The 120,586-nt window shown below is 43.2% G+C and overlaps 4 protein-coding genes and 4 non-coding genes across 8 annotated transcripts; 2 read left to right on the top strand and 6 right to left on the bottom strand.

Moving 5' to 3' along the window:
- Positions 1 to 6,657: 6,657 nt before the first annotated feature.
- Positions 6,658 to 9,474, bottom strand: Spmap1 (sperm microtubule associated protein 1). The gene is made up of 3 exons (XM_076871219.2): positions 9,268 to 9,474; positions 7,678 to 7,777; positions 6,658 to 6,875 (listed from the first exon to the last, which is right to left on the bottom strand). The coding sequence occupies exons 1-3, from the start codon at positions 9,472 to 9,474 to the stop codon at positions 6,718 to 6,720; spliced, it is 465 nt and encodes a 154-aa protein (XP_076727334.1). The 3' UTR covers positions 6,658 to 6,717.
- A 2,047-nt stretch (positions 9,475 to 11,521) lies between these two features.
- Rpl23 (ribosomal protein L23) lies at positions 11,522 to 15,649 on the bottom strand. Its single transcript, XM_076869586.1, has 5 exons — positions 15,579 to 15,649; positions 14,947 to 15,030; positions 14,517 to 14,645; positions 11,795 to 11,908; positions 11,522 to 11,661 (listed from the first exon to the last, which is right to left on the bottom strand). Exons 1-5 carry the CDS (start codon positions 15,589 to 15,591, stop codon positions 11,579 to 11,581), a joined length of 423 nt encoding a protein of 140 aa, XP_076725701.1. The 5' UTR covers positions 15,592 to 15,649; the 3' UTR covers positions 11,522 to 11,578.
- LOC143411089 (small nucleolar RNA SNORA21) lies at positions 14,781 to 14,914 on the bottom strand. Its single transcript, XR_013092805.1, has one exon. It is a non-coding gene; the product is annotated as a small nucleolar RNA SNORA21 (small nucleolar RNA).
- Positions 15,650 to 19,991: 4,342 nt separating the features above from the next.
- Trnac-gca (transfer RNA cysteine (anticodon GCA)) lies at positions 19,992 to 20,063 on the bottom strand. The gene has a single exon. It is a non-coding gene; the product is annotated as a tRNA-Cys (tRNA).
- Positions 20,064 to 26,792: 6,729 nt separating this feature from the next.
- On the top strand, positions 26,793 to 26,864 carry Trnac-gca (transfer RNA cysteine (anticodon GCA)). The gene has a single exon. It is a non-coding gene; the product is annotated as a tRNA-Cys (tRNA).
- Positions 26,865 to 28,550: 1,686 nt separating this feature from the next.
- On the bottom strand, positions 28,551 to 28,622 carry Trnac-gca (transfer RNA cysteine (anticodon GCA)). The gene has a single exon. It is a non-coding gene; the product is annotated as a tRNA-Cys (tRNA).
- A 449-nt stretch (positions 28,623 to 29,071) lies between these two features.
- Lasp1 (LIM and SH3 protein 1) lies at positions 29,072 to 68,692 on the top strand. The gene is made up of 7 exons (XM_076870120.2): positions 29,072 to 29,522; positions 36,884 to 36,978; positions 45,889 to 45,973; positions 52,475 to 52,582; positions 62,549 to 62,705; positions 63,008 to 63,111; positions 65,628 to 68,692. Exons 1-7 carry the CDS (start codon positions 29,454 to 29,456, stop codon positions 65,799 to 65,801), a joined length of 792 nt encoding a protein of 263 aa, XP_076726235.2. The 5' UTR covers positions 29,072 to 29,453; the 3' UTR covers positions 65,802 to 68,692.
- Positions 68,693 to 81,589: 12,897 nt separating this feature from the next.
- On the bottom strand, positions 81,590 to 104,606 carry Fbxo47 (F-box protein 47). Its single transcript, XM_076871363.2, has 10 exons — positions 104,467 to 104,606; positions 100,799 to 101,004; positions 96,289 to 96,365; positions 94,191 to 94,268; positions 92,283 to 92,391; positions 86,727 to 86,903; positions 85,648 to 85,794; positions 84,333 to 84,475; positions 82,512 to 82,671; positions 81,590 to 81,702 (listed from the first exon to the last, which is right to left on the bottom strand). The coding sequence occupies exons 2-10, from the start codon at positions 100,977 to 100,979 to the stop codon at positions 81,590 to 81,592; spliced, it is 1,185 nt and encodes a 394-aa protein (XP_076727478.1). The 5' UTR covers positions 100,980 to 101,004; positions 104,467 to 104,606.
- Between the last annotated feature and the right edge of the window lie 15,980 nt (positions 104,607 to 120,586).

Below are 120,586 nucleotides of genomic sequence, written 5' to 3'. Positions count from 1 at the left end.
TTATAAGAGGTCTTTACATACTCTGAACCCTAGTTCTTCTTCAGATACATATTTTGCAAATAGTTTCTCCTAATCTGTGGCTTGCTTATTAATTTCTTAACGGTGTCTTTTAATAAGCAGATAGTTGAAATTTTGATGAAGTATAATTTATCAATATTTTCCTTTATGCTTGTTGCTTTTTGTGTCTCCTCTATGGACTTACTGCCTGCCTTCCATATTTTCTATAAAGCTATACTAATCAAGACAAATAGTGCTGGCATAAGGATTGACAGGTAGATCAGGGGAAGAGATAGAGGGCCTAGAAACAGATCTACACTTAGGTGACCATTTGATTTTCAAAAAGCCACCAAAACAATTCAATGGGGAGAAAAAGCTTTCCAAAAAAAAAAACAGCTGGGGCTGGTGTTACTTCCAGCTTCCAAAAGATAATCTGTTGTTTTCTTCTTAATAGCTTCATGGTTTATAATCTTTCTCAAATTAACTTTTGTGTATGGTGAGATTCACTTTTCCCATATGCAAACAGTTATTCCCGCATGACTTTTTCATTCCTTTTTGGTGCTGGGGATTGAATCCACGGTGCTCTAGCGCTGAACCACACCTCCAGCTCCAGCTCAGTTCTTTGAAGACTTTTTTCTCCTCAACTACAAGTTTAGCTTTATAGAAAGTAAGGAGAACAGGTAGTATTAAGTCCTTCTATTTTGTCCCTTTCTGTTAAGATTATTTTGAATAGTCTGTCTTGTATATCCATGTAAATGTTAGCTTGCCAATTTAAAAGCCTGCTAAGATTTTCATGGTTTTGTGCTGAATCTATGAATTTGAGAGTTGGCTTCTTTATTATTAATAAGTCTTCACAATTTGAAGATGACACATTATCCCATTTATTTAGATGTTCTTCATTTTTTTGAAACTTTTAGAAGTTTTGCACAACTTCATTAAATTTTTCCTAAATATTTTATTTTTATGATGCTATTTTAAATGGAATATTTTTTAGTTTATAAATTGTTTCCTGCTGGCATATAAAACTCAATTTTTAGATTAATCTTGTATTTTACAACATTGTGAAATTCATTTATTAGATCTTGTAGTTGTTTTATACTTATTTAGCACATATGTAACAAAATTTGTACATTAATTTCACAGCAGTATTATTCATGATGGCCCAAAAATGTGCAGCAGCTGATAAATGAATAAATAAAATGTGATGTATCTACACAATGCATTCTTATTTGTCCATAAAAAGGAATAAAGTCCTGCCACATGCTACAATATGGATGAGCCTTAAAAACAGTTTGCAGCAAGGTGAGGTGGAGCACGCCTGTAATCCCAGTGACTAAGGAAGATGTGGCAGGAGGATCACAAGTTCAAAGCCAATCTCAGAAACTTTGTGAGATCAGTCTCAAAATAAAGAATAAAGAGGGCTGTAGATGTAGCTCAGTGGCAATCCCCAGTACCACAAAAAATAATATTAAATAAGCAGCATGGTAAGTGAAAAAAGCCAACCACAAAAGATGACATGTTTTATGATTCCATGTATATGAAATATCTGAATATAAACAGAATAGGCAAATCAATAAAGAACACTGGTTGCCTAGAGATGGGTCCATTGGAAGGAAATGGGGAGTTACTGCTAATGGGTATGGAGTTTGGTTTGGGGGTGATTAAAATGTTCTAAAATTGTTTTAGATGGTTGTGCAACTTTGAATATACTTTTTAAAACACTTATTTCTACACTTTTGATTGTGAGACTGGAGATTGAACCCAAGGCCTTGCTAGGCAAATGCTCTACATTGAGCTATACCCAGAGGCTTGAAATCTATACTTTTGATGGGCCAATTACATGATACATGAATTAGATCAATAAGGCTGTATTAAAATTGGCATCATGCCAGGTGTGGTGGCGCATGCCTATAATCCCAGTGGCTCAGGAGTCTGAGAAAGGAGGATCACGAGTTCAAAGCCAGCCTCAGCAAAAAGTGAGGCACTAAACAACTCAGTGAGACCTTGTCTCTAAATAAAATACAAAAAAATGGACTGGGGATGTGGCTCGATGGTCAAATGCCCCTGAGATCAATCCCTGGTACCCCCCAGCAAAAAAAAAGTCACATCACTTGCCATAAAAAGAATGTAAAAGTAAATATAATATTATTAAACACTAGCTAGATATTTACATAAGCTCCTTTGATTGAGAAAGGGGAGATTCTAAAAATTTTTTTTAATATTTATTTTTTAGTTTTCGGCAGATACAACATCTTTTTTTTGTATGTGATGCTGAGGATGGAACCTGGGCCGCACGCATACCAGGCGAGCGTGCTACTGCTTGAGCCACATCCCCAGCCCCAATTCTAAAATGTTAAGGAACTGGCACCAAATAAAATCTTTTCCTTAAGTTACTCAGGAATGAGAGAGACTTGAAAAATGAAAACATTTTTTCATTTTCAGGTTCAGAGTTTTTCATGGCCTGTTTGATAGCTATAGTCAACTTGCAAATTCCTTAAGTACCTATCCCCCATACTTGGGGCAAACTCACATACAAGATGTGAAGCTGCAGTACCCCCAGGAATGTTTGCAATGTTGAAACAATGAAAGCAATGTTTATTAAGTGGCAAAGGAAGGGACATAAAGACATTTCAGAAATCCAACATTTGTGGTGGTAGGGATGAGACCCAGGGCCTTGCACATGTTAGGCAAGCACTCTACCACTGACCTTTATCCTCACCCCACAAATCCAATTTCTACAAAGCCCTAAAATTGATGTCAATTGGATTTAAGAAGTCTATTAGAAATAGAGGGGGGGATTGCTGGAGGAAACATCAAATTAGTGCAGGAACTAGCTGCCTATAGTGAAATGCTTCAAAACAGAATTAAGACACCCCCCCACCCCGCCTACCTATTCAGTTCCTATCACCAGTCCTTGATTCACTGGTGATCTGTCTGTTCTGGCTTTTTGAATATTGTAAGGAAGTGCCTTCTCCATAGCTGGGGGAGGGAAGGGAAGGGAAATTAAAACAACTCCCTGACTGGGCACAGTGGCTCACACCTGTAATCCCAGTGACTCAGGAGGCTGAAGCAGGAGAATTAACCATGAAGAGCAGTTTGTTTGTTTGTTTATACTGGAGACTGAAGCCAGGGTCTCCCACAAACTAGACAAGAGCTCTACCAATGAGCTACGTTCCTAGCCATTTGTTTGTTCATTTATTTGCTACTGGGTTGAATCCAGAGGGGCTTTACCAATAGCTACATCCCCAGTCTTTTTTATTTTTTGAGAAAGGATCTCACTAAGTTGCTTGAGGCCTCACTAAATTGCTAAACTAATATTGAACGTGGCGATTATCCTGCTTCAACCTCTCTAGTCACTGGGATTACAGACTTGCACCACCACACCCAGCAGCAATTATAATTTTAATTAAATAAGAGAAAAGAATATAATGAATGAAACAGAATGTGAGAACAGGAACAACTGAGACATGGTAGTGTATATGCCTATAATCCCAGTTACTCAATAGGTGGATTGCAAATTCAAGGCCAGCCTCAGCATTTTAGTGAACCCTGTCTCAAAATAAATATAAAAAAAGGGTTGGGGGTATAGCTCAGTGATAGAACAACCCTGGTTTAAATTCCCAGTACAAGAAAGAGAGGCAGGTAGGCAAAGAGCAACTGCAACACATGAGAGAACTAAAAGAACCAATGAAAAAGTTGGGAGAGGGGCTGGGGTTGTGGCTCAGTGGTAGAACGCTTGCCTAGCTCTTGTGGGCCCTAGGCTCACGTGGGGCCCTAGAAATTTTTTAAAAAAGAAAAAGTTGAAAGTTGACAGTAAGGAAACATAAAGTACAGCAAAAACACAAGTGAACAGGAGAGAAAATGTGAGTCCCCAAATGAGCAAATAATGGAAAAATAATTATCAAAAGACACAATAAAACTTCTTTTCTGCATATAGGGTACTAGGGATTAAACTCAAGGCCTCATGCATGCTAGACAAGCATACTACCACTGAGCTATACCTTCAGTCCAAAACTTTTCAAAATAGAATTTTAATGTCTATTTTGGAAAGAATCACCATGAACATTTCTGAAAATTTTCAGAACATCAGGAACAAAAATCCTGCAGGGTAGGGTTGTGGCTCAGTGGTAGAATGCTTGCCTGGCATGTGTGAAGCCCTGGGTTCAATTCTCAGCACCACATATAAATAAATAAAATAAAGGTCTGCCAACAACTGAAAAAATATTTTTAAAAAAAGAACGAAAATCCTAAGACAGAAATGGATCACACATGGGAATATGAATGACATTAAGTCTAATTAACAGAAACCAGAAGTCAATGGAAATTCGTAAAGTCCTTAAACATTTTTCAATGATAAATCAGTTCTAAGATAAACTGTGTCTCATGTGCTCAAAAACAACATAGAGTATTTTCAGACATGCAAGGATTCAAAACTTTTTACCTCCCATTTATTTTTTCTTCGAATTTTCTACCATAAACCAGAAGCAGTGGCACACACTTGTGATCCCAGCTACTTGGTTTTGGACTGAAGGCAGGAAGATCACAAGTTCGAGACCAGCCTGGGCAAATTACAGATACCTTATCTTGAAATAAAAAATAAAAGGAACTGGAGATGTAGCTCAGTGGTCAAGCATTCCTTGGGTTCAATCCCTAGCACCAAAGAAGGGGAAATAGAACAATTTTATATATTTTTCTATAGCTATAAACAAGCACTCATCCTCTGACTAATATGAGTCAGCTCCTGCCAGACTGAAAGCTCCCTGAGAACAGGAACCTTCTTTCATCTTTTAATTTGCAGCAGCTTTGCATGCACTAAGCTTTCAAAAATATGTTACCCGTACATCTTTGCCTTTTATCTGTCACTCATATTGACAAATTGTGTTCAGAGCTGTCAGCCCTGGGATTGAACCCAGGGGTGCTCAACAACTGAGCCACATCCCCAGCTTTTTTATGTTTTGTGAGAGGGGCTCACTAAACTGCTAGTCTGGCTTTGAACTCACATTCCTCCTGCTTCCAGCCTCCACAGCTGTCAGGATTATAGGCATTCACCCCTGCATGCAGTGTCAGCCCTAATTTGAGATTTAGAATTTCCTTGGAGTCTTTGTCTTAATTGAAGCCCAAGGTGGGAGTTTTTGAGGACTTCCTCTTAGCAGTCTCTTGGAAAATGGAAAGAACAAATATCTCAGGACAAGAATGGGCTCTTAGTCTCACTTATAGATATAAAATACTAGAGAAGGAAGGGGGCACCCGGACTTGAATCAGGGACCTCTTCATCTCCACTCAAATGCTCTACCCCTCAGCTACATCCCCACACCCTACCATAATTCTTTTTTTTTTTTTTTTTTTAGTTTTCAGACACAACATCTTTATTTTATTTGTATGTGGTACTGAGGATTGAACCCAGCGTCCCGTGCATGCCAGGCGAGCGCAGTATGGCTTGAACCACATCCCCAGCCCCCATAATTCTCTTTCCTTATCCACTTATGGTGACTCAGTACAATGGGGTTCCACCATGCTAGAACTCTGGCAAGCTTTGTGTTCTGAAGCCTCACCTTCTTAGAATCCATCATCTGCTTTGATTTCTGAATGCCAATAAACTGGGTGGAGACCTTTAAAACTGACATCCTACAAACTAGCTGAAAAGGAAAGTGACAGAGCATAAGCAAAGCATCCTGGATACTCTATCAGAATCGTTGGGTTAAAAATCAACCAAGAACAACAGCCATGCCCTGTGGCCCACACTTGTAATCCCAGTGATTCGAGAAGCTGAGCAGGAGGCTGAGGCAGGAGGATGTCAAGTTTGTAGGTCAGCCTCAACAAACAGTGAGACCCCATCTCGAAATAAAAATAAACAGGACTTGGGGGGCGTGTAGCTTAGTGGTAAACGCACCTGAGTTCAATCCTCAGTACTAAATAAATAAAAAGCTCTGTATTCTCCCCTTGTTTGCCCCTGCCTTTAGATGAATTGAGAGTAGAAAGGAAATCTGGCTTTGTTTGCTTTTTTGTTGTTGTTTTGTTTTATTTTGGTAACTGGGGATTGAACCCAGGGGCACTAACCTCTGAGCTATATCCCCAGCACTTTTTATTCTTTGAGATAGGGTCTGGCTAAGTTGTTTAGGGCTTTACTAAACTGCTGAATTTTCAATCCTCTTTCCTCAGCCTCCCAAGTTGCTAGAATTACTAGCATATACCACACCATGCCTGGCAAAAATCTCAAGTTTTCTGGAATGTAATGATTTGACATATCAGAAAATCCTTCTCAGGGCAACCAAGGTCCAATCCCTTTAGACTCATTGCCAACTCTGTTTTTCATAGAAATAGTACCCAGTTTCTGACTTCAGAGTGCTACTGATACCGGGGAAGTGTTTCATTGAAGGTTAAGAGTGAAGTTCCCAGGGATGGTGGTGGGTAGCTCAGTGCAGGACACCTGGGTTATTCCAAAACAAACCTAATGTAGTTCCTTCGGATCATGCGAACAAATGAGAACTGAGGCCTCTCACTGGCATGGAGTGCTAGGGTGTAGACCTGAGAAGCCCTGGCTCCTCTTCTCTCCAGAGGTAGAGAAACTGAGGGTAGAAAAGCTCACTTGTCCCTGACAATAGGGGAGAAACTACACACTTGGAGACACAAATAAATTTTAATATAAAATATCATTGAGAATTCATATAAACACCTTTCTTAGAAATTCAGGCCAATGGCTGTAATAAGGAAGCAATGTTGTCAGAAGAGAGGGAATTCAGTGACCTCCCCAAACACGGATGTGTGATGACGGAGAGATGGGGTGTTACGGCGGTAGCCAAACCTACCGTTGAACCCCGTGGTTGGCTTCAAATCGACATTGTAGTGGTCATGCCCGGTCACCTGTTGGATGGAATGCCCTTCGGGCAGAGATAGAGGCTGAGCCAGCATGCAACACCCTCTCATTTTCCCCATTCCCACAGGCTGAAAGGGGTGCGCATAGTCACTACACTCCCCATGCCTGGAGCTAAATGTTCACTTCTCAAGGGTCCTGATCCTCTTGATTGAAAAGACAAGGACTGGTGAAGTCCAGGTGACAGCGGCTTTCTAGAAATCAAGCCCCACACCAGGAATACTGACAGGAAGATCATGACTACATGTATTGGGACGGGAAGTGCCAGAAACTTCTCAGTTAGCTGAACTTCTCTTGTTCCCCAGAGATGCGAGAGTTTTTTATCCTTGCCTCTGACCCATAGAAAAATGAATGAGGTCAATTTAGCCAAATGTTGCAAAGGATCACGTGAGCAGCATGAGGCCAAAGGATGATGGAGTAGGGGTGGAGGTAGGGTGCACACTGTCAGAAAAATCTCTTAGTCTTCCCATTGCTGCTAAATTAAGCCTGGAAAATGTGACACAGTCTGCTCAGGGAGTCATCTGGGGGACTTGGACATTTGGGTGGACAGAGAGGAAGTTCAAATCCATCTTAGCCCTTCTCAGCAAATCATTTTCATGCAACATACCTGTTTCCTCAGAAGTAACCTGGGGATAGTATGAGGGAAAAAGGCACCTGGTATAGAGGAAGTGCTCACATAGGAGAAGAAAACCTGGGAGGATGCAATTCCTGGGCCTCCCTGCAGCCTGGTTTCTTTCTCTAAATTGTGAGGTGCATACTATTCTTCCTTAGTGGGATCATGTGAGACTGGACAGTGAGATGGCACTTGCCTGCCCCTGCCCAGTTTCTTCTGTTGAGATATCTCTGTCCTTGCCCGAAAATGTGGAAATAATCTACTATCCAGCCATCCCTTCCTGTACCGCCATGATCCTGAAAATGAGGAAGAAAATATAGAAGACTGTCAGAAACCATGTCTAGAAGTACACAGTGCAAACTCCCTGGGACTTGTTGGGGAAGAGAGAGCCAGAGGTAACTGGAGACAGATTAGAAATAGTTAATAAGCTGTGCAACAGCTTGCAGGCCTCAGTGTGTGCTGCCATACACTGGATTCCAACTCTAGCTTGGCCACTAGCAAGCTGTGATCCTGGGTCAATTACGCAGCTTTTTCATTAGGACCCTCAGTTTTCTTATCACTAAAAGGAGGGTTGCTATGAAATTTAAGTTATTTAGTTAAAGTAAATAGCCTGGCTGGGGCTGGGGATGTGGCTCAAGCGGTAGCGCACTCGCCTGGCATGCGTGCGGCCCAGGTTCGATCCTCAGCACCACAAACAAAGATGTTGTGTCCGCCAAAAACTAAAGAAATAAATATTAAAAATTCTCTCTGTCTCTCTCTCTCTCTCACTTCTCTCTTTAAAAAAAAAAAATAGCCTGGCATAACAAAGACTTGATACATATTATCTTTTAAATAAAAATAATGCCAACCACAAATGGTGGGTTTTTTAGCTTATTTTGGGGTACTGGGGATTTAAGCCAGGGGCAATTTACCACTGAGGTACATCCCCAGCTCTTTCAGTCTTTAGACAGGATTTCACTAAGTTACTTAGGACCTCTCTCAGTTGCTGAAGCTGGTTTTGAACTTGTGATTCTCCTCCAGTTTCAGCCTCCAGAGCCACTAGGATTACAGGTGTGTGTCACCACTCCCAGCATATGAATGGTGGTTTTGTTGATTAAAGAATACCTTACACATTAAACATGCTCAGCAGGCAACATAGTGAGCGAGGAGCCCCGCCCCACCCACCTCAAAATTACAGTGTTGGGGAAAAAAAATGGAACTATCAGACCCCTGCCTAAGAATCTTTTGTCCCTGGAAATCACTGCTGGTTCGGTAGACTTGGGGAGGCACCAAGTCCTCAGAATGCACGGGGTGGGGGTGAAGTGTTCCTCTCCTTCTGCGCAAAGGTCAGGAGAGTGAGTCCCAACCCCTGCAACTGTGACCCCAGGACCACAGCCTCCTCGCCCTCCGGTCAAGACTGTTCCCTTTGTCTTGCTCACAGGTCACAAGGGTTTTTTGGTGAGGTCACTCTAAAGGATGGGCCTGTGGAGTCACAAAAGAGTGAAATGGACTCACTAAGGAGAGGAAGACTTTGAAAGGCCTAGCCCCTAGTCACACCTGAAATGAGACCATCCTGTGGCTCAGGGGTAGAAGGTCCTGTGAGCTCAGCGAGCTCGCGCTCAGAACCTGCCTTCCCTTAGTCCACTTCTAGGACTAGTTGGCTAGCACAGGCCCAGGGGTGGAAGCGGAGGCAGCCTCTGGGCTGAGCGCGCTGCAGTAAGACTCGCTGATTTGCCGAGGTGCTAATCTGGAAAGTCAGTGCGCCACCTGGGCTGAAATCAAGGGCTCCTCCAAGAAGTCCTCGTACCTGTTGAGTTTTCCGCAAAATGGGCGGAACCACGTGGCTCTGAAAGTACCGGCGGGTGTGGTAGTCCTGCTGTGCATTGTAGGGCGGAATAGCCGACCAGAGTTTGGGCCTAGTGTAGCCATAGGCACGGGCCACCGTGCTCACGGCTACCCCATCCAAAATAAAGCCCTTCTCCAATCGCAGAGGACACTCGTAAAAGTGCGCCATGCCAACCTCCGTGGATTCTTGAGGGTCTTTCTAGTGGAGAGGAGGGCCCTTGATGGGGGTTGCCCTGTGCATTGTTACGTGGTGTCAAGGACTACCCCTGCGACACAAACCCTATTGTCCCCCTCACCCTGCGTTGACAGTGTAGGTCCTTGAGCAGTGGGGAGAGTTGCTTGCATAGCCCTAGGATGGATTATGCAAGAGGAGATGGACACCGAAGTGGGGAGAATATTGCTTGGATTTGGGAGGTTTAAGAGTACTAGCTCCTGGGGGGAGGGGGGATAGTAGGGGGGGAGGGGGGATAGTAGAGGATAGAAAAGGCAGCAGAATACAACAGACACCAGAATGGCAATATGTAAATCAATGGTTGTGCAACTGATGTGATTCTGCAATCTGTATAGGGGTAAAAATGGGAGTTCATATCCCACTTGAATCAAAGTGTGAAATATGATATATCAAGAACTATGTAATGTTTTGAACAACCTACAATAAAAATTAATTAAAAAAAAAAAGAAAGAAATGATAGCTAGACATGGCAGTGCACAACTGTAATTACACTGGCTTGGGAGGCTGAGGCAAGAAGATTGCAAGTTCAAAGCCAGCCTCAGCAACTTAGGGAGGCCCTAAACAACTTAGCAAGACCCTGTTTCAATAAATCAATCAATAAATAAAATAAAAGCTGAGGATGTTGCTCAGTGGTTAAGCACCCTGGGTTCTAGCCTTGGTACAAAAAAAAAAAAAGATAAATGTTTGAGGTGATGGATATGCTGATTTGATCAATACACATATGTGTGTATTAAAATATCACTCTATGCCCCACAAATAGGTACAATTATCATGCATCAATTAATAAAAAAAGAATTGACCCCCCCCCCCAAAAAAAAAGAGTACTAGCTCCTTAAGCTTTAAGTGTAGGTAGGTTCTCTGCTCACTATTAACATACTATTTCCCCAGCTGAGGTCTCTTGCAAAGCAAAGTATTCAGAAAGCTATCTATCTACTTACAACTCTCATTTTTACAGAGGAACAAATTGAAGCTTAGAAAGCTTTTCCAAATCCATAGCCAGACCACAATTCCTGTCTCCTGAACTCTGGCTAATCCACTTGGCACCCCAATCACTTTTTTTGGTAGGGAGAATTGAATCCAGAATTGCTTTTCCCGCTGGGCTCTATCCCCAGTTGTTTTGGGACAAGGTCTTGCCAAATAGCAAAGAGTGGTCTCAAACTTGCAATCCTCCTGCCTCATCCTTCAGGATTGCTGAGATTATAGGCATGGGCCACCCTTCCAGCCCCATTATTCTTATTCATTCTCTTAAAATTGCAATAGGCCTGTGGTTCATACCTGTAATCCCAAGGATTTCAGAGGCTGAGGCAAGAGATCTCAAGTTCTGAGCCAGTCTCAGCCATTCAGTGAGGCCCTGAGAAACTTAGTGAAGACAGTCTCAAAAAATAAAAGGCTTGGGCTGGGGATGTGGCTCAAGAGGTAGCGTGCTTGCCTGGCATGCGTGCCGCCCGTGTTAAAAAAGGACAGGTAATTAGCTCTGCAGAACAAACACCACAGGGTTCAATCCGTAGTGGTGGCAGAATATATGGTGGGTTAGGAGTATTGAAGCTCAGAAGCAAATCAGGCTCCTAGTGTGCTAAAGCCTTGGGTTTGAACCCCCAGCACCTCAAAAACGGAATAAAACCATACATGGGACAACTACAATCAAGTAGTCCATAAAGACATTAAGCCAAGTGTGATGCCAACAGCCTATAATCTAAAATGACTTGGGAGGCTGAGGCAAGAAGATAGCAAGTCCAAGGACAGTCTAGGCAACTTGGTATCTGGTCTCAAATTAGAAACTGAAAAGAGCTAGATATGTAGCTCAGTGATAGTTGTGTCCCTGGGTTCAAAAACAAAATAGGAAATACAGCAACTGGAAAAGTGGCAAAGTTCAACAAGGACACAGAGAGCAAGGACTGTATCTTCACAAATGCCAGGAGTTTGGACTTAACAATTTCTTCTTACAAGGTGACAAGAAAAGCAAAGAAATAAACAGGCAAGCAAGCAGTGGGAGAAAGCACTGTTTAATGGGTATTATTATTTTTACAAACACACTGGAGAATCACGCAATGCTGCCCGCATTGGAAGCAATCCTGGGCCACAAATCTGCACACTCCTTTGCAACTGGTCCCGTGATGGCAGAACCTGCATTGGAAAAAAAAAAAAAAGAAAAAACAGGTGAGACAGAGGGTCCCTTGCCTGTATGCCTAGACCAGTGTTAAATCCCCCAGCATCCCACCCTCAGGTATCTACGGAATGACATGGAGTGTTTTCCTACCTTTCATCTCGCCTTTATTGTTTACTATGACCCCTGCATTATCTTCAAAATAAAGAAATACACCATCTTTTCTCCGGTATGACTTTCGTTGTCGAATTACCACTGCTGGATGCACTAAGGGAGAAAAAGAACAGCAGTCATTAACCTGTCAAATCCCAGTGCCAGCACAGATGCCATGTATGTCTCAAGGCAGAAGGTATCACCCATCATCAGCTTTCCAATTCCTAAAAGCAAGGACAAGAGACAGTACATACACAATCACCCTTTTAAACTGCCAGCATTTTCTCGAAACATTAAATTTATACTCTTTTGGGGGGACAAATAGTAACAAACTTGTTAAACACTATCTATACTTTACCTAACCTATGGGTACTATTAAGATCCCAATCATGGGGCTGGGGATGTGGCTCAATCGGTAGTGCGCTCGCCTGGCATGCGTGCGGCCCGGTTTGATCCTCAGCACCACATACAAACAAAGACATTGTGTCCGCCGAGAACTAAAAAATAAATATTAAAAAAAAATTCTCTCTCTTAAAAATATAGTTTAAGTCCAAGCAATTGGACCCTTATCAAGCAATATTCTACTCAGTGTGTCTCCCCAAAATAAATTTAAATGTACATATACCTTGATCTAAAAATTGCTTCCAACAACTCAAGGATAGAACACAGGGGTACTTGTATTTGACTACTCAGCTACATCCCCAATTCTATTCATTTGAGACAGGGCCTCAATTTCGCCATCCTCCTGTCTTAGCTTTGTGAGTTAATGGGATTACAGGCATGTACCACCATGCCTGGCTTATTTTCAGCCCCCTGAGTTGCTGGTATTAGTCATTTACTAATGTGCCCAGCAATAAAGATATACTTACCATGTGTCAGCTTTTACAAATATAAACTCATTTAAGTCCCAATAATCCCAAAGAAAACCTACAACTGCCAGTGTGCATGTGCACACACTCCTTAAACATACTAAGTATATCCAGAATCCTGACTAAACTCTACATGCTGGGAAGTACGCTACCATTGAGCTCTATCCCCAGCACTTAGGCAGCCACATGCCTGTAAACTGTGACTCAGGAGACTCTCAAGTTCTAGGCCTCAACAATGTAGGGAAACCCTTTCTCAAAAAGAATGATAAAAAGAAAGAAAGAAAGAGAGAAAGAGAAAAGGGGTATGTTACACAGTGGTTAAGCACCATGGATTCAATCCCCAGTACAAAAACAAAACCCATCTATACACACTAAGGCAGGTCCTGGGTTCAGTCCCTAAAATTACTTAATATTTCAGAGTTCATTTTTTAAAAAATAGGAACAATTAGGACTAGGGATGAAGATCAGTGGTACAGCACTTGCCTAGCAGGCATTAGGCCCTGAATTCAATCCCTAGTACCACAACAAATCAGAAACAAACACTGAAAATATGAGACACAGATTCTGTATTTTGAGGCCAAGTACCAGACAAAGATAAATTAATATTTATTTACTAAGAGCCTCTTGCTTATAAACCATTTAATAAGACCAGAAACTGAAGAAGTTGGATTTCCAGTCCAGCCTTCCATTTCTATATTTTTGTACCTATTGTGTATAATCAAAGAAGACATTAACAGAATTATAAACTCACAATTATTGTTAAAAACCATTAAATGCTCATCTCTGGTTTGTCCCCTCACTGATTTGAAACCAATGTTATATCCTACTGCAGGCCATGGTCAAGTAATCAACTCAAGCAGCAAGCTTTAGAGCATAGCTGAAATTTTGTGTTCACCCAGTAATAGGAATAGATGCCTTCTCACCCAACCAGTAAGGGCTGTATGCTCTGCTCTTCTCTGACAGCTCCCCAGGCCACCAATCAGACCCAGGAAGTGTTCTGAGGAGAGTAAAATGCCCTAGCAGATGCATCTTTGTCCCCCCAAATTAATCAACACTTAATCACGACCTAAGTGCTACCATGCCCTAGAGGTATTCACAGTTCTTAAAAAAAAAAAAAAAAAGAGCCCCTGGGTTCAATCCCCAGTATCCTCCCCCAGATCTACTGGAGGTTGTGGAGGAATGGATGCAGGTGCACAAGAATAACTACAAAATGTCACCATTACCCACCACAGCACATTTGTACCAGATACCAAGGGATGGCTAGGACTTCTCTGGAAGACCAAGATATCCAGAACACAGACAGACTTAAGGTGACACAGAAAGTAAGTTCACAACTGAAAGAAAGTGCACTGAACATCAGAAGTTTTACAGCCAGACAGCACAAGTGGAAAGTGCTCTGAGGTCTGTCCTTTTAATTCCTACACCTTGCGGGAAGACGTTGGAGAGCAGGCCATGAGCAAGTAATCAACTCAAGCAGCAGGCTGTAAAGCATAGCTGAAATTTTGTTTTCACCTAGTGCTGGTAATAGTAACAGATGCTCAGCAACTCACAACCACCTGGAAAAATGTCAGTCCCATTATTCCCATTAGGGGCTGGGGCTGTGGCTCAGTGGTAGAGTGCTCGCCTAGCATGTGTGAGGCCCTGGGTTTGAGCCTCAGTACGACATAATAAAGATATTTATTGTGTCTGTCTACAACTAAAAAAATAAAAATTAAACATCTTAAGCAGGAAAGTGACAAGAACTGTATCTGAAAGGAAAGTATTCATTTAGAGGCCTTCGGAATTGTTCCATTTTCCAGTTAAGTGAAGAACTTCAACTATCCACAAAGAGGTAAGTCTCCACATCTACTTACCCTTCTTTCTGAGCTCTGGTTTGCCCTTCTTGACTGTGGCCATCACCATGTCACCCACGCCAGCAGCAGGAAGTCTGTTCAGCCGTCCCTTGATTCCCTTTACAGAGATGATATACAAATTTTTGGCTCCTATAAAAGGATATAAACAAAAAGCCAAATATTTGAGGGCCCATTGGGCACAACCACCCATATAAAATTCAAGTATTTCCAAAGATTCTCCCTGCACACTCCCAAAGCAGCCAGTCCCCAAAGTGGAAGAGAATACCTTGTCACACCACCGATTGAAGCAAAACAACACAACACGCTGCCACTTCACCCAAAAGCGGTGTTTTATTCTGCCCCTTCTTGACGGCTCAATGGGTCATTATCAAAGGCCCAGTGAGTGCTTTTAAAAGGGGGATTGTAGCGGGGACGCAGCCAAAGGCCTCACCTGTGTTGTCAGCGCAATTGATCACGGCTCCTACCGGAAGACCCAAGGAAATCCGGAATTTCGCACCGGAGGATCCACCACGTCCTATGGATAAAAAGGGAAACAGGACAAAGTGGTCCCCATGTAGACGTGTTTCGGAGTTCCCTTGACACTTTCTCTCACCTGGGATTCCTTCCACTGACGCCCTCCCCACGTGCTACCCGGTTCTCACCGAACACACCCGATTCCTCACCATTACCATCTTTAGGTCGAGACCAAGGGGCCTGGACGACCCAATGCTCGCTCCACCTTTCTCAACACGCCGTTCCTCGGGCAAGGCGGGGAACTGCACAGGTCGCCTAAGCCCGGGTGTAACCCGAGTCAACTGTCACCCCACTACAACAGCTCTGTTCGCGAAGCGAGTCCACCGGGCTCGGTTTAGAATCATGTCCGGATCCTGCCAGCTGAACGATCCAGTCCCCCCGCCCAAGGCCACTTAGAGGACCCTTCCAGCGCTCTCGCGGCGCACAGCCTCTTTCTCCCTAGCCGGGAGGAGAGCAAAGCGCCCTCGCTGTCCAAGGCCGCCGCTCCCGGAAAGGCCAGCAGCCACCTCGAGACGGATGGAATAGGATGTCTTAAAGTCCAAAACTCACCTCGCTTCGACATCTTGGACGCCGGAAAAGGACCGAAAGGAAGTAGACACAAAGGACACTGGGATATGAACTCGAAGCCCCGCCCATCCCCGCCCTGGGAAGTGAGGGCTAACTAAACCAGCTTCTTCCCTCAGGCGCTGCCTGATTACGTAATCAGTTCCGCAGCTTTAGCTGACATGTGGGCGGTGGTGAGGTTGAGGTGTGCAGCAGCCAGTGAAACCCGATATCCTGTCTAGGAGTTGGAAAGTAGCTGGGGACACGGCCATGTAGATTTGTTAGCTTACTCAGCTTTTGAGCACTTCGTGTATACCGAGAACTTTTCTGGACAGTAAGGATTCAAAAGTAATTAAAGCGCTGGGCGCGGTGGTGCACTCCTGTAAACCCAGCAGCTCCGGGAGGCTGAAGCTGGATGATCGCCAAGTTCAAAAGTCAGCCTCAGCAATTTAACCTAGGCCTTAAAGCAACTCAGCGAGACCCTATCCCTAAATAAAATTTAAAAAGGGCTGACGATGTGGCTCAGTGGTTAAGCACCCCTGGGTTCAATCCCCGGTACCCCAAAAAGAAGAAGAAGAAATTAGAGCAGTTTGTGTCATGTAGGGATAACCCAGGAACGGAGAGGGCTGAGGGTGGGGCAAGAGCAAGCTCCAAAAGGTTTCACTGGGATGTGGTACAATTGAGATGTGCTACTAACACACTACAGATCATTGGGTCTTGGTGTATTTGGTATCATACTATTTTTACATGTATTGCTTTATTAACTACATCTTTTCACAACTTCAACCTCCAGTTTTCTTTGACTTTTTTTTCTTCCATGGATATATTCATTCAGATGTTTATTGAACGCCTAATTTATGCCAGATTCAGGCCAGGGCATACATCAGATTACATTAGGGAACATAGTAGACCAAAATTTTTCTTCTTCCTTTTTTTTTTTTTTTTATCTTTTTTTTTCTTTTTTCTTGCTTTTTAAAATTTATATATGACAGTGGAATGCATTACACTTCTTATTACACATATAGAGCACAATTTTTCATATATCTGGTTGTACACAAAGTATATTCACACCAATTTGTGTCTTCATACATGTACATTGGATAATAATGATCATCACATTCCACCATCATTTCTAACCCCATGCCCTCTCGCTTTCCCTCCCACCCCTCTGTCCTATTTAGAGTTCCTCTATTCCTCCCATGCTCCCTCTCCCTATGCTCTATGAATCAGCATCCTTATAGCAAAGAAAACATTCAGCATTTGGCTTTTTGAGATTGGCTAACTTCACTTAGCATTATCTTCTTTAACTCCATCCATTTACCTGCAAATGCCATGATTTTATTCTTTTTTTATTGTTGAGTAATATTCCATTGTGTATATATGCCACGTTTTCTTTTTATCAATTCATCTATTGACTATTGAAGGGCTTTTTAAAAATCTTAAATGCAATGATTTATCTAGAAATGAGGAAGTCAATACCTATTTTAAATGATTCATGTGGAATTCTAAAAAATTCAATGTTCTCTAGACCAACATTCTTGCCTTTACGGAGATTTCATTCTGACAGGGTGTAAGTGGAGGCAGAAAATCCTAACCCTAGTCAAAAAGATATTAGACGCAAAACCCTAATTCTAGCCCAATAAATAATCATTTTAAATTTCTGTATAAAGTATGTGTTAGATGGGGACAAGTATTATGAAAATAGTGATCAGGAGGTAGGGAGGCAAATTACAAAATCAAACATAGGTCAGAGCAGGTTTCATTGAAGTTGACAATAGAGCAGACTTGAAGGCGTGGAGAGTTACCTATCTGAAGGGAGGTTCAGACAGAACCAAAGGCCAATGAAAAGCCAGAAGGCAGGAGTGAATCTTATGAGAATCTTATGAGAACCAATGGGGAAGCCTGGTGTGACTGGGGAGGTGAGTGACAGAAGAATAGTAGAAAAAAAGGTCAGTAGTAATGAAATAAATAAAAAAATAATAGAGCATTTTTGAAAAAAAAATCCTAGAGCAGGGCTCAGTAGCCTAAGGCAGGAGGATCATGAGTTCAAAGCCAACCTCAGCAATTTAGTGAGGCTTTAAGCAACTCAGTGAGACCCTATCTCTAAATAAAATACAAAAAAGGGCTGGGGATGTGGCTAAGTGGTTAAGCACCCCTGAGTTCAAACTCTGATAAAAATAAATAAATAAATAAATAATCTAGAAACGAATTATGTGCCGCTTTGTACACCAGTACCAAATTGTGGCACTTCCTGAGTGAAATGGGAAACTATTGCCTGATTTTAAGCAGAAGAGGGACAGGATCTAATTATATCTCAGAACATAGGAGACCTCTTAAGGAGCTATGGCCCAGGAGAGAAAGGATGTTGGCTTGGATTACAGTAGTATCAGTAGAGGCAATGTAATGTAGTCCAACTGTGGATGTGTTTTGTATGCAGAGGCAACAAAATATGGACTGTTAAAGAATCAAGATGTCTTCAAGAGTTGGGCATAGTGGTGCACGCCTGCACTCCCAGCAGCACAGAAGGATTGTGAAATCAAGGCCAGCTTCAGCAATTTAGTGAGGTCCTAAGACACTTAGTGAGACCTGAAAAAAGAGCAGACTGAGTGATCAGGAGGTGGGGAGGCAAAATTTAAAAAAATTTGAAGTCTTAAAAAAAAAAAAAAAAAAAAAAAAAACCAGAGTTGGTGTTATGGCTCAGTGGTAGAGTATTTGCCTAGTATGTGTGAGGTACTGGGTTTGATTCTTAGAACCATATATAAATAAGTAAAATAAACGTCCATTGACAAGTAAAAAAAAAAAAAAAAGGTGGGGATGTAGCCCCTCTGGGTTAAATCTGCAGAATGCACTCCTCTCCAAATGAAATCTTTTCAAGACCTCAGTTTTGAGCATTTGGAAGATGACACTCAACCGAGATGGGAAGAATATGGGGGAACATTTTTTTTCCTTTTTAAAAAATTTTTATTTGGGGCTGGGGATGTGGCTCAAGTGGTAGCGCGCTCGCCTGGCATGCGTGCAGCCCGATTCTCAGCACCACGTACAAACAAAGATGTTGTGTCCGCCGATAACTAAAAAATAAATATCAAAAAATTCTCTCTCTCTCTCTCTCTCTCTCTCTCTCTCTCTCTCTCCTCTCTCACTCTCTCTTTGGAAAAAAAAAATTTTATTTGTAGCCAGGTGTGGTGGCACATGCCTGTAATCCCAGCAATTTGGGAGGCTGAGGCAGGAGAATTGCAAATTTGAGGTCAGCCTTGGCAATTTAGCAAGGCCCTAAGTAATTTGGCAAGATCCTGTCTCAAAATAAAAAACAAAGAGGTCTAGGAATGTGGCTCAGTGGTTGAGTGCCCCTGGGTTCAATACCCATTACCAAAAAAAAGAAAAGAAAAAAAATTCTTATATGTGTGCCTGTTACTAAATTTTTAAAAAATCTGTTGCTGCTACACATGGACACAATCCCTTTATTTTGTTTGTTTATTTTTATGTGGGCCGAGGTTTGAACCTAGTGCCTCACACATGCTAGGCAAGCACTCTACCACTGAGCCATATCTCCAGCCCTGTTACTGGCTATTAAATCTATGAATTAGGCTCAGTAAGTAAGTAAGTGCTAAGTAAGCACTCTACCACTCAGCCATACCCCCCAAATATTCTACTTAGTTTCTTTTTTAGGAAAAAGCTTTTTGTTTTTTTGTTTGCAGTACTGGGGATTAAAACCAAGGGCCTCAGTGAAGGCTAGGCAAGTGCTCCACCACTGAGCTATATCCCAAGCTCTTCTTATTTATTTTGAGACAAGGTCTTGCTAAATTACCTAGACTGGGCAAGAAAATTAGCTACAATGGGATAATATTGAGAAGAGTATCCTCTGAACCAATGGCTGGTGAATTCCGGTATGGAGACCATCAGATGACTGTGAGACCCTTTTAGTGAAGAAAAAAGTGGATTTCAGTGCAGAGAAAAGGATTTTGCAAATCTCCTGCCTCAGTCTCCTAAATTGCTGGGATTACAGTTGTGTACCACCTTGTCCTGCTTTTAAATAACACTTTAAACACTTTAAAAATAAAAAATAATTGTATTTTCCTAAAGACAAATGATACAGTAACAAGAGTGGCTTTGTCTTTTTTTTTTTTTTTTAATCCCTTTAACATCTGGCTTAATGAAAAACAGGGTTTTTGTTGTTGTTTTTATTTTTCCTTATTTCAACATCTAATCTATTGTGATGTATACCATGTAGCCTCTGGGAAGTTACTTTGTTTCCTCATGGACTAAAGAGTATAACAGGTAAGTTATGTTACTCTTAATGTGAGAATAACCCACTTTCTCTGCACTGAAAGGATCTCACGGACATCTGAGGGTCTTCATGGCATAATCCACAAACCACTGATTCAGAGGAAGGTCGCCTTCAATTTTAAAAGTGAAGGTACTAGGGGGCACCCGGATTTGAACCAGGGACCTCTTGATCTGCAGTCAAATGCTCTACCCCTGAGCTATACCCCCTCTGCCACAAAGGAGGAGCTTATATTTTAAATGTAGTGTTTACTAACCAGCTGTTGCCTCCAGTGATTGAGATATTTTAGTATCTATGATACACTCTGTTACGTTTTCTGGGGTGATACCAAAGAACCAAGAGAAGATTGCAAAGGCAAGCCTGACCCAAGCCAAAGAGGAGAAAGTTGAATCCTATTCAGGCTTGAAAGTTTGAAAGTCCCATGGGTACATGTGATAGGATGCCTCTCTTCCATTATTACTGCTTTTTCTACCTCCAACTTCTGAGGATTCTTCAAGTCTAATTTCTCTCCTCCCTGCCTGCAGCCTCAACTGTATTGAATACCCAGCCCAATGCTGTGCTCACAAGAGAGAGTGTTTCCCTGTCCTTCCTAGACCCTCTCTGCTCCCAGGCAGACTTGTCCCCATTTTCTCCATTCTCTTCAGCATTTTTCATCAATCCCCTTCCGCTGGCTCCTTCAAACATCAAATTTTATTCAAGATAGGAAAATTTTTAATTCTTTGCAATGGTGATTGCCCATTTCTTCTTTCTCACTTCAGTTTTTAAGAAGTCTATGACTTTAGCCTGATGGTGGTACACACCTGTGATCCAAGCTACTTAGGAGGCTGAGGCAGGAGGATTTCAAGTTCAAGGGTAGCTCTAGCAGCTTAAAGTGACACTGTCTCAAAATAAAATAAAAAAAAAAAAAAAAGAGGACTGGGGATTTAACTCAGTGGTACAGCACCCCTGATTTCAATTCCTAGTACTGCAAAAGAAAGTCTACAACTTAGTTTCTCCAGCAGGATAGGAAGGCAGGCACTCTACCACTGAGCTACTCTCATTTCTCTCATTATCAACTACTTGTCTAAGAAGTTCTGCTTTCTGCATTTTTTTTTTTTTTTTTTTTTTTTTTTTTTTTTTACTTTTGGGTATTTTGTTTTCTTTTCTTTTGGTACTAAGGATTGAATCCAGGAGTGTTTAACCTTGGAGTCACATCCCTGGCCCTTTAAGCTACTTAGGACATCAGTAAATTGCTGAAGCTGACTTTGAACCCTTCATCCCTCTGTGTCAGCCTCCCAAATTGCCAAGATTATAGGCATGTGCCACCATGATGGGCTTGGGTGCTTGTTTGCTTGACATATGTATCTTTATTTCTCCAACCGAACTGTGTATTTCTTTTCTTTTCTTTCTATGATGATGATGGTGATGATGATTCCAGAGATTGAACCTAGGGGCACTAAATCACTGAGCCATATATTTCCTCAGCCCTTTTAGCCCTTTTTATTTTTTTATTTTGAGACAGGGGCTTGCTAAATTGCTGAGGCTGGCTTTGAACTTGCAATCCTCCTGCCTCAGCCTCCTGAGTTGCTGGGTACACAGTGTGTCTCTTGAGGAAGGCATCTTTTTGCATTCTTTTTTGCATTCCCCCAAGTACTGGGCATTGTGACTGGTTCACTGTAAGCCTCAGGTTGTACTCCCCTACCAACCCACAACCTAATTAAATTCAACCATGGGATTGCATCAATATTGCACCTACCCAAGCAGATGACATTTGTGGAAGAAAAGCACACAAGTTTATGTCACTCCACCAATCTCAAACAGACTTTGCTTAGCATTCCTGACCCATTGCTCAAATATGTTCACTTTTTCATGCTCCTAAATGATCATCTCATGAACGTTCTCCTGTCACAAACTCCACACATTTTCTCTCTCCTCCTCTCTCATTCAGCTGAACAGCTTGCCTCTTTTTGCAGGAAACAGTAGTGTGCTGATAAATGCCTACCAACTGACTCTGGGGGACCTGAGTCTTAATGCTTGCCAATTCCAGTGGTGCATATACACCCCTGCTGATTTCAAGTTACCAAATTGAAATCAAACTTTTAAAATTTCCTGAAATTTTAGCCACTGGTTTTTCCCAACTGGTTTGAACCAATTCCAACACATCTGAGATAACTACCTCTTTCTGCAAGTATCATCAAATCCACTGACAACCCCCAAATTTCTACTTCCAACCTGAATCTTTCCAATAAACACTGGTTACCTGGAGCTCCAGCTGCATATTCCTCTTCTCTTAAATGTCTACTAGGTACCTTGGCCAAAGGTGTAGTTCAGTGGTAGTGTATTTGCCTCACTTTGTGGGAAGTCCTCCGCTCAGTTCCTAGCACTGCAAGAAAATAAAGGTAACTGTGATACTAGCGTGTGGAATCTATAAAGATCAGGGGCTGTGCTTTATTACTTTCTGTACAAGAACTTTAAAAACAAACTGTTTTTCTGGTGCTGGTGATTTAATCCAGGACATCACATACTACTGGGGTAAGATGGGGGCGGGGAATAGAAAAGAGACAAAAGGAAGAACAAAAAAATGCAATTTTTATTTGTATTTTTTAGTACTAGGTATTTAACTCAGGGGTTCTTGGCCACTGAGCTACATCCATAGACTATTCTTTTTTTTTTTTTTTAAGAGAGAGAGAGAGAGAGAATTTTAATATTTATTTTTTAGTTTTCAGCAAACACAATATCTTTCTTTGCAGGTGGTGCTGGGGAATTAACCCAGGCCGCACGCATGCCAGGCAAGCGCGCTATCGCTTGAACCACATCTCCAGCCCATCCCCACACCTTTTTAAAAAATTATTTTTATTTTGAGACAGGTTCTTGCTAAATTGCTTAGGGCCTTGCAGAGTTGCTGAGGCCAGCCTGGAATTTGTGATCCTCCTGCCTCAGCCTCCTGAGTTGCTGAGATTACAGGCGGTGCGTGACCATGCCCTGCAGGAAATACAATTTTGACTTGAAATTGTGCATACCTTTCCATGCCTGTCATTCCTCAAGTTCATTCTTCTCCCAGGCCTGTCATGCCCAAATTTCTGGGAAATCAGTAAATCTTAGAGTTCCCATAAATTCACTCACTTATGAAAATTACCTTTCTGTACTGATAATTAGCCCACAAAACAAAAAGATCAAGCAAAGCAGACATAATATATTTAAAAAATCTTTCCAACATTATCTACAGCAGATATTGGAGACCATGTCAGCCTAAAGATCCTGAGAACAGACCACCAGACTGATATTCCCACATGCCTTCCCATACCCAACCACGTTTTCTTTTTCATTTATTTGCCATATTGGGGCTTGAACCCAGGGATTTTTTTTCTTTCTTTCTTTTCTTTTTTTAATATTTATTTTTTGGTTGGATACAATATCTTCATTTATTTATTTTTATGTGGTGCTGAGGATGGAACCCAGGGCCTCGCATGTGCTAGGTGAGCAAGCGTTCTTCCGCCGAGCCACATCCCCAGCCCAAACCCAGGGATTTTCTATCACTAAGCTATTTTTTTATTTTGAGACAGGTTCTCACTAAGTTACCTAGGTCCTTACTAAGTTGTCCCAGGCTGACCCCAAACTTGTAATACTCTTGCCTCAGCATCCTGAGCAACTGAAATTACAACCACCATACCTGGCATCAAGTTTCCTTTAAAAGAAGAGTCCCAGCCTCCAAATTGCATCTCACTCTTGTGATAGACTGCATTCTTCCTTGAATGTGTCTCTGCTTTGCTAAATAAATCTCTGTCCATCTCTGACTGACCCAACACATTCTTTTTTGTTTGTTTGTTTTTCTTTGGTACTGGGGATTGAATTCAGGGGCACCTAACCACTGTGCAACACCCCCAACCTTTTTTAAAATTTATTTATTTTTAATTAGAGACAGGGTCTCACTGAGTTGCTTAGAGCTTCGCTAAATTGCTGATGCTGGCCTTTGAACTCACGATCCTCCTGCCTCAGCCTCCCCAGCCACTGGGATTACAGGCATGTACCACCGTGCCCAGCACAAAAAAGTATTAAAATTAGTTATATAATGTATGTCAAGAACCCCACTAGTCCTGAGTTGAGATTCCCCCTCTCTGGAAATTCCTGAGGCCTCCTCTGGTGACACTACCACTGAGCTACATCCTCACCTTAAAAAAAAAAAAAAAACTCTTGATTTTTTTTCCCCTACATTTATCCTTCTCCCTCTTTTTAAAAAATTTCAAAATTTGTTCTAATTAGTTATAAATAACAGTAGAATGCATTTTGACACATTGCACACAAATGGAGCACAACTTCTCATTCATCTGGCTACTTTTCCCCCTTTAAAAAATTTTTAATTTGAGGAAAACACATGACTACCCTAGATAGTAAAAGATAAAAAAATACCGATCATTCTTGATTCTTTCTCTCATCCTTCATGAGCCATCCAACTACAGTAAATGCTCCTGCCTTGCCAGGAGCAATCTGCATGCCTGTATATTTTTCCACCTCTGCTGTTCCAAATTATAGTAGAATAAATAACAGCCCTCCAAATATGTCCCTATCTCAAACACCTTATGAACCCACTTGTGAATGTGTGACTTGCAGATGTGATTAAATCAAAGATCTTGAAATGAGATTACCCTGGATTATCCAGGTGAGCTCAAAATAATTACAGTGGTCCTTATAAGGAGAAAGCAAGAAGGTCAGTCAGAAAGGTGTAAGGATGGCACAGGGGGAGAGGATGCCATGCTGCTGGTTGATGCCATTGAGGAATGGGCTATGAACCAACAAATGTAGCAGCCTCTAGAAGCTGGAAGTGTCAAGGGACTTAGAGCTTCCAGAAGTAATGGAGACATGATAACGTTCTGATTTTTAGCCCAGTGAAATTGATTTTGGAATTTATTTATTTTTGGTAGTAGTGGGAATCAAAGCCAGGGACTTGTGCATACTAGCCACATGCTCTACCACTGAACTATATCCTCAACCTTAATTTTTAAAATTTTGACCTCCAGAACTGTAAGATAATAAATCTGTGCTGTGCTAAGCAAATAAATCGTGGTGATTTGTTACAGCAACAACAGGAAAACTCATACACCAAAGTCTAAGACCTTGTCACCATCTTTCACCTACATCATTGCAATAGATTCCTAACTGGTCTCTCAATGTCTACCCACTATCTCTTTTTTAATGTGGTAAGAACACCTAACATGAGATCTACTCTTTTTTTTCTCCCAATGCTAAGGAGTGAATCCAGGGTCTCCAGTGCATGCTAAGGAAGCATTCCACCACTGAGCTACACTGTCATTCCACTAAAATCCAAACTTAATTGATCAACAAGGCCCACACAAACTTGGTGTTTCTGTCTCTGTCTCTCTGTCTCTCTCTTTGTTGTTGTTGGTACTAGGAATTGAACCCAGGGATGCTTTATTACAGAGGTATATCCCCAGCAGCTATTCCCTGGGTCTCCATCCTGTCAGTCTACTCTGCAATGTTGGGTTTCTTAACCTCACAGTCACATGAACCTGAAACAAGAGGTTTGGTGGATCTCCAACAGTGAAAACAGAAAAAGACAACATTTAAAAATTAGCTTCCAAATAATTGATATTGCTATAATATGGATCTTAAAAGTCCCCCCCAAAGGCCCATATGTTAACAGTTTCTTCCCAGAGTGGTACTATCGAGAGGTAGTGAGACCTACTGGGATGTCTTTGGGTCACTGGGGATGTGCCATAAGGGGGATAGTGAGCTTGTTCCTCTCTCTTGTGCTTCTGGCCGTGAGGTGATCAGATTTGCTCTACCATTCAGTTCCTCCTTGATGTGCTTATTTTGAGACAGGATCTTGCTAAATTTCTGGGGCTGGCCCAGGATCTTGTGATCCTCTTGCCTCAGTCTTCTGAGTTGCTGGAATTACAAACCTGGGTCACTCACCCCTGGATATTTCTCAAGCTCTCTCAAATTGCTCTCCCGTGGTCCAACTTCCTCAAGCCTCAGGGATGTTGTAGTAGCCATTTCTTTCACCTTCAGTACCTTTCCCCCATAGATTGCCAAATGGCTGCTTTCTACATGTCATTCAGGTTTGACCTGCCAATTTATCTGCTCAAAAAGGCCTTCTGTGGGGCTGGGGTTGTGGCTCACTGGTAGAGTGCTCATATGTGTGAGGCACTAGGTTTGATCCTCAGCACCATCTAAAAATAAATAAACAAAATAATGATATTGCATTCATGTATAACTAAAAATATATATATTTAAAAAAAAAAAAAAAAGGGATTCCATGGGACTAGGAATGTAGTTTATTGGTAAAAGGCCTTCCCTAGCATGTGTGCCTAAGGCACTGGGTTCACTCCTCAAGAAAAGGGGAGAAAAAAGCCTTCCATGGCTGTCCAACTTGAAATAACCCCCAGTACCTCCTTAATTACATTTTGGTCTTTATTTCAATAATTTCATTTATCACTGCTCTATTTCCTTGTTTATTCACTTGTGGGTTTATTTCCAGTCTGTCCCCAGTAGATTGTAAACTCAGTGAGTTAGAAACTCCGTATCTTTCTGTTGAAAGTTTGTTCTGTACAGTGAGTGCTCCATTAAAAAAAAAAAAAAAAAAAAAGTGGGAACCAACAGCTTGTACACCCAGAAGGCCTCAGTGGAGGTGTCTTTTTAGTTATTATTTGTATTCCTTTTAGAGAGACCATGGGAAAAGTTTCCCTCTCCAGTTTTGCAAGAGGTTATTCTCTGACTTGTGAGGGGAAAGAAATGAGTGGTGTTATGAACAAAGAACTGAGCCCAGAAAAAAAACTATGTTTACATGTTTTCAAACATGTTTTTTTTTTCATTTGTGCCTCTCTCATTGGTAAATTCAATGTCATTTAACAAAAATGTCTTAATTTTGAATAGATAAGTGACTTTCAGCATGAAAACTTGATAGTCCAAGTAAAAAGAATTCACAGGTACTTACCAGCAGAGGGGGTATAGCTCAGTGGTAGAGCATTTGACTGCAGATCAAGAGGTCCCCGGTTCAAATCCGGGTGCCCCCTTGCCAGTACTTTACTATTTTTCACAGGTGACTCAGATAACCAGTCACTACAGGATTTCTGGATCCAAAACTTCTGAAAAATGTCCTTTGACTCTTCCACTAGCATAATTTCCCCCCCTGGTTCCTGGTGTCCAAGAACTAGCAGCAACACAGAGGTAGCTTTAGTAGGTTTAAGTCTTCGACCCTGTCTATGTGATAAAAAGCCCACCTGCACCCTCAATAGGTAGAGGCAAGGCACTGAGTTATTATCATCTTAGAAATTGTTCACTAACCCACTGATTATTGTTAATTATAATTTGATTTGGGGTTTTAAAAAATAAAAAAAGGCATGTTAGGGTCAGAGCAGTATTATTTTGCCTAGTTCATACCCTGGTTGAAAAGACTAAGGATGAATCCAGGTTCAGAAAGCTTATATTCTGGCCAAGTTTAAGGGGTCATAGTACAGAGATGACAGGTTAAAAGTGAGTAACTTCCCTTCTTTATATTAGCACAAAGGCAGGGCCTTGGCTTGATAATCTACAGGTGCCATGTTCAGGGGTTGGTGTCTGGGAAAGGGGAGAAATGCTGGTTAGCTATTTCTGCAGCCTGGGTTTTGCACCATGGCTCTTACTTATCTCCGTGTCCAGCCCAGCAGCTCGCTGTAATGGGAACTGGGGGAAAAATGTGCCCAAGTATTTCCCTAGGTCCCTAGGGATGACACAATCAGATTCCGGGTTTAAAATATCACAGTTTCCCCCTGACTCAAGCAACATGCCTCTGCTTGTCTCCCTTATTTTTTCCTTTTTTGGGGCAAAACCTAGTGGAAGGGATGCCCTTGATTCTCCCTCAAACTTATTATTTTTCTCCAACCACACAATGATGGTCACACAGCCAGCAGATATCTGTTCACATCTTTAGAATTTGAAACTAGATAACCGGTAGTATCAGTCCACTGTTCCTCAAAGTGTGTTCGGGGAACCAGTATCACCAGCATCACCTGGGAAATTACTGGCAAAGCTAATTCTCTGGGTCCCATTCCACCTCTAAGAATCAGAAACAAGCCCTCAGGATAATTTTGCTGCGTGCATTCATTTCTATGGTTTGCAACGGGGTAACTTAATTTTTGTACATTAAAGTAAACGGATAGGCATGTATTGGTCATTTTACTGTTCCTGAAATGTCTTCAGTCTCTCTCTGTCATGAGCAATAGGGAAGGGTGAACACAACATGTCCATGTCCAATGGTAATGAAGTCGAACAAAACAAACAACAATAAACATAATAATATAAAATAAAGAAGAAAAAAGGAAAAAAGTTGAAGTTGGAAAGGGCTGTGCCTGTGGATTTCCCTCTTTGACCCACCCCTACCCCCATCGGATACGAACGACAACCTGGGGTAGTCATCCAGTACCCCGAACCCAGCGTCCTGAAGTGCCTGATAGACCTGTGGTGGTGGCAGCAGAAATTCCACCTCTGGCGCCAGTATGGGGACGTGCATCTTTTGTATCTGATAGTGCACTCAACCCACACCACCACCTTCCGGTGGACACAAAGCAAAACAGAAAGCTTTCTGCTAAGGTTGGAAAAGGAGGAAGGGACTCACCCAGCCCCCGTTTTTGTTTTCTTATAACCTAGGATCCAACGGTAAAATGTGAATTGAGAATGAAAAAAGGAATTATGCTCATTACAAAGAGGAGGAAAAGTCACCAAGGGGGCACCCGGATTTGAACCAGGGACCTCTTGATCTGCAGTCAAATGCTCTACCACTGAGCTATACCCCCGTGCCGCTCCTGCGGTTGGAGGTGGCTCTTTTGGGTGCTAAAACAGTGTTGCAGCTGCTATGCAGGTACGAACTAAGAATAAGGAGAAACGGATTAAGGAGGAAAGGGACCAAGTTGAAAGCAGAAGGTGCCTGAATCCGAGGAACCCTGGGGAAAGCTGCACCGCAGAAGCGCGGAGACCAAGAACTAGCCTCGATCCCATGGCTCTGAGTCCAGTGGCAAAGGACAGGTTCCGCCCCACAAATGTGGGAAAGGACGTGGGCGGGAAGGGAGCTAACTGCGGGGGCGGGGAAGCAGGGTTCCGGTTCAGGCTGCAGGTTCACCCACTGGTAGGAAGGAAAGTCCCTGAATCTGGACAATCTGCTTGGGCGTTCAGGAGTGTTCCAACCCCGCCCTCGACGGGTGAAAGGGGTTCGCCAGTCCCTCGGAGCCTGGGCACTCCAGATTTGCTGCCAGCACGGCTCGACACCGCCTCCAGCGCGGGAAAGGCCCTGGGCAAAGCGCACCCTCTAACTGGGAGAGCTGGGGCTCTAGCACCCGGGTCCCACAGCCCGCCCCGGAACCCGCCCCCGCGCAGCCCCACGTCGCCCGGGGAGCGCGCCTCGTCGCGCGCGCCCCTGTCCGCGCCCGAGGCGCGTCCCCGCCCCGGTGCAGCCCCTCCTCCCTGCTGTGTTTATTAGGGGAAGGAGGGCGGAGGCGGAGGCCAGTTCCCCAGCTCCAGCCGCCGTCGCCGCCGCCAGTATAGTGCAGCCGCGGCCGCCTCCCGCCAGCCCGCCGGGGGAGAGAACGTGCTTGAGCTCGGGCATTCCCGCCCCAGTCTTTTCCGGAGCCATGAACCCCAACTGTGCCCGGTGCGGCAAGATCGTGTACCCCACGGAGAAGGTGAACTGTCTGGATAAGGTGAGTTCCGGGACTCGGAGACGCGTCTAGGCAACCCCGAGCTACGATCGGAGGAGGGGGAGGAGAGAGGGGCTGGGTCTTGCCGCCTCATCCCCGCGATCCCAGGGGAAGGGAAGGAGGGTGGGCGGTGTCATTGGGTGTGGGGACGGACCCCTTGGGGTCTGGGAGCTGGGAGATCCAGGACGAGGCGGACAGCCACTGCTGGAGAAGGGTGGTCTCTGTGACCAGGGGCTGGGACAACACAAGGAAACCAGGCCCGGGGTGTGTGCGTGCGGGGAAGGTTAGAGGTGCAGTCCCGCCCCCCAGGGCCAGGAGAGTGAGAGCAGACGGCCGCTCCCTCTCCCCGCCGCGCCGAGCGCCAAGTACGCGGAAGCGCGGGGCACTGGGGGGGAGGGGGCGGCGGGGGCGGGGCGGCGGCCGGGGGCCGGCGAAACCTGCTGCTCTGGCCACCCCCGGTCCGGCTTCCTGGCCTGGAGGCCCCAGCGCGGACGATCGCCTGGCGAAGGTCGCCTCTGGGAAGGGGCTTCGGGTGAGGACCCGAGCCCTGCCTCGAGAACCCCTTTTTGGAACGACCTGGAGCCCCCCCCCGCCCCTTGGTGGTTCTGTGGTTAAGGGACCAGTCCTTCACATCTTCCCAGCCCCCACCTCGAATTACAAGCCAACTCCTGATGCTGGGCAGTGCAGCCCGAACCGGGCGGGGTCGGTGCTAGGGTAGGGTGGGTCGGGGACTCTTCGCAGAGATCTCCTGAAATTGTGCTCTGTCTGAAGATCGGCTTGTAGAACAAAGAGCTAACTTTTCAAAGCAGGTTTCTCCAATGGAGGGTGGGGTTGGTTGAGTTCTGGGGAAGCCAAGAAAAGGGGGAGGTGTTTGGGGGGGAGGGGAGGGTGGCCTTCTGGAAATTCGCTGTCCCTGGGGCCCTTAGGCGTCCCCCTTCCCCCCACCCCCAGCCCAAGCTGGACTCGTTCATCTGGTTGCCATTATACTTTTAGAGGGGGGTGGAGAGCAGAACTGGGTGTTTCCAGCACAGTTTGGGGTAGGATCCTGCCCTCTTGTTAAGCTCTTAAGATCCTAAGGTAAGCCTGCCCTTCCTTGAGTCCCCTCCGTGGTCTGGAAGAAAGGCCTCAGTTTTGGACCCCTCCTCATTGTGCTTTGCACCCACCATCCCAAGGTGGCTCCAAGTCTAAATAGTTCCTCTTTTCTATCCTAACTGGCAGGAGTGGGGTGGGGGGAACTACATACAAGAAAGGTGCAGGTTTTGTTTGGGAAAGGTTAGTTCATTGGATAGTTTGTCTCTCCCTGCCCCCTGGGGTTGCCATTCCTCAGTGACCTTTGGCCCCTGAGTCAGGATGAAGAGGTGGGGTTAGAGATTCTGAAACACATTTGAACTTGCTCTTGTAGGGAAGGGACTTAGAGGACTGCTGCTGTTTCCTTACCCCTTCAGTGCTTGACTGGCAGGAGGAGAGGATATTGTGGGCAAGAGAGAAGGTGCTGATCTGCTGGATGATTGGGTCAGTCTCTGGAGGGCAGAACATGAGCCTGGAGCCTCTAGATGGGGAAACATTCCCTTGATAACTTATCTGACCTTGCACATGGATTTTGACCCCTCTGATGGCAGGGATTTTGGCCCCTGCATCTGCAGTTTTCTGGACTCCTCTTCCTGTCCACAGTGATGAATTGGGAGGAGACAGTGCTCACCTTCAGAGGCAATATAGGATGAAAGGATTGTTAGCCTGGGAGTTGAAAGACTTGGTCCTGGTTCTAGGTCTGCTCCCACCAGCTTAATGAATGGCTCAGGGCCTCAGTATTCCCCATCTATAGGGTGTGTGAGTATGACTATGTTGTAATTTTGGAGGTGGGCAGTTCACTAGTTTCTGGAAGGAGCATTTTCCCCCCACATGATACTGGAATTGAACATAGGGATGCTTTGCCAGTGAGCCCATAACACTGCAGTAAGTAGAAGCTACATCCTCAGCCCTTTTTATTTTGTATTTTTAAAAAAATACTTTATTAGTTGTTGGTGGACCTTTATTTATTTATATGTGGTGCTGAGAATCTAACCCAGTGCCTCACACATGCTAAAGCAAGTGCTCTACCACTGAGCCACAACCCCAACCCCTTTATTTTGTATTTTGAGACAGGGTTTCCTTAAATTGCTAAGGCTGGCCTTGAATTTGTGATCCTCCTGTCTCAGCCTTGCAAATAGCTAGGATTACAGGCTGATTACAAGTGCTGGCCACCATAACAGTCCCCTCCCTACCTTTTCTGACTAGCCCTACACTCACCTGCCTTATAAAGACCATCAGTGCCCCTTGCAGTGACACATGCCTATAATCCCAACTACTCAGGAGACTAAGGCAGGAGATTGCAAGTTCAAGGTCAGTCTGGACATCTTAGGAAGACCCTGCCTCGAAATAAAAAATAAAAATGATTGGGGATATTGCTGAGTCTTAGTGTACTCCTGAGCTCAATCCCCAGTACCAGAAATATAAAAAGTCCTTTAGTGCTGTGTGTCAGGGGAGGAGGCAGGGATACTGCAAGGGACCCTCCCTAGTAGTTCTTGAGTCCCAGCTGGAAGAGGATGTTCTGGAGAGGGTTGCTGTGGAAAGTAGGATGGGGTGATTCCTCCCTGTTTGAGAACTGTCCCTAAAGGAAGTAGCTCTGGAAAGACCTTGTCCTCCTTTCCTCCTGCACTGAGTCAGAGGCCTGAAATATTCAGGCTTATTCTTCCCTACCCCCTCCAGTAAGAAAAGGTACCTGGAGAACCAGCTTCCTTCAGGCACCTGGAGAATGCTGCTGAGACTTGGAAGTGAGAAATGTTCAGTCCCACAGGCATTGTTACTAACCAACTACCCAACGCTTCCCATTCCCAATAATGGTCAGTCAACTTAGATTGGCCTGGTTCACTACAGTCTCTGGTGACATGTAGCACACCAAATGGCTAAAGCACAAGCTGTGTCCTTGGTGTTAAGTCTTTTCTCCTTGAGCCTTATCTCCCAAAGGCATAGGTGGGTAAGGGCTTTGTCACCTCTGAAGGCCACCCTGCCCCCAACCTGCATTACCCGGGGTGCTCTGCATGCTGGATAAACATGTATTGCTGATGACAGTGTTTGAGGAAGGAGGTCGGGATTTGTTTCCCCAGAGGATTTCTGGGATTAGAACTGGGGGAGAAACAGGGTGACCTCATTTGCTCATTCATTCAACAAATATTTATTGAACACCTACTTTATATACCTACTCTATATCTGGGTACCTGTATTGTCAAGTATCTTGCCATGTACCTCTCCTATGACTGGCTTGCTTCCCCTGGCTTCTGAAAACAGGTGGAGACAGACATTCAGGAAGGTTAGAGAATTGATCTGCTGCCACTTCCTCTGGAATCCCCGTTTAGGGTGGGCTCCCTGCCTCTGGTTATCAGAGCTCTCCCTCCACCCTCGAAGAGGCAAAGTCCTTGTTTCAGTTTCCTAGCCAAAGCTTAGAATACCCCATGATCACCTTGCAATCATTCATTTATAATAGCTCCTGCTTACTGTAGTGTTCTGGGCTCAGAATATGCCAAACAGCAGTGATTGTTTCCGGGAATAATGAATCTATAAACAGAGGCTCAGATAGGTGATGTGGCTTGCCCTTTTGCTTTTAGCCAAAGTTGGAATTCACATCCAAAGTTCTTTCTGCTGGTGTATTTGCAAAAAGTATTTATTTAAAAAAATTTTTTTAGATGTTGATAGACCTTTATTTTATTCATTTATTTATCTGTGGAACTGAGAATTGAACCCAGTGCCTCACACATCCTAGGCAAGCACTCTACCACCTAGCCACAGCCACAGCCCATGCAAAAAGTATTTTTTATTTACGCACTCTTATTAGTGCCAAAGATGGGTCATAGCCCTCCCTAATCCCCCACTTCTACCTACAGATCTGGGACTTGTGGGATGGGGGTGGGGCAACTGGGGTATAAGGAATAATAATAATATTGGTGGAGTTTCAGGAAAGATCCACATCTTTAAGCCATTAGCCTGGGTTGGTAACCTGGACAGGGTAGAGCTGATGCTGCCCCTGGTGGAGAGAAAAACTATAACCCTGGGCAACAGGAAAAGAGGAGAAGATCTCATACTCCAACCCTGAGTCATTCCACCTCAGGCAGCCTGGAGTTCAAAAGGCAAGGTGCCAGGTGTAGGCGCAGTGACCTGGAGCTCTCCACACCCACTTCTGGAGCCTTGGAAGGACTGGGCTGGCCCAGGTAGCCCAACTGAGAGGGATCCTTGCAGGGCTTCTGTGCCCATGAGTCTCTGTTTGTCTTTCTGTAGAGTGGGTTTCTGTAGAGGAGATTGCAGGTGGGTAAAGGAAAGCTGAGGTGGCCCTCCTCTGTGGCCTGGGATCTGGCAGAGTGACTTCTTGGCGCCAGAGGTTTGGTCAAGGGCTGCCTGGTTTCTGTGAACAGGGACACCGTGGACTTTGCCACAGTTGGCTGCATGAGAGTAGCTGCCTTGAGGTGCATTTTGCTCCCCCGAGTGCCGGGATTGTTTCCCTGAAGCCTTTGCTAGCAAGGGGTTCTTGCTTTGGGACAGGGCTTCTGGGGCAGAGTCAGGAGGCAGATAGGGCCACTGACCCCATTGAGACAGGATGGGGTTTCTTTCCTCTTTGGATCTTCGTGCTCAGCCAAGGCCTGGCTCCCAGGAGTTGAGTGTCTGGCCATTTCCTGCTCTCCAAAGAGGACACAGTGGCAGGAGGTGCTGGATTTTCTTGAATCTTATGGCCCTCTTCCAAGAAGAGGGAGGGGAGTGACATGCAGCAGCGAGGGTACTGGGCATCCCGTGAAGTGGACCCTGGCAAACCTCATTCCCTGCCACAGTGCCTCAGGGAGAATATTTTCAGCTCCACTTTGCAGATATGGAGACCGAGCTCAGTAACTGTCCTGCAGGTATGCAGTCCATTCTGGTTTCCATTACTGCTTCTAAGCCCTCTATAAGGGGACAGGTGATGGCCCTCCCCTGCCCCAGCCTCTGATTATCTAGCTGAGAGCAAGAGGTCTTTGTGGGAGTAGGGGCATGGGGTGGGCAGGACTTCTGGTGGGAATGAGCTGTCTCCTGTACAGGAGCCCTCTTCCTCCCCATCATGGCCTGGAGGGATTTGGGGGAACTCTGGATTGGGGGTTATTGGTCCTGTACCTCCAGCCTGGTACTCTACTCTCTCCTGCTTCCCAACAGGGCTTGGCTTCAGGGTGGGGGCCTCGCCATCTGCTAGAGTAGGGGTGTCTGTCTCTTTTCCCTTGTCTCCCCTGCATCATTCAGGAGACAGCCTTGGAGGTCCCCAGCCTCAGGACAGTGTGTATTCCTGCGTGTATGTGTGTGTGAAAGTGGGTCATGGTCTGGATTCCGGAGAATGTTTTTCCTGGCAGGCCCCTGTGGGGGTGGGGGAGGCCGGGGCCCAGGCAGGGGCATGTACTGCCGAGCAGGCAGAGGCCAGCAGACTGGGTGGTGACAGTGCTGGGGCACTCTGCCAATGCCTTGCAGTTATTGGGAAAGACAGTGGGGCTCTCACTTTTGGGGCTTATGGAGGCAGAGACCACCCAGTTTTAGTTTTCTGGAGGTCTGTGTGTGTTGGGGTATGCACTTTGGAGAGAATGGAAGATGCTGTTGGTGAAGGGGGGGTGGCATGGGAGAGGGGTTCTGAGATAAGCTTAGGTTGGGGTTGGGGGTGGGCTCAGGCCAGTCATCTCTTTACTTCCAGAATGCAACTGGCCTTCTTCCCAAAGAGTGGTTCTCCTATCATTTGCTTAATATTCCATCATTAGACTTTTGGATCTTCTTGATAGGGAAAGTACCCCATTAGAGGGTGGTTACCCCCTGAAATTATCTCTGGTTAAAGTGCGCCATGGTAGGGGAGGTTGAATCCCAGCTTCTCAGCTTTCCTTTCTTCTGTCCCCTCCTTCAGGTGTCTTAAAAGCATCTTTTGAAAAGCTTGCCTTGCAGGGGAATCCCTTGATGGACAGCCAGGGAGCTCTGTCAGCTCTGTGGCTGGGTACAGGGCACTTTTGAAGTCCCCTGGCCCCTCCTTGGCTTCTGGACTCCTCCTTTGAGGGTCAGGAATGTCTCCTTTGACTGCTGGGAATTGGGGCAGGGACAGGCCAGCCAGGTCATCCAGACAGCCTGGATTCTGGGGTCTTAATAACTGAAGCCCTGGTTAGTGCCGATCCTGGGGCCACATCCTGGGCTGCCAGGGTTAAGGTGCTTCTCGTTTGCATGGGTTTGCCAGTATAGCACCACTCCTCAGGGATGTGGTCACTTCCTTTATTGCTTTCTACTCTGTCTCCTCCATCAGCCACCCTGAATTAGTCCTGGTGGCTCAGTTCCAGGCCTCTGGGTTTTTTTTTGCTCATTTGCACACACATGCATTAGAGCTGTGTTTGGGCATAGTAGTAGCCTGCCTGCGTCCCCAAACCTCCAAAGAGGTTCATCCCTGCTGTGCCCAGCATCCAACATTGAGTCCTGAGGGGACTCAATGCTGTGCTAAGGGCTTTGCAGATAATTTCTCATTAAACCGTAACAGTACCAGGATGGATAGGTGTTTTTATATGCATTCTACAGACACAGAAATGACTCTGAGGTGCAGGGCACTGCCCAAGGTCATATAGCTTGCAGGTGGAGCCTTGATATCTGCTTTGGGGAGTTCACCTCCAAGACTTGAGTGCTTCAGTGGGAGACTAGCTGCTGGGTGCTCCCCTACCTGTTCTCCAGCTGGGGTGGGAGAGGGATGAGGGAGGGTAGACAGGGTGTGGGTGTACTCCCTAGAGCATGGGGCTCTTCTCATGGGGAGGAGACCCACAGAAGTGGGATACACCAGAGCTGGAGCATCACAGGGAGGGTGTCTGTGGGGGGCGGGGTGGTGCACATGTGTATGGGAGTTAAGAGTATCAGGGCCCTCGGACTGTGTGCATGGGCTCCAGGCCTTGTGAAGCTAGAGGAGCTGCCCCTTCCTGTTCAGAGCTGCTGCTTAGCAACCCAAGTGCCACTTTGCATAAGCAATGAGGCCTTTCTAGCTTTAGAGCAGGAAGAGTGGTCTGGGAGGTAGAACTGACCTTCTGACGCTTCTGGGGGCTGCTGCCACCCTCACCTTCAGGCTTGCCCTCCTGCAGAACTCCAGTGGCTGCCTGGTAGAGGGTGGGGTGGAGAAGGGAGTGTCATCAGCCACCAGAACCTGTGACCTGAGATGCCCCCAGCTCACCAGGGGTGCTTCCAAGTTCTCCACAGCTGTGGGCTTAGGACATTCCCTGGGATGGAGAGTCCCTGAGTATCCCTGCCTTCCAAGCCCCCTGCCCACAGTCCTGGTATCTGATGGGTGTCCTCCCTCTGTCTCCCCCCAGTTCTGGCATAAAGCATGCTTCCACTGTGAGACCTGCAAGATGACACTGAACATGAAGAACTACAAGGGCTATGAGAAGAAGCCCTACTGCAACGCGTGAGTCCTGCAGGGGGCAGGGACTGGGTGGGCACTTCACTCCCCCTCGGGTTCTTCCTTCCCTTCCTACAACTACCAGGTGACATTGCCAGCCCTTTCATACCTGTCACGATACATTGTGATCACATTGTATCCTCGCAACAGATGGTGAGGCTAGGGTTCTTCCTCTTATTTTTTTTAATTTTTATTTTTTGGTGGTACTGGGGTTTTAACACAGGGGTGCTCTATCACTGAGTTACACCCCTAGCCCTTTATTTTTAGATTTTAAGACGATGTCTTGCTAAGTTGCTGAGGCTAACCTTGAACTTGGCAATCCTCGTGCCTCAGTCTCCTGAATAGCTAAGATGACAAGTGTGCTGCTTAGAGGTTCCTTAGAGGCTACTTAGAGGTTAGTTCATATCCAGTTCTGGGCAGTAAAACAAATATGCTTTTCCCATTGTACCCTGCTGCAAGATAGGGATCCAGTTGGGCATGGTGGCAAGAACCTGGGTTTCCAGTCACTTGGTGGATAAGGCAGGAGATTACTTGAACCCAGGAGTTTGAGGCCGCCTGAGCAACATAGTGAGCTCTTATCTCTTAACAAATAAGTAAATTAATAAATAAAAATTTTATTTTTAAAACGAGGGATCCAGCGATTAAGTGACCTGCTCAGTAATTGACAGGCTTCTTCTCTCATCTGAGCACTTAATAGGCTTTTGGGGGCTCCTTTCATCAGTGTCCCCCCTCCCTTTTTTTTTTATGGTGCTGGAGATTGAACCCAGGGCCTTGTGCATTGGAGGCAAGCACTCTACCAACTGAGCTATATCCCCAGTCCTGGTGTCCCTTTTATACTCTGTTGACCCTGGCTCCCAGACCTAGAGTTTGTTTCTGAGAAGTGGGGACGAGAAGCAGGGTGTGGCCTGGACTAGGCAGATCTCTTCCCAGCCTAGCCAATTTTTCCTAGCCATGGACACTACTTTTCTGAATGTAGTTAATTTGCCTGCTGGAGGCAGAGGTGTCTCTCACCTGGGAGGAACACTGCCTGGTCCATCTCAAACAGCTACACAGTGCCCCAACCCTCCATTGTCAAGGTGACCTCTTAAGTAGCAAGTGCAAACTCAATATCAGGTCCATGGCCATGGGAGCTTCAGAAGGTCATATTGCCTGCAAGTGGGTGGAAAGATCAGTATTCTATAAATGTAAGATCTCATTTTAGTCCAGTTTTGGTTTTTTAATTTTTTTTTAAGCAGGAAAAAAAAATCACACATAATTCATTACATGTCTAAATACATGGGCGTTTTACACTTCTGGTTTTAAATTCTCAGTCAGGAGGCTCTTGGCAGCTGAAGTTCACCCAGGAAGGGAAATTTGGGACTCGTCTAAAAAGGGTTGATTGGGAGCTTAAACCCCTTGGAGGGACTGTCTCCCTTGTAGCACATTCCCAGTCCCCTCCTAATACCACTGCCTGTCTCTTTGGGGTTTTGCACATTCATTGGACATTTATTTCTTACCTGATTTCTGTGTCAACCTGGGCCAGATGCTAGGAAACCAATTTCTGAAAAAATGTCAAGCCCAAGGGGCATCTAAGCATCAGCTCTCCCTGAAGGGCAGGAGCCTTGGGCAGCTTCCCTGGTGCAGAGGAAGGGCCATAGCTCCATGCTGGCTCCTCCTGCAGCTGCCCCTCTCTTCTGACTTCTGTTCCTCTAACCCCCACCATCCCCTCCCAGCCCCAAGGGAAATGGGACATTCTTCAAATTCTTAAGGGCTCATACAAGCCCTGATTCTCTGCCACTTCCTCCCTCCTTTGGGGAGTGGGGTGGGGTTCAGAAAAGCCAGGGCACTTAACTCCTTGGCTGCTGGCTGCTGGACCACTTCCGGCTGGACTCAGAGCCTTTTTTGGGGGCAGCTTCGAGGCCTCCACTCCTGGGCAGAAGTTCAGTAGCAGGTGCCGATGCTTCACATCTCTTCTAGATTCCAGCAGCTTAAAACTCAGTGAGCTTTGGAAGTTGGAGAAAGAAATCAGAGGCTTGACCTTATTTTCTGTGCATTTTCTTAGCTTAGTGTCAAAGGTCTGGTTTACTTTTCTCCCAGACTTCTGGGGAGGCTAGCAGCAAGTGGGGTTGGGGGTTCCTGCAGGGGTTGGGGGTGCTGGGAGAGGCAGAAGATGTAGCCTTCCTCCCTAAATGGTAGAAGTTCTCTCTCTCTCCTGGTAACCAGCCAAAGAGGGGTTATTCCCCTCTCCTCCCCTCTCTAGCCTTTACTGTCCTAGCTTTGCATCCAGTTAACCTTTGACGCTTGGACCAGTTAGGTGTTGGCTGGGAAGGATCCTGGATGAGAGGGGAGGCGTGGCAGATGTGTAACCCAGCTGTGCTTGTTCCAGCTGTAGTAGCACCTTGCCTGAAACTCAGATGCTCCCTCTGTTTCTCAGCCTCAGCCACATCTGGGCCAGCAAGCCCTATGTGGAAGTCCATCCTCTGCACCCGGGGGCCTCGGCTTCTCCATAGTTAAAAAATTCTTACCCAGGGATGCTGGACCCTAGACCTGAGTGCCTGCTGTGTGCCAGGCGATGTGCCAAGTGTTGGCAGTCACTTTTCTCCTGCCTTTGGCCCCATCCTTCAGTGACATTGAGATTCCTGCATCCTGGAGTTTCTGAGGGTAGCTTCCCCATTCCTGTGCTGGCCGGACTTTGTGGACCACAGCTTAGCTTGGCTCAGCTTCCTTCTGTGAAGTACCCCACGTCCTGCTGGGACCCAAAAGGGCAGGTGGTGTCTCTTGGCATTTTGCCAGGTAGCTGGGCCCACCCAGTGAGCGAGGGTGTGAGGGTGGTTGACAGGGAGGTCTCAATATTGGGCCTGTCCCTGCCCGCCCCATATACCAGGGTAGTGAGGATCTGGGGGTGGGGGCAGGGCATCAAGACAGAAGTGAGCTGTCTCATTTGTCTGTCCTTCTGTGAGGACTCTCAAGACCAAGATTGACGTTCTGGACAGTGACTGTAAGCAGCACAGCGGCTGCTTCTCTTTCCCTCCTTGTGTTAGGCTGGTTTTCCGGAGAGGCAAGGGCATGGACACAGGCCAGAGCTCTTGGGCAGCTGCCTGATACCGTGGCTCCCATGTATGTGCAGTTACCCAGGTGCCCGGTAACTTGGGTGCTTGGGGCACCCCCAGACACACACGCACTGGGCGCTGAGTGAGCAGGCTGCATCTGCTTCTCATATCTGGGCAGCAGCCACACTGGCATCTCTGTGGCAAGGTGGAGGCTACACTCCTGCTTTTGCATGGTAGCCCAGGAACTATTAATCGAACCCTTTTTTGAGTCTTCTAGGTGGGTGGGGCGAGTCTGCTCTTTTGGTTAGGGAAATATTTATACCCTTGATTATTTGTTTTGCAAACTGGATTTTCCAATACCCTGGCTCTATACAAACCTGCTTCTTTGTCTCCATGCAAATGATTCTGAAACCAAGCTGGGGGGTGTGGATGCAGAAAAACTGCCTGTTCCCTCTTCCTTGGGGACCTGCAGAGCAGAGGCTGGGCTCCAGGTCTGGAGAACCAGCATTTGGGGTGTCCAGTAAGGGCTGTGCATAGCCTGGGGAGGGCAAGGGGCACTCAGTTGCACCTGTCCCTTCACGGGCTGCAGATACCTGGGGTTTATCCTTTAGTTTATTTTATCTGTGTTGTGAGGAGCTGGGGGGATGGAGATGTCCCTGATTCTGGGAAACCAGGGACTATGCTGCTGCCCTTTCCTCAGGCCTTGGGCAGGAGTAGGGCAAGGTCAGTGTTTAAATTCTAGCAAATTCTCTCTAATCCCAGCAGCTTTTAAGGGGTGAGCAGTGTTGGGTAAACCCAGGCCTAGGGCCTGAGGCTTTCCTGCCTCCCCAGAACTCTCTGCCTTGCTGGGAAAATTGGGTCAGGTGTCTCAGGGAGCCAAAGGCAGCACTGGCGTGGGAGGGGCATGTGTGGTGTGTGTTGGGGTGAAGGAGGTGAGTCCAAATGGGCAAACAAGGTGGCCAGACACAGCCTTCAGGCAGCTCCCTCACCTCGATGCCCAAATCCCTGCACTCTGAAATCAGACCTTAAGGAAGCTTGGAGGGTCACTTTGCTTTAAACACCCCCATTTTTACAGATGAAGAAACTGAGCTCCATCATTTCCATGTCTTTTTCACCTCAATCATTTCTCTTTAAGTTTAGCCAACAGTGGCAGGTGCAGGCTTTGTTTTCTTCTTATTCATTTTGTCTGTAATCCCGGAGGGCTGGTAAGTTCTTCTTCTAGTCTACCCTTGATCTTTTTGACTGCTCATTTTTTCCCACTGGTCAAACAATGACTCCTTGTTGCTTCCTATCCCCACCAGTTGGGCTGCTTAGGCTTGGGGGGCTGGGGAGAAACTGGGTTAGTGAGAGCCCTCCCTGCCCGTCCGTGGGCAGTGTTCCCAGCAGGGGTTTTTGGAATCAGCAGCTCTAACCAGAGGCAGGATGTTGGGCTGTTTTTTTTTTTTTTTTCTCTTCTTCTTCTTTTGGTAAAACCAAAAGCTCCTTGTTGCTTTGTTGATGTATCTTTGTTCCTCCTTGAACACAAAGCTGTGGGTTTTGAAGGGGTCCAAGCCTGGAAGGGAGGTTTCACAAGAAAGAGGGAGCTGGGCTCTTGGGATCTCTGGTCTGTCCTTGTTCTACCTCTGGAGTATGGCTAATGGTGGGGCTGGTGAGAGAGGCTGCCACCTTCCCGTCCCCTGGAAGCCTGTAAATCTTGCAGCTTCTCAGCACTCTCCCTGCCCTCACTTCCTTGGGAGCAGGAAGGTGACTCAGGTCCTCAGGGGTCTGGGACAGAGGTTGCTTCAGACCTGCCGTTAGTTGGCTGGGCCACTGTGGGACTGGGAGAATGCGTGGGAGGGGCATGGACAAGTCTCTGGTTCTTGACAGTGAATCTCTGTTTTTCCATCCATAAAATGGGCACATGACAACTACCTTTTCTAGCCTAAAGCTTTGTGGTGAGCTTCAGGAGAGAATGCACAGACACAGCATATAGAAAAGCGGCTTCGTGTGCCTGTGGATTCTTTGAAGTCCATAGCTGTCCATAGCTCTTCCTTGCCAATAGAGGCTTTTCCTGGTTTTGCCCTCATGGATGCCAGGTCCCTTCCCGGGTACCTCAGCCTTTTGTCCTATCAGGCTGCCTTCTCTAGAGCTGCTAAGAGCAAGAGGAGTGTGGAGAAGCATCAGCAGAGGGCCCCTGCTGGGAATGATTAAGAAGCCCCCCCCAAGTGGGTATGGTGGCTTTATGTCTGTGGTCGCAGTGACTCAGGAGGCTGAGGCAGGAGGATCACAGATATGAGGCGAGCCTGAACAATTTAGTGAGACCCTGTCTCAAAAAATAACAAAGGATAGGGGAGTAGATTGTGGTTGAGTGCCCCTGGATTCAATCCCCAATACCAAAAAAGAAAAAAAAAAAAGGGACCTGCCCAGGCTGGCTCAGAAAGGGACAATGAACAGCTGTGCTCTGGCCTCAGCTCTGTGCCAAGGCCCCCCTCACCCTGCCCTCACTGTTCATCACCATGGCCCAGTCTGTTGTGGGGCTGGGTTCTGTCTTAGAACCCACATTGGCACCTGAACTGCCCGAGTACCCATACACCTCCCTTCCCAGTGGGATCCGAGGGCAGTGGGAGGTGGAGTTCTACCTGAGGATGCCAGGGAGGGAGGAGGTAGCATTCCCAGCAATTGTTTATGGAAAGAGGTCAAAGCAGTTGAGCCCTGGTCGGAGCCGGTCCTGTGGGGGAGGGGCATGGCACTGGTGGTTTTTAAGCCCTCCCTCTAGAGACAAACCAGGGCCACCCCCTTCCTCACCTGAATGGTCTGCAAGGATCCCCTGTACACATGGTCTCCAGGTTTTGCCCTCGGGAATTCTCCTGGGTTGAGGACACTCTGCAGTCTGTCTCTTCCCCTGCCCCCATGCTCACAGACCTCTCTCTGCTCCCCTCCTGCCTGGAGCTGAGGATGCGGTTGCCATGGGAACCTGAAGCGCAGTGAGCAGGGGAAGCGGAAGGCAGGGTTGTCTCGCCAGGGCTGGGAGCTGCAGGGAGGAGCGGTGTGACCCAGCCAGGGTCGGGTACGATGGGGGCCGGACTCAGCCCTCCCAGTGCCTGTCCCTTCCTCTGCCTGGGGTTGGGCTCCTGGGGCTGGGGCAGGAGGTTGAAGACTCTGGAGCTCCTCTTGAGTCTAGTTAATCTGATACAGGATTAAAATCCTTCCCCATCTCTGCCAAATTAAGTCAACCCAGAGGGACCCCCTCCTCCCAGGCGTCTTTGATGGGATTAGTATTCCGACTCTGAGGCCTGAGCTCTGGTACCCACCAACCCATCTGAGGCACTTGCTGTATATGAGAGAGGCTCCTGAGACCTTTTGGTGGGGTGTAGGGTGAGGAGGGACACAGTGTGGGTAGAGGAGGTGGCAGCTGCCACTGTGGACTAGTGTCCTTGGTGTCCAGGAGACGCCATTGCTGCAGAGGGCACATCTGTGTGTTCATTGCGTGGGAGGCGGACGCAGTGGGTGTCGGAGCTGCAGAATCGGGGAGAGGGTGGGACATGTCAGATGCATGTGTCTGGCTGTCTTTGTGCCACTGGAGCTGGCCCTCTGCTTTCACCCTATATGTTCAGGCAAATGGGAAACCCCAGGGTTTTCAGATTGGTTCCCACAGACCCCGAGCCTGCTTCCTTCCTGCCCCCATTAATGCTACTTGTTCTCAGAATCCACCCTTTACATCTGGGCCAGAGCTGCCTAGAGGTATCCCCCTCATCTCCTGGCTCCTTTATTCAGAGACAAAAGTGCTCTCCTCACCACGGCCCCCAGCCCATGATACCTTCAGAATGTCCCCCAACTCCCCATGTGGGGGGAGGGTCATCTCTGAGACCCCCCAGAGATACTACTTCTATCCCTTCTGTTCCTTTCCCTCTAGTCTCTAGGAATAGACTCCCACTTGATCCTCCCTGCCTTGGAACTGCTCAGGAATTCTGAATGGGCTCCTGAGCTGTGGGTGGCCTGGCTGCCTGGAGCCAGGCCAAGCCGGGGGTTGGGCCTGCCTCAGACCTGTGTTCGGCCACAGGCCGTCTCTGTTGGCAGCTGCAGGCACCTGTGTTTGCTTTTCTCCTCCTGCTTCTGTCCCTATGCTGGAGCTTCGAGCTGGGTGGACCTGGGTGGACCTGGGCAGAGCACAGATAGTATCACCTATGACGCTGAGAGTAGCCTAGGGGGAAAAGGGCTTGCCATGGTCACCCAGTGCACCAGTGGCAGGACCAGAGCCCAGAACTGTGCCTTTTCTAGTTGTTCCTTTCTTCACTGAGTTTTCTACCCTGAGTCCTGCCTTTCACAGGTGGTGGACAAGAGGGAGGTCGTGTGCTTAGTAGCTCTTGGGTGGCTCAGGGTGGTGTGAGTGGCTGGAGAACAAGCCAGGTTTGGTGAGAGCGTGGGCGGGTGGCAGCTCATAGCTAGCTCTTGGGCATGTCCGCTAGTTCAGGAAGGACGTGCTTGGGAGGAGGTTCTTGGAGGCCATCCATCTCTCTCCCTCTCCCTCTCTCTCTCTCTCCCCCGTCTCTTTTTATTTTTTGGTCCTAGAGATTGAACCAGGTGTGGGGCTGGGGATGTGGCATGCATGCGGCCTGGGTTTGATCCTCAGCACCACATACAAACAGAGATGTTGTGTCTGCCAAGAACTTAAAATAAATAAATATTTAAAAAAAAAAGGAGATTGAACCAGGTGTACTTTACTACTGAGCTATATTCCTAGACCTTTTTATTTTTTTTTTTTAATTTTGAGATGAGGTCTTGCTAAGTTGTTGGGTATTGCAAAGTTGCTGGGGCTAGCCTTGAGCTTGAGATTCTCCTGCCTCGGCCTTCCAAGTCACTGGGATTATAGGAGTGTGCCACCATGCCTGGCAAAGCCATCTTTTTCTTACCTTGGGCAGCCTGTGAGTCAGGTATCTGCGGTGGTCACAGATCTGGTGAATGTGGTCATCCACAGCTAAAAAAGGCTAGACCTTGTGTTCCTGCTTGGAGAAACCACTACTAGCTTCTGAAATGTTTGGGACCTCCAGTTGTTTCACATACCAGCGCACATACAACACACCCACCACAATGACCTTGGGGGACCTTGCAGTGACCCAGGAGGATACAGGAGAACAAGTTCTGGTGCTGGCTGAGCTTCGCCTGGTAGGATACTTGTTTATTTAACAAGCATTTATTGAGCTCCGACTATGATTCTGGGAGCTTGGAATCAATCAATTAATAGAGATGTCAAATTCCCTCCCCTTGTGGAGAAATAGCAGAGAAAGACCATTTAGCCATGTGATTAATAAGTTAATACTGATTAATAAGGTCACCTAGTGCGCCAGTGGCAGGACCCAGGATTGATAACCCAGGACCTTATGCAGGCCATGGGGGTCGCTGAGTGGCAAGGGTCTGGAGCCAGCTTGCGATTTCCTCCTCTGTGGGATGGGGGTGTCTGGGCCACCCTGCCTCCTGCCACCAACTCCAAACCAGCTCTTTCTGGGGGCCAGGACCCCAGAAAGACAATGGAGTTTAGCACGTTGAGGGATCTGACCACTTCCTATGAGCCTTGGCCACATTGTGTAACCTCTCCCGACTGAGCTGTCCAGTCTGTCAGAGGGGGACCATGACAGCACTCGCCACCCAGGGTGGCGTGGCTGTGACCCCCTTTATGGCCCCCTCCTGGTCTTCTCACCTATCCTCCAGTTCAGTTGGGCTTTCTTAGCCCTTCAGACACCTTTGGAGATCCCTTTCTTCTCAGTGCAGTCAGCCTCTCAGTGATGGCAGGGGACACTGTTGAACTGCTGCTGGGGCTAGGGCAGGGACTGCCCAGGAGTCAGATGGAGCCTCCATTCCGGGTTCCTATCCTTCCCTGGAGTGATGCTGACTCTGCTTTTTCTGTCTGCAGACACTACCCCAAGCAGTCCTTCACCATGGTGGCTGACACTCCGGAAAACCTCCGCCTCAAGCAACAGAGCGAGCTCCAGAGTCAGGTGAGGGGCCGGCCTGAGCGGCAGCTGATGGGGAAAGCCTGGTTTGGCAAGGGTTCCTTCCCCTGTTGTTACTCAGCAGGGACAAGGTGCTGAAATCCTAGCTCTTGCGACTCCCTGCCCCCAGGCCGCCAGCTACTGGTGCTTCCTGGTTTCATCAGAGGAGGGGGGGCCGCCTTCCTACCTGAGTGGCTGGAGAGGTGTGGGCCTCTGCCACTGTGCTTCAGGGCCTCCTCTGGGAAACTGTTCCCTTTGCCCCGTCTCCATTTGTGCCCATCACAGAGGAAGGGTTGGGGGAGACAAGGGCACTGGCCTCTCCAGGCCTGTGCCAATCTGGTCTATTCCCTGCAGTCGCGTTGGCATCCCTTCTTTGTCTCCTTGGAGGGCAGGTATGAAGAGGCCTGTCCTCCTTTGTCCCCTTAGGCCTGACTTGCCTGAGCTGTGTGGGGAGGCCCCCGCCCTCCTGTGGGGAAGTAGACGCTTCCTGGCTCTGGGAGAACGCCCTCTTTAGGGGATACGGAGCTAAAAGCAAGGGGATTGGAGCCCTGAGACCTTGCCTGGAACAAGGGTGGCCTGTGGTAGGCAGGGCAGGGCTTCAGTGAGGATTAAAGGATTAAATGAGAGAATACACAGGGGGAGAAGTAAGGGGATTTACCAAGTGTGCAGAGTGCCCAGGGAAGTCCCACCTGGGTCACAGAGGAGGCTGGCTCCTGGCTCCTCAGGAGTGGGCTGTACCCAGGGTTGAACCCAGGACCTTGTGCATGCTAGACAAGCACTTGACCACTGAGATACCCACCCCCACTGCCCTCTCTAGTTTCCAGTTTTTATTTTAAGACACAATCCAGGCTCGAATCAAACTCAGGATCCTTCTGTCCTAGCCTCCTGAGTAGCTGGGGTTACAGGCGCACACCATCGTGCTTGGCCTGCTGCCAGATCTTCATGCGACCTCCTTGGCTTCCATCAGGAAGAACCACACCTGATAGGGCTTTCCTTACCTGTTCTCCAGTTCTTCCCTGCAACCCTGCGAGGAGAATGCTGTTTTTCCCAACCTATAGATGAGGTGACTGAGGCTTTGAGACGTTCAGGGATTTGCTAAGCTCACGCAGGCAGTGGGTGCTAATAACAGCATTAGCACTAACGTCTTGAGTGCTCAGTGTCCAAAGCATATTAGCTCATTTAATGCTCACAACAGCCCTGCACAGTCAAAGGGGCACCTCACTGTGTGGAAGAGGAAATAGAGGCTGTGGCTTTGAGCACACTTTGGTCTTTCCAGTTTTCTCTGCACTCTGAGAGCTGTCTCCATCTTAGTAGTCCCTGACACTGCTGAGAGCTTTTGTAGCTTAGCAGGTGCTTTGAGTTACCTCTCCTGTCTTAGGAGAGGGTACTGTTACCTCCATGTTGCAGATAGGTACAGAGGCCGAGTGCCACAGGGCTGTGCCTGTTGGCATACACAGTAGTAGGATTCCAGAATTTGGGCTCTGGTCTTTTTACTCCTTGTTCTAGTCCCTTGACCATATGCAGCCCTGGTCAGTCTGAGACTCACAGTGGAAGGGAACAAGTGGGATAGCTAGTTTGTTCCTCAGCAGCAGTTCCCATCTGCCATCCCACCCCGGCTGTGGCAGGAGAGCTATAAATGCCAGGGACTGATGTACCCTGCCAGCTGAGGAGGGCCAGGGGGCAGAAACACTGCTGCCTGAGCCAGACCCTCACCAGGCCCTGACGCCTGCCCAGACGCCCCAACCCTTGGGAAGCCACTGGGACCAGAGGCAGAGGGGCATCACAGGGGTCTAGAGGGAGCAGTGCTGGGAGGAGAGGCAGGTTCAGGGGTGGGGGAGCCTTTGCATAGGGGCAGAGGTAAAGGGGGCACATTCCACACATCCCCTACTCTCAGGAGGGGAAATTCAAACTCTTCAGCCTCAGTCCCTCCAGGGCTGGATTGCCGCTCTTCTTGCCCCTGGAAGCTGATCCCTGAGGGGCATGTCTGTAGGACAGGGTGTCCTCAAGGAGGGGTAAGGAGCTGGGCAGGGCTTGCTGTGGTCAGGGCTGCTCTGTACCTCACAGGGGAGGCCAGCACCCTGCACAGGGGTTGGAGTCCTCCTGCTCCATGCATGCCCTCTGCTCCAGGGGCCTGCCCTGCGGCTCCCCTCCTGAGTCCCCTGGGGAAATCTGGAGAATGGCCACTCTTCCCTTAGGTGTCCACTGAGGGCCAGGCTGTACATTCTTGCACTTGACCTCATTTCACGGGACAAAGGAGGGGCACTTTGCCCCATTGTCCAGGTGGAGACCTCGAGCTGTGGAGAGGCCATATCCCTTGCCCAGAGTCCAGTGTCAGGCAGATTTTGAGCCAAACTGGTCTGGCCCGGGCGTGCTTTGTTCTTATCGGTTCCGCAGGACTGACTGCTCTGACATGTAGCCCCAGGTTGCCAGCCCGCAAGGGTAGTAGGGGGCTTGATGGAATGCAGATTCCTGGGATCTGCCTGAGCAGCTTTGCCCTCCTGGTGGTCTCACAGAGGCACTTAGGAGGCTCCGCGTGGGGCAGGTGGGCAGGAGGGAACAGGCTTGAGCAGAGCTTCCCCTCCCCCTCCATTTATGCCCCAGGTGTGAGGCAGGGGAGTTGGGGCTTTGCACTGAGGGCTTGTTGGGGGTTTTGAGGGGTAGGGTAGGCAGTGTGAGAGGTAGGGATCTTGTCCCCCTCCACCACCCACAAACTCTGTGGTCTAAAGGTGTTTTCCTCCCCCTCACCAGTAAAATGGGGACAGAAACCCGTTTTCCTAGAAGCTAGGGGCTGGGCCTGACGCTCTGAGGCGGCTCTGAGGCGGCTCTGAGGCTTGGATGGGCTGAGCCAGCCAGGCTGGGGTTGGTGACAGTCCTGTGGCGTCTGTGGGGGCAGGGCTGGCTACAGCTGCCTGTGGCTGGCAGGAAGGGAAGTGGGAGCCTCCTCTGCCTGCTCTGCCCCACCCCATCAGGGTGTCAGCCAGTGTCTTCCCAGGGTCCCTTCCTGGGCCGGCCTCCCTGTGCCTCAGCCCTGTCTCTGGGAAGCTGCCCATGCTATTTCAACTTGTTTTTGTCTATATTGGTCCTGAAAGTGGCACTTTGGGTGTCTGGGACACCTATAGCCTCCCTGGCGGGGGAGGTAACCACAGAACTGTCCAGAAGTGACCCTCTGAGTGGTCCTGTGGAGCTGGCAGTGGGCCCTCACCCCACCTTCCTCTTCCTCTGCCCGCACCTCCGGCTGAGGGAGGCAGTGGCGTTGGGTGGGGCTGGGCTGGAGGCATCCCTGTGGTCTGAGAAAGGTGAGGAGAGAGTGTTTCTTTATTTTTCCTGTCATTGTCACCTTCATGGTGTTATGGGGAATGCCACCAAGGGGGGCGGAGTGTGCAGTGAGAGTCCCACACTGTACTCTGGGGCTGGGTTCCCACTTTTTAAAGCCACGATCTTCTTATTTTGGATCATTAAGCAGTTTTGTTTTTTTGTTTTGCCAAATATGTTGCTGGTTTATTTAGAGATGAAGCCTCTGTTCGATCCATTCATCATTCATTCAGCAAACACTGATTTGTACTGCTGTTGGCTGGGTTGAGTGATGCGTAAGGTAGATCCAGGGAGAATAACTAAGAACCTACATCCAAAGGGTAGGATTTCATAGGTGGTGGTGTGTGGGCACCAGGAGCTTGGGCACCAGTCCCAGCTCATCCATGGGAGTTTCCAGGTCAGGGCGCAGTCATCAACCAGGGATGGAGTCATCTGGCCCAAAGTGTTGAGTTGCACTCTGACCCCATGACAGCTGGGTTCAGTGACCCGGGGCAGGTCCCTTTTCTGCCCTCCAGGGACCTCTTAACATCCTGGTGAGTCACTCCAGACCCAGGCGAGCCTCCGGAGTGGGCCAGGAGGGAGCCTGGCCTCCTCATGCTCCTGGCCCCACCTCTGCCACACCCTCCATCACCAAAAGGCCCCTCAAGAGAATCTTGCCCACATCGTTTCCCTAGTTGGGGCTTGAAGGAGCTTAAAAATGGTCACAGACTTCAGAGAGGGAGGCTTTTAGAGACCAGCCATCCAGGAAGCCTAGAAAAGGGAATTAGCCTGTGTAGGGACCTGCAACAAAGCGGCTCTGAGCCCAGACCCTCCCTTCTCAGCCCTGCTCCCCCAGACCCCCCCCACCCCCGCCTCGGCCTGGCCTCCTGTGTTAGGAGAGTCATGAATTATCCTTCCCCAGTAAGGAGCAGAGCAGTTTCTGAGCCTGGGAACCAGCTGATGTCATTGCAGTGTCACCATGGTGATTATTCCCCTGGATTAGGGGCCTGACCCTTGAGGACAGGGTGGACAAAGCACTTCCACAGTCACCCTCACTGGTCCGTGGAGCCGCTGTCCGAGTGACTGGAACGATCGTCACCATTATACAGATGTGGAAACTGAGGCTTGAGAGGTTGAGTCATTGTCCCAAGATCACTTAGTATAGAAGGAATTCTGAGCCTGTCGGTACCAGCGCAGTCTGCTCTGTGTCCCCGTTTAGTGATGGGAAGGCCCTACCCCACGTTTTCACCCATTCCTGTAATGGCTCTTTACACATGACGGGGGAACTGAGATCGGAGGCCTTAGATTCAGGGCTTCTGCGTCTAGAGCTACATTTTTCTGTCTTCGGGTTCCTTTCCGTTCTCTGACGTCCTCCTTCTTCAGGGGTCCCCCACTGTGCAGACCCAGGTTCTCCCAGAAGAGCTGATGTTGGACAGGTTCTGGGTGGAGGGGCCATAGCTCCTTGCAATAAGTTCTGGTCTGATGGGAACCGAGTCCCACCCCTTGGCCTTTCTTTCTTTCTTTTTTTTTTTTTCCTTGGTACTGGGATTGAGCCCGGGGACACTGAGCCATATCCACAGCCTTTTTTGTAGTTTATTTAGAGACAGGGTCTTGCTGTGTTGCTTAGGGCCTCACTACATTGCTGAGGCTATCTTTGAACTTGGGATCCTCCTGCTTCAGCCTCCCAGGTGGAGCCACTGTGCCTGGCTATGCCTTTCATTTTGATCTGCCTCAGAACAAAGGAGGAAGAAGAACCCCAAACCAGGACCTCTGGCTCCTGGGGCTATGAAGAGGAGGGTGGGGACTGGTCATATGTCACGAGTAGCAGCTCACTGCTATGGCAGTCAGTGACTCCAAGCCTGGGAGCTGCTTGGGCTTGTCATTCTGGAAACTCCCAAAGTCCTGGGCCTCATGTCCTGGGCTGACCTGTCTCAGGACAGTGCGGCCCCCATGGAGGGAATCCAGGCAGCTGGCGGGGTCTGGAACAGATGGCTGCCAAGGTGGACAGGGAGTTTCTGGAAGCCAAGGAGAACATTCCCTGTCCCACGAGTATTTCCCAGCCTCAGTTTTGCTCTTCAAAGCCCCCAGGGAAGACAAGCTGTTCCTCATATTTCAATTTCTTTAGTTTCAGAGAAGTTCTGCTTGCTTTCTTGCTTTTTTTTTTTTCTTTTTCTTTTCTTTTTTTGATAGAGGGTAACAACCCAGGTAGGTCTTGGTCTCCTGGGCTCAAGTGATCCTCCTGCCTCAGCCTCCTGAGTAACTGGGACTAAAGGCACATAGCACCATGCCTAGCCTGGGAGTCCTTTGTAGTCTGTCTTGAGTTCCTGTAGTACTTGACTTTTCTGTAGAATTCTCACAAAAGGAAGGCAACAGAGGTGGTTGGGTTCTTCCCCAGAAAGTTTCATCGATGAGGCCTCCCCTCTGGCTGTCTCACTACCCACCCTTCTGGGCACCAGCTTTGTCCTTTGGCACGGCCCTCACTCACTTGGTCACTTCAAAACTACCCCTGGCCCCATGTGGGTAGGGCTACCTCCTGGCTAGGATAGGGTGGGCAGTCGTAGGAAGCGCATGCGAGAACCTTCTTCCTGCTGGGCGCAGTGGCAACACCTGTTCAGCCCAGTGACTCAGGAGGCTGAAGCAGGAGGATTGTAAGTTCGAGGCCAACCTCAGCATTTTAGCTAAGCTCCAAACAACTTAGTGAGACCTGGTTTCAAAATTGGGGAAGAAAAAAAAAAAAGTTGGGGCTGTAACTCAGCGGTAAAGTGTCCCTGGGTTTAATCCCAATATGAAAAACAAAACGAAAAGCTTTCTATAGCTTCAGGTAGGAGGGGCTGCTAGAGAGGGTCAGAAGGCAGACAGGTGAGGCCTGGACTAGATCTTTGCTGCTAAGCTGTATGACCTCAGGCAGGGGACTGCCTTTTGATGGCCTAGTTTCCTTATCTGTAAAATGGGGCTAATAATATATATGGGGTTAGGACTTAAATGAGAGAGTTTATGTGAGGCATTTAGCACATCTCAGATTGTGCCGGGCAAATGTTAGTGGGTTATTGTCGCTTTCTAGCCAAGGCGTCTGCTCAGCACCAGGCATTTCTGGCTGGGATCCTTCTCTGGGCCCCGTCTCCATCTCCTGATGGTGCTGTTTCACAGGGGCCTCCAGCTGGGCGCTCTCTGCCCCCCTGTCTGACCCTGGTCCCTCTTTGTCTTGCTGGTCCCCAGGTGCGCTACAAGGAGGAGTTTGAGAAGAACAAGGGCAAAGGCTTCAGCGTGGTGGCAGACACACCCGAACTCCAGAGAATCAAGAAGACCCAGGACCAGATCAGCAACGTGAGCCTGCCCCCCGCCCTCCAGCCCACGCTGCCTGTTGCCCTTTCTTGTCCCCTCCCGGCCAGCCTGGCTGACATGAATGGGACCAGCTCCCTGCATTGCTCCTCCCCGGCAGGTCTGGCTGGTGGCTACCCGGGCAGAGGGCAGGGCAGGGGTGGGCTTCCCAGGTGCCTTTGCTGTATGTGCCCCAGGCCCCCTGTTGCCACACTGGGCCCACACAGCGTTTCCTCCTCGAAGGGGCTGCCCTTTTGTGGGAGCGTTGATGGGGGACACGTCCTCTCCCACCCTGAGCTCTTTTCTCTTTTCTGGGTATGGTGGGTGTCAGGGTGAAGACCTGATGCTTTGTCTTAGCACAAAGGTCAAAACTGGGGGTGGGGGCAGGGAGGCCTGGCCTCCTCCTGTCTGCCTCTGGGTGCTGACATTGCAGTCATTTCCGCCCTCCCTCGCCTCCTCCCACCTCGGCTTGTTCTTCCTTCCTGTGTAAAAACCCCAGCCAGCTTCGCCCACTGGTCCCGCAGCCCCAGCCTGGGCCCTCCTGGGCTTGGGCTGGTCACTGGGGCCTGGCTGCAGCACAGGTGGGTGTGGAGAGCAGGCAGTGGATCTACGGTCCCCACATCGTGTGCCCTTCTAGCACCTGGGACCAGAGAATAGGCCTCAGTTTCCTTCCTGACAGAGCCACAGACCAGCAGCAGCCTGTGTGGCTCTGGGCTTGTGGACCTTATTTGGGGCTTGTGGAGAATCGGGTGCTGCTCTAAACCACAACTACAGAAGCAGAAGCCCGTGCACAGGGCCCTGCAGTACCCCAAGCCGAGGGGCGTGCCCAGCCAGCCCAGGCTCCAAGGTTCTCCAAGGCTGGCCGTTGTCTTCTGTCGACCAGTTGCCTGTGTGACTGTGGGCTGAGGGACTGGGGAAGGGCCCCAGTTTCAGATGGCCCACCCAGCACCCATCCTCTGGGCTCCACAGCCCTTCCCATCCTTGCATCGGGCCTCCTTGGCAGGGCATTCCTTTTGGAAGTTGGCTGGGCAGTACTTAGAGTGGGCTACAGCCGTGGGTCAAGCGGATTTCCAGCACAGGGCAGCTAACAAAGCCAGCCACGCCCAAGACAGTGGCTTTTAAACTTTGAGTTTCCACGTGTGATAAGAAATATATTTTACATCTGGAGCCACTAACCAGGCATGCATTTTTTTTTTTTTTTTTTAGTAAGGAAACATAATCAAAACTTCCATGAAGCCGGGCGTGGTGGTGCACGGGAGGCTGTAGGCAGGAGGATCATGAGTTCAAAGCCAGCCTCAGCAATTTACCGAGGCCCTAAGCAACTCAGTGAGACCCTGTCTCTAAATTAAAATTTTTAAAAAGGGCTGGGGATGTGGCTCAGTGGTTGAGTGCCCCTGGGTTCAATCTCTAGTACCAAAAACAAAACAAAACTTCCATGAACAGGGTTGGGGTGCAGTGGTAGACACCTCCCTGGCATACACAAAGCCCTGGGTTAGGTCCCCAGCACTGCAACATAGAAAAGACTTTGTAGTTCCTCATGTCATGAAGGTAGAAGGATCACAAGTTTGGGGCCAGGCTGAGCAACTTAGCAAGACTCTGTCTCAAAATAAGAAAAGCTGGAGATACAGCTCAGTGGTGGAACATCCTGTGTTCGATCCTCAGTACTGCAAAGAAAAAAAACAAAAGAGGAAAAATCTTTCATGAATGAGTATTTTACTATATGGAGGGCTCATTCAGATATTTTCTGTTCCTTTATTTTGTAAAGATGCTGAGTGGAGACTTACTAAATGAGTCTCACAACAAAATCATTGACCTGCAGTTTGAAATTGGTGTTCTGAGGAAATGGGTTGTTTCCCTTTGGCTAGAGAGGGCACGGCTTAGAGGGCTCTCATCCTTCTTTGCTCCCACAGTTGCCCTGTATTAAGGTCAGCTTTCCGGTACTGTGACAAAATACCTGAGAAAATCAACTTAAAGGAAGAAGGATTTATTTTGACTCTTGGTTTCCGATGAGATCCTGGCCCCTCGCTGTGGGCTTGTGGTGGGCAAGAACATCACGGTGGGAAGTGTGTGGTGAAGCAGAACTGCTTGGCTTGTGGTGAAGCAAAGAGAGGAGAAGAAAAGGGCCAGAATAAGATGTGGTCCCCAAAGGCATGCCCCCAAAGACCTGTTCCCTTCCGTTAGGCCCCACCTCCTGCCGGGTCACCTCCCAGGAGTCCATTTAGCTATGACTCCATCAATGGATTGATCCATCCATGAGGTGGAGCATGCATGATCCAGTACTTCCCAGGGGCCTCTCTCTGAACATGGCCATGTTGGGGACAGGTGGGCCATTACGTACCCCTTTCTATGCTAGTGCTGGCACCTTCCCTGGAGCCTCCTTTCTGACCTAGGTCCCCCAAAGGGTGACAAGGTTCTGTGTCTTAGAGCTCAGAGGCCTCAGTGTGCAAAGTGGGGAAGGTGGACATGGCCTTGGGTAATGGGACGACCTGGACAGTTCACAGAGCTGGTCTCCTGGGCCTTTTCATTGTGAGGGACCCTGTGTTTGATTTTGTGTATTTTAATTTATCTATGTATTTATGGTTCTGGGGATCACACCAGGGCCTCCACACTCTGCTGCTGAGCTTCCTCCCCAGACCTCTGTTGCTTGTTCCCAGCCTGCAATCCCAGCCCCACAGCACCTTCCATTCATCGCTTCACTGTGCATTTTGGAGGAGAGGAGACAAACAGGCCCAGTTGTCCCTGCCACCCTATCTGGAAGGCTTCCAGAATATTCCACTCCTAGCCTATTCTACCTGCTCGCCTGCCCCCATTACTGTAGGTGTTAATGTCTGAGGTGTCCTAGTAACAAAAACTCACTGTGGCCCAGACATCCACACTAGGAGATAGCCATCTTATCAGCTGCAATTAGCTGATTGTCCTCTGCTCTGAGGTGGGGAGGTGACCTGGTGGTTGCTTTTGCAGTTTTAGCTGGAATCTCTGAAGTGTAACCACAAGGTTGTGAAGATTCTTGGTTTTAGTGAATGCAATTAAAGACTGTCAAGTGTGTGTCTCAACTGTGAGCATCCGGGCATTTAGTGAAAATGCAGACGCTTGGCCTCCTTGCCCGGCCACCTTCTCTCTGGATCCCAGGAATCAGTTTTTAGACACATTTCCTTGGGTTATAGTGGTGCTCTCTGAAGTTTCATTTTTATGTTTTGGTACTGGGAATTGAACCCACAGGTGCTTCACCTCTGAGCCACATCCCATCCCTTTGTATTTTTTGTTTAGAGTCAGGGTCTCACTAAATTACTCAGGCTGGCTTTGAACTTGTGATCCTCCAGCCTCAGCCTCCTCGGTTGCTGGGATAACAGGTGTGCGCCACTGCACATGGCCTGCTAAAATTGCGAGCTGTCATTTAAAATGATAAAGTAAGTCTCACCACCCCCTAATCAGAGGATGCCAGAACTGACTTGGCCTAAAACCTCAAGAGAAATTTAAACCTCACTCAGAACCACTGCTATCTTGTGCCAACCCCCAGAGGAACTTTGGGAAAGATGGTGTTCAGAGCCACACCTTTTGTTTCCAAAATAGCTTTCCTGTCTGTGACCTGTCCCTTCCCAGATTAGCTTCAGATGACCTTATTGTTTCTGAAGGTCAGGCCATCTTGCAAAGAGATGAAGACTTGTCCTACTAGACTCATGTTCTGCAGCTATGAGTTTTACCAGCATGAGGTTTTGTTTTGTTTTGATTTTTTTTTTTTTTTTAGTGCTGGGAATGGAACCCAGGCCCCTTGCTCTTGCTAGGCAAGTGTTCCACCACTGAGCTACATCCCAGTCCCAAGCCAGAGCATTGTGAAAACAAGTGTCTGGTCTGGGGGAATTATTGCTTTGGCTGTGTGCATTTGTCCTTAGAACCACAAAGAGGCCCCAGGCTTGGTGGCTCACGCCTGTCATCCCAGCAGCTCAGGGAGGCTGTGACAGGAGGATCATGAGTTCAAAGCCAGCCTCAGCAATGGCGAGATGCTAAGCAACTCAGTGAGACCCTGTCTCTAAATACAAAACAGGACTGGGGATGTGGCTCAGTGGTTGAGTGCCCCTGAGTTCAATCCCTGTACCAAAAAAAAAAAAAAAAAAAAAAAAAAAACACAAAGAGGCAAGGTGCTGGGGAGGGAGGAGGGAGCACCCAAGGGCTGGAATCCTGCTTTCTGTTAATGCAGGAATAACTGGCCCTACCTTGAAAGCTGATTGTGAGGAAGATGTCAAGGACAAATGTTGATAATGATATTTTAAAGGCATTTGTCTGCTTTTTATACTAAAGAAGGAAAGTAGAGCAGAGTTTGGCTGAAATTGGCCATTATCTAATGCTAAGAAGGTATGAGGGTTTGTTTTTTTTTTTTTGTTTTTTTTTTTTTGTTTTTTTTTTTTTGTTGTTGTTGTTGTTTTTTGGTGGTGCTCGGGATGGAACCCAGGGCCTTGTGCATGCAAAGTGAGAGCTCTACCATTGAGCTGTAACCTCAGCCCTGTTACGAGGAGAGATGCCAGTAAGTGATGCATCTGTGGTAATTCTGTCCTCATTAAAGGAATCTAGAGGGTTAAGAGGGCCGGCCCAGTGCTGTTCAGTGTGGGCTGAGCATTGCAGTGGCCTGAGCTCCACAGGCTTGCTGCACCTAAAGCCCCGGAAGCTTGTTACTGGAGCCCCTTATGGAAGCCTCTGCTTTTATTCACTGACATGTTTACTTACATATTGATTCTCTGTATACACTTTGGTTACTTTCTCTTTTTTAAAACTATAACATCATAGTAGTAACACACAGTAAATACTTACTGTGTATGTAAGTAAATACTTTGTGTGTGTGTTTACTTGCATGCACACACACACACACACACACACACACACACATGCTGAGAATTGAACCCAGGGCCTCATGCCTGCTAGGCAGGCCTCCTACCCCTGAGCTATAAACTCCAGCCCCCAAACACCTGCTTTCTCCTGATGCAAACCAAGAAATAGAACATTACATTTCTAGGCCTCTGCCCAAATAATTTTAGAGTGTTAAGGACCAGAGTGTAGCAAGCATCTGCCTCAGCCTAGTTAAATATTAACTAGCTGGAGATTCTGGGTGGACAACACAGGTGGCAGATGGCAAGGGACTGGAGAGTGTATCACGAGCTCACCTAGTCAATGTCCGACAGGACAATAAAACCATCAACTTTGAAGTTATCTTGGCTACAGGCAGATTTCTCTGCATTTCTTTTTTTTTTTTTTTTTTTTAAAGAGAGAGTGGAGAGAGTGAGAGAGAATTTTTTTAATATTTATTTTTTTAGTTTTTCAGCAGGCACAACATCTTTGTTTGTATGTGGTGCTGAGGATCGAACCCGGGCCGCACGCATGCCAGGCGAGCGCGCTACCGCTTGAGCCACATCCCCAGCCCCAGTATATGTTACTTTTTTTTTTTTTTCTTTGTGGTGCTAGGGATTGAATCCAGGGCCTTATGCATGCAAGGCAAGCACTCTACCAGCTGAGCTATAACACCAACCCCCTCTCTGCATTTCTGTTAGCCAAAAAAGAATTCGCATTTTGTCTTCAGTAAGTTAGTGTCAGTCTTCAGAGTTTGGCTAATCAATAGTCAGGTTTCATTCCCAGAGTCAAATGGTTCAGAGGCAGGCTTGCTAGGTAATCCTCTAATTTGAATTTTTTGAGGTGGGTGGGTACCAGGGATTGGACTCAGGGGCATTCGCCCACTGAGCCACATCCTCAGCACTATTTTGTATTATTATTTAGGGACAGGGTCTCACTGAGTTGCATAGTGTCTTGCTATTGCTGAGATCCTCCTGCCTCAGCCTCCTGAGTTGCTGGGATTAGACATGCATCACCATGCCTTGCTAATTTGATTTTGTGTGTGTGTGTGTTGCTGAGGATTGAACCCAGGGCTTTGTGCATATGAGGCAAACACTCTACCAACTGAGCTAGTTCCCCAGCCTGTTAATTTGATTTTAATATACTTTATTTTTCTCTATAGTTTTTAATGTATAACTATAATATATGCATATGTTTACATACTGTTATTTGGCTTTTCCTATTTTCTTTTATATCTTTATTTTGTTTATTTTTTATGTGGTGTTGAGGATCAAACCCAGTGCCTCACACCTGAGAGGCAAGCACTCTACCACTGAGCTACAACCCCAGCCCTGGCTTTTCTAATTTTGAACATACAGTATGGTATGTGTGTGTTGTGTGTATATCTTGGTTCTTTTGCACAACAGTGGGTTTGAAGATTCATCTATATGTTTGCATGTAGTCCTAGTTCATCCCTTTTTGTTGCTGCATAGTATTCCATCGGTGATCATACTGCATATTATTGATTCTGTTCTTGATGGACACTTGGATTGTTTCTAAGTCCAGTGGACATCCTCTCTTCTAGTGCTTCTGTGGAGTGAGATTGCTAGGTCTCAGAGTGTATGTCCCTTCAGCTTTTCATGTGATGCTGAGCTATTTTCCAGGTGGTTGTGCTGAGTAACCTTTCTCCCCCAAGTAGTGTTGAGTTTTCCTGTCCCATATCCTCAGGCTTTTCCATTTTAGCCGTTTTGAGTGTGTCTCGCTATATTTGAACTTGCATTTCCCTGACTACTGATGAAGTTGAGTCCAGGTTTATGTGTTTTTTTTTTTTTTTTTCTTTTTTTTTCAAAGAGAGAGAGAATTTTTAAAATATTTTTATTTTTTAGTTTTCGGCGGACACAACATCTTTGTTTGTATGTGGTGCTGAGGATCGAACCCGGGCCACACTCATGCCAGGCGAGCGCGCTACCGCTTGAGCCACATCTCCAGCCCCAGGTTTATGTGTTTTAAAAGTAAAATGCTGTGTCTCTAACGGGGTGGTGCTTGAGAACTAAGACTCTCAAGTCCCAGCTGGATGCTGACTTCACCGTCCTCTTCAGCCTTGGTTTCCCCATCTGTAAATGGGGGTGATAATGATATATTCTTCTTGGTCTGGCTGAGGAAGGGAAGGGAGTGGTGCCTCTAAGGGCACAAAACAGGACCTTGGAGGGTGAGAGGCGTTGTTATTTTTAAAGAGAGACCTTGGCCGGTGAGTCGGTGATTCCGCTCAGAGCCGCCGTGTTCCCTCCTCAGCCGTGGTGAAGAATCATGTGGGGAGGAACGTGTGGGGAGTCACGCTCTCGTTCTTTCCACCACAATCAGGAAGCAGGGGCTTCAGAAAACGGAACATCAGCTGGCAGGGCTTTGGAGGGGACCCTACCTAGTCTCCTGAAGTCCTGGCCAGCAGGGGCCCAGGGCTCAGCACCATGTGCACTTGGGCCTCCCAGCACAGTTGTTGCTGGCCTCCTCCGGGGGGGCCCAGGACAGCTCGCCCCGGGGCTCTGCTGGTAGTCCTGGGCTCTGGCGACCCTCAGTCAGGTCTCTAAGAAAATCAGGAATGTGCTGAGCCGGGAGCAGGGATCTGCCAGCCCCCTGGACGACTCTGGAGGGTCCTCGCCTCGGCATGTGCTCTCACCTTGTGGGGCTTGGATGCTCTTAACACCCATCCGGTGGTCAGCAAAGCAAGGACACAGGTTCCTCATTTGCTGTGGAGGGAGGTGGAAGAAGCAGCTGCCTCTGCGCTATCTCTCCTGATCTGCACGCCTGGAGTCCCCTCCAAGTTAGGGTGGCCCTATGATTATCACCCCTTTTGAAAATGAAAAGGGGTATTCTGTTTTCTTTTCTTTTCTTTCTTTCTTTTTTTTTTTTTTATGGGGGATGAACCCAGGGTGCTGTGACACGGAACTACGTCCTCAGCCTTTTTTATTTTGAAACAGGATCTTGCTAAATTGCCCAGGCTGGCCTTGAACTCCCAAGTTGCTGGGATCACGCCCTGCTGAAAGAGGTGGCCTTCATATTTGGTTCCTGGACAGTAGACTGGAGCTGGAACTAGGGGCAGGCAGTATGTGGTCACCCTGCTCCTGTGCCTGTTACCAGGGAAGGGGCTGCCTGCCTAGGATTTTGTCCTCGTGTCACCATCTCTGGAAGTCATTTGTCTCTGAGCCTCATTTTCCTCTTCTGTAAAATGGAAACTAAAGTATCTGTATCCAGCTTATTTTTTTTTATTTTAATATTTATTTTTTAGTTTTTGGTGGATACAACATCTTTTTTATTTTTTTATGTGGTGCTGAGGATAGAACCCAGCACCCCATGCGTGCCAGGCAAGCGTGTTACCACTTGAGCCACATCCTCAGCCCCAGCTTATTTTTTTTAGGGTGACCATTGTCAGGGTCAGGGAAGATGATGTACAAAGAGCTTTTGTGAACTCTGAAGAGCTTGCAGATGTGCAGGTTGTTGGTATGGATGGGAACAGGTGGCGCCTGCACTGGGCAGGGCTTGGCTTGCTTTGCCGATTGGGTGTGGCTCCCTCCTTTGCCATGAAGGGAGGGGACAGGGAAAGGAAGGGCTGTTTCTGACCCAAACTCCTAAATGAGCTGCTTTCTGCCTCCAGACCAGATCCCTCCCGCACGCCTTCCTGGCGCGGCCTGCAGTGGATAATAGTTATTTAGTCAGTAGAAGTGGCCCAGGGGTCTCCAGCGGGCCCTAGCTCTGGGGTCTGCTCCGCCAAGTGTCAGCTCTTGCCCTCGACTCAACTAATGCCAAGGGCGAGAGAAGCCAGCAGAGAAAGCCTAGCCAAAGGGGGCCCTGGACTGCGCCAGCATGGGGCAGGCCTGGACAGGACACTCAGGGCCCAGGACCTCAGGTCCTTCCCTTCTGCTCCAGGAAACAGGCTTTGCCTGACTCTTTGCCCTGTTCCCCGACTCCCATCATTGCCCAGGAACAGGAAGAGACAGGACAGGGTCCTGGTGAGCAGGAAGTGAGAGCCGGCCTCCAGTCAGGTGCCCAAGGCCTGCAGGGAATTCGGGGCCCAGGACTCCCTGGGACAGGGCTTGTACCTCTCCCTGGCTTTCCCTCTGTCCTGCTTTCCCTGCTTTCTGAGTTTCCCCTGGGGAGTGGGGGTGGGCTGTTCAACCTGTCACTCTCTGTCCCACTTTCTCCCCACCCTGAGGCCAGCCCAGCTCTCACAGAGCGCTCAAAGTCTGGGTCTCGGCACCTCCCCTTGGTCGAGCTGCTCCCCTCTGGGTCTCCAGAGTGGGTGAGTGTCTCATGAGGGGCCAGAAAACCCGAACGCTCCTGGGTCTGCTGCTTCTGCATCTCCTGCTTTTGCTGTTCGTGTTTTGGGTGTGTTTTACACTGCACTTTCCATATTGCAAAATGATATTTTTGTGTCATTGATAAAATACACATAGTTTGAGAGGATTGTGTTTTTAAAAAAAAAAAAATCTGTGTGAAGCTGGAGATCATGGCTGAGCACTTGCCGAGAGTGAGGAGGCCCTGGGTTTGATCCCCAGTATAAATGAATAAAGGAGTGAAATAAAACCACGTGAACAGCAGCAGTCTCCAGTTGAAGCCTTTTGGCAGGAAGGGATCAACAAACTCCTGTGAGGTGCTGATCAGATGAAGAGTAACCTGTGACATAGAATACCTAGCACAGTGCCTGGCACATAGTAAGAGCTCAATAAACAGAGTTGGCTGCTATTGTTGGTCAGGATGGAAGCAGGGAAGGCCCAGTCCCTGTCCCAGGCACATACAAATAACCGTTCACATTCATCTGATGCTGTCACTTCCATGGCCCTGTTCTTACATCTCCAGCTTCTAAGCTAGACACCAGTGACCTATTTTACAGGTGTGTCCAAATGCATGCAGATGTGCTCTGCCTGCCTGGAGTCCTCAGGGAGCCTCCCAGCCCAGGATCTTTGTTGAGATGGGGGTCTCACTATGTTGCCCAGGCTGGCCTTGAACTCCTGGGTGCAGGTGATCCTGCTGCCTTAGTCTCCCAAACAACTGGGACCACTGGCTCGTGCCTGCGCTCCGCTCTCCTCTCAGGGTCTGTGGCAGCAGGATCCTGGCTGGCTCCCTGCTGCAGGAGCGCTCACCTGGTGCCTCTGCCCCTTGCAGATAAAGTACCATGAGGAGTTTGAGAAGAGCCGCATGGGCCCCAGTGGGGGTGAGGGCCTGGAGCCAGAGCGCAGGGATGCCCAGGACAGCAGCAGCTACCGGCGGCCTCAGGAGCAGCAGCAGCCGCCTCACCACGTCCCGACCAGCAGCGCCCCTGGTGGGTGTGGGCCTGTGCAACCAGGCCCAAGAGCCAGGAGGGGGCTGAAGGAGAGCCATTTGCGCACGCACAGGCACAAACCCCAGGTCCCACCCATGGCGCTGGGGTCAGGCCTGAGCTGAGCCAGGGATCAGGAGGGCAGCTCCCAGCTTGAGAGGACACACAGACCCTGCTGGGGAATCCCTGCACAGGCAGAGCAGCTGAGGGGTGGAGGCGAGCGTTGGGGATGGGGCGGTGACCTGGGACCTGGGAAGGGCTGGGTCTCGCAGATCACTTTCTGAGTCCTCTCTCCCACCTTCCAGTCTACCAGCAGCCCCAGCAGCAGCAGGCCACCCCAGCCTACGGTGGCTACAAGGAGCCTGCAGCCCCAGTCTCCATACAGCGCAGCGCCCCAGGCGGGGGCGGGGTGAGTAGCCCTGAGGGACTGGCGCCCCTGGGAAAGCCTCCTGGACATAGGCCATGGCTTCTCCTGACCTCTGACCCTGTGTAGGTAGCAGGGGTCTCAGCCTCACTGAGAGGAAGTACGGTGGACGGGGCCAGGTCTGACTGATTGGGGCCCTGGATCCTGGCCCTGGTGTGTCAGCCAAGTCACTCCTCTTGTCCTGGCCATTTCCCTACTCTGGTTCCGTGGGTGCACACAAAGCACCTTTCTGCTTGGGGCCTTCCAGACCTGGGTCCTGCTTCTCATGGGTTGATCCCTCCATGTCCTTCTGCTCAGCTAATCCCTGCCTCTAAGGGCTCTGCCATGCCGTCCCATGTCAGGTGGGTCTCAAGTGACCTCCAGGAGCCTCTTGTCCTGGACATACACAAGGATGTGTTATTGCTGGGGGGGGGGGGGAGGGCTGGGAAGAGGTCATCTGAAGGATAAGGTTTCAGATGACCAACCAGTCCTTCAGATACAGGACATGAGTGATTCCACCACCTTCCCACCCTCTAGGAGCTTATATTCCAGCAAGAAAGCAATCACTAAGTAGGTAAATAATGTCAGGCCAGATCACTGTCTGGCATTTGCTATGAAGATAGACAGCTGGGTAAGGGACAGGGAGCAGCAGGGTCAAGATGTGACATTTGAGGGCTGGGGTTATGGCTCAGTGGTTGAGCACTTGCCTAGCATGCATGAGGCACTGGGTTTGATCCCCAGCACCACACAAAAAAACTAAATAAACAAAATAAAGGTATTGTGTCCATCTACAACTAAAAATAAAAATGAAATTTGAGCAAAGTCCTCAATAAAGTGGAGGGGTGAGTGGCACAGGGAGAACAGCAAGTGCAAAGTTCCCAAGGTAGGAACGTCCTATGAAGTTCAAGGGCCATCAGGAGGGCTGAGGCGACTAGAGACGGGAGGAGGGTAGCTGAGGTCAGACCTAGAGGAACTCGTAGGCCACAGGAGGGCCTTGGTGACTGGTGGTCTATGCAGACTGACGGGGTTTGCTTGTCCTTTTTACTTTTAGTTCTAGGAGTTGAACCCAGGGGCACTTAACCTATGAGCTACATCTCCAGTCCTTTATTTTGAGATAGGGTCTTCTAAATTGCTGAGGCTAACTTTGAACTTGTGATTCTCCTGCCTCAGCCTCCCAAGCCACTGGGATTATAGAGGTGCATCACTACCCCCAGCTACCCTTTTTTACTTTTTGAGACAAGGTCTTGCTGTGTTGTCCAGGCTGGCCTCAAACTCTTGGACTCAAGCAGTCCTCCTGCCTCAGCCTCCCAAGGATCTGGGACTATAGGCACCTGCCACAAGGCCTGGCCTGACAATGCTTTTAAAAGATCACGGTGGCGCCTGTATGGGAAGTCAGCAGTCCAGCACTGAGGGTGAAGTTGGGAGGCAGTTGCAGGACATGATCTTAGATGGCAGCAACTTTGGCCTGAGATAGAGGTAGAGTTAATGATAAGAGTCGAGGTCACTTTGTGAAGGGTGTGGCCTCTAATCCTGCAGGGTTATAAATTTCAAACTTTGTTTTTTGAAGCCCCTGGACAGGGTACAGTGAGAACCAAGGAATTTAGATGGCCATCTACCACCGATAGATGTCACGTCAGGGACCATCTATGATGGGGTTTATACAGGTTGTGGCTGAGGTTTGGAAGGTGGAGCCTGATAGACATTTCATGACCACTCAAGATTTTTCTCTCAAGGAAAGGTTTTTGTCCCCAACTTGGGAGTAAAACCAGTCTAGCCATGGCTTCAAAAGGAAACCATTGGTGCTTATAATAATCCAAATAGTAGTGAATAGCCATCGTCACATTTTATTTTTAATTTATGGTCACATTTTTAAACACAATCTCTACATCTTACCTATGAGACCTTCCTGTATCCGTGGTGGGGGAGGTGAGGTGGGTGAATGTATCCCCAGCCTGCCCTGTGCCTGGCCTTTAGTCAGTGCCAAGTACATCCATAAAGGACAGGAACTCAGGGGCTGGGGTCATGGCTCAGCATTAGAGCACTGGCCTGGGGCTCTGGGTTCGATCCTCAGCACCACATTAAAAAAAAAATTTTTTTTTTAATATTTATTTTTTAGTTGTAGTTAGACACAATACCTTTATTTTACTTATTTATTTTTTTATGTGGTGCTGAGGATCGGATGGTCTAGCACGTGGGAGATGAGTGCTCTACTGCTGAGCCACAACCCCAGCCCCTAAAAAAATTTTTAAAAAAGGCCAGGGGGTGGGGACTTTCAGAATGTGAGACACAAGAAAAATGATGGCAGATCACAGCCCAGGTCCTCCATCTCTTGGGTCACTGCTTTCTTGGGTGTGCTCAGGAGTCCTGGAGAGTCACTTGGAAGTACAGCTGTCAGGAATAAGCTCAGGGTGGAGCGCTCCCTGGGCATTTGCGAGCCCTGGGTTCTAGACCCAACAAAAAAGAAAGAAACCCGGGCGAGAGCCCGCTGGCCCGCCAGGCTGACTGTGCACCCCCACCCCCAGAAGCGGTACCGTGCGGTGTACGACTACAGCGCCGCCGACGAGGACGAGGTCTCCTTCCAGGATGGGGACACCATCGTCAACGTGCAGCAGATCGACGACGGCTGGATGTATGGGACCGTGGAGCGCACCGGCGACACGGGGATGCTGCCGGCTAACTACGTGGAGGCCATCTGAGCCCCGCGGTGCCCTCCCCACCCAGTCTTCAGTGCATTCCATGACATCGCATCCGTCCCGGGGCGTGACCCATCCACCCTTCAGTGTCTCTGTTTCTTAAGATCTGCGACGCTTGTTTATTCCCATCCCTCCTCCAGCTTTTTTTTTTTTTTTTTTTTTTGCCAACTGAAGCCTTGTTCTGCCACTTTCGCGGGCTCCTTCCTCTGGCAGGTTTCCCCTTGTCTGACTTCCTGGTTTCTCTCTGGAGGGAACAGGCATGGCCATTCTGGGGGAGGGCAAGGCCCACAGGCTGGGCGGGCTGGAACCAGAGACCTCTGTGGCCCCCGGCTTAGCCTCCCCTCTCTCTGACCCCTCAGACACCCCTTGCCCAGCTCCTCACACACCCAGACATTCCAGTGCCAGGTGAGCCCCACATGCCCAGGACCCCCAGGCAGGACTCTATACATCCCTGGGGTGGGGTGGGGCTCCGCTGTGCGTGGGACCAGGATGGGGGCTTTACCCCTCTCTCAATGTGGGGGCTGCTAACTCACCAAGGGACCTCCCTCCCTCCCCTCTGCCTCCCCATGTACTCCCTGCACTGTGACTCCCACACCTGGGGGGGCAGGCAGACCAAGAGCCCCCAGGAAGCACAGCTTGGGTGAAGCTCTTGCCTTTCTTAGCTTTAGGGGCAGCTGCAGGAAGGAGGGGAGCAGGGCATTCCCTTTTACCCCACTTCCACCCCCATTCTCCAGGGACTCCTTTGCCTCCCAGGCTGGAAGCTGTGCTGAGGGCGTGGAGACCTCCCCTGGGCTCTGGGTTAGCCATGCTCTTCCCTCCTCATGGGTAGAGGTCTGGGGCCCCCATAGCCTCCCCTGTCCTGCTCTGTGCCAAGTAGGCCTAGAGCTGTGCAAAGCCAGCTCTGTCTCCACAGTTGGCTTGCTGGGACCCAAGCGAGCGTGTGTGCAGGTGACTGTAACAGGAAAATGTAAGGGTGACAGGAGGAACCAGGTGTATGTCTGCTGGTGTCTGGGCTTGTGTGCAAGGTATATGTGTGTGTTTGCGTGTGTGTGTGTGTGTGAGAGAGAGAGAGAGAAAGAGGGGGAGGGGGCAGAGCCCTCTGCCCCTGATATTTTCCTTAAACCGACAGTGAGAGGGAGGACCCTAGTGGAGAGAAGCTCTTTGGGTTCTCTCTGGGGTGGAAGCCCTCCTTCCTCCTATCTGAATGAGGAGACTCCATGCCCTGTGTGGTTGGTTGTGGAGTTGGGGGCTGCTGCTGGGCCTGTTGTCTGCTGGGTTGAGGAAGGGGAAGACTTGGTATGGGCCTCTTCTCTCCCTGTGCCTGGGGCTGCTGAGTAGGGCACCAGAAGGTTCTTGGTCACTCACTGTGGTGCCTCAGTCTCCCCTCAAGCCTCCCTCTCATGTCTACTGGAAGCAACAGAGGGTCCCAGGGCTCCAAAACTGGAAGCACAGGCTCTGGGAGGAGGAAGGGCAAGACGGTGCTACATCAAAGTTCCTTCTCTGGGTGAGGGCTGGGATACCCCTCCCCTGGCTTTATTCATCTCTGGGTTTTCTTGTCACCTTTCTGTGTCTCTCCCCCTTCCCCCATGGTCACCCTTAGTCTGATCAGGCCCTGCAGCTGACTTTTTTTTTTCCCCAGGGCTGGGATGGAACCCAGGGCTTCTTAAATGCTAGGCAAGTGCTCTACCACTGAGCCACACCCCCAGCCCCTCAGGTGGCATCTTGCCCCATTGCACACTTGAGACCTGAAGGTGAGGGCGAGGACCCCAGGATGGTAGCCTATTAAGCAATCCGGTCTGCATGAGTATCCTGTCAGTGGCTCACATTTGATTTGGGAACATGTAGTCCAGATCAGAGGTTGACAAGCATCTGGAAGGAGCCCCTGCCTGACCTGTTCCTTTTCCTTTCTGTCCCATTTAGGTAAGGGCAGGTGGAGTGTCTTCTTGGGCGATTTGGGGACAAGCTGGACAGAGGAAGAATATTGGGGAGCAGCCTTGGGGGTGGTGCTGATCCACTCTGTTTTCTCTTAATTTCAAAGCACAATGTGGATCTGGGGACCAGAGGTCAGGGACACATCCTGTTGCAGGGACTGTGGTTGGGAGGGGATGCCACCTCCCTCAAGAGAAGCCAGCAGCCTATTTCACGTAGCTGGACTTCCAAAACAAGGCAAGCTAGCTCCTATTCTTCCCATCTGAAGTCCTAAAAATAGAGGATGCTTTCTCACACACCCCCAGAGAGAGGAGGCACTCTCACACTGGTGCTGAGGGGACCCAGAGTAGCTAGAGCCTATGTTCCTTCCCAAAACCTTCCACCCTTAGAAGAGCACAGAACCCCAAGGGCTGCGATGAGCCCCTGATCTTTGACCTTCACAGAGGTCTTGTAGCCAGTCTAACCCAGGAAAGATAATACCTGGGAACATCAGTTTTGTGGACCAATCCTACCATGCCCAAAAGCCCACCGTGGGAAGTGTGGATTCTTCCAACAGTGCTTCCTGCCTCCCCCGCCCCATCCCTCCAGGGAAAATTCCTTTATTGCTTCATTTCTGCCTTTTTCCCTTCACACATGCACTTTTGGGCCTTTTTTTAATAGCTGGAAAAAAACAAAACACCACCCCACAAACCCGTATTTAAAAAGAAACAAGTGACCCTGTGAAATTCGCCTGTCCAAGCATTTCATCTGTTTGTATGTGTGTGTGTATGCGTGCGTGTGTGTGAAACCACTCACTCATCTTTTTATATGGGGTTGTTGTCTTTTGGGTCTATTTGGTCCCCTCCCTCATGGGCTTGTGCTTGGGATCAAATCTTTCTGGCCTGTTGTGATTCTGAACATTTGACTTGAACCACAAGTGAAACTTTCTCCTGGTGACTCAAATAAAAGTATAATTTTTACCTGCGGATTTGGTTTCGTCTTTGGCTCTGAGGTGCTGGTGTGTGTGTCCTATGAGCTTGGGGCCATTGGCCCCTGTGCCCACTGGGATTCCTGCTGGCCCATAGGGAGAGAAGGACTATCTGGAAGCCAAGGGGCAGTTTGCTGCCCACCTGGGCTCTGGCATCTGCTTCCCACTGTGGAGAATTTCCTTTTCCCAGCCTACTCCTGGCTTTTCCACTCATCCCTCTCTACCTGACTTGGTGACACTGCCTGAGCTCTTGGTTTCCTCCTCATACTGTCCAGCTTCCTTAGTGATGACTGTCTCCCCACCAGCCAGTGCCCCTCCGGGCAGATAATGGGTCAAATTCATCTTTCAATCCCTGGTACCAGTCCAGGGTCCCGCATGGAGCTGCTCAACAAAACTAACAAATGAGCCCTGGAGCAGTTCTAGTTCTAGGAGGTGGTAAGACTTCAGCATGTAGTTTGAAGAATAAAATGACAGAGGTTGTCCCATGGTGGTACAAGACTTGGGATAAAACTAAGGTGGCCTGGCATCTCAGAGCCATAGGAAGGTGATTTTTAGCATGTTCTCCTTTGATCTTCCTTAGAGCCTGTAAAGGAAGTAACTACTTTGATGGGATGCTGGGTCTCACACAGCCTCTGGTGGTGAACCCTGTGCCCCTGCCCCATGAGCTACAATTAAAGGCAATACTGATTCTCATCCCTAAATGAGGTAGCTGCCTAATACGTTCCCAGCAGGAGGAAATGAGTTGGGAAGTCTGGTTTGTTGGCTGGATCCCTCTGCAGAGCTGCAGTGCCCCTCCCCTGGTTCTTCCCTGGGAGGTTTTACCTTCAGAGTGAATGAAGGAGGCTGTAGGCTTTGGAGGGCATCAGTGCTGTTTTCATCCTCACAGAGGCTCTGTGCTCTGCCTCCTGGGGATGGGCCAAACTCCTCCAAGGAGGAGTTTCTAGATCCATCCCCAGATGGGAATAGACCCCCTTTTGGAAGCAGCATAAGTTCCTGAGGGGGATTACCAATGTCTTAACCCCCAAACTTTTTGAAAAATTGGAGAGTAGGCCTCAGAGATATCCCAGGGATACTTTAATAGGAAATCAAGTTATAAAAAGGCATAAAGCAACAAAAGTCATAACTGGCTGAGACAGGAAGAGTTTAAAGCCAGCCTCAGCAAAAGCAAGGTGCTGAGCAACTCAGTGAGACCCTGTCTCTAAATAAAATACAAAATAGGGCTGGGGATATGGTTCAGTGGTCGAATACCCCTGAGATCAATCTCCAGTACCAAAATAAACAATAACAACTACAATAATAATACATTAATCCTTTTTCCTTCAGAAGAAATGACTTGAAATTGCTTTTCTAGACACTTATTACGAAGGGATGAGCCTGAGAATTTTTCAGTGTCCTCTCTGTGGATAACACCATGTTGAGCTTTGAAGAGAAAACAAAGCGGTGACAATGGCACAGGAGTGAAGGGATAGATAGAGAGACCCGTGTTCATCCTGTAAATGGAGCCATGTGAATAAAATGCACCACAAATGGGGACGAGCAGTCAGGACTGCCCAGACCAGTAGCAACCAGTCTGGGGAGGAGAGTGTGGACTCTGTAGTCTGTGAGCTTGGTGTGAGTCTCAGCCCTGCTGCTACTAGACTATTCAACATCAGGGAAGCTCCCAGCCGTGCATAAAAGACTTGAAGCAGGTTGAAATTACACCTTGCAGTGCAGTATCTGCTACAGTGTAGGACTCAGAAGCTAGCTCCATCCCTAGGGATGCCATCTGAGACTCACATGAGACCATTGTCCACGTCCCATCCACATTGTGGTGACCTTCTGAACTTGTCAGTGGACCACCCATTGCTAGCCATTATTTTTCTGAGATAATTTGCCAGAGATGTGAGAGAAAAAAAGGAAGCAGGAGAATCCATTCTCAGGTGATCTGGAGAAAGTTCCTATCCCCTCTCGGCTCCCCAGCAGGTAAACTCCATAGAGATACCATGTATCTAAATGCAGTTAGCATTTCTGTACAAAGTGGGTCTGGGTTCCTGGGAAGAAAGTGAGCCTCTTCAGTTCTGCCTGGTCTAATTCTAGCAGTTCCCTGGTCACCCACCCCCGGGCTTTGTGATTGGTTGACTGTGGTGTGTGTGTGTGTGTGGGGGGGTGTAAACTGCTGATGGAGCCACAGCATCCCTTAGTCTCAGGTTCCCAGGAGGGGGAAGGGACAGGAACAAGGGAAGAGGAGCCATTTCTCTGCACGGATCGCAACCTTGGCGCTCACAGCTCACATTTCACAGAACCTAGAGGCCTTTTTGGCCTAGGACTGCACAATGCTGGATATTTTCATCCTGATGTTCTTTGCCATCATAGGCTTGGTCATTCTGTCCTACATTATCTATCTGCTCTAGTGGCTGGATTTGCTGCCGGGAGCCTGCGAGAGAACAGCTCGGAGGGGAAGAATGGAGCTGAAGGGCCGAGCATCCTGCTTGCTGACGCACCGGTGGATTTTTGCTTCTGGTCATTATTTTGGGTATTGATTCAAAAATGAAATGAAAAGAGAGCTTGTTTTCCTATTTATTTCTCAGATGCAGGGATGCAGCATTTCTTGGACTGCTCTGAAAAGAATAAGAAACACAAGCTTCTTTCTTTAGAGCCTAATTTAAAATGTGTTTTTTGAAATTAAAAATAAACCCAGAATGCACAGGATTTTAAAATAGGATGGGCTGGAGTGACGTGAATGGCAGGGAGGAACTATCCTTTCCTAATTTCCTCTTTAAGTTAGGTGCGCAGCCAAGTTGTACGTTTTCTCCAGGCAATTAAATTCTGGAGTGCCAGCAGAGTAGTTTACAACCATACTGGCATAATTGTATTAATTAATTCATTGATGACTCATTCTTACTTGATGATAAGGTAACAAATGGATTTACTTGGGGTGGGGTTTGTGGGGGGAGAGATGTCCATTTTTCCCAGCTGTGGAATCTGGCAGGGAGGAGGGAGGAACTCCAAATCCTTTTCCTGGTCTGACCAGTGGTTGAGACCTTTGCTGCTGTTCTCGTCTGAGCCTTTTTGTTTCTGGTTTCCCACAGCTCCTGTCTCCAGTCCAACAAGAGGCCTCTTATCAACAACAGCAGCCCTGCTGCCCAGCAGACTTCTTCCAGAGCCTTCCGGACATGGTTAACCCCTGGCAAACAAGGGGCTTTGTGAGGCAAAGGCAGAGGCAGAGGCACTCACTGGGACATCAGGAATTCATGGGCATGGCTGGCAGATGCTGTATGTGTTTGAGCTGTAGAGAGAGCGTGGTGAGAATACAGAAAGTTGAAATGTAGACTCATTAAAGTGGAAAACTGCTCAAAAATCCATCTGAGTAGCCTTTCCTTAGGTCTAAATGCTACTGCACATGAAGCTGAAATACCTTCTTTCCTTTCACCACAAACAGGCGTTCCCTTTTAAGTTCAAGAGCAAATTCAAGTTGCCTGTCTTATCAGTGTTTTTACAGATTTCACAATCTGGGGTTGTGTGGTTTCCCTTGTCTCACTCTCTGGCCAGAAGAAATTTGTCATTTGAGTTTTTAAGATTTATTATTTCTTCCCTATCTCATGCCATCTGAGCCCCTAGCTTTTTAATTAAAAATTGAAATGGATAGAAAGTCTTTATTCTTTATTCCTGATTATAAATTATTGAAACAAAATGGCTGTATTTATCTTATTTAGGAAAAGTCTCTTACCCCAAAGTGAGTGGTTTTGTTTTTGATTGTTGAATGTTCCCTTTTTGGGGGGGGGGAAGGAAACTGTCAACATATTTCCCTGTTCAATTAGGATTGAATAAGCTCATTTACACATTTTGGCATTAAGATAGAATTGGTTCCCTAATCTGTAGTGTCTATTCTTTGAAAAGTCCAACATAATTGTTCTACATTTGATTTTCCTTTCTATCTTAAAAATAAAGGAGAAATATTAATAGTTTTTGTAATAATATTGTGTTCAACTGCTATGTTTTTAAAAGAAATAAAATTGAAACACTGTATGTTACAATTAAAATGGAAAACTTGCATTTTAAATCCTGGACAAAGTTGCGTGTGACTCCAATAATCTAAGCTGTTCTGGAGGCTGAGTCAAGAGAATTGCTTGAGCCCAAGAGTTCAGGGCCAGCCTGAGCAACAAAGTAAGACTCCCACCTCTTAAAAAATAATAATGCCAAGTATGGTGACGCACACCTATAATCTCAGGGCCTTGGGAGGCTAAGGCATGAGGATTGTAAATTCAAGGCCAGCCTCAGGAATTTAGCAAGACTCCGTCTCAAAATAAAAAGGGGCTGGGGAAGTAGTATGTGGTAGAGTATCTCTGGGTTCAATACTCAGTACTAGAAATTTTTTAAAATAAATAATAAATAACCAGAGTAAAACAAAATAAAGTTCTGAACCAGAAGAAAACACTGTTATCTTGTCAACAAATTATCTGACCTTCAATATTTCATTTAAACTCTAGGGCTTTAGTTTATTCTGTCAGATGAAAGAGTTAGACTAGAAAATTGATAATATGCCTTCCCATTTTAAAATTGTAGAATTCTTCTAAGAGGTATTGTCATTGGAAACTACCTTAGTGAGAACAGAATTTTCATAGAAAAACAGTAATTTATCAGCAATCCCTTTCTACTCACTCTCTCTAATATGACATTTTTTTTAGTACTGGGTATTGAACCAGGGGTGCTTTACCATTGAGCTACATCCCAAAGGTCTTTTTTATTTTGAGACAGGGTCTTGCTAAGTTGCTTAAAGTCTTGCTAAATTGCCCAGGCTGACCTTGAACTTGCAATCCTCCTGCAAGTTCAATCCCAAATTGCTGGGATTACAGACATATGCCATTGCATCTTGCCCAATATGACATTTTATAATGGCAATTCAATTGGAAAAGTAATTTTTTTTTGCACCAACAGGCACATTTTGAAGAGGAAATGGCAGTATTTATTTACTCCAATTATATATATATATATATATATATATATATATATATATATATATATATATTTAATAATTTGCTTAAGCTGTTTTTAAAAAATATTAAAAAGTATAATTCTATATGGCAGTATGTAACAAAAAGATGAGCAATTGATAGATATGCTAATACAAGAAACGTGGTTCTAGGGGCTGGGATTGTGGCTCAGCCGTAGAGCGCTCTGCCTAGCACGGGCGGGACCTGGGTTCAATCCTCAGTACCACATAAAAATAAAGGCATTGTGTTGTGTCCATCTACACCTAAAATAAATAAATAAATAAATATTTTTTTAAAAAAGAAGCATGGTTCTCTCTGAATATTGATAAACTCAGGGATGACTATCAGTGGGGTCCTGGACATTTCCCACTAGAATATTCCTCTAACTCCTTGGCATAAACATGTATTTCAAATTGTAATTTTCTACTTCAAGCCCAGATAGCAACTATACATCCTTACCTAGGAAATGCCAGTATTTTGGAGGAATCCAAAGTACACAGTTAATTATGATGGTTAAGTCTTCATAGTATAGTCTCTAACCAAGCTTACTCTGAAGTCTTTTATAAGATCAAGGTTCTTCAGTCTGTATCCATATAAAATTCAAACAAATAAATTCAGTGGGGGATAAAAAGCCAGTTTTAGTCATACACCAGTTATATATAAATCTGGTATTAGATGCTTATTTAAGGACAGAAAGCTTACCCATCTTTTCTACTTGTGAAATAGCATAGTTTTAAGAAATAAATACAAGTTGAGCTGGGTGCGGTGACACACGCCTGTAATCCCAGTGACTTGGGAGGCTGAGACAGGAGGATTTTGAGTTCAAAGCCAGTCTCAGCAATGGTGAGGCCCTAAGCAACTTAGTGAGACCCTGTCTCTAAATAAAACACAAAAAAGGGCTTGGGGTGCTAGGGTAGTGGCTCAGTGGTAGAGTGTTCACCTAGCACATGTGAGGCCCTGAGTTCAATCCTCAGCACCACATGAAAAATAAATAAATAAAATAAAGGTATTGTGTCAAACTACAACTAAAAAATAAATATTAAAAAAGGGGAGTTGAGGATGTGGCTCAGTGGTTAAGCATCCCTGCATTCACTCCCTAGTACAGAAAGAAAGAAATATTGGAAAAAGTTTTATGACTTTATCCCTAGTACTGCAAAAAAAGAAAAAAAGAAATTTTATAACTTTGTGCCTATATATTCTTGCTATAATATGCCAGCTTATAACATAGATGTAGTTTTATTGTGTTGTTTTGATAAATTCCTTTAAAAAATGTTTTTTATGATGGGGGATCTCACTATGTTACCCAGTCTGGTCTGGAATTTCTGGCCTGAAGGTATCCTCCTGCTTCAGCCTCCCTATTCGCTGGGTATAATTTTTTTTTACCTTTAAACTATTTTCATCATGGCATCCTAAATATTAAAACATTGAAAAAATACTTTCTGTTATATAAAGTTTTGTATAAATTTTACAAACCTATATTATAGGGCAATCATGTCCAATAAAATGAGGATTACATTTGGCTCATGTCAAATATAGTAAAAACATCTCTGAATAATGTAAATTACTAAGGAAAAAGTTAGTGTCACATAAGGCTAAGAAACATGTGTTAGTCAGCTTCTCGTTGCTGTGACAAAATTATTGAGAAAATCCTAAAAGAGGAAAGATCGATTTGGCTCAAAGTTTCAGAAGCTCCAGTCCACGGTCAGCTGGCTCCATTGTTTCTGGGAGAGCAGTGAGGAAGTACATCAAGGTAAAAGGGTATGTAGAAGCAAACCTATTCACCTCATGGTGGCCAGGAAGCAGAGAAGGGAAAGGGCTGGGGGCAAGATACATCCCCAAGGAATCATTCCCTTCAACAAGCCCCCATCTCTGAATATTACTGCACTGGGGACCAAGACTTCAACATGAGTCTTTGGGGGTCATTCCAAATTCAAAGCATAACAAATCATTACACTAATACCTGCTTTTTGTATGAAAATAAGAAGCTTGTATGGAAAAGTGACATATTTCAAGAGAAAGGATTACCAAGAGAAAGTAATTTCTCTTAGTAAAGGATTTTTTTTTAAAGTTAAAGGAAAGATGTCAAGCATGGTAGCACATGCCTGTAATCCCAGTGGCTCAGGAGGCTGAGGCAGGAGGATCTTGAGTTCAAAGCCAGCAAAAGCAAGGCACTAAGCAACTCAGTGAGACCTTGTCTCTAAATAAAATACAAAATAGGGCTGGGGATGTGGCTCAGTGGTCGACTGCCCTTGAGTTCAATCCCTGGTACCAGAAAAAAAAAAAAAGTTAAAGGAAAGATAAATGTTACAAGGTTAGAACCACCTACAACTCATTTTTTTTTTGAGTGTATGAAATCAAACCCAAACTTTCTGAGTTTAAAATTGGCATAATTTATTAAGTTTCAGAAAATTGTCTTGCTTTTTAAAAATTTAGCATTATTCAGACTTCAAAAACCCTTAAAATATCATTTTAATTTTAAATTACTAAAAAGTAGTAGGGTTTTCCCTTAGTAAAGTACTTAAGCATAGTTGATGTAGAAAATTATCTGTTATAGATTATGTTTTGGCTTTATCATACTCCAAATATTTGGGGGCTGGGGTTGTATCTCACTGGTGGAGTGCTTGCCTAGCATGTACAAGGCACTGGGTTTGATTCTCAGTAATGCATATAAATAAATAAAAGGTTCATTAACTACTAAAAAATTTTTTTAAAAATATACACTGGATTAAAGATGATATAGTAAATTTAAAAACACTCTAAATATTTGCTAAGCCTAGAAGAGCCTCTTCTAAGTCATTTTTATTTTCATCTACTTTAAACAAAAAAATAAGACCAAAGTCACATATAAAGAGAAAACAGGAAAAGCCATTGACACATCTTCCAGTGTAAAATCAATATGCTAAGGCAGGAGCTAGAGTTGTAGTTCAGTGTAGAGCACTTGCCTACCGTGTGCGAGGCACTAGGTTTGATTCTCAACACTGCATATAAAACAATAAAATAAAGTACATTGACAACTAAAAAAATATATTTAAAAAGTACTAAAGCAAATAAATGGAGAACTATCTAAGAACTAATTTGTTCTTAGAAAACACTATAAGATTTTATAGTGTTTATAGGGGAATTGCAGGTAATCCACAATACTTAGTTACATATTTTGTTTTTTGAAACTATTGTTAAATTATGGTAACTGTAGCATTTTTAGTTTAGCAGCAACTGGAATACTAATTGTTTGGGGATTTGATCACCAAACAGCAGAACAGTGTAGAATATAGTTTTACTTAAGAGATTACTGCTCAATTTATGAGTAGTTGCTAGCAAATAAAATTACTTAATTTTTATATGCTATACTCTTAAGCGTAAGTATGCACATCAATATATAGTTTCTTTAACACTGCTGTATATTGTTGGGCTGGGGTTGTGGCTCAGCTGTAGAGTGCTCGCCTAGCACATGCTAGGCCCTGTGTTTGATCCTCAACACCACATATAATAAATAAAATAAAGGTATTGTGTCCAACTACAACTAAAAAATAAATATTTTTTTAAAACATTGCTGTATATTAAGACAATTCATTAGGGATATGGAGTATAACTCAGTAGTAGAGTGTGTGTATGCCTAGCAGGTGTAAGGCCCTGGGTGTTCAATCCTCAGTGTCTCCCCAATACTGTCCAAAAAAAAAAGACAATTCATTTTTTTATCATAGTAGAGCTCTAATTAATAGCTTAAATGAAAGTAAGCTTCCCCACAAGAAACCCAGTGACTTGCATAATGACAAACTGAACAAGTTGGAAATGTTTCTAATTTTAACTTAATTTTATTAATACAAATAAATAACAAATTAAATAAAATTTAGCAAGTATTAAATCTTTAGATGTCAGACATTTTGCCACACATACAATGTTTTTGAAATAACAATGCATATTTTCTATTTTATGTACCTTTAAGAAAGCAGTGATCTTTGAATGTCTATCAGTGTTAATTTTTTTTAATTAAATATCCTTTCAGAGCCTAAACAGTTGGCTTTTGTTGTTTTTGTTCTGAAAAGTCCTGTTACTCGACAAATTTTCTGGAATTATATTTGTTTTCTTGATGAGAAAAAAAAGTGTTCTTAGTCCTTTGGCACTTTTTTCTCTTACCCTGTGTCCAATACAGCTATCTTTCAGGTCATCTTTCCTATTTAGTGAGGCCACAATAAACCAAGGAGTGTGCATGCATGTCCTTGTTTCTTACAGGTTTCCCAGCTACCTGGTAGTGGAATTGCTACAGAAGTCATATAGCTAGTAAGGTGTCAAGTAGCCAGAGGCTTTTGTAGCATTTTTACCTCCCAATATTTATCGACATAAAAATCTGTCATCATACAATTGAGTACTATTCATATAAAGAGGTTGACCCTTTAGTAAAAATCACACAAAGAGGTTAATGTTTGTTTTTTATTGATATAAGATGGTTCTTCCAGTTGAACACTTTGCTCAGCACCTCATACTTGCTCTAATCTCTGAAAGTGAACAATTATCCTGGCAATAAAATCTTTGTTATTAACCAAAGAACTGTAAGCATGTTGAATCAACATAGTATGAGAAATGTGAGACAGGTGCCTATTGTTTGTGCTTGGAGAACAGTCTGATAAGCAATACTGGGCTTCTTGAACACTTGAACCTCTTCCCAAGTGTGGTCACTTAATACCCACATTGTGAATAGGATGAAGTTGAGGGGCAGAAGGAATCATCCAAACGTGTTAAAGATAGATGTCCTATAGTTTCACACGAACATAAAGTATTTATCATAAGATATAAACTTCCAATTGGTTTCCAAGAAAAGTAACATCATTAGTTTGTTATTAGTACTGTTATGGTGGTAATGATTTGTGTCTGAGAAACAATAATAAAGATAAATATAATGATGTCTTTTTGAGCTTGCCTTCTAGGAAAAAATCATCCTCTGAATCAAAGTCAAAGGAAACTGAGGAAATCACTATAAAAAGAAAAAAAAAAAGTTCTGCGAACTGGGTCTTCTAATTTAAGCCAATCTTCTGATTTAGAAAAAGACATGGGTTAAATGATCTGACCAGTTAATAGTTGACATAGTTGTGTATTACAATGGTTATAGAGTTAGAAATAGACAGTCTCTTAATGTGTTAGTTTTTTTTTTGCAAATACTCCATTTTGGGGGGGGGGCAATGTGACTTCTACACCATCACAATATCAGCACTAATGAGAATAACACATGCTTTTGCAAGTTAACCTCCCACTTTAAAATCTGATATTACCTGTAATTCCTGATGACAAATGTATTCAGCAAAAAACTGGACCAGTGAATTGTAAAACTGCAAATTTGGTCACAAATGTTGCATCTATTAATATTTATTTACTTGATACTGGGGCACTTTACCATACTGAGTCACATCCCCAGTCCTTTTAATTTATTTTGAGACAGGGTCTCACTAAGGCTATTCTAAGAGGAGAGAGAAGAGAGTTGCTAAGGCTATTCTTCAGCCTGAGATTCTCCTTCCTCAGCCTCCCAAATCTCTGGGATTACAAACATGGAACACCATGACTAACTGTCTCTATTAATAATTAAATGAAGAATTTGTTAGCTACATTTTAGTGGTAACAAAATGATACCATTTGTCTGCAGCATCCAAAGAATACATCAAATTTCTTATGTTCCAAAATATTTTTTAGGGGGGAGGAGAGAATAATCTCACAATTATTCAGAGTAATAAAATAATGTGAATTTAAATGAATTTGCAGCAACAAGTCATGGTGGTTCAAGAGTGTAATGAGATTCCAAATATATTTCAAAGGTATTTTAAATTAAACCTTGCTTCTTTTGTAAACTTAGATAATTTAAGGAATTCAAGGACACTTCATAATGCAAAACTTCATTCTCAAAAAAAAAAATGAAATTTAGTAACTACTTAGTGAAATCTTAAAAATATCCCCTGTATTAACTTTTACTTTTTCTTTATTTTCCTCCCCAATAATCCTAGCTTGGAATCATCAGTGTTTTGATAAACAAATCTATTAGGTTTTTCAAAGTAGGTATGGAAACATGTGGTGGGGAAGAAAAATGTAACTAAGATGTTACTTTGTACTCTGGTACTTGTGGCTACCACTGAGTTACATTCTCAGCCCTTTTTATTTTTTATTTTGAGACAGGGTCTCCCTAAATTGGCCTCCAACTTGCAATCTCCCTGCCTCTGCTTCCTGAATCCCTGGGATTACTGGCATGTGCCACCACACCCAGCTAGTTATGGATGAATTCTTCAACTTAGAAAAAGAAAACAAAACCAGGATAAAAGCAAGAACTTTGCTTTTGCACAAATCTGTAAATGACAAATCTAGAGAAAAAAAAATTCCTGCCATCAATGGGGATTATAGTTAGACATTAAAAGGAAAGTGACCCTTCAAAACTGAAGGTAATTGCTTTTGCTACTGAAGTACAATAAAATCTTATTACCACAATTTTCATATTCTCCACAATGTTCACTCATCAGTCCTGCAAATCTTTCACTGAGCCCCCTTTTTAAAAATAATTTTTAAATTGTCAGTGGACCTTTACTTTATTCGTTTATTTGTGGTGCTGAAAATTGAACCCAGTGCCTCACACATGCTGGTCAAGCACTCTACCACTGAGCCACAACCCCAGCCCTCACTGAGCCCTTTTTGCCAAAATTTGAGAATTTTCCACAATTTCTATCCCTCTTCTGCAGACAATTCCCATATCTCCTAGTGTTTTTTCCTCCCATCGGCTCCAGAGGTAAGTTAAATCAAAGTCTTGGGAAAAGAAAGCTAGCCTCTGTGAAATCCAGTTAGAAGGAGGCTGTCAAGAAGTTAGGTGATCAGGGGCTCAGTGGTATAGCTCAATAGTACTGGTGCTTGCCTAGCATGTAGCTTGACACGGGGTAAGAGGGGAAGAGCACATAAAGAGGAAATGGGAGATCCAGGAGGGCTCCTGTTTGTGTGTTTGTTTTTTTGCTAGTGCTGGAGATAAAACCCAGAGCCTCGTACCTGCTAGGTGAGTATTCTACTACTGAGCTACACTCCCAATCCAAATCCCATTTTTTGAGATATGGAAGAAAGTTTAGAAAGAAGGGCAAATTATTTGTGAAGATTGTTCTAGCATCAGAATAGCTACTTTCTTTCATTATATAGTTTCTCTTATTTGTAACATTTCATTCTAATCCCCAGAAAAGTATAAGATGATTTGGTTGTATTATGATAATATATATCTTCCTCTATTTATGGACCTTTTGTGTCATTGTTTTAAAGAAGGAAATATATATGTATATGGTATGCCTGTACATATAGACATATATAATATGTATACGTGTGTGTGTATATATATATATATACACATACACACAACATACTTCTTTTGTTCTTTATCTGTTACTCCACATAAAATATGAATGAAATATATTATTCTTTGTAATCACATGCCAAGAGGTAATAAGGAATGTGATTTAGATTCTGCACATTCTAAAATACCATATTGCAAATCTTCACAAAACATTCTAGGCTGTATCTACACAACCTAAGCAAAGTGAACAGATACTATTGTTTAGTGAATTTGTGTCTGTTCTAACTATAAAACAGAATTTTCTCTTTTTTCAAAGATCCACACAAACAGAATGGACTGACAGTTAACCTTCTATTTTGGTTTGGTGTTGAATTTAACAAAACTTGGAGTCTGAGGCAGAGCTTATTTTCCAGAGAAATCACAGCATATTCTTGGGTTTGCCTGTTGTTTTTATATTAATAATGGTGTGAGCAATTGCTGCTAAAATCCTATGCAGCTTTTGAATTCCTAGGTTCCTTAGATGATAAAAAGACCCATAGATGCTATTCTTCAGGTGTGGAAAAGTAGTACTCTTCTAAGTGTTAATTCAGCGATGTATTCTCTAAATGCAAGGTTTTCTGAGTATTTAGGGAGAGAGTGTATTCATGGTCAAATATAAGACCTCCTTATGGAAGTTAGCCTGAGCATGTACAAGATGGAACAAATTCAAAAAGCCTCTGTCGTCTTCATCACGATCTCCTATATGTCATACACAGGAACAGACAGTAGGGAAAAGAAAATGTCAGTTAAAAATTTAAAAATATGATTTAGAAATATAAGATGTTCCAATTGTTCCTAATAATATTTAAAGAGAAGACTTTCTGTTATTGACCTTTACTAAGTCGGACATTAATCACTGAAATAATATAATTATATAAGAACACTGGATTAGAAATCAGAGGAAAAGAATGCTGGTCCATGCTTTATTATTTCTAACTTTATGATCTGTACAAGTCAGGTTATTTCTCAAAGCCTTATTTTTCTTATCTGTAAAAGAGGATTAATTATCATGTTGGCCACTTAATAAAATATAAAATGATATTATCAAAAACTATACAAATATGAGATATTATGAGGATAATGATAGTTGGTAAATGAGCAAATTAAAATTTTTGTTGTGTAGCATAATTGAAATTTGGTTCCTTTCAGAGCAGACTCTTCAACTTCATGTTCTCTATTGAAACCATTAGCAGATTTTTGAAGTGACAAAAGCTAGGAACTAGGGTTGGAGTTGTGGCTCAGCGGTAGAGCGCCTGCCTAGCACGCATGAGGCACTGGGCTCAATCCTCAGTACCACATAAAAAATAAATAAAATAAAGGCATCCTGTCCATCTACAACTACAAAAAAAAAATTTTTAAAAAGCTAGGAACTAAAAATATCTCACAAATGAACAATAAAATGTCTGCTTCTTCTATTATAGTTTAGAAATAATGGTCTACACATAAATAGTTCTGTCTTAAGTAGAGATTTTTACTCACTCCTATGCATCATGTACATTCCTACTTACCAGACATGACTGACTGCAGCATTTCCATTGTAACACAGGCAAATGCATTTGCCACACTCTGCAGGAAGTTATTTCTTTCCACGGGAGTGCTAAAGACTTTACAGACTTTTTGCATCATTTTAACTGCCCAATCCATGCAGTATAGTTCTTTCTCACACACCTGATTTAGACATAAAAGTATTATTGTAAATCTTCATGTGAAGAAAGAATTTGAAAATGGTACTGACAATGAAAGTATGATTTAACATAATGTATTACATATGATACCCCATTGATTTTATAAAAAGGAAATGCTTGTATCTTTAATACTCTTTGCTTTCAAATGGTGCAATTTTACTGGAAATAAAATATGAAATAAATAAAAGCCTGGTTCAAGATTATCAGAATATTATTCACTAATACAAGAACTAATGTTGAAAATAGTTATTATATAATAAAATATAAGACTTCTTCTTGGGCTGGGGACATAGCTCAGTTGGTAGAGTGCTTACCTTTCATGCACAAGGCCCTGGGTTCAATCCCCAGCACCACAAAAAAAAAAAAAAAAAAAAAAAAAGACTTCTGCTCATTCAATCATTCTGTAAGCATTTATAGAATACCATTAAGAACTGGAGGGGCTGGGATTGTGGCTCAGCGGTAGAGCACTCCCCTAGCATGGGCGGGACCGGGTTTAATCCTCAGGACCACATAAAAATAAAAAAGGCATTGTGTTATGTCCATTTACACCTAAAAAAAAGAAAAGAAAAAAAGAAAAAGAGAAAAGAAAAAGAAAAAACAAGAACTGGAGATACAAAGATAAGCTATAAAAACATGGTTAAAGCTGGGGATACAGCTCAGTAATAGATCCTTGCCTGGCATGTATGAGGTGCTGGTTTTGATTGTCAGCACCATGGGTTTAAAAAAAAAAAAAAAGGCATGGCTTTATTTTCAGGGAATACAATGAAGACAATAGAGAATTTCAGTAGGCAAAGCACTATGGTATCAATTTTCTATCTTGAGAGTCCTAAAGAACACTTATTTGTTTGTTTGTTTGGTACTGGGACTGAACTCAGAAGTGCTTTACTACTGAATTACATCCCCAACTCTTTATTTATTTTTATTTTTTAGTTGTAGATGACACAATACCTTTATTTTATTTATTTATTTTTTCATGTGGTGTTGAGGATGGAAACCAGTACCTCACACGTGCTAGGTAAACACTGTACTACTGAGCCACAACCCCAACACCCCTCCAAACCCTTTTTATTTTTTAATTGAGACAGGTTCTTGCTAAATTGCTTTAGGGCTTTGCTAAATTGCCTAGGCCTCCTCAAACTTGAGGTCCTCCTGCCTCAAATTGCTGGGATTATAGGTATGGGCCACTGTGCCTGGCTATTTCTACATGATTTAAAAGATACATATTTAAAGACTACATGTTCCTAGGTAAAACTGAAAAGAATTAATTTATTTATTGATCTGTTGTATGTAGATTGAACCCAGGATCTTAGTGAATGCTAGGCAAGCAATCTACTACTAAACTACATCCCAGAACTTTTCATTTTATTTTGAGACAGGGTCACCTAGGATGGCCTCAAACTTTTGATCCTGCTGTCTCAGCCTCCCGAGTAGCTGGGATTGCAGGCATGTGCCACTAAATCTGGCTTTATTTTATCTTTTTTCTTTTCTTTTTTTTTTTCATTTTTGCAGTGCCAGGAATCAAACCCAGGAACTCTTTAAGTATGCTAGGCAAGTGCTCCACCATTAAACTACATCCTCAGCCGCTCTGGTAAATCAATTATAATGTTAAACAACTTGCTAGAGAAAAACTTATTTTTTACTTACCAAAGCCAAAAAGACAATGAGCCTTGCCAGTTCAATGGCCCGTCCATTCACAGCTTTACTAGCCATGAAAGTGAAACAGATGTTGTTTCCACTTAGGATTAGGAGACGTGCATTATTCTCTAGAAGCCACTCCCGAGGAACCACTTTTATTAGAGGAAGAATGGTTATTTAATGAGAAATTACACAATAGCTATATTAAACATCTTTAAATAATGCAATATTACATTGCCTTATTGGAAATACAATTAGTACCAAGGGAAACACATAGGAAAAAAATGTTTAAGTTTTTCAATTACAGCATTCAACCAGAGCAGAGATTATTGCCAAGCCATGGTAGCTTGTACAAATGTAGAAGTAATGTAGTCAAAGTAATTATCCTACATATATGAGCAAGCAAAGTGAACTAATCTTATATAAGGAAGAATCCTAGTAAACTTTAACATCTAAAACATTGTGCAGGAATGAGAAAAATTATTTTCACCTCTCCTATACCAGTAGGAGAGGGTTTTCTTCTTACATAACCTAGAAAGATGTTCCTAAGAACTCACAAAATGGGAATAAGAGAGATAATTAAACTATAAATTCTTCAAATAATAATATATTTATAAAATTGGCAATTGAAAGAAAATTTACTAAATGTATTCTTTTCAAACATTATGCCAAACTCTTCAAATATTTTAGAGCAATCAGTGGTTTCTAATAAGGATTGAATTTGTTACCTGTAGAATTTTCCTTACAATTTTTTTTTTCCAGTACTGGGGATTAAACCCAGGGGTACTCTACCACTAAGCCACACCCCCATTCCTTTTTATTTTATTATTTTTAGTTGTCAATGGACCTTTATTTAATTTATTTATATGTACAGTGAGAATCAAACCCAGTGCATCACACATGCTAGGCAAGCACTCTACCATTGAGCTACAATCCCAGGCCCCATTGTTATTTTATTTTGAGATAGGGTCTCATTAAGTTTCTGAGGCTCGGGGCTGGGGATGTGGCTCAAGCGGTAGCGCGCTCGCCTGGCATGCGTGGGGCCTGGGTTCGATCCTCAGCACCACATACAAACAAAGATGTTGTGTCCGCCGAAAACTAAAAAATAAATTTAAAAAAAAAAAAAAAAAAAAAAAAGTTTCTGAGGCTCACCACGGACCTACAATTCTCTTATCTCAGCCTCCTTGGTTGCTGGGATTATGGGTGTGTACCACCCTACCTGGCTTTTCTTACAGTTTTATAATAATATTCTAACACTACATTTTTATTACTATACATAATACAGTCATAATATTACTGTATATTAGTAAATGAATATTTGTACCTGACAGTTCATCTACAAGACTGATAACATCATCTGCTGTCCACTCTTTGGTGCCTGTATCATACAGTAATTTAATGGCATCAGCCAAACCTTTCAGACTGGATTCATCTGTAGGTCCTTCTATCATTTTCTGCCAAACCACCTGTCCTGAATTGAAACAGAAACTAGGCTATGATAGAATAATTGGTTTTGTGATACAGATTTCATGGATTGTTTAAAAAGGAAAGTGGATTGCCTAATGAGATCCCATCATTTATATAAGATACTTTCATAATAAAAGGCCAATTCTGATAATAATATAAATTTGAATGTTTCTTACTAATGTGATGAAACATAGCAACAAGATAGTCAAATAAAGTAAAGGTAGTTTCATCAGCAGAATAGTGCTTTTAGTTCAAAGATGATGTTACCTCATTACAGAAATTGGAATAAGCAATTTACTGAAATAAAACAAAACCCACTGATATTCTTCCTCAAAAGAACATACTATATTTGAGAATCTTTTAAACATATATAACAAAACAGTAATTAAATTTTTTATTATATCTATGATCAGTTTTCTTTGTGGAGTACACATAACAAAATTTTAATCTCAGATTAACTCCCTGCTGCTTCTCAACATATTTTAGTTTCCTCCTGATATAAGTCAATGTGGACTAAATAAATGTATGATAATATTATTCCAAGAAAAATTTAGGCAAAAATCTTGCAAGTCATATTATGCACCTGAAACTAAATAAGCATCAATTCTGCCACTACTTTGCTTCTTAGTAGTACTATTAGACACTCCAGCAGCAAACATAACCTTGGGTTAAGATAATGTTTAAAACTGGAAAACAGCTATTTCACATAAATCCAGGGACAATAAAAATACATTTGTTAATGTTCTTCAGCAGAACAATTTCTGTCTTGATGCTTAAGCTAAGCACAAGTTAATGTAGTATATACATCTATGAAATCATGAAATAGTTTACTCATTAGGAGTGGTGGAATTGAACAGGAAAAAAAGATTGGCTTCACAAAGCAAAAGCAATTAATCAGTTATATAACATACATTTTTCTGAAAAATCAGTGCTCACCATCCTGAGAAGATGTTGGCCCAAAGATGATATACAGTAATCTTGCCTGATTCACCATTGGCCATGGTTTTAATATTCGTGTCAACCAAAAAGCAGAATCACTTCGATGTGTCCAATGATCAAGGAGGACATTTCTACAGAATAGTCTGATCCTTAATTCTAATTTTCGGGCACTTCCTATAAAGCAAAAGAATTATAAACCATTTTTCTAGAAAGGTGGATTACATATTGGGTAGTGATCACTGCAACACATTAACCATTGTGGGTCATAGTGATCAGTGATCAACTGGGTTTCTTTTTTTTTGATACTGGGGATTGAACTCAGGGACACTCGACCACTATTTTGAATTTAAGAGACAGGGTCCCACTGAGTTGCTTAGTGCCTCACTTTTGCTGAGATTTTTTTTGGAACTCACAATCCTCCTGCCTCAGTGTTCTAAACTGCTGGGATTACAAACATGCGCCACATAAACTGGGTTTCTAAACAAGAATTACCAATAGATTATCTGTTTTTTTTTTTTCAGTTGCAGATGGACAAAATACCTTTATTTTATTTGTTTATTTTTATGTTATATGGTGCTGAGGATCAAACCTAGTACCTTACACATGCTAGGAAAGCGCTCTAGCATTGAGCTACAACCCCAGCTCGTTATCTGTTAAGATGCCCTAACTTTGTAATTTGACTTTCTTCTTACCCTTATCTTCTTGATTTATTTTCTCTTTATTTCGTTCTTTTTTTTTTTTTTTTTTTTTTTTTTTTTGGTACTGGGGATTAAACCCAGGGGCACTTTACCCTGAGTTATATCACCAGTGCTTTTATTTTTTTGAGACAGGGTCTTAATATATTGCTGAGGCTGGCCTTGAACTTGCAATCTTCCTGCCTTGGCTCCCAAGTAGTTGGAATAGAGGAGAGTGTGTGTGCCACTCTCCTCGCCTCATTGTTTCTTTTCCTTTTGTTTATTGAAATATAATTTATATACCACACATTCTGTTATTTAAAGTGTACAGTTTTGGGGCTAGAGATTTGGCTCAGTGGTATAGTGTTTGCCTAATATGTATGAGGTGCTAGGTTCAATCTCCAGTGCTACCAAATAAATAAACTGTACTATTTGGGCTGGGGGTATAGTTCAATGGTGGAGCATGTGCTTAGCATGCCTGAAGCTCTAGATTTAATTTTGAGCACCAAAAACTAAAATGAAGTGTACAAATTAACGGCTTTTAAAATGGTGTTATTAATTTTTAAAAAACTGTGGTATTTATAAAATTTGCCATTTTATTTATTTATTTATGGAATCAGGGATACTTTACCACTGAGATACATCACCAATCTCTTTTGTTTGTTTGTTTGAGACAGTCTTGTTGAATTGTTTATGGCCTCATTAAGTTGTTGAGGCTACTCTTGAACTTGTGATCATCCTGTTCCAGCGTCCCTAGTTGCTGGCATTACAGATGTGTGCCACTGTTCCTGGCTTTTTAAACCTTTTTAATTTTTATTTATTTATTTATTTATTTATTTATTTATTTATTTATTTATTTATTTATTTATCTTTAGGTGTAGATGGACACAACACAATGCCTTTATTTTTATGTGGTGCTGAGGATCGAACTCCAGTCCCACCAGTGCTAGGTGAGCGCTCTACCGCTGAGCCACAATACCAGCACCTTAAACCATTTTTAAGTGTACAATCCAGGGGCATTAATTCCATTAACAATTTTGTTCAACCATAAACATTGTCTACGTCCAAAACTTTTTCATCATTCCAAATACAAACTCTGCAGCCGTTAAGCAATAACTTCCAGTTCTTCCCTTTCCCCAGTTCCTGGTAATCTCTAATCTACTTTCTGTCTCTGTGTATTTGCCTGTTCTAAGTATCTCATGTAAGTAGATTCATATAATATTTATCTCTTTGTTCCTGACCTCTTTTACTTAGTATAATGTTTTCAGTTTATCTATGTTGGATGAAAGCTGAGAATGAAGCTTTGTGAGAAAAAAAAACATCTATGTTGTAGCATACTCACATTTTGTTTATTTGTCTATTGATAGACACTTGGGTTTTGGGGTTGTTTCTACCTTTTGGCTATTATGAAAAATTCTGAAATGAACATTAGCATACAAGTATTTGTCTAAGTGCCTGCTCTCAGTTTTATTACATATATATCTAGGAGTGGAATTGCTGGGTCATATAGTAATTTTATGTTTAGTTTTTTGAGGGGCAGCCAAAGTGTTTTCAGAAGTTATACCATTTGACATTTTACATCATTTATATTTTACTTACTTGGAGATAAGACAAGTGTAAGTTGAAAGTCTAGGGTTGGAGATGTAGCTCATTGACAGAATATTTGCCTAGCATTCAGGAGGCTCTGGACTAGATCTGAAACACAGCAAAAAGTCTAATAATCTAAGACAATACATAAGTACCTCCTGGTGTGTTAAGTCAAATGTAAGTTACAAGTTTAGAGGAGAGAGATTACTATAGGCCTTCAGAGATCACAAAATGCTGGGTGGGAGGCTGTCAGGTGAACTGAATCTTAGAAGGAGTCAGGTGAATAGACTTTATTTATTTATTGGGAGTCCTGGAGATTGAATTCAGGGGTGCTCTACCATTGAGTTACATCCCCAGTCCTTTTTTTTTTTTATATTGAGACAGGGTCATGCTAAGGTGCTCATATGGGCTTGAATTTGCAATCTTCCTGCCTTAGCCTCCCAAGTTGGGATTATAGGTATGTGCCACTGTGCCCAGTTTAAGTACTGATTCTTAAAGGATGAGAAGGAGAGATGGTATTTCAGGAAAATGAGACAGAATGAATAAAAGGTAGTGAGACAGAATTGTGTAAAAGGTATCTGAAACACAGTGAGTAGAGAAAGCAATATGCCTAGGTCAAACTGATATAAAGTGTAGTGGACAATAACTTTGAAAAAGTAGGCTGGGAACAAAATGTGAGGACTAGTATAAATAATATGGATTTTATTTTGAAAACATCAAAGAGCTAAGGAGGGTTTTTGACCAGAGAAGAACATGATAAATTAATTTTATTATTGATTCATTGGACTTTTAAAAAATATTATTTAAATTGTAAATGTATCTTTAATTTAATTTATTTATTTATATGCAGTGCTGAGTATTGAACCCAGGGCCTCACACATGCCAGGCAAGTGCTCTATCACTGAGCCACAACTCCAGCCCCAATTCATCCGACTTTTAAATCTGCCTTTTTTTTTTTTTTTTTTTTTTTTTTTAAGAGAGAGAGAGAGAGAGAATTTTTTAATATTTATTTTTTTTTTTTTAGTTTTCAGCGGACACAACATCTTTGTTTGTATATGGTGCTGAGGATCGAACCCGGGCCGCACACATGCCAGGCGAGCGTGCTACTGCTTGAGCCACATCCCCAGCCCCTTAAGTCTGCCTTTTTGATTCATAATTTGTTTTACAGTAAAATATTTCAAGCTGCTAGAAAAGCAGAGGTACTATAACAAACACTGTGTACAAATCACCAAGCTTTGCCAAAATTTTCTTTTTTCTATTTGCTTCAGATATTTTAAAAGAAATGAAATATTACAGATGTTAGAGATTAAATGCCCTTCCTCTTTTTCCCTAGAAGTAAGTAATTACCATCTTGAATTTGTTTTTTGCCCTGTTAGGGTTTTCCAGAGAAACAACCAACAAGAGGGACATCATATACATAAACTATGCAAGTATGTGCGGCAGGAGAGGGAGAGAGAAAATATGAAGTTGATTTTCTTTAAAGAATTGACTTATGACTATAGAGGTTGGCAAGTTTGAAATCTGCAGGGTAGATTGGCATGCTAGAGACCCAGGGAAGAGTTGCACTAAGTGTCCAAAGGCAGTCTTGTGGTAGGATTCCTTGCATCGGAAGATCTTTTCCTATAAAGGCTTTCAACTAATTGGATGGTGTCCCCCCACCTTATGGAGGGAAATATGCTTTATTTAAAGTTTACTGATTTAAATGTCCAGCTCATCTAAAAATATGTTCACAGAAAATCCTATAATAATGTTTGACCAAATATGTGAGTACGGGCTGGGGTTATGGGCTCAGTGGTAGAGTGCTTGCCTAGCATATGTGAAGCACTGGGTTCGATCCTCAGAACTACATAAAATAAATAAAATAAAGGTATTATATCTATCTCAACTAAATTTAAAAAATTTAAAAAATATATGGGTACCATGATGTAGCTAACTTGAAAACCAGAATTAATCATCATACCTCCCAACTATGTTTTTCTACATTTTTATATATGTGTGTATATAAATGATATAATAGTTAAGATATCATTTGGTAATCTTTTTTCTCAAATTATGTTTTAAAATTATCCATATTAATATATATGGCTCTAATTATTCATTTTAAATAATTAATGGCTTTAATTGTGTGAATACAGCACAATTCGTTTTTTTCCATCCTCCTTATGATAGGCTTTTAGGTTGTTTGGAGCATTTCATGGTTACAAATAATGCTGCAATAATCATTTTTTTTTTTTTTTTTTGGTAGCAGGGATTGAACCCAGGCATTTAACCATGAGCCACATCTCCAGACCCCTCTTTTTTTGGTAGTTGTAGATGGACAGTGCCTTTATTTTATTTGTTTATTTTTATGTGGTGCTGAGGATCGAACCCAGTGTCTCACATATGCTAGGCAAATGCTCTGCCACTGAGCTACAGTCTCATGCCACCCCAGCTTTTTAATATTTTATTTAGAGACAGGGTCTTGCTGAGTTGCTTAGGGACTCACTAAATTGCTGAGGCTGGCCTTAATCTTGCAATCCTCTTGCCTCAGCCTCCCAAACTTCTGGGATTATAGGCATGCACCATCACACCAAGCTAGAAAAGTTTCAAGAATACTAGAATGAACTACTTTGTGCCTACCACAAAATTTAAGGAATAAAATGTTAATTCAGTTGATCACCTCTGAGGACTTCTCTTTCCCCAATCACATACTGCTATTTGCATCAATGTTTCATGTGATGTTGATCACTTCCTTAGATTTATTTCTCCTTTTACTGTGTATGAATGTATGTATGTAAATATGTATTCAGTAGTACTGGGGACTGAACCCAGGAGTGCCCTACCACTGAGCTACATCCCCAGCCCTTCTTTTTTTTTAAATTTTAGACAGGGTCTCACTAAGTTTCCCTGGATAACCTTGAATTTGCAATTCTCTTGCCTCAGCCCTCCAAATTGTTGGGATTATAGGTGTGTACCCCATGCCTGGATCCAAAAGTTAATTAATTAATTAATTAATTAATATATAATGGTACTAGGCATTGAACCCAGGGGTACTTTACCACTGAGCTGTATCTCCAGTCATTTTTATTGTTTTATTTGAGATAGGGTCTTACTAAGTTTCTTAGGGCCTCATTAAATTGCTGAGGCGGGCCTTAAACTTGCAGTTCTCCTGCCTTAGTCTTCAGTGTCATTGGAATTACAGATGTGCACCACTGTACCTGGCTCCATAATTTATTTTTAAACACTTTTGAACTCTTCTTTTTTTTTCACCTTAATTTCTGTATAACATCATCTGTAAATTGTAGTTCTTTACCTGGTTTGCTACAGACAACAGTCTGCATCTTGCGGGAAAGATTAGTCAACTCACATAAGAAGTTATAGACACGATGGCACTCAAGTTCATCCCAACCTGCTGTTAAGGTCTGAAGAAAATAAAATAAAGGAAACATTGCATGTGTTCAGACCATCAAATCAAAACACAAGTCACTGCCCCTTTATGAGCATAAGTGATTTTAACACATGATTAAGATGATCTATAATTTTTATTCACTATGGAGCTACTCAAATCAGTGAGAAATTTATATAATCAAAACCAAAATTGCTGTAAAATTCAGTTTCTTTTCAGTTGGAAAGGAAGTATCTTTTCAGAGAACTCTTAAGTGGAAAATAATGGCCGAAACCCTAGAACACAGCTTTAGACACTTGACTCAGTTATATTGTGTCTTGGTCTTAAGATTATGGTAGAACCCTTTGGCTTCCCCTAGCGGTCATTTATGACAATGCTTACAAATGATAGTGATTTAAATATGACAATTTTGAGCATTTTTTATGATTTTTGGATTTGAATAACCAAAAAAACTTTTATTTGTATCTCTGAGTATACTAAAAGGCATAGACATATATGAAAAGGAGATTCAAGCTGTATACAACTATAATTAGATTTCAAAAGGTTAACTAATCACATAAATTCTTCTTAAAATAACTGGATTTCAGTAGTTTAAAAATTAATCTTCAGTCCCTAGCATTAACATCATCATCATCATCATCTCTGGAAGGAAAGAAACTGGTAACAGTGATTACTTTTAATGAAGGGAAATCAATAAACTTGGGACAGACCTTATGGGGGACAAGCTTTTTACTGTATATATTTTATACCTTTTGACAAGCTTTTTACTGTATATACCTTTTGAATTTATACTACCTATTCCAAAAAACCCGAAAGACCAAAATTTCTGAATAAAAGGAACACTCTAACTTGGAAGAAGGCTAGTAGGAGGCCCTGGAATCTGGGTGTGTATGAGTTGGTGGCTGGCAGGACAGGATACAGCACCAGATTCTCTTGGGTACAGTGCCTACTTCTTAAGGTTGTTGTTAGTTTTAAATCAAATAATACATGTAAACTGTTTATAACAGTGTCTGGAACATTGTAAGGGCTTAATTAATACTACTTATTATTTTTATCTTTGCTTATAATAAAAGATTAGTAAAAAATGTTCTTGAAATTTTACAATTTTTTTGGGAGGGGGACCAGGGATTGAACTCAGACACACTTAACCATGGAGCCACATCGCCAGCCTTTTAAAAAATTTCGTCTGAAACAGGGTCTTGCTAAGTTGCTTAGTGCCTTGCTAAATTGCTGAGGCTGGTTTTGAACTTGTGATCCTCCTGCTTCAGCCTCCCAAGCTGCTGGGATTACATATGTGCACCACCACACCCAGCTCTACAGCTGATTTCTAAAATCACAACTTAAATAACTAGTCCAAGAGTTTAAACTTACTATAAACATAAACACATGCACATACATACTACCCTATGATATTTCTTTCTAGAGGACATTGTTTTGGAGTAAGTGAATGTTAAACATTTGTCACTACTTAGAAATTTAAGAAGAAAATCTGAGATGGAAACACACTATAAGATTAATACATTCTTGGGCTGGGATTGTGGCTCAGCGGTAGAGCACTTGTCTAGCACGTGCAAGGTCCTGGGTTCGATCCTCAGCACCACATAAAAATAAATGAACAAAATTAAGGTATTGTGTCCAACTACTTCTAATAAATAAATATTAAAAAAGATTAATACATTCTCAAATCTTTTCAGTTTATTTTGCTCTCTTTAAGAATATTGTAAATTCTATTAACCGATGAAAGGACAGATTCCATGCTCTACTTGTTAACAGTTCAAGAAAGCATTCCATTTCTTCTTTCATTAAAAAATGTACCTGTAAAAACATGCCATAACATGGTAATCCTAAACATTGCATAGGAGCTGCACAGCCATTGAATTTTAAACAGGAAACCTGTAAAGAGAACAATTATTAATTATTTTTTTCATTGGATCTGTACAATGATTTAACATTCAAATATAACAGCAATAAGCAAGATTTTTTTTCAGTACATATTCTGATGAGCACTGTGTTAGTTACAAAGGAAGTATGAAACAGTCTCTTCCCGCAAGGAGCTCACAATTTATTTAGAAGAATAAGGTATACACGTGTGAAATTACTATAATTCAGGTTAGACTATGTATAAATGTTTAAATGACTGAATAAATACTACATTGGACAATATTAAAAGAAGGAAAAGATAAATTTAGTAATGATCAAAAAAGCTTATGAGGGGCTGAGGATGTGGCTCAAGCGGTAGCGCGCTTGCCTGGCATGCGTGCGGCCCAGGTTCGATCCTCAGCACCACATACAAACAAAGATGTTGTGCCTGCCGATAACTAAAAAATAAATATTAAAATTCTCTCTCTCTCTCTCTTTAAAAAAAAAAAAAAGCTTATGAAAGACACATGTAAAATAAGCAATGTCTTAAAGCAGGGCTCAGATATAAATAAATGGAAAGTAATGGTAAAAGACAAAATTGTATGGAGGTAGAAGAAACAATGTTTATTTGGTAAGAAAGATCTGACCAATTTAATTAGATTCAATTAGAGAAAAAAAGGTTGTATTGGTGGGAGAAGTCTGAATGGCTACTAAAAGATTTTTTTTTTTTTTTTTTTTTTTTGGTGGAGGTACTGGGGATGAACCCAAGAACACGGTACTACAGTTATATTCCCAGTTCTTTTTATTTTTTGTTCTGAGACAGGGTCTCACTAAATTTCTGAGGCTGGCCTAGAATTTGCAATCTCCTATCTCATCCTCCAAGTTACTGAGATTACAGGCATGTACCACCATGCCTGACTCACTGAAAGATTTTCAAACAAAAAAGTTATCTTGATGAATATGATGCTTTAGGGGAAAAAAAAAGAACAAACAATCACAACCTTGAATTGGTACACAGAACAGTTTGGGGAGTGATGAAATAGATGGCAGAAAGATCATTTGGGATTCTGCTGCAATAATACAGACCAGAACTCAATGTAATTACTTCATGGAAAACAGAGCATGAGAATAGTTTGCATCTTATTGAGCACATAACTGAACCATCAGAATGTATGTTTGAATTGTATTGTAAAATTCAAAAGTCCTGTATAGAGATTATGCCCAAATGCATTGATGTACATTTCCAAGTTTATTATCATAAGAGGTTTGTCATATTATATATTAAAAATACTTCCCTGTTTTTTGCATATTTTAAAAATAAGATGCAACATCAGAAATTAATTTATTAAAAAAAACTATCACTTTAAAACTTCCTCAGAAATCCTATGCGAGGTAAAAGTGCTTCATACTATACTGTTTTTTTCTATATATAAATACCCATGATAATGTTTAATTTATAAATTAGGCATAGTAAAAAAACTAGCAAAAATAACAAATACAACAATTATAATAATGTACCATAATAAAACTGCCAACATCATTACTCCTGCACTTTGGGGGCCATTACTAAGTGAAAAAATTATTTGAATACAAGCATTATGATACCATAACAGTACATATGATAATCCAGACAACTCTTAAGTGATTAATGGGTAATAATATATATAGCATGGCTACACTGGACAAAGGCATGATTTACAACCCAGGTGGGATAGATCAGACTGACAAAGAGTTTTCATCATTCTCCTCAGAATGGTTCATAATGTAAAAGTTATGAATTGTTTACTTCTGGAATTTGCTATCTAATAATCTCAGACTGCAGGTCTGGGATTATATGTGTGCACCACATTAACTGAAATTATGGATAAGAGGGGATGACTATATTATACTCTATTTATACTCTGGTAGACTATTAGATTATCACTGATCAAATTTTTAGTACTAATTCATGAGTTGTTATTAACTATAGATTTAAAAGGAGTATAAAACATTAGTAATAAAATATTTTTACTAGAAATTAAGACTATGAACTAATTCAGAAGTATGATCTTACTTCTGAGAGTATCTTGTGAATGTACTTTAGTCTTTCCTTGGTGGGTAGCAGCAATGTGCATCTTTTAAATAGTAGACCTGAGAAAGTAAAGAGACACAAGAAAAAAATGACAACAATGCAATTAATTTAAGCATATCAATACTACAGTACAATGTTTTCCTGAAAGTCAAGTACAGCATATCACAGTGAACTAGCATATAAGTTTTACAGGAACACTGGGGAGGAAGGGCACAAACATTTATACTACATGGCTTCTGATGTCCATCTAGGAGGCCTTGGCAAAACATCCTGCAAAAAGTTGTAAAATTTGTTGGGCGTAGTGGTGCATGCCTGTAATCTCAGCTATTTGGGAGGCTGAGGTAGGAGTATCACAAGTTTGAGGCCAGCCTCAGCAACTTAGCAAGACCCTGTCTCAAAAGGAAACAAACAAAATGGGCTGAGGATGTGACTCAGTGGTAGAGCACCCCTGGGTTCAATCCCAGTACTGGAAAAAAAAAAGTTGTGAAATTCACATTAAATTATTTAGATTTACAAAGATATAATAATAAGAAATAAATATACATTAGGAAAACTTTGTCTTTATTCCATAGAAAACAGATTCCAGTCTCTCTTGAAATTAACCTCCCATTCACAAAGGAAAATATTTTAAGAATTGTTAATATAAACATGAAAAGAATGGGAAAAGAGATTTGGTTCTTTTTTCTAAATACAAAAATTTAAAGTCATAAATACTTAAAATTTCAAAGGTTAGAAGTCATTTTTGCTCACAGAAAGTATCCATTTGTATTAAATATCTATCTCTTCTTTCAAAGATATCCTTTTATGGAGTTTATATGTTAGGAATGTGTAAGATTTTGTGATCAGACATTTAAAAAAAGAAAAGGAAAAAAAAAAAAAAACTTCAATTTCCCTCAGTAAGATGTGACTTGAACTACAGTGACATGAAGTATATGATTTATTTTGCCTAAGTATTCTTTTTTCCTAAAATGGCAAGATACTGTTAACATTCTTGTGAGGACAAATGTCCTCAAACTGAAAAATGAGATACATGGTAGAAAAATATATACCTAAATTTCATGACTTTCTTCAATTTTTTTTTACTTTCTTCAATTTTTATCTCCTCTGCATTTACTATTTTCCATAATATAATACTTATATAATTCTGAAGAATCTATAGGAATCTAATTTATTTTTGGAAGTTGCTGTGTTTGGGTAACATATGAACAGAACTGAGTTTTAAATATACATGCCCTTTTTCCCCCAGTACCAGGGACTGAACACAGAGCCACTCACTTGCAAAGCAATTTAAACCCCCAGCTCCTAGCCTCATTTTTGTATACAAAAAAGACATTTTCAGAGTTTGATTTTAGGTTGAGATCTTTTCCTTTCCTTTTTAGCATTTGATCTTATGCAATATCATAGCAGAGAAATTGTAATTTCTAATTGTATGCTGGTTTCCTTTTCTAATGTAAAACTCCTTTTTTTTTTTTTTTTTTTTTTGGTACTGGGGCACTTGATCACTGAACCACATCCCCAGCCCTATTTTTTGTATTTTGTTTAGAGACATGGTCTCACAGAGTTGCTTAGTGCCTCGCTTTTTGCTGAGGCTATCTTTGAACTCACAATCCTCCTGCTTCAGTCTCCTGGGTGACTGGGATTACAGGTGTGCCCACTATGCCCAGGTAAAACTCCTATTTTTATGGGTTGTAATTTACCATAAAACCCATTATTGGATGATTTTTTTTAAACCACAGGTTCTCTGCTATATTGTTTCAAGACCAACTTCTCTAAGTTTTTCCCATTAAAATAGTCATATGTAATGTTTTTTTCCACATTGGCAACCTTGCTCTTCTTTGTGTGGGAAAAAAAAAAAGCAAATTAAAATTTATAATCTTCAGGTCTGGGGTTGTAGCTCAGTGGTAGAGTGCTTGTCTTGCATGTATGAGGCACTGGGTTTGATCTTCAGCACCACATAAAAATAAATCAATAAAATAAAGGTATGTGTCTATCTATAACTGAAAATAAATAAATAAAAAAGAAAGGACTATTTTAAAAGTTTATAATTTTCAAAAGTACAGGATTCTGAAAATGTTATTTTAATGTCTGAAAATAAGAACAGATTAGATAGGAAGGAAATGTGAGAAAATGGTGTGTACATCAAACATTTACCTAAAGAATCAATCATAAACTAGGTATCTGCATCAAAATTAAATGGAAGCTTGAAACATTATATGAATGAAACCATTAAAAAAACAACTAGGGGCTGGGGATGTGGCTCAAGTGGTAGTGCGCTTGCCTGGCATGCACGGGGTTTGATTCTCAGCACCACATAAAAATAAAGATGTTGTGTCCACCGAAAACTAAAATATAAATATTAAAAAATTCTCTCTCTCTCTCTCTAGAAAAAAAACAAACCTATTATGATTAATACAAACTGGGTGCAGTAGCCCATCCCTATAATTCCAGTGACTGAGGCTGGGGCAGGAGGATGACCAGTTCAAGGCTAGCCTTAGCAATTTTGCAAGGCCCTAAACAACTTAGCACAGTGATAAAATGCTGGATTAAATTCCCAATACCTACCCCCACAAAACAATACATATTTGTATTTTTAAGAGCAATGATCCATATAACTTTCTTTTTCTTTTTTGCTGTGCTCGGGATGGAAGCCAGGGTCTTATCCATACTATGTAAGCATTTATTACTGAGCTACATCCCTAGGCCCATATAATTCCCATGCAATTGTCTTAATACTTTGCTCATTTGCTTAAACAACTGAGACTTGATCAGGAAAAAACAAATTCTGACTGAAACCAAAGGACAAGCTCTATTATCCAACTAATAATGTTTGAAAAAATATATATATATTTACAATGATGAGAGGCAAAACGTAATTGATGTTATTCAGTTACAGGATTTACTAAACTGAGTCATAAATACTGAAACCAACAATATTGTATTCATATTGTATACCTTTCATTTGGTCTTATTAAATATACTCATCAAATATACTTTGATGTATTTACATACCTATATAGTCTTCTTTTATTATCTTAAAGTAGGCATCCTTGGACTACTAAAAGGCAACATTTGCTCAACTTATTATTATTATTATGCCTTTATTTAAATCTCAACATCGCCATGCTTTTGTTGATTCTAAAGTTGTTTCATAGTTAACTAGGTATCAGTAGTCAAGTCAGAATTAGGATTTTATTTTAGCACTCTAGGGAGCATGAAATAAATGAATGGGGTAAAATATAAAAATGGTTATATGGACTGGGGTGGTAGCTCAGTGGTAGAGCACTTGCCTAGCATGTGTTAGGCACTGGGTTCGATCCTTAGCACCACATAAAAATAAATAGAAATAAAGGTATTGTGCCCATCTACAACTAAAAAATTTTTTTAAATTATTAGATATCAAGTGAAGAAAGACTATATACAATTTCCTTTGACAAGATCAATTTCATTATAGAATAATGATTTATTAGTAAATGTGCAGAGTGCTTAAAAAAGAAAAAAAACAGTTCTGATTAAGAGAATAAGTGACCTCTCAAAATGATGTGCTTACATTTATATTTTTAAGGACTATATTATAATAGAAATGGAAAAGAGGTGTAAGGATCCTCAGGAAGTAAGGCATAGAAAACATATCAAGTTCCTAAACTGGTAAACCACCTACACAATAAGCATAAGTGATATTGTATCCACATGAAATTACAAGGACTGACACTTTACATTAAAGTGCATTTTCTTATCTTTAAAGATAAATGTAAGGGACTGTTAAAGGAAAGTCCTCATATTGAAGAGTTAAAAACACCATATTACTAGGTACATTTTAGGAAATATTCCATATCCCACTGGCCTTATAGAAGTATATAATAAAATCATCTTATTGTTTAATTCTTTACTTGTTGCAATTTTCATTTCTTAAATTACCTAGAGATCTGTAGTGCTCCAGTATAGCAGAGTCTTGTTTCCTACCAGGCAGCTCAAGGTTATGAAAGTCCTGTAGTAAAAGTCTTTTGCTTCCTGATGCAGTTGAAATATAATTAATAATGTGCTGGCTGACTGTTTTAGACACCATACTTAGCATGCTGACATCCTTCACTACCAAAAGAAATATATATATATATATTTATGTATGAATGGCTTAAATACAATAACATCACTCAGTACAGTCTATTAACTTATGAGTTAACTAAATATTAAAAATAATAAACCTATAAGGAAATATCTTAAAATTGTTTTAAATCCAGTTCTCAATGATTATAAACTTTTTGAGATATAACAATCAACCTACTACATTATTAAGTTAGAGGTATGCTTTAAAGAGTTTGAGCACTGAGTTTTCTCATTCTATCCCTAAGGACCTAACACTGATTAAATTTTGAAAACAAACTTAATATGAATGCTATTAACATTTTAGCAGAGCCTGAGATGATAAACTAGTTCTTAGGAAAAATTAAAATATTCTAGTGTTTTATGTAGCCTTCTCATAGTAACCAATCCTCACCTGACAAATATCTTAAGATTATTTGGAATATTTCCAATGGCAAGGCTTTAAAATTTCCAAGCGTTGATAAGGGCTGAGAATCTGAATCAAGGGTGTTGGAAAAATAGCTGGATCGACGATTACTACGTCTATATTTCTGATTGGGAATCAAAGTGAAACTGGTATTTATTCTAGATGCCATCTTTTTCTTATCTCATGAATTTATCCTGGTTAGAAAAACAAAGTACAAGAGACAAAGAAGAAAGGAAGTTAAGGCAATGAAGAGGTTTTTTTTTTGTTGTTTTTGTTTTCCATTGCTGGGGTTGGAATCCAGGTCCTGGTGCATGCTAAGCAAGTGCTGGACCACTGAGCCACATCCTCAGACCTGTTGTTTTTTTAAATGAAAGGTTTCACGTTTTGATAGGCAATAGCTATCTTTTTACATTTACACAAATTTTACTATGATGTCTAATTTATGGAGTTTTTACCGTAGAGTCTATTTAGCATAACTTGAAAAAAAAAGTAAACCGTTTACCTCTTGATCAAATATTCTAGATAAAGAATATTAGTATGAAAAAACACGTCTTTAAAAGAAAAGAAAACTGCAAAAATAGGAAAAAATGTGTAAAAGACTTAATGTCTTCCCCCCCAGTATGGGGAATTTAACCAGAAGTATTCTACCTCTGAGCTAGATCCCATTCTTTTTATTTATTTATAATATTTTTTCTTTATACATGGAAAAATGTCTTTATTTTGTTTATTTATTTTTAAGTGGTGCTGAGGATCTAACCCGGTGCCTCACATGTGCAAGGCATAGCACTTCACCACCGAGCCACAACCATAGCCCTCCTTTTTATTTTTGAGTAGCAACTTGATAAGTTGCCAACTGAGCCTTGAATTTGAGATCCTCCTGCTATCACCTGAGTAACTGGGATTACAAGTATGAGTTACCTCAATCAGTATGAGTTTTGATATATCTTTGTTTTTTTTTTTCTTTTCTTTTTGTGGTGCTAGGGATTGAATCCAGGGCCTTGTGCATGCAAGGCAAGCACTCTATCAACTGAGCTATATCCCCAGTCAATTGATATACATAAGAAGGAATATTATGACAGGAAAAAAAAGGGAAAAAGAAAGAAAAAATATTTTAAAATTAATAAAAAAAATCATAAGACACCATGTACAGCCAGAGGAATGAGAAGTTATGCTCCATTTGTATACAATATGTCAAAATGCATTCTACTGTAAGATAAATTAATTAACCAATTTTAAAAAAATAAATCATAAGATACATTTAATACCTATCAGGGATGGTGGTATAGCTCAGTGGTAAGCACTTGCCTAGCATGTGTGAAGTCCTAGGCTTACTCCCCAGCACCATACAAACAAAAACAAAAAAAAATCCCATAATATCCATCAATCTGTACTTTCCTTTTACAATTTTTATATTCTAAAAAATTGAAGCATTAGGGCTGTAGCTCAGTGGTAGAGCACTTGCCTAGCATGTGTGAGGCACTGGGTTCGAGCCTCAGTACCACATTAAAAAAAATATTTAAAAAAATAAAGCATTAATGTAGCTTTAAAATTTTGTAGTAACACTTTTATATTTCTTTGGAAATGAGTACTGACATGTTCTTTTGTTAAAAACAATAAAAACAAACAAACAAAAAAGAGACTTTAAGTTTAGAATTATTTAAAATGTACTAGTCAAAAACAAAACAAAAAAGAAAAAAAATAAACGAAATTAATGTACTAGCTCTAACAGATTAAATAGGTGGTAATGCTATTATTAATTATGTGCAGTAAAATATATACATAAACAATGAAATTAAAGTTTTGTAAAACTAGTAAAGCTAGGATGAATAGATGAATAATAATAATTCTTCCCTTGGGTCCACTTTTTATTTCTTTCTTAACTTTTTGCCGAGAGCCTTATGCTTGCTAGGCAAGCACTCTACCACTTAACTACATCCCCAGTCCATTGGTTCATATATATATAGAGAGAGAGAGATAAAACTAGAATTTAGCAATCTAAGACTCATTGTTTCTAAAGTAACAATAAGGTATTTCATCAAAGAGTTACAAACATGTCTGACCAAAATGCATTTTCTACTTTCTGTATAAAGTCGCTAAAATCACATTGTTACTTAACCATCTTAAAAGATTACATTTCATCTAATATCAATTCAAAACTAGTTATACAGGGGCTGGGGTTGTAGCTCAATGGCAGATTGTCTGCCTAGAATGTGTGAGGCACTGGGTTCAATCCTTAGCACTGCATTAAAATAAAATAAAGGCATGATGTCTATCTACAACTACACACACACACACAAAAAAAAAAAAAAAAAAAAAGAAAAAGAAAGAAAGAAAAAGAAACAAAAAACTAGTTATATATTTGAAAACTCAGCATATTTAGTGCTAAGTAAAAAGCATAATCTGAACTCCTTTACAACTATACCATAAGGCTTTGCTTCAGCATTCAGTGAACATTAAATTAGTAGATGTTTTAAAATAGTCATTAAAACTATACAAGTAACCTGTCAAAACATTGACAAAATATAGGGTTTTTAATATTTTTAAAAAGTTGTAGATGGATATGACACTTTTATTTCATTTACTTATTTTTATATGGTGCTGAAGATCAAACCCAGTGTCTCTCACACTTGCTAGGTGAGCGCCCTACAGCTGAGCCACAACCCCAGCCCAAAATACAGGTTTTTAACAATTAAATTCACTTATAAACACTTGATATTTATGTAATTCTAGAATTTTGTACATATATGTATGTCTATATATATACACACAAAACATACATATACACATTTATTTATATATAAAAAAGTGGGATAACTATTCATACTACTTTGTACTCTGCTTTTTTCAATGAATTCTTTTTCCAAGTCAATAAATACACTTCTACAGATTTTAATGGCTGCATGTAATTCCACCAAGTGGAAGAGCCCTAACTTATTTAATGCAAGATTGTTTTGAACTTTTCACAGTAGGCATTTGAAAGCATTTTCGTTGTAATAAAATATAAATCTGACCCAAGATTTGTCCTGTTTGGACAACTGTATTAAGTGAGACTCGGGTGGTGCTTGTGGGGCTTTTCAAGGACGCACTTACCCCAGGGTACTTTGGTGTGTCAACCACTAAGGACAAAAAAGGGGCCCGAATTATTTTGAAATTGAAGACTCTTAGAATTCCTCTCATACCTGGATGTTTTTAATTTTTATTTATTTATTTATTTTGGGGGGGGGATACAGAGGCTTTTTTGAAATTCCTAAAGCTATCATTCCAAAATTTTTTCTGGTTCTTCTCTCCCTCCAGAGAACGAGATTCACAGACCAAAATGGTGCTGATGGTATTTCAATGCCCCTGTTCCATCCCAGTAATTTTGACTCTGTGTGAGGGTTTTGAAAGCCTATTGGGGAAACCTCCCCTCCCCCCCGCCATATAATAAACATCAAACAGCAAATCCTGGGGATTTAACATAACCAACCCTGTGAAGAGACCCATCTCTTCATCTAATATGCTCGCATCTCCAAAGAGGCAAACTGGGGTGACCTTAACAGAGAAATTGGCCAACAGGAGACTCCAATCACATGGTGATGCACCTTTTACCCGCTTCGGTCCATGAAAAGATAAAACTATTTCCACAAGAAAGTACTGGGGAGAAAACCCCTTTTTACCACAGATTTCGACAGTTTTCCGGCCAAGGAATCACAGGAAAGTGGGAGTTAGTCGTTTTGTCCCACCATCCTCAAATTTCGTAATGTTTAAAAAGAAAATATCTCCTCAGGGCTTTCCCGCGAGGAAGACCGAGAGTCCGGCTCCCGTGGGCTCCGGAGCTGCGTTCCCGCCTCCTAGGCGCCCCCGTGGCCTCAAGAACATTTTAGAATCCTCCCAGGAGCCCCAGCGGGAGGGAAGACCCGCCCCCTCATGAATAGCAAGGAAAGTGGGCTCTGTAGTGCCTGCCCCCTTCCTCATGAATAACTGAGATCCCTCCCAGGAGTCCCCGCGGGAGGGAGGCCCCGCCCCCTCATGAATAGTAAGAAGGACTCCCATAATGCCCTGCCTCATGAATAATTACCGAGGGAAAGGTACCTGGAGCCCCAGCCCAGGCCACTCTTGGGTCCTCCCTGAAGACAGAAGGGCTGGAGCCGTTACCCTCTGGGGGAGGGGAGGGTGCAAACCAAGAGCCAGTCCTGGCCAGCCACCCTTCTCCACTTTTATTTCCCTGCACTTACTTTTGAGCCATTGGTTTATTTATTTTTATTCCCTCCTCTCTCACCCCAAATATGTTACAAGGTCTTTCAACAGAACTTTTGTTGGAAAAACACGTCCAAATTTTATTTTATTTTACTTTATTTTGTCGTTCTGGAACTCAGGACCTCACCCAGGCCAGGAAGTGTTGTACCATTTAGTCGCATTCCCAGCCTTTTTTATTTTTTATCTTGAGGATTTCGCTAGGTTGACCAGCATGCCTCGCTGGGATTACAGGCTACCATGCCCAATTAAAAATAAATAAATAAATAAAATAAACCTGTTTGCCTGTCTTCCTAGGATCAAAGGAAGATGAATGTCTCTAAGGCACTCTAGAATAGAGCCCAAGACAGATCTTCCTAGTTTGGCTCTCTTCCCTTGAAGATTAAATTCTCATTCATTTATTTATAGAGTCAGTAACTATTTATTGAAGCTTGCGCTGGGCCAGGCAGTGGAGTAGACCCTAAGGACACAACAGAGAACAAGACACATAAGTTTCCTGCCTTAATGGAGTTTATTAGTCTGATGGGGAAGATAGAATAAACAGACAAATAAGGTATGTACAGATGGTGCGAGTGGTGCTATAGAGAAATAAGGCAACAGAGAATAACAGATGTGCATAGAGAGGGAGCTCCTTTAGATGGACTGGTTATGAAAATTCCTTTGAGTAGGTGACATTTAATTTGAATACGAATGCAGAAGGGACTGAGGTTAGAGGGAACAGTGGGAAAGATTCTTTTACTCTGGGGGACAATTCTACACTATAGCCAACAAATAAAAATAAAATATGTAAACAAAAGATACATCAACTGTATAAAGGTTGAGTTAAAACTTAGAACTAACTGATACTCAGTTACAAACATTAATCAACTTTGACATTGTATCATCTTTTTTTTCCTGTGGTCCTGGGGATTGAACCCAGGGCCTTGTGTACGTAAGGTAAGTACTCTACCAACTGAGCTATATTCCCAGCCCAATATTGTATCTTTTCAAGTTCCCACCCCCCTTTTTTTCTCCTGTCTCAAATACATTTGCAGATCGTTGACAAGGTCTTAGCTGCTAGGCAGTGGGCCAGGAGTGCATAATGGATACAAAGATTCTGAATGGTAAGAATTTAGATTTATCCAAAGTGCTAAGGAAAGGCATTCAAGTTTTAAACAAAGAGTGATATGATCTGATTTACACCATTAGAAGATAGTTTTAGCATTTATGTGGAGAATGAATGAAGTTAAATGAAGTTGGAAGGAGAAGAAGGCATATCTGTTAGGTGTTTTTGCAGGACCTGGAGAGATGGACTCAAGATACATTTTGAGCATAAACTGATAACTTGCTGATGAATTGGATTATGAGGGCAAAGGGGAAAAAAAGGGATATAGGGATGATTTGCAGACTTCTGACTTTAATAAGTGAATAGTAGTTGATCCCACTTACTGAGATTCACAAGTGGGGAGTTTATCTGGTGGAGAATTAAATGTTGAATTTTACATCCAGTGACTCTGGAGGCTGAGGCAGAAGGATTACAAGTTCAGGGCCAGCATTGGCAAGTTAGTGAGAACTTCTCAAAATACATTTTTTAAAAAGGGAGTGTTGGTGGTGCTGGGGATATAGTGTAGTAATAGAGCACCCTTGGTTTCAGTCTCTAGTACCTCCCTATACTCATACAAACGAAGAATTTAATTTTGCTGATGGTGAATTTGAGATGTTGTTGAGACATACAACTGGAGCTGTTAAGGAAGCAATTTAATGTACAAACCCAGAAGTTAGAGGAAAATCTCTGAGCCTGGGACATAAATTTAAGAATTTTCTGCATCTTTGAAGGGGTATCAACATTCAGAGATTGGAAAAAGGAGGACAAGTTCTCAATAGAGATTAAAAACCAGTATCTACTGAAGTAAGTGAGAGAAAATCAGGAGATTATGGAATCACAGAACACTCAAAGAGGGTACTTCAAGAATAGAAAGAGGTTATTTGCGCTAAGTCCTGCAAAGCTCAGTGAAGTGTCTGCTAGATGAGCACCTCAGGGGATACTGGCAAGGACCTGTATCTATGGCACATAGAAGCCAATATAAGGTTTTTTGTTTGTTTATTTGTTTGAATTAGTTATACATGACAGTAGAATGCATCAATTCTAGGTTTAAAAAAAATATTTATTTATTTATTTTTAGTTTTAGGTAGACACTTTATTTTGAATTAGTTATACATGACAGTAGAATGCATCAATTCTAGGTTTAAAAAATATATTTATTTTTAATTTTAGGTAGACACTTTATTTTGTTTTTAATGTGGTGCTGAGAATTGAACCCAGTGCTTCATGCATGCTAGGTGAGCATTCTACCACTGAGCCACAACCTCAGCACCCCCAATACTAGGTTTTGCAAAAAGAAAATTTTATTGCATGGAGTTCTAAACTCAGATCTGCCTCCCCATCAAGTGAACTGACAGGAAGGGAGACGCAGAAGCTGCTTATTGAGTGGATATCAGGAAGGGAAAGTTTTAGGGTTGTTTTGTAAGTACACAGATAGATGGTCAGTATGCCTCTTCACAGGCTGCATGTTTCTTTTCTGTGTGGGGGATTTTGAGCTTGTGATGTCAAAAGGTCATTAATTAAATGGACTGGCTTCTTTTGTATATATCCATTCTTTTTTTTTTTTTTTTTTTTTGGTGCTGGGGATTTAACCCAGGACCTTGTGCATGCAAGGAAAGCACTCTTCCAACTGAGCTATATCCTCAGCCCTTTCTTTCTTTCTTTTTTTTTTTTTTTTTCCGGTATCAGGGATTGAACTCAGGAGTGCTTTATCACAGAGTCACATCCTTGGCCCTTTTTTTGTATTTTATTTAGAGACAGGGTCTCACTAAGTAGCTTAGGGCTTCATTAAGTTGCTGAGGCTGGCTTTGAACTCGAGATCCTCCTGTCTCAGCCTCCTGAGTCCCTGGGATTACAGGCATGCATCCCTACACCCAGCAATGTTATGTCCACTCCTGAAAAGTGGGTTTCACTCATGCTTGAGTGAACTCCGGAGGCATTTCCTGACAATTTAGCTACTTTGTTATTTAAAGAATTTATGTCTGGGTGTGTCGAGGCCTTAACCCATTTCACAGATACACATTGACTTTGGCAATCCAGTTTAGGAGAAGTATACTGCAGATCCCCCTGGTCATTCCTATCTTAAGAACCTACAATGACTGCCTTGCTACCCACATCAGACTCAAATCCCTCTGCCATTTCTTCATTGTCCCCTATCATTGACCTTGCCCCTAGTCGACTATTCATTAATTTGTTATACTAATCCATACCTATTTTCAGGTAGGCAAGTACTCAACACAGACTAACATATATTCTGTTTTTGTTTTTTTCTCTCTTTTTGCTACTGGGGATTGACACCAGGGGGGCTTTACCAATGAATACACCCTCAGTTCTTTTTATTTTGAGATAGGGTCTTTCTAAATTATTGATGCTTTTGCTAAGTTGCTGAGGCTGACCTCAAACTTGCAAACCTTCTGCCTCAGCCTTCTAGGTCATTGGGATTACAGGCATGTACCACCATACCCAACTGCCTAACTTTTATATTCTATTGCTTTCCCAGGAAACAAACCTGCCACTCCAGAAGGGGTGTGGACGGGTGTCTCAGCCTTATCCCTACCTCTTTGTGCTGAGACATCCATCAAAAACAACTTCCTAGGGCTGGAGTTGTGGCTCAGTGGTAGAGTACTTGCCTGGCACGTGTGAGGCACTGGGTTCAATCCTTAGGCCCACATAAAAATAAAGGCATTGTGTCCATCTACAACTAAAAAAAAAAAAAAAAAAAAAAAGAAAAGAAAGAAAAAGTAGCTACTGTCCTCCTTTCTTTTTTTTAAGTTTTATTTTTTTAATATTTATTTTTTAGTTGTAGTTGGACACAATGCCTTTATTTTATTTTATTTACTTATTTTTGTGTGGTACTGAAAATTGAACCCAGGGCCTCGCACGTGCTGGGCAAGAGCTCCACCACTGAGCCACAACCCCAGAGGCCCCCCTCCCCACTTTCTTCCTTTCCTCCAGGACTCATTTTAAAAGTCACATCACAGAGGCTGAGGATGTTGCTCAGTGGTAGAGCTTATGCTTAGCATGCACAAGGTCCCTGGTTACATAGTGTTCGTTGTTTAATCGGTTCTGCATCATTAGACTGTTTCCTATTTAAATTAGATTTTTTTTCCTATTTAAACAATGCCTAAAATGAGCACTGTGTATATTCTTAGGATAAAATTTTGAAAATTTATTTTAGTTTTAAGACTATATAATTTAATGGCTATCATTAAAAAAAAAAAGGCAAAACCAGAAAATAACAAGTGTATTATGATAAGGATATGGAGAAATTGGAACCCTTGTGCACAGTTGCTGAAAATGTAAAATGGTACAAACACTGTGGAAAACAGTGTGGTAATTCCAGAAAGAAAAAGAAAGAAGGAGAGAAAGAGAGAAAGAGAGGAAGAAAGGAAGAAAGAGAGAAAGAAAGAAAGAATTACCATATAATCCAGCAGTTTCACTTCAATGTATATACCCTAAAGAATGGAAAACAGGAACTCCAACAGTTAGTTGTACACCCAAGTTCACACCAATATTATTTGTAGTAGCTAAAAAAATGGAAGCCACTCATGCTCATCAACAAATGAAGAGATAAACAAAATATACTACATCTTTACAGTGGAATATATTCAGCCTTGAAAAGAAAGGAAACTCTGATATATACTGCAACATGGATGAATCTTGAGGACACCACTGTGTACCGTAGTAAATTGAGGAGTATATCTACTAGTAAAAAATTAGCTGGACACATTGATGATGTACATCTGTAATCCCAGTGGCTCAGGAGACTGGGGCAGGAGGATTGCAAGTTCAAAACCAGCTCCAGCAATTTAGCAAGGCCCTAAGGAACCCTGTCTCAAAAAATTAAAAAGGGCTAAGGATATGGCTCAGTGGTTCAGCACCCCTGGGTTCAATCCCTGGTACACACACACATATATGTTATTATATATTATATATATATATATATATATATATATATATATATATATATATATATATATAAAATAACAAGCCACAGACTGGGGAGAAAATATTTGCAGCTGATATATCTAATAAAGAACTGTTATTCAAAAGAACTCTTAAAATTCAAGAAGAAAGTGAACACTCTGATTAAATAATGGGCAAAAGATCTGCACAGACACCTCAGCAAGGAAGATATACAGATGGCAAATAATAAGCATATGAAAAGATGATCAACATCATATGTCGTTAGGAAATTGAAGATTTAAACTACAATGAGATACCATTATACCCCTATCAGGTTAGAATGTTCAAAATCCAAAACACTGACAACATCAAATCCTGGCAAGGATATGGAATGACAGGAACTCATTTGTTGCTGTGGAAATGCAAAATGGTATAGCCATTTTGGAGGACAGTTTTGCAATTTCTTACAAAACTAAATATACTCTTACCATATGATCCAGTCTTCATGTTCCTTGGTATTTACCCAAATGAATTGAAAACTTATGTCTACACAAAAACCTGCACATAGATGTTTATAGCAGCTTAATTCATAAACGCCAAAACTTGAAGACCACAAGGATAAATAAACTGGATAAACTCTGGAGCATCCAGACCAGGGAATATTACTCAGCATTAAAAAAGAAACAAGCTATCAAGCTATGAAAAGACATGGGGGAAACTTCAATGGGTATTACTAACTGAAAGAAGCCAATCTGAAAAGGCTGAGTGCTATATGATTTTTAACTATATGCCATTTTAGAAAGGGAAAAACTATGGGGACTCTTGAAAGATCAGGGGTTGTATGGGGAGAGAGGGATGAATAGGTGGAATACAGAATTTTTAGGGCAGTGGAAGACACTCTGATGTTATAATGGTGGACACAGGTCATTATGTTTTCCAAAACCCATAGAATGTACACCAAACCCACCAAGAGGGAACCCTGTATGAACTATGCACTTTGGGTAATCATGATGTGTCAATGTGGGTTCCTCAACTGTAACAAGGGTACCACTCTAGTGGGGGGGGAATTTGGGGGGAGGCCATTTTTATGGGGCACAGTGTGTAAGTGAGCATGGTTGCTTGTCTCCTTAAACCTCAAGAAATGAATGTTTCTGAAATCTGTAAAAGATAATTTAAACAAAAATATTTTCTATTCTATTAAATACTTTTTATTAAAACTCCTGAATGCAAACCTAAAGACAACCATTAAAACAAATTCTATGTGGGTCAGATTTGGCAAAGAGAGTCACTGCAAAACACTAGATGAGTATGAAAAATACTCCCCATGTGGGAGATATTGCTAAAATATTAATTTCCAGATGGTCAAAGTTCAGTATTGACTCATTTGGAATGTGTTACAAATTGAAAGCACTGAAACTTGGAAAACCCAGAAAACTACAATTCTCATTAATAGGTTGAAATTACTAAGTAAACAAGTCATGGAATCAAATGGACTGGAGTAATGATAGAGCTCATTTTCTATCAGAGTATGTGCTGCAGTATTTCCAGCAGGTGGGAGAAGAGAGCTATATAAGATTTAGTACCTTTTTTTTCTTCCCCAAATGAGGTACAGGGGTCCTAAAGGTATAAAACTGGAAACCACTTAGCTGACACAGAACACCCACAGTTCATAGACAAGAAACTGAGCTCCAAAGAGATTACCTGATTTTCTTAAACTCTTCATTAAAATAAATTCCTTGAAACACGTCAGGCTGTGTAAGTTTCATTTATAATTATATTACACTCAACACGAGTATTTAATTAGAAATGAAAAAATATTGTTATGATAGAAAAGCCTTTGGATTATTTTCAGAACTTTTCTCCCTTTTCTATTTAAACAAACAAACAAACAAACAAACAAAAAGCCCATTTGAAAGCCTTCTAATGGGAAATCCACAGAGAAAGAACACAGATGTGGGAAGCAAATTTGAACGTGATTCCTCATCCAAACAAAGCCCAGTATTTCACCTTGAATAAATTCAAGTGTTTCATTCTTTTGTAAAATGTAGCAATCGTGTGTACTTGAGAGGGCTGTTGCAAGGTTTAAATGAGATTGTGCTTGAAATGCATTCAAGTCATACATAGTAGACAGTCTATAAACCTTAATTCTCTTCATGAACTCCAGGGCCCACACAAGAGCTGAGGTTGGGTACTTTCATTTATAATAGGACTACCAGATAAGATACAGGACACTCAGTTAAATTTTAATTTCAGATAAATCAGGAATACTTTTTTCATATATGTCCCAAGTTTTACATGGGACAACTCATCCCACAAATGTATTTGTGATTTGCCTGAAATTAAAATTTACCTGGGTGTCTTGTATTTGTTTGCTAACTCTGCCAACCATCATTTAAAAAACAAACAAAAAACCCAAACAAAACAACAACAACCACAAACTCCTGATTAATTACAAAATAAAGAAACACCAAAGCAGTTTTATAAAATTTGTGGTAAAATATTTACATTTTAAAATTAGAATTACAAACAAAGAAATGCATTGTAATTTAATTGTGCTGGTCACCAAACAGTGATAGGATTTACCAGATATTAATTCATTGGACACAGTAGGAAGTGTTCGGTCCAATGTGGGGATATATGCTTAAAGCTGTGTAACAAATGTCTTCATTCATTTACTTTTGTTCACATGTCTTTGTGATTGTATTGTAATCTCATTTGATGAACACACGCACACACACACACACACACACACATATGTATTTATATATACTAATATATATTTGTATATATAAATACATATATATATTTGTATATAAATAAATATAAATATATATATATGTGTGTGTGTGTGTGTGTGTGTGTGTGTGTGTGTGTTTCTAGGGGATTGAACCCAGGGTCTCACAGTGCTAGGCAGGTGTTGTTTCACTGAGTTACAACCCTAGTCCCAAAGATTTAAGTTTTAGGCCTTTTGTGACTATAAGGGCCCAGTCAAACAGCACTGTGGACCCCCATGATAACACTTTCTGATAGAATAGTAGAGCTACTTGATTCTTTTAGCTTAGAAACATTTTCCTTGTCAAATGTGATAGGCTATTTTATGTGGTTGTATTTTATGTATTATTTATTTGTTAATGTTGAAGAAAAGGAAGAGGAAGTGAATGATCTGAATGTAGCCAGGAGACAGAAGGTCCCAGTTTGTATGCTTCCGGGTACTGGCGGGGGCGGGGGGGCCTCTGCAAAATATTAATATTACCTTTTAACCCCTTTCATCAAGAAGAATTACAGTTTATTATGTTGTCAGCTCACCATATCCCAAGTATTTTTTCAGGTCGTTCTGGTCAACATATGGCACCACAAACACAGGAAAGATCAGGCGAGTCCAACGAGGCTGACGGCCTCAGTGTTTGGCACTGTGCTAGAGATACAAATAAAGCCCAAGCTTAAAAAGCTACATGGGTAGGACTTTATTTTTAAAATACATTTATTAAATATTGAATATATAAAAAGAATATTTACAAAATATACATAAAAATAAAGAATCTTGGATTGGGGATGACTAAGCTTGCCTGGTGGGCACGAGGCCCTGCTTCCATCCACAGCACTAAAGATAAAAAGACAGAATCATGATGCAGTGAACCCTCATCCCCACCACTCAGTTTAAGAAACTGAGGTGACCATCACCTCTTAAGTCACCTGAGATTCCCTCCCAGATTCTCTCTTCCTTCTCCTCTCTGAGGTAGCCATTATCCTGAATTTGTGCTTATAAATCCTTTGTTTTTCATGAACATTAGTTTTACCACATGTGTTGGTATTCCTAATATTCACATGTACACATGTGCTTAAAATTTTAATAGATATATAGCATTCTACAAAATCATATGTGAAAAATATATGTGCAATTTAAAAGAGAATAACAAAATGAACATAGGTGAATCTGTTGCCAGCCTAGAAAGAAAATATCACTGTTCCCGAGAAGCCCATGTGTATCTCTTCAACTGCATCTCCTTTCTACATCCCAGAGATGACTATTATCTGGGATTTTATACTGACCGTTTTTTATCTTGGTAAAATATACATGACCTAAAATTCACCATTTGAAACATTTTTAAACACACGGTTCTATGCCATTAAGTCCATTCACATTGTTGTACAACTATCATCATCACCTGTCACTGGAACTTTTTCATTTTCCTAAATGAGATCCCATTAAACTGTTACTTCCCATTCTCCCCTGTCTCCAGTTCTGGCAACCACCATTCTACTTTCTGTCCCTGTGATTTTGTTGGCTCTTGGAATCAATAAGTGAAATCTCTCTCTCTCTCTCTCTCTCTCTCTCTCTCTCTCTCTCTCTCTCTATCTATCTATCTCTCTCACACACACACACATATAAAGGGTATATATATATATATATATATATATATATATATATATATATATATCCCTTTGTGACTGGCTTATTTCACTTGTGTTCAAGGTCCATCCATGTTGTAACATATGATAGAATTTCCTTCCTTTGAAAGACTGACTAGTATTCTATCCAAAGTATATGCCACAGTTTGTGTTTGAGTCCCTACTGTCACTTCATGGGATTTCTGGATCATATGGTTATTCCATTTAATTTTTTGAAAAATTCCTAAACTGGCTGCACCATTTTATATTTCCACCAGTCTTGCACCAGGGCTCCAATTTCTTCACATACTCACCAACATTTGATATCTTCTGGGTTTTTTTGTTTCTTTTTCCCTTTTGCAGTACTGGGGATTAAACCCAGGGGCTCTACCACTGAGCGACATCCCCAGCCTTATTATGTTATGTATTTATTTTTTGAGGTACTGCAGATTGAATTCAGGGGCATTCGACCCCTGAGCCACATTCCAGCTCTATTTTGTATTTTATTTAGGGACAGGGTCTCACTAGGTTGCCCAGGCTGGCCTCAAACTAGCAATCTTCCTGCCTCAGTAGCCCAAATTGTTGGAATTACTGGTGTGTGCCACCATGCCTGGCTGATAGTGTTTCCCCCCCCCCCAAGGGGGGCTCACCTGAGATTGAACTCAGGGGCACTCAACCACTGAGCCACATCCCCAGCCCCCCCCCCTTTTTAAAAATTTTTTAAGTTGTTAATGGATCTTTATTTATATATGGTGCTGAGAATTGAACCCAGTGCCTCACACATGCTAGCAAGTGCTCTACCCACTGAGACACAACCCCAGCACCCCCCCCCCAACACTTTTTATGTTGCATTTTAAGACAGAGCCTCACTAAGTTGCTTACAGCCTTACTATATGGCTCTGGACTCTTGATCCTCATGCCTCAGCATCCCGAGCCGCTGGGATTACAGGTGTGCACCACAATGCCCAGCCCTTTTTGTCTCTTAATGAAACCTTTTGATGAACAGATGTTCTTTAATATTAATGTAGTGGAACCATCTTGGTACTATTGACATTTTGTGCTGGATAATTCTTTGGTGTGTGTGTGTGTGTGTGTGTGTGTGTGTGTGTTGTATACGAGGGTCCTATGCATTATGGGATGTTTAGTAGCATCCATGGTCTCTATCCAATAGATTGCAATAGCATATCTCTGCCCAAGTGTTTTTTTTTTTTTTTAAATTTGTTATACATGACAGCAGAATGCATTTCAATTCATTGTATAAAAATGGAGCACAACTTTTCATTTCTCTGATTTTACATGATTCAGAGTCGCACCATATGTTCAGTCATACGTGTACCTGGGGTAATGGTGTCCATCTCATTCCACCATCTTTCCTGCCCCCATGCCCCGTCTCCTCCCCTCCCTCCCCTTTGCCCAATCAAAGTTTCTCCATTCTCCCCACACCCCCAGCCCCAATTATGGATTAGCATCCACTTATCCAAGAGAACATTCAGCCTTTGGTTTTTGGGATTGTCTGCCAAACTTCTGACAATCAAAAATACCTCTAGATAAAGTCAAATGTCCCCTGGTGGACGTGGGGAGTTGCCCCTGGTTGAGAACCAGTGGTTTATGCTTTTTGCCTATTTTTAAAGAAATCCTCCCCTACTCTGAGGTCATAAATATATTCTTTTATTACTATCTTAAAAATGCCTGATATGGTAGTTTGACCTTTCACATTTGGGCCTCTGATTCACCTGGTACTAAATGGTAAAAAGTAGCACTCCAATTTTATTTTATTTTTCTGTATAGATACTCAAAGTCCTAGTGCTATTTATTACACAGTCCCATCTCTCCCCCTGACTCCCTCTGTTGGATAGCGTGGGGCTGTGTAGGCAGGTGTGTGTTACTGGGCTCTCTATTCTTTTCATTGTTCTATTTTTCTGTCCTTGCTCCACTATGACACCACCTTAATCATTGTCAGTTCTTAAGGAGGCAGATCTGGAAGGGAAGTCCAGATCTTATTTCACCTTGGCTGTTCCTAGCCAATTGTACTTTCATTACATTTTAAAATAAGCTTGTTGAGGGGCTGGGGCTGTAGCTAAGTGGTAGAGCACTTGCCTCGAAGGTGTGAGACCCTAGGTCGGATCCTCAGGACCACATAAAAACAAATAAGTAAATAAATAAAGATATTGCCCATTTACAACTAAAAAAAATTTAAAAAATAAAAAATAAGCTTGTCAAATTTTTCACAAAATCCATGGGGATTTTGACTGGGGTTATATTGAGTCTATAGATCAATTTTGGGAGAACTGACACTTTTATAAACTAGAGTCTTCAAGTCTGTGAACATAGCATAGACCTCTAATTTATTTTAGTATTTTAAATATCTTTTAATCAAGTTTTATAATTTCTCCCCATAGAGGTCTAGCACATCTTTTGTTAGATCTATTTCTGGGTACTTTGTATTTACTCTCTTAATAAAGGATCTCTCTCTCTCTCTCTCTCTCTCTCTCTCTGGACAGGGTCTCACTATGTTGCCTGGGGGTTGGCCCTGAATTCCTTGTTGTAAGGACACCTTTTTTAGTACTGGGGATTGAACCCAGGTCAGGGGCGCTTAGCCACTGAGCCACATCCCCAGCCATTCTTTATTTTTTATTTAGAGACAGGGTCTTGCTAAGTTGCTTAGGGCCTTGCTAAGTTGCTGAGGCTGGCTTTGAACTTATGATCTCCCTGCCTCAGCCTCCCAGGCCTCTGGAATTGTAGACATGTGCCACCGCACCCAGTTTCTTTCTCTCTTTTTTTCTTTCAGTTCTGGGGATTGAACCCAGGACCCTGTGCATGCTAGGCAAACACTGTGCCACTGAGCTACATCCCCAGCCCTGGGTTTTATGATTTTTGACTGTGAACTTTTTTATATATACATATAATTTTGATACTTGGGATTTTACTCAGGGGCACTTTGCCACTGAGCTACATCCCAGTCCTTTTTATTTTTTATTTTGAGACAGGGTCTCATTAAATTGCTGAGACTGGCCTCAATCTTGCAATCTTCCTTGCCTCAGCCTCCTGAGTTATTATAGATTATATTAGAGATTATAGATATACCCTACAGTGCCCAGCTTATTTTTTAAAACTTTATCTGGGAATTTTTTGAGGCCTGATAGGTATGTGGGTTCTTCTAGGGGAGGATTGCATTTGCTTCTTTCAGATTTCAGGTATTTAGGACATTATTATTATTATTATTATTTACACTGCTGAAGATTGAACCCAGGGCTTCCTTAATGCTAGGCAAATGCTCTATCACTGAGCTATAACTCCAGCCCAGGACTACTTTAAATTCTCTGTTGGAGGCTTTCCAGATTATCAAACTAATACAAATCTTGGCTAAAAACAGTTTATATAGCACAATATGCTTTTGGTTACACATTTTCAGGACATATCTTCCTTCTTCCTTCCTCTCCCTGCCTCCCTCCCCCAATTTTCTTATAGTACAAGAATCAAGGCAGTCCATTTTGGTTGCAGGCCCTCCAAGTAGCGAGGTTAGATTTATTTATTTGAATCTAACGGTAAGGGTATAGCTTTGTGGTCTTATCTACATGGGAGGGTGTCACTCAGAATCTCCATCTTGAGCAAATCCTGACTTAATCTCCTGTCTTTGGAGGTTTTAAGGTCTTGAAATCTGAAAACTAACTGGTTTGCCTATTGCTCCATTTGTCTTTCTGGTTCCTACTGACACTTGGTTTGGTTGAATATTCCTTTATTTATTTATTTTTTTTATAATTCATGTATTTAGAAGAAGATGCTTTCAGTATTTTACCCACAATTTTTAGTTGTTTGCAGCAGAAGGGTTAGTTAGGATGCCTGGGTCAATTATACTGTTCAGACAGTATAATGGCAGTCAGCTCACTTTACTTTTCAATAATATCCTTGAAGTTTCCACTTTATTTTTCAATAATATCCTTGAAGTTTCTTCAGAAAATTATCAGGCCTATATCTGCATAGGCTTCCAAACCTTTTTACATCTCCTTATATTATTCTTCTCTTTCGATATCCTGTCCTTTAAGTATGACACATACGCAGTGAATTTTAACATGTGAAAATGATATCTTTGGCTGATGAAGAATTATGTAATGGTAGGCGGAGAAAAAGACTTCAAGGGCAGCTGAGGTCTATAGTATTCAGAAGTTTTTTTTTTTTTTTTCCTGTTGTTGTTTTCTCTATGGCTTAAGCTTTGATTTTGAAATACTCCTAAATGGTCCTATTGTTTATTTTCCTTGTTAACATTTCTGGTAAACACAACAGTTTAATGTTTATCAAAGGAACATTTTTAAGGACAGCGTGATCACATTGGATGGCCTCCATTTCCAGCCTGTCTGGTTTTGAAGCACATAATAGAAACATTTTGAGCATCTGACTCTCCACATTTGGTCAAATATCATGCTTTATTTTCTGTGAATGCACTGATTATTGCAGCAAGAGTCAATAAAACATAGCAGAGAGGACAGGAGACTCCACCTCACTCCTTCCATTTTCAGCTCAAAAAAGGCCTTTCTCTTCGTCTGTTTCCTAAGGCCTGGGGGAAGCCATCTCTCCTCCCTTGAAAGCAAACGTAGATGGAATTTTCCTTGTCTCTTTCTCAGTAGCATCTTCTCATAAGACTCCCTCAATCTCCATGTCCAATAGGACAGCCCTTTCTCCTTTTTAAAATTTCCTTCTCCTACTGCTTGGATCTCTCTCTCTCTCTCTCTCTCTCTCTCTCTCTCTCTCTCCCCTCTTAGATCTCTTTTAGTATATATAGTTTTAGATGTAGATGGACACAATACCCTAATTTATTTATTTATTTATATATGGTGCTAAGGATCGAACCCTGTGCCTCAGCCATGCTAGGCAAGTGCTCCACCACAGACCACAACCGCAGCCCTAGGATCTCTTTTCTTTCACTTACTCCTTAAATGCCATGCTCCTCAGGGCTGTATGAGACTCTTTGCTCCTCTCCTTCCTAACACTCACAGCCACCAGTGCTCCTGACACTACTTCATGATAACGATGCACAGAGATACTTCTCCAGCTCAGCCTCTCCCATGAGCTCCAGACCTCCATATCTAACTGCCTGCTGGACTCCTCCCCCTGGGTGCCCCACAGGCTTGTCAACCCAGTGTGTTCTGAACTTATTTTCTTCCCATCTCCCCACCTCCACCAATATCTATTTCTCTTGCTGTTTCTGTTTAAGCCATTGGGAATCAGACCAAACCGCTATCTATCCATCCATCCAACCATCCATCCATCCATCCATCCATCCATCCATTCATTCTCCATTGCCTTACAAGGCCACTGCCTCAGTCCAGGCCCTCATCCTTTCTTGCCTAGGTCACCATATTTGCATTTTCAGAGGCTTCTCCACCTCCCATAACATCCCCCTCTAATCTACCCTCCACACTGCCTGCAAGGAACCTCCAGAGAGATTGTCCTAGAGTGGAAAGCTGATCTCTTTTTCTTGCTTAAAACTTTTCGCTGATTTAATACAGGGGAAAATTTATAATTGTTCATGGAACTGTGCCATTTTACTGCCATCCTCGTCATGGCCCCTGCCTCTCCTGCCCCCAACCAAGTGTTCAAGCACAGTGAATTGCTCACTGTTCTAAAGGCCCAGACTCTTGCACACTGATCTCCTGGGTTGGGAATGTCTTCTTCTTGCCACCCACCTCTCAGCCACCTCATTCCTGTTTGTCCTTCCAAACTCTGCTCAAACATCACTTTCTCTTGAAAGCCTCCCCTGCATCCTCTCTCTTTCCTGGTCTGAATTTTTGCACATTATTTGCAAGTCATTCGAACACATTTATGTCTTGGAACATATTTGTCAGTCGAGTGGAGCTCAATCCATGGAATTGCAGGCTCCTTGAGGGCGGTAACAACCTCTAGTTCTCTTAAGGATGTTTGGCACCTAACACAGTGCCTGCGCCAAAGGATTATTTTTTTCTTTCCTTTTTTTTTTTTTGTGTGTGTGTGGGGGGGGTACAGGGGATTGAATCCATGGACCTTAACCATTTAGCCACATCCCCAGCCTTTGTTTATATTTTAATTAGAGACATGGTCTCGCTGAATTGCTTAGGACTTGCTAAATTGCTGAGGCTAACTTTGAACTTGCAATTCTCCTGCTTCAACCTCCCGAGCTCTGGGATTTTAGGTGT

Source organism: Callospermophilus lateralis, chromosome 11, assembly GCF_048772815.1.
Source record: "Callospermophilus lateralis isolate mCalLat2 chromosome 11, mCalLat2.hap1, whole genome shotgun sequence".
Classification (NCBI taxonomy): Eukaryota; Metazoa; Chordata; class Mammalia; order Rodentia; family Sciuridae; genus Callospermophilus; species Callospermophilus lateralis.
Note: the sequence above shows the minus strand (reverse complement) of the source record. Positions and strands in the feature narration are given on the sequence as shown.

Coding starts and splice junctions, on each gene's coding strand:
- Spmap1 (XM_076871219.2), bottom strand. CDS start 9,474: ATGGCGCACTTTTACGAGTGTCCTCTGCGATTGGAGAAGGGCTTTATT. Junction 7,778..9,267: donor TTTTGCGGAAAACTCAACAG/GTACGAGGACTT, acceptor CCTCATTTTCAG/GATCATGGCGGTACAGGAAG. Junction 6,876..7,677: donor AAGAAACTGGGCAGGGGCAG/GCAAGTGCCATC, acceptor CTCTGCCCGAAG/GGCATTCCATCCAACAGGTG.
- Rpl23 (XM_076869586.1), bottom strand. Junction 14,646..14,946: donor CAATTGCGCTGACAACACAG/GTGAGGCCTTTG, acceptor ATCCTTTTATAG/GAGCCAAAAATTTGTATATC. Junction 11,909..14,516: donor ACCAGAGCTCAGAAAGAAGG/GTAAGTAGATGT, acceptor TTTCTCCCTTAG/TGCATCCAGCAGTGGTAATT.
- Lasp1 (XM_076870120.2), top strand. CDS start 29,454: ATGAACCCCAACTGTGCCCGGTGCGGCAAGATCGTGTACCCCACGGAG. Junction 29,523..36,883: donor AGGTGAACTGTCTGGATAAG/GTGAGTTCCGGG, acceptor GTCTCCCCCCAG/TTCTGGCATAAAGCATGCTT. Junction 62,706..63,007: donor CCCGACCAGCAGCGCCCCTG/GTGGGTGTGGGC, acceptor CCCACCTTCCAG/TCTACCAGCAGCCCCAGCAG.
- Fbxo47 (XM_076871363.2), bottom strand. CDS start 100,979: ATGGCATCTAGAATAAATACCAGTTTCACTTTGATTCCCAATCAGAAA. Junction 94,269..96,288: donor TTCACAAGATACTCTCAGAA/GTAAGATCATAC, acceptor TTCTCTTTACAG/GTTTCCTGTTTAAAATTCAA. Junction 84,476..85,647: donor TCTTGTAGATGAACTGTCAG/GTACAAATATTC, acceptor CTCTAATAAAAG/TGGTTCCTCGGGAGTGGCTT.